Source organism: Elephas maximus, chromosome 18 (genome assembly GCF_024166365.1).
Source record: "Elephas maximus indicus isolate mEleMax1 chromosome 18, mEleMax1 primary haplotype, whole genome shotgun sequence".
NCBI lineage: Eukaryota > Metazoa > Chordata > Mammalia > Proboscidea > Elephantidae > Elephas > Elephas maximus.
The window spans coordinates 34,827,977-34,972,155 of NC_064836.1; the positions used below are offsets into that span (position 1 = coordinate 34,827,977).

General features: G+C 40.1%; 1 protein-coding gene and 1 long non-coding RNA gene across 3 annotated transcripts; one reads left to right on the forward strand and one right to left on the reverse strand.

Annotated features, from left to right (window-relative positions):
* Window positions 1-32,456: 32,456 nt before the first annotated feature.
* Window positions 32,457-36,003, reverse strand: LOC126061724 (uncharacterized). The gene is made up of 3 exons (XR_007513875.1): window positions 35,915-36,003; window positions 33,174-33,313; window positions 32,457-32,547 (listed from the first exon to the last, which is right to left on the reverse strand). It is a non-coding gene; the product is annotated as an uncharacterized LOC126061724 (long non-coding RNA).
* Window positions 34,205-95,327, forward strand: ADAMTS5 (ADAM metallopeptidase with thrombospondin type 1 motif 5). 2 transcript variants are annotated; one of them, XM_049858474.1, is made up of 9 exons: window positions 34,205-34,615; window positions 34,932-36,751; window positions 51,914-52,046; window positions 67,457-67,624; window positions 78,414-78,700; window positions 81,307-81,490; window positions 81,867-82,042; window positions 84,877-85,052; window positions 91,783-95,327. In XM_049858474.1, exons 2-9 carry the CDS (start codon window positions 35,657-35,659, stop codon window positions 92,348-92,350), a joined length of 2,787 nt encoding a protein of 928 aa, XP_049714431.1. In that variant the 5' UTR covers window positions 34,205-34,615; window positions 34,932-35,656; the 3' UTR covers window positions 92,351-95,327. The 2 variants fall into 2 exon arrangements, 1 of the variants encoding a protein (XP_049714431.1); XR_007513874.1 differs by lacking the exon at window positions 34,205-34,615 and adding an exon at window positions 85,547-85,639 and having other exon boundaries at window positions 34,766-36,751; window positions 91,783-91,866.
* Window positions 95,328-144,179: the final 48,852 nt, after the last annotated feature.

Genomic DNA, 144,179 nt, shown 5'->3' on the forward strand with positions numbered 1-144,179 from the left:
TCATAGTGACTACATAAGACCGAGTAAAATTGCCCCATAGAGTTTCCAAGAAGTGCCTGGTGGATCCGAACTGGGGACCTTTTGGTTAGCAGCCATAGCTCTTAACCACTATGCCACCAGGGTTTCCATCTTTACAGAAGTACGTCTTTTTTCTGCTGTGCCATCGGGTGGGTTCAAACTCCCGACCTTTCAACTAGTAGTCAAGAATAAACTGCATGACTCAGAAATCTTAGCTAGGCTATAAAAAAAATAATAATAATTTTTTTCTTTTAGTCCCCAGTTATTCAATTAAACAGTAATCTAGGAGTTTGTGTGAAGTTATTTTGTAAATATGATTAAAGTCTGTAACCAGTTGACTTTAAGTAAGGGAGATTTTCATAGATAATCTGGGTGGGCCAGGTCTGATCATTTGAAAGGCTTTAAGAGCAGATCTGAAGCTTTCCTGGAGAAGAAATTCTGCCCATAGACTGCAGCTTCAGCTAGTGCTTCACAGTTTCAGCCTGCTCTTCCTGATAAGCTGCCCTGTGGTTTTCAGACTTGCCTAGTCAGCCTCCACAAATGTGTAAGTCAATAAAACCTGTAAAACCATTGCTGTCAAGTCGATTCCAACTCATAGCAACCCTATTTGACAAAGTAAGACTGCCCCATAGGCTCTCCAATGCTGTGCTCTTTACAGAAACAGATTGCAACATCTTCCTCCTGTGGAGCATCTGGTGAGTTTGAACCACTGACTTTTTGGTTAGCAGTGAGCACTTAACCACTGCACTACCAGGGATCCTGGTGTAAGTCAATACCTTGCATTAAATATAAATATATATGCATGTGTGTGTATGTGTATATATATATATATATATTCGATTCTGCTTCTTATGTAGAACCTTAATTGATATAGACTTTGATACCGAGAAGTAGGTGTGCTGCTGTAATAAACATCTAAAAATGTGGATCAGCTTTGGAATTGTGTAATAGGTAGAAGCTGGACGAATTTTGAGGCATATGATAGAAAAAGCCTAGAGAGTTTTAAACAAACTGTTGGTAGAAATATGGATGTTAAAGATACTTCTGGTGGAGCTCAGAAGGAAATGAGGAGCATGTTATTAGAAACTGGAGAAAAGGTAATCATTGTTGTATAGTGGCAGTAAAGATCTGAATTTTATCCTAGAGTTGTGTGGAAAGCAGAACTTGTAACTGATGAACTTGGATATTCAGCTGAGGAGATTTTCAAGCAAAGTGTTTTATAGGTATGGCATGGCTTCTTCTTGCTGTTTTTAGTAAAATATGAGAGTAAAAGGATAAATTGAGGAAAGAACTATTAAACAAAAAGAAACTAGAATTTTATGGTTTGGGAAATTCTCAGCCTATCTAACCCATTGCTATCAAGTCAATTCCAACACATAGGACAGAGTAGAACTGTCGCATAGGATTTTCAAGGAGTGGCTGGTGTATTTTAACCCCTGACCTCTTCGTTAGCAGTCAAGCTCTTAACCACTGCGCCACCAAGGCTCCATTAGAACATATTCTAAAATCAAGATATTCACTGTTAGGAAACCATGCCCTGGAGAGAAGACCAAAGGTATGGCTACACAACACTTTGCTAGTGCTGAAGAGATTAGGTAGGTAACTCATGGAGCTCCTCAGTCCTCTCAGCAGAAAACAGGAATAAAGATAGGATTTTCCGGAAAAGAACCGTGGAGGAGTTTCTTATCTAATGCCGTTAATTCCTGTGATGTACACAGGAGATCCATAAGGGTTTTGAGAATGTTATATTAGTAGAAACACTGCCAGCTTGTATTGAAAGAAATAGAGACAGGAAAAGACAAAAGAAGATAATCAGACTCCCAAAATTCTACAAGCAGAAAAGAACTGATAAAACTACTCAATTACTAACTTATAATACCCTTCAAGAAAAAGAAAAAAATGGCTCCAATGGTAGTGCCTTGGACCCAGAGGCCAGAGCCTTGAGACACAAAGAATTATTTTCAGGCCTTGAAACCTAATGGAATATGTCTTACTGAATTTCAAAATGTCTTAAGACCAGTGACTTCTTTCTTCCTTCCAATTTCTCCCTTTTGAGTGGATATGTCTATACCTACTAGACTATGCCTGTGCTACCATTGCATTTTTCTGGAATATAACTTGTTTTCTTGTTTCTCAGACCCAGAGATGGAAAGGAAATTTGCCCCAAGATGGCTCATACTCAGAATTTCATCCATAACTGATTTAGATGATTTAGATAATGAGTGTCTTAGTTGCCTAGTGCTGCTGTAATAAAAAAATATATATATATATATCACAAATGTATGGCTTTAAAGAATAGAAATTTATTTTCTCACAGCTCTGGAGGTTAAAAATCTGCATCAGGATCTCATCCATGTTGATCCCTTCTGTGATCCGCTTTGCTTCTGGGGTCTGTTGGCTAGCCTTTGTGATTTTTTACATCTACCTCACTCCCTCCTCCTCCATATGTGTGTCTCAGTGTCTATTCTGGTCTTTTTATCACTCAAAATGATTAGGTTTAGGACCAATTCTACTCTTGTGTGACCTCATCAGCATAACCCTATTTCCAAACTGGAGCATGTTTACAGGTACAGGAGTTAGAATTATAACACATATTTTGGGCAGAAAAAAATTCAATCAATAGCAGGTATCAAGTAAGTCTAAAACTCAGCAGAGCAGATCTCATTAGCTCTCAAGGCTTAAAAATAATCCTTTGTTTTCCAGGCACATCTGGGCAATGGCAGTGTTATGGATTGAATTGTGTCCCCCCAAAATGTGTCAGCTTGGCTAGGCTATGATTCCTGATATTGTGATTGCCCACCATTTTGTCATCTGATGTGATTTTCCTACATGTTGTAAATGAGGCAGAATTAGAGGTAGTTGTGTTAATGAGGCAAGACTCAATCTACAAAAGGAGATTGTGTCTTAAGTCAATATCTTTTGAGATATAAAAGAGAGAAGTGAACAGAGAGACAGGGGAACATCATACCACCAAGAAAGCAGTGTAGAGAGCAGAGCACATCGTTTGGACCCAAGGTCCCTGCACCTGAGAAGCTTCTAGACCAGGGGAAGATTGATGACAAGGACCTTCTCCCAGAGCCAACAGAGACAGAAAAACTTCTCCTGGAGCTGGTACCTTGAATTCAGACTTCTAATCTCCTAAACTGTGAGAGAATAAACTTCTGTTTGTTAAAGCCATCCACTTGTGGTATTTCTGTTATAGCAGCACTAGCTGACTAAGACAGGTGATATCCTCTAGACTCTGGGCATTGCCCAAGATCTCTAAATTCTGGTCAGAGGCCCCTCAGTCCTGAGTGTAAACCCCAGCTTCAGGCCCACTGGCAGCTCCATCCTCTGGGAGTGAAGTGGTGATGACCCCACTCTTTGAAACCTAGGCAGTAGCCATAACCTTTAAAATCTAAGGGAAGACGGCTTTACCCTTTGGAACCAAGGAAGTGGTGCCCTCCATGCTCCATCTGACAGTTCTGTTGATCTCTGAACTACTCCCAGAATGCTGTCTTACTTTCCCTGAAAGACATCAGATGTTCAAAAACAAGTAATCCCCTTGGCTCATTTTCTGACTATAGAATTCCAGGAGGTAGACAGCTTTTTTTCATTTTGTCCCGTCTCTAACCTTTCAGTCTAAGCTGACAGGGTTCCTGCTGAGATGGTTAATTAGATCCATCAATCACAGATATAATTTCTTTAGAAACAGTTGTGTAACCACAGCCTTGGTGTCCTTTCTAGGGCAAACTATCTTAATTTTTACAATAAATATTTCAAATCTTTAAATTCTGGATTTTTTCTTTTCTTTCTTTTTTCTTTTTTCCCACAGGTCATTTCTCAATCTATTTCTTTTCTTTCTCATTTTACTATAAGCAACAAGGAGAAACCACTCTACATCTTCAAGATTTCACTTATTAATCTCCTCAGCTAAATATCTAAGTTTATCACTTACAAGATCTCTGCTCCACAAAACTTTTTGACATAATCTAGATAAGTTGTTTATAAGAAGGATTTCCTTTCTTCCAGTGTCCAATAACATGTTCATCATTTCCTTTTAAAGCCTCAACAGAAGCACATTTAACATTCACATTTCTAACAACATTTTTCTGTTCATGACAAAAGAAGTTTTTCACACAGTTCTCGATTCTTTCAGAGCCCTAATCAAAATCTTCTTTATTGTCCATAATTATACGAACAGTCTTCAAGGCAATCTAGGCTCTTACTATCAGAAGCATCAAAATTTTTCCAGCTTTGAAAAATGTAGAACAAAACTGAAATTCTAAAAAAAAGACCAAACTTACTGAACTGGTAGAGGCTAGATGAACCCTCAAGACCATCACCCTGAGATACCCTTTAAACTTTGAACTCAAACTACTCTCAGAAGTCACCTTTCAGCCAAATGACAGACTGACCCATAAAATAAATAATAACACCCATGAGTACTGTCCTCCTCAGAATAACAGGAAAGGAATCCTGTATGACTGGAGCATAGGATGAATGAAAGAGAAGCCAGCAATGAAGCTTCAGAGGTCATTTGGGGATTTGTTGTTGAAGGACCTTTACATGGTACTTAATATTTTGAACTTATTCTGTAAGAAATGGGGAATTATCAAGATTTTTAAGACAGTAAGGTGATATGGGTGTGTGAGATATGATTGTGTTTATCTTGTAAAATGTTCATCTGAGATGCTGTGTAGAGGAGAAATTAGGGTGAGGTCAGAAAGTAACCAGGAGATTAGTCAGAAACGAAGGCAACACTTCAGGTAAGATAATATGACCGTATATGTGACAACTCTATTTGCCCTTATGTCTCTTGTTCCTAACAATAGCCCTGGGAATTTACTAGTAATTAAGGTGATTTCGATTTTCAAAATAGCCAGGTAACACTTAAACCAAACCAAACTCATTGCTGTCTAGTAGATTCCAACTCATAACGACCCTGTGGGACAGAGTAGAACTGCCTCATAGGGTTTCCAAGGTTGTACATCTTTACAGAAGCAGACTGCCATATCTTTCTCCAGAAGAGCAGCTTGTAGGTTTGAATCACTGACCTTAAGAACTGAGTGCTTAAAAACTGCACCACCAGGGCTCCTTCCCCAAAAGAGCAGACCTGGCAAATAAATTCAGAAGGTAGAGAGGCTTGATAAAATCAATGATACATACTCATTATTTCAATAAGTGATGCATATGCAATAAGGCACCAATCATAACTATGCATTGAGGCCCTAAACATGTATATGCATTATTAAAAGAGGCCCTGAACATGGAAGCAATTGGGCTTCCTAGATTGGTACAAACATCCATGCACAGAAAAGAGTAGCAGTTACCTGGGGACAGCCAGCATAAGACTTGTGCTGGGACCTCTCCAGACCATACCTGCTGTACCTCTTAGCTTATAACCTTTCTGGCTATAATAAATGGGTACCCGTAGTATAGAAAATAGCCTCTGTAAACTTTGTGAGCTGTTCTAGAGAATTAACGAAACTACATGGGGCAGTAAGAACCAGCAGAGGCTGGCATCGTTCTATTTGGCAGTTGATCTGAAGGACAGAATCCTTCTAACCTGTTGACTTAGCCACAGGTGGCTAGAGAAAATGAGAGGGTCTGACTGGTCTGAAGTGTGGGGAATTGTGTGGACTCCCACCTCTATAGCCAGTATCCAATGACCTGGCCCAGGGTGACCAGAGATGACCTATAAGAGGTAGTTAGAATCAGAGATCATGCCACATGAAGTGGTTGGCAACAAGGATCATGGAGATGTGGAAAAATGAAGGCTGAATCCATTTCCAGGTGAGAATTGCCACACAATTAGTGATAAAAGTGGGATTTGCCTACCTTTCACTTTTAGCAGTGCACAGGCATAACAAAAAAGGAGAAGGATTTAGAATTATTTTTGAGGTCAAACTGCCAGGGATAGCTAACCAAATGAATGCCAAGAATGAGAAGGAATCCAAGGATTTTTACTACAACAGACGAATGGATGCCAAGGACATTAACTGAAAAAGAGAATAATGGAGGAGCTTGTAGGCTGTTTACACAATTCGTTCATTTGCTCAATAAATATTTACTATCCACCTACTTTGTCCAGACTCTGGGCTAATGATGTTCAGTTTGGGGTCATTCCAGGGCCATAAAGAGATCAAGCAGTACAAGAAATGTGAGAAGAGAAGTTATTGAGGAGTGTTTAATTTTTTCCGTGTTTTGTTTTATTTTATTTATTTTGAGTGGGTGGGCAGTGTGGAAACGAGAGATAGTAGATGAAGGGGCTGTAGTTTTGAGAGGGGAGTGCAGTAAATGTGGAAGTGAGGTAGTTGAAGGGTTATTAAAATAAGGGGTAAATCAGCTGTCAAAAAGAATGGAAGTAGCTCCTTGAACAAAATGAAACTTGATTGTGACTTAATGATTGATTGACTTTGAAATGTTTTAGATTTAAATAAAAATGATGTACCACAGGCATCTCTTCCAATGAATACTCATTAACATTTTATTATATAATTCTGCAACAAGGTAATTTGTAATTATTGTTGTTGTTATGTGCCATAAAGTCAATTTTGACTCATAGTGACCCATAGAGGAGCCCTGGTAGCTCGGTGGTTAAAGAACTGGACTGCTAACTGAAAGGTCAGCAGCTCGAAACGACCAGCAACTCTGTGGGAGAAAAATGTGGCTGTCTGCTTCTATAAAGATTTACAGCCTTGGAAACTCTATGGGGCAGTCCTACTCTGTCCTGTAAGGTGGCTATGAGTCAGATCGACTTAAAGGCAGTGAGTTTCGGTTTGGCAGTGACCTCATGTGACAGAGTAGACCTGTCCATGGGGTTTTCTTGGTTGTAATCTTTATAGAAGTAGATCGCCAGGTCTTCCTCCAAAGGAGCCACTGGGTGGGTTCAAACTGCCAACCTTTCCATTAGTAGCTAAGTATTTAATCATTTGTGCCATCAGGGGTCCTTTTCTAATTATTAAAGATTTACAGTGTACCTGGTGGTATAAAAAAAATGATTTCTACTCCATACAACATTGCTGTAAGGGAAATGTTACGGTAATAAATAAGGAAACTGGTAATTTTCTCGTTTTAATAGATGAAGTAAATATTATTTTGGCAATTTTAATAGATGAGGACATTTAACTGGCAGAGTTAAGATTCGAACAAGTGACTCTTCAACCTCAAAGTCATAATATTCCCAGCACAACAAGCTACCTCATAAACATGCTTCTTAAAATCCTGAAGATTCAAAACACATAAATTTATTTTGGTGGATTTGACCAAGATTTAGTTGTTTTTTAGATTTTTCAGTTATATTCAAACTTTATCATATCTGTGGATGCTGCCTTTACTTGGTTTCCAAGAGATAATTAAGGGAGAACACGGTGACTTCAACTATAGGTGTGATGTATTTATCTTAGTTTTAACCAAGCTATAAAATTTACTGTAATATTTAAGTCAAATAAAAACTCCTAGCATAGTTAGTCAAGTGCATTTTTTGTAGATGCTTTTCTTTTTAAAATCATTTTTGTTGTTCTTTAAACATAAAAGATTGACAAGATGTATTTATGTCTTCTCCCTTATCCCTTACTTCCTCAAGAACGTGCTGAAATGAAATGATTAACAAATTTATTCTTCTATTCTCCTAGACAACCCTTTCTCATACAACCCTCTCTCCTCAAACCAGTATTTTCTTCCCTTTCTTCACCCTCAGCTGACAACCTTGCTTCCCACATATTAAGAAAGTAGGACTTCCTCAGATTACTGACTTCATCTATAATTTTGTTCAATTCTTGTTAAAAATAACTAAAATTTCAGCATAAGGTTCATTCTAAGCAGCCATTCTATATGCATATAGGGAGACCATTTTGATTCCAGAAAAAGCAAATAGCTTGAAGAAGCTAGGTACAATGAGGCTTACACAGAGAAGAACCAAAACCAAGCCTACTGCCATCAAGTCAATTCCGACTCATAGATACCCTATAGGACAGAGTAGAACTGCCCCATAGAGTTTCCAATACTGTAAATCTTGAAGGTTTTCTGTGGACAAAATATTGAATGACACAGGAAGCACCCAAAGAAGGTGGAAGGAATACAAAGACTCACTGTACCAAAAAGAATTGGTCTACATTCAACCATTTCAGGAGGCAGCCTATGACCAAGAACTGACAATATTGAAGGAAGAAGTACAAGTTGCACTAAAGGCATTGGCAAAAAACAAGGCTCCAGGAATGGATGGAATACCAACTGAGATGCTTCAATAAACAGATGCAGCACTGCAGGTGCTGACTTATCTATGCCAAGAAATTTGGAAGACTGCTACCTGAACAACTGATTAGAAGACATCCATATTTGCTCCCATTCCAAAGAAAGGTGATCCAACAGAATGGGGAAATTGTCAAACAATATCATTAATATCACTTGCAAAGAAAATTTTGCTGAAGATAATTCAAAAGTGGCTGCAGCAGGACATTAACAGGGAACTGCCAGAAATTCAAATCAGATTCAGAAGAGGACATGAATGAGAGATATCATTGCTGATGTCAGATGGATCCCGGCTGAAAGCAGAGAATACCAGAAATAAATGTTTACCTGTGTTTTATTGGCTATGCAAAGGCATTCCACTGTGTGACTCATAACAAATTATGGATAACACTGTGCAGAATGGGAATTCCAGAACACTTAATTGTGCTCATGAGAAACCTTTACATAGATCAAAAGGCAGCCATTTGAAGAAACAAGGGTTTCTGTATGGTTTAAAATCAGGAAAGGTGTGCATCAAGGTAGTATCCATTCACTGTACTTACTCAATCTGTATGCATAGTAAATAAGCTAAGAAGGTGAACTATATGAAGAAGAATGGGGCATCAGGATTGGAGGAGAAGTCATTCACAACCTTGCTTGCTGAAAGGGAAGAGGACTTGAAGCACTTACTGATGAAGATCAAAGGCTACAGCCTTCAGTATGGATTACAGCTCAACATAAAACAAAAATCCTCACAACTGGACCACTAAGCAATATCATGACAAATGGAGAAAAGATTGAAGTTGTCAAGGATTTCATTTTACTTGGATCCACAATTAATGTCCATGGAAGCAGTAGTCAAGAAACCAAACTGTGCACTGCATTGGGCAAATCTGCTGTAAAAGATCTCTTTTAAAAGTGTTAAAAAGCAAAGATGTCACTTTAAGGACTAAGGTGCACCTGACCCAAGCCACGGTATTTTCAATTCCCTCATATGTACACGAAAGCTGGGAAATGAATAAGGAAAACCGATAATTGATGCCTTAGAATTATGGTGTTGGAGAAGAATGTTGAATATACTATAAGCTGTCAGAAGAACAAACAAACCTGTCTTGAAAGTACAGCCAGAATGCTCCTTAGAAGTGAGAATGGCGAGACTTTGTCTCACATACTTTGGACATTTATTGAGGAAAGATTAGTCCCTGGGAAAGGACATCATAGTTGGTAAAGTAGAAAACAAAAAAAACAAACGGATTGCCATAGAGTCAATTCTGACTCATAGTGGCCCTACAGGACAGGGTAGAACTGTCCCATAATGTTTCCAAGGAGCTGCTGGTGGATTCAAACTGCTGACCTTTTGATTAGCAGCCAAATGCTTAACTACTGTGCCACCAGGACCCCTGGTAAAGTAGAGAGTCTGCAAAAAAGAGGAAGACCGTCAATGAGATGGACACAGTAACTGCAAAAATTGGCTCGAGCATAGCGAAGACTGTGAGGATGGTGAAGGACCAGGCAGTGCTTCCTTTTGATGCTGTGATTCAGAAATTTAACAATATGGAAGAAAATATTTAAAAAGTAAATGAAACCTATTAAAACACTTTGAAATAGTTGCTTCTGAGTCATGGAACTTGTGCGTCAGGACTCTATACTACTTCACTTAAAAAAAATTTTTTTTAATCTATGTCCCTGTGATACATTGATAAAAAATATAAATGATAAAAAGTTTAAATTGTCAAATACTTATTTAAAATCTGGAAGGAAATATTACTATTGCTTTATTATTATTTTAGGTGCTTTTGGAACCATGGTGGGGCTTAATGCTGGGTTGCTAGCCAAAAGGTTGGCGAGTCCAACCCACTAGCCAGTCTGAGGCAGAAAGATGTGGAAGTCTGCTTCGGTAAGGATTTACAGCCTTGGAAACCCTATGGGGCAGTTCTATTGTGTTCTGTAGGGTTGCTAGGAGCAGTGGTGTCACTAGAGGGGTGGTAGGGATGCAGACTGCACCCCCGATACTCTCAGAGAGAGTGACATCAAAATCACCTCAGGGTCTGCAGCAGCAGTGGCTGGTGTACTGGCATCACTGGGGAGGGGCCGCCAGCGCAGTGGCTAAACCCCCAAAAAACCAAACCTAGTGCCGTCGAGTCAATTCCGATTCATAGCAATCCTATAGGACAGAGTAGAACTGCCCCATAGAGTTTCCAAGGAGCACCTGGCGGATTTGAACTGCCGACCCTTTGGTTAGCAGCTGCAGCACTTAACCACTATACCACCAGGGTTTCCATGCAGTGGCTACTAGGGTTGATATCACCAGTCACCCTGTGCGGTAACTCATCTCCCCCCACCCTCACCCCAACCTGCCACTCAGGCCAGGGGCTGCCAGCTGCAGCAGCCACCATTGGGTGGAGAGGAGGTTCTCAGCCTCGGCCAACAGGAGAGAGGGGGAGTTGGGGGGCTATGGGGGGCAGAGATTGCCCTGCCGCTAGGAGCGGGGGGCAGGGCCAGGCCTATCCACCCAAGATGGGGAGGTCACCATTTAGCCCCACCCACCCTAGGCAAGTAGTGGGGTGGTAACAGCATGCGTTACTACACTGGGTGACACCAACCCTAGTGAGCCACTGGTTATGAGTCAGAACTGACTGGAGGCAGTGGGTTAGGTGTTTTATTCTAGGTGATTAACTTTTTTATTTTTTCTCAACTTTTTTCAAAGTTGTTGTTACGTGCCGTCAAGTCGGTTCCACCTCATAGCAACCCTATGTACAACAGAACTAAACACTGCTGGGTCCTGCATCATCCTCATAATCGTTGTCATGCTTGAGCTCATTGTTATAGCCACTGTGTCAATCGGTCTGGTTGAGGTACTTCCACTTTTTCTGCTGACACTCTGCTTTACCAAGCATGATGTCCTTCTCCAGGGACTGGTCCCTCCTGATAACATGTCCAAAGTATGTGAGAGGTAGTTTCTCCATCCTTGCTTCAAAGGAGCATTCTGGTTGTTATATATGAGTCACTCTTTTTTTCACATAATATATCAATAAATCTTTAAGAGTAATAATATCTTTTGTCCATTTAGAAAGCATTTCAAGTGTTTTCTAAAAACAGTATCTCAAAAGTGGGGAGAAGCAAGGATATATAAATTCTATATTTCATATATTTAAATTTTACTACCGTGGCAAGACAAGAGATTAACCTCTGCTGCCCTAGCATTTGAATCAAAACCGTATTTGAATCAATACATGCTAAAAGCAGTTAAAGACGTTTTCAGGACTAAGAAGCTGTCAGCTTTATCATTAAATTTAATGCAACCAAAGAATGTACGTATCAAGGAAGGTTGTTATCATCAAAAGTATGTAAGCTGGGGAGATGTATGGCCTACTTTCTTATCTGCAAAGCTGATGACCACGAAGATTCACCAAGGTAATACAATTATCTGAGGTTTTTTGGTGGAGGGCAAGCTGACCTCAGAAGACACTTCATTCACACCTCTGAATGATAACCCATCAGACTCATCAACAAAAGGTGTCCTTGACAAGGACAACCTCCTGTATAAAAAACTAATAAATGGCTAGACCAAAGGTTAATTTCACATACCCAAGTGGTGTAGTGGTTAAGAGCTACAGCTGCTAACCAGAAGGTCAGCAGTTGGAATCCACCAAGCACTCCTTGGAAACTCTGTGGGGCAGTTTTACTCTGTCCTATAGGGTCACTATGAGTTGGACTTGACGGCAGTGGGTTGTTGTTTTTTTTTTTTTTTATACCCAAGAGTCCCTGGGTAGCACAAACAGTTAAGCACTTGACAACTAGCTGAAAGATTGGTGGTTGGAACCCACCCAGAGCCAGCTGAAAAGACAGGCCTGGTGATCTGCTTCTGAAAGATCACAGCCTTGAAAACCTATGGAGCCATTCCACCTTGCCCACATGGAGTCGCCATCAGTCAGAATCAATTCAACAGCAATTCATGAAAGCATCAACATCTACACCCAAGACTAAAAATGAAGGTAAAAATTGTCTTTCAAAGACAATTTGTCCTCTACTTTTGCCCATAGTTGTTTCTTTCTTAACCACTATAAGCAGCCTAGTGCTTAAGCACTGAGCCACCATTATAAAGTAGTTTGTTTTTTGTTTTAATTTATGACTCATCTTTTGGGCTATAGATAAAATGGTTCAAGGTGACTTTAATTTTCCTACCTATACAATGTTATAGCGGGTGATTATTTTCCTGAGAACCTGCCTTGTGCCCAATCTTTTCAATGATCACAACTCTTCCATTTAAAGTATTTGTCATTAAATCATAAACTTTTACATTGTACAGTATAAAGGTTTTTATGGTGTGCAGAATTAACATAAAAAAGGGTAATAGACATATAACAAATACTTAGTTTACTTATTTAATTGAAGATATATTTGGTAGAAGTACTTGGTGGAGAAAAATGAACTAGGGCTTCCTAAAGTGGGACAATATTGTGTAATAAAAAGGAAACGAGATTTGAAGTTAGGAAACTTGGATTTCAGTTCAAGATCTACCAGATACCAAATCTTTTGATTTGACCAAATCAATCACACTGCATTTTCAAATCTCTGTGTCCATAAGCAAAATACAGTTAATAACGTTCTCTTCGTGGTGTTCTTAAATGATTATTTGTCCAAGGTGCTTACTATAGTGACTGTCATATAGTAAGTGCTCAATAAGTATTAGGTTATTGGTGTTAGAACAAAATGAAAGAACATATGCACAAAGGTAAATAGCAAAATATTACATAAGGAATCTTATGCCATTACATTGATTAGGACAGATAAGTTTGAGACCAGTGCCACAGAGAACCCAGGCAAAGGAAGGAAGCTGTATAGCCTGTGAGGATGTCATCTGCAGTCAGGGATCCAGGCCACAGGGGCCTGGGTCTCAGTGCATGTTGGAAAGCAGACAGTGCCAGTGATATAGCTGTGGGTGGCCTGCTGCAGGGCTCTGAGTAGTTGGCAGAGCACTGAGTATGTGATTCATCTTTATAAGTCAAATTGCTGGAAGTGGGAACCACCTGTAGCTGAGACAAGTACCTCATTGAATTTGTTAGCGCGTGAGAAAACTGGAGAAAGAGTGACCTCTCTGATACACATTACATAGTCCTCAGCTCTAGCTGCAGTACTTTCTAGAAATTTTCTTTTGCCCCACCTACATCTATCTGGGCAAGGCTCCTCTTTGAAGCTTCCTCTTTGGAGCAAAGCTGGGATCAGAGACTTTGAGCTTCTTATGGCCATGTCTTTCCTAGGCTTTGCTTTCTTTACAATTCTGTGGATTACTCTTTTAGAAAAAGTAAAAAAGAAAAGGAAAAAGAGGGTCATTTCCCATCAGCTTCAGGTACAAACCGTAGACCAGAAAGCCCCTGTCCTTCCTACTGAGTTTGAGTTTGGTGCCACTTGTAGACACTCAAACTTAACTTTTTCTTAAAAAGCAAAGTTGTCACTTTAATGACTAAGGTGTGCCTGACCCAAGTTATGGTATTTTCAATCGCCTTATATGCATGTGAAAGCTGGACAATGAATAAAGAAGAACGAAGAAGAATTGAAGCCTTTGAATTATAGTGTTGGTGAAGAATATTGAATATATCATGGACTCCCAGAAAAATGAATAGATATGTCTTGGAAGAAGTACAGCAAGAAAGCTCCTTAGAAGCGAGGATGGCGAGACTTCATCTCACATACTTCTGAACATGTTATCAGGAGAGATCAATCCCTGGAGAAGGACATCATGTTTGGTAAAGTAAAGGGTCAGCAAAAAAGAGGAAGGCCCTCAACAAGATGGATTGACACAGTGGCTGCAACAATGGCCTGGAGCACAACAAGGATTGTGAGGATGGCGCAGGACAGGTCAGTGTTTCATTCTGTTGTACTTAGGGTCACTATGAGTTGGAACGGGCTCATCAGGGCCTAACAACAACAAACCAAGACGCCTTCACTGTCCACAAAACCTGGTTTCTCTTTCCCTCTATCTTGTCCAGTTCAATTTTCTCTTTTAGACACCGAAGTTAAATCTAATTCGGGTATTGCGTATTTTCACACATCACTTGACAATTTTCTGACTCTTCTTTCTTCACTATTAAAGCTTTACAAGTTCACTTCTTCTCTCTGTCCCTCCAATTGGGCCTGAATCAGCCTTCATTTTTTCACTCTTTTTTTTTTTTTTTTTTTTCACTAAAAAGCCCTCTACACCCCTTGTAATTCCCTTTCTTTCCTCCCTCAAATCCCAGCAATGATAGTTGCCCCTTTCCTCAACCTGGAACTCTGGTGGCACAGTGGTTAAAAGCTTGGCTGCTAACCAAAAGGTCAACAGTTTGAATCTACCAGCCAGTCCTTGAAAACCCTACGGGGCAGTTCTACTCTGTCCTGTAGGGTCTCTATCAGTTGGAATCTACTTGATGGCAATGGGTTTGGGGTGGGTTTGGGGTGGTTTTGGGTTCTCAATCTGGTAATTCCTTCTCTCTCTCAAGGAGTAATTCTATCTAGATTCACATAGGTACAATAGACCTAAGCATTCACATACCTTAAAAGAAAAAAAAAAAATTATCACTGAAGGTAAGCTTTTCTGAAATCTTGGAAACATCTGTAACCCCTTCGAGAGCTTGCTGGTCTGCTCCAGTTCCCTCACCATGACTGAAAACAGAGAGATCTCATTGATACTCACTGGAGTGCATTCCAGTCCACGTAGCTCCCTTGGCTATAGGCTGCCCACTCACTCCCCAATTCTAGAAAAAAGCCCTAAGTCCAAGTCACCTGATTTCCTATTGTAAATCATACCAATACATAGGGGCATTCATTAGCTTCTACCCTGGCCATCGTTTATGGTCTGATGTCTTTATCCCTGTCACACTCTGCAGCACATTTAAGAGGTAAAAGATTTGTTCTCATAAAAACATCAATATAATAATTAACATTTTCTAAGTATTTATAGTGTGCCAGACATTATTCTAAGGACTTTAAATACACTAACTCATTTAATCATCATGAAAATTATTTTATGATGCTTAATTTACAGTTGGGAAAACCTTATATTCCACACCCAATTTCTCCACTTGTTAACATCTTACATTACTATGGGATGTTTGTCACAGCCAAGAAACCAGCATTGGCACAATACAACTAACTAAACTCCACATCTTATTTAAATGTTATTAGTTTTTCTTTAATATCTTTTCTCTGTGCCAGGATCCTGTCCAGGATCCAACATTCCATGTAGTGATCACAGCATCATGTCTCCTCTGAGTCTACTTGGTTGTGACAGTTGCTCAGATTTTCCTTGCTTTTTGATCTTCTTGACAGTCTTGAGGAGCACTGGTCAGATATAGTATAGTATGATTCTCTACTGGAATTTGTCTAATTTTTTTTTTTTTTTTTTAAATCATTAGACTGAGGATATGGGTTTTGGGAAGGAAGACCACAGAGATGAAATGTCTTTCTCATCATATCACTTACTATCAATATCATTTACCACTGATGATGATAACCTAGATAACTTGACAAGGTAGTGTTTACCAGCTTTCTCTACTGTAAAGTTACTTTTCCCCTTTCCATACTCTATCCACTGGAAGCAAGACACTACATGCAATGCATATTCAGAGGGTGGGGAGTTAAGCTCCGTCTCCTTAAGGGTAGAAGAATTTACATAAATTATTTGGAATTTTTCTGTTTGGGAGATGTGTCTCTTTTCCCCTTTTGTTTATTCAACATTGTATTCATATCAATGTGTACTCATGAATGTTTACTTTAGATTTTGGATTATAACTCCATATTAAACACAAAAAAACCATTGTTGTCCAGTCAATTCTGACTCATAGTGGCCCTACAGGACAGAGTAGAACTGCCCCCATAGGGGGTTTCCAAGGAGCAACTGGTGAATTCCAACTGTTGGCCTTTTGGTTAGCAGCCGAGCACTTAACCACTTGGCTACCAGGGCTCCAATCCAATATTATATTGTTAATTTTACTACTCAAATTGTTCTATCTTTATCTATTAGGGGCTCTTCTGGGTTGGCTTCTAAATTAAAGCTCATAATCATTTTCTCCATCTTATTATTTTTAAATAAAGACTTAGGTATCTTTAAGAAAAAAGCATACAAAAATTTAGTGTTTTTTTTTCTTTTATATCAAAATTCAATACATTCATCAACATATTTTATCACTTTAGTATTCCTTTTTTCTTGTGTTCTTGCCTCCCTCTGTTTTGATCTTCTTGCTCATGTTTATTCTTTAACAGTCCCTATTTTTATAGATAAGGGGCTAATGGCTGATGGAAAAATTTCTTACTCTTGGCAAATGTCTTAAACATATTTATCCTGCTCTAATTCTTGAAACATGATTTAGCTGTGTATAAAACCCTAGACTTAACTATTATTTTCCCTCAGTCCTTTTAAGATCTTAATCCACAGTTTTTTGTTATCTATGTTTGCTGATAAAACATTTGCTAAACCCCTAGGAACAAGGGTTCCCCCCTCCCATTCTGGTAGCACTAGCATAAAATAATAATCCATCACATTAGAAAAATTCAGTGAATAAAACTGGAATTAATCATACTAATTTATTTTGATATTCAGAGGAAACTTTTGATCTACTGAGTTCTGGAAACTTACCAAATATTTTCTCTTCAAGTACTGCTAGTCTCTCCATTCCCTTATTCTGTTAGATCCCTCCTGACTAATTTTTAAGGCTTTTGTTGTTGTTAGATGTCATGGAGTTGATTTCAACCCAAAGCAACTCCATGTGACAGAGCAAAATTTTGCCATAGGGCTTTTTAGACTGTAATCTCTATGATTAATTTGAAGATAATTCAAAAATGGTTGCAGCAGTGCATCAGTAGGGAACTGTCACAAATTCAATCCAAATTCAGAAGAGGGTGTGGAATGAGGGATATCATTGCTGATGTCACATGGATCTTGGCTGAAAGCAGAGAACACTGGAAAGATGTTTATCTGTGTTTTATTGACTATGCAAAGGCATTCAACTGTGTGGATCATAACAAATTATGGATAGCATTTCAGAGAATGGGAATTCTAGAACACAAGTGCTCACGAGGTACCTGTACATAGACCAAGAGGTAGTTACTCGAATGAAAGAAGGGGATGGTTTCATGGTTTAAAATCAGAAAATGTATGTATCATGGTTGTATCTTTTCATCATACTTAGTCTGTGTGCTGAACAAATAATCTGAGAAACTGGATTATATGAAGAACTCAGCATTAGTATTGAAGGAAGATGTATTAACAATTTATGATATGCAAGTAATATAACCTTGCTTGCTGAAAACCAAGAGGACTTGAAACATTTACTGATGAAGAGCAAAACATGAAGAAAACAAAAATCCTCACAACTGGACCAATAAGCAACATCATGATAAACAGACAAAAGACTGAAGCTGCCAAAAATTTCATTTTACTTGGATTCACAATCCACGCCCATGGATGTAGTAGTCAAGAAATCCAGTAACAAATTGTAATGGACAAATCTGCTGCAAAAGACCTCCTTAAAGTGTTAAAAAGCAAAGATGTCACCTTGAGGACTAACGTGTACCTGAGCCAAGCCTTGGTATTTTCAATCGCCTCACATGGACAATGACTAAGGAAGGCTGAAGAAGAATTGATGCCTTTGAATTACAATGTTGGCAAAGAATATAGAATATACCATGCACGGCAAGAAGCACGAACAAATCCGTCTTGGAAGAAATACAGCGAGAATGTTCCTTACAAGCTAGGATGGTAAGACTTCTTCTTAAGATAATATTATCAGGAGGGGCCAGTACCTGGAGAAGGATATCATGCTTAGTAAAGTAGAGGGTCAATGAAAAAAAGGAAGACCCTCAACGAGATGGATTGACACCATGGCTGAAACAATGGGCTCAAACATAACAATGCTTGTGAGGATGGTGCAGGACCAAGCAGTGTTTTGTTCTGTTGTATGTAGGGTCACTATGAGTCAGAACCAACTTGATGGCACCTAATAACAACAACAATCTTTATGGGAACAAATCGTCAAGTCTTTCTCCCTAGGAGCCATGGGGTAGGCTCCAACCACCAACGTTCAGTTAGCAGCTGAGCACTTAACCATTGCACCACCGGAAGTCCTCGGAAGTCTTTTACCTGCTCTTTAATTTTGTCTATGTTGCAAGCTGGGTGAATCCCTCAGTTCTTTCTTCTAAATCACCAACTCCATTCAAGTGCATGCAGAGTTTATGGAATTCATTAAAATATCTTTATATTTTAAAAATCTATTTTTATATTCAAGATTTCTTATTCATTCCTTTTCATATTTACCTGTTCTTTTTTTTTATTTTTCTTTGATATTGTTTAATAATATCCTACTCTTTTTAATACAAGTCATTTCCTCACTTATCTCTTTGAATGTCTTCCACAACTTTATTTTAAAATGTTTACTAACTTATTTCATGAAATTAATTTCCTCTGCAATGATACTCCTATTTTGACAGTTAATTTTGTTGGCTGTGTATTTTAGCATTTGATTTCTATGTATATTCCACTCACTCACTTTGAGTAGGAGTCTTTGTTTTTCTCTTTTATCTCTTCTGTGATCCTGTGAAGCCTGGCTTAATGAATTTTAACTGTCACATCCCAATATTATATCACTTCTGTGCTCTTGCCAGTACGGATAGTGGGGATACGACAGGTTTATTCATCATACCACTAGGTTCCTTCATAATATTCATGCCTTCTACTAACCTGGGCCACAGCTTGCTACAAACCATTGCTGCAGAGAGCAATCAGATATCATTATTTTTAAACTCACTATCATGTCTACAGATGGTGGTAAAATGATTCAAGTTTAGGCTTCAGATAATGAGCCTGACTACATTTCTCCATTTATTCTGAAGTACTTTGCTTTTGCCCTGATTACTCTATAGGAGCCAAACTCCTGTCTTCCACTGCCTGCTTGTTCCAGAGTCAAAGATGCCTGTGGCTTTGTGACTTTGAGTTTACTTTTCTGATCCAAAGGGTTGCTCTTATTCTTTAGAGAAAGCCTATATCTCTTTGATGTTGTTGTTAGGTGCCACCCCATTTACTCTTTACAGTTCATCTTAACCATGTTTGTTACATGTTTGAGCAGAGTGATGTAAACACCTATATATATATACACACACACACACATATATATATAAAAGTGTGCTTTCTGGATTATAAGTTGTAACATCTTGTAACTTTGTAAAAATACATTGTTTCAAAGAAAAAGAATAATTTAATGGTCATGTGTTGCCATCTAGTCAATTCCGACTCATAGCGACCCTATAGGACAGAGTAGAACTGCCCCACAGAGTTTCCAGGGAGTGGCTGGTGGATTTGAACTGCCAACCTTTTGGTTAGCAGCTGAGCTCTTAACCAGTGTGCCACCAGGGACTATCACTTTACCTCCATAGTACTAGCAACAGAAAATGTCCACATTACATGGGCACTAGGCATTGTCCCAAAGAGTCAGCATTTGCTAGGTCTAGAGATACATGTGAGGGTAATAAATTATCATGACCTTCTGAACCAATTGAGAAACAGGCCTCAGAGTCAGATAAAGAACGAAACAATATTGATAAAGCTTGATTAGAGAATGGCTGTAACTTGATTCTCTGTCCTTCCAACTTCCTTACTGTCCTATGGACCTGCTGATAGTAAGAGTGGTAAGTGAGACATCTACAAAGCTTTTCCCATGCACTTTTTAAGCACAGAAAACCCCCTCTACTTCTCCCAAAAGGCCGTATGTGTTCAGAGATCTTTACCGTATTAATTACACTCATCTGAGTAATGCAGAGCAATGTTTGTTCTTTTTGTTTACCAACCAGCTGGTCTACTCTTTTCCCCCTGCGGAGAAGTCAGTGAGAGACAGGAAGAAAGCAGCAGTTTCAAAGTCAGTGAGAGACAGGAAGAAAGCAGCAGTTTCTTTCCGTTTTCATCCAAGTGCACCTTTCTCAAATTTAAGGTGTGTGCAAATTATCTGGGGAGCTTGATAAAATGCAAGAGAGTATGGCCTGAGATTCTGCAGTTCAAACAAGCTTTCAAGTTACGAGAATGCTGGTTTTGAGTAGGAAGTCCCTAGAGCAGAGGTTTTCGAACCCTTTCAGGAGCTCCTCAAGGTCAAAATTATTTTCATAATAATAAAAAGATACTACAGTAGAGTTTTCCAGAACATCACAAGCATGACATGTTCGGTTATAATAACTGAATGCAGAAGCAGATATCTCTATCAGCTGTCTTCTACAAAGAAACTTACAAAAAAAAAAAAAATCACCTCTTTTCACTACATTTTTCCGTTTTCGAAAGCACAATTTTTTTCATAAAAAATATATTACATAATTACTGAATGAGTTAACAAATAAATGCCTTTTTTTCCCAATTTTAATTTCTATTACAGTAAATATCAATAGACATAACCCACAAAAGCCAAAGATTTGGGGGATCCTCCACAATCCTTAAAGTGATAAGGGGATCCCAAAATGTTTGAGATTCACTGCTTTTTATAGGATGGAATTTTTTTCCACCCTTGGTCAGCAGAAACATAAAGAAATTATGCTCTCTTTTCTATAGGTACGTCAATAAAACATTGAGAACCCACCCATCCTAAAACACCACCTTAACACAAAGTACTTGTAAACATTCTTGAGGAAAACAAAAAGAGTTTATCCATGCTTTGTGCTCTTCCTAAAGGACTGTCAGTAAACATTCAGTAAGTTCTTCTTCAAGTCCCTTAAAGTTGAGAACAAGAAAACAAGAAGCCAGCCTTAATCCCAAAATATTCTGCAATTGCCACAAAATTAGGTGAGTCAGATTGTCCTGGGCCTCCTTACATCCTCGTGTTTGCTTACCCACCTCACGAATGAATATTTGGGAAGACATTTTCTTCTAAAATAAGGCTTGTTTTTTTTGTTTCGTTATTGAACATGTTATCGGTATCACTCTTCTAAGAGTTTCTTCTCTTCAGAAAACATTTGTGCAACCAGGAGTCAAATAAGGCATTTGTTGACTTCACATGTGGTAAAATCATAATAATAATAATTCTTGAAGTTTTGAAGCAACATTTATGACAGGTGTGCTTAGTCATTTGCCTCCCTGTTAGCCTTCGCTCCCTTGAGCTTCATAGAAATATTTGCTTTCTTAACTTTGTCTTCAACCTCAGTTCAGTGGGGACTCATAGTCATGTCTTCTTGTTGTTGTTGTTCTGAGTGTGTGTGTGTGTGTGCATGTGTGTACACAACAACATAGTTTGTCATTCTTTAATTTTCTCCAAAAATGTACCTCATTGATGGGTAAACTGCCCTGGATGACCTACTTGGAGACACCATTGCACTTTCCATCTTTTCTTGTTCCCATGTGGAGCATGAGAGAAATTGTTCACAAGGCAGAGCTGAGTCACTATTGAATCCCTTTTAAAATGTATCCATTTTCATTTCTGTCTTAACGCGCAACTGTCTTACACATCTCTATATCCACTTCGCATCCACCACCCACAATAATAAACTTTTTAAGTATTTAAAGAAACAATGAGTTGTGGTGTTAGGTTTTGCTTTAATCTCTTTAGCTGTTGGTTGTGTGACAACGAATATTAAAAACAAAACAACCACACAAAAAAAATCCCTAAGCCAGAAATACCAGATAGCTGTTCAGGCTATTATAGTTCAAACGATGAATTGTTGAGGCATTGATGGTTCAGTGGTAGAATTCTCACCTTCCATGCAGGAGGCCCTAGTGTGATTACCAGCCAAAGCACCTCATGAGTAGCCACCACCCATCCTTCAGTGGAGTTGATGCTATAGACACTATACAGGTTTCAGTGGAGCTTCTAGAGTAAGATGGACTAGGAAGCAAGGAAAGGCCCGGTGATCTAATTCCAAAAATCAGCCACTGGGAACACTATGGATCACAACGATCAGATCCACGACAGATGATGGGGGTGCTGAAGGACCTGGCAGGGTTTAATTCCGTTGTGCATGGGATCGCCATGAGTTGGGGGCTGACTTGATGGCAGCTAACAACAATGTACTATTTATCTAAGTTCTTTGGGGAACCATCCAATGATTGCAATGTGAATGCCATACCCAGTAATTCTAAGGGTCCGATGCATTATATCTTGTAATTATAAAGATAAGAGTCATTGAGTTGTTTTTTAAGTGCCAACTGTTAATGTCACATTGTTGCCACTTGAATTCTCTTCTGAATTCAGGCCCTAGAACACAGGTTTCTATTGACTGAGCTACGGATAGTCATGATTAGTAAAAAAAAAAAAAAACAAAACCACTGTTCTCAAGTTGATTCCAACTCACAGAGACCCCATAGTGTTTCCAAGGCTGTAAATCTATGGAAGCAGACTGCCACTTCTTTCTCCCTTAGAGCCACTGGTGGTTTTGAACCACTGACCTTTCGGTTAGCAGTCAATCATTTTAACCACTATGCCACCAGGGCTCCTTCTTTAATAGGCTGTAATTCTCTTTTCCTTCAACTCCAACCAAGATCATAAAAAATAAACAGAAACTAAAATATTTTTTGCTTTCTCTGTCCTCACCTAAACATTATATGTGACTGATTTAATTGAAAGCAATTAAGCAAATATTTGTGAGAGGCTATAAGGTCTGATGCTGTGCTACGTGGAAAAGGCACGTGTAAATGAGTGTAACAGTCCTTGTCCTCTGTGTGTGAAAAGTCTAGCAGGTGGTAGAAGGGATGAAAACACAAGGACGTGAATGATTTTAATGTTCGTTAGTTGCCACCGAGCGGATTCTGATTCATAGCTAGCTCATGTGTGCACCGTAGAACTGTGCTCCACAGATTTTCAGTATCTGTGACCTTATAATAGTAGATGGTCAGGCCTATCTTCTGAGGCATCTCTGGGTGGGTTCACACTCCCAGACTTTTGGCTAGTAGTCGAGCACTAAACCATTTGCACCGCACAGGGATGATCAGAGACTGTCAACACAAGAGGACATGAATGGGAGAGATTAATTCAAAAAATTCCTCTTTATACTTCACATAGACATGAGAGGTGATAACCATTAGAAGATGCATCTCTCTCTAAACCCTTTGGGAGTTTCTTCTTCCCACCAGAATTTTCTCCAACCTTAACATGCAGAACATCTTAATATCATCATTCTTCACAATATTAGTGATTCTCTTCCGAAACCTCCTGCTTTGGGTTGATTTGTGCCCCCCAGAAAATGTATGTCAACTTGGCTGGGCCATGATTCCCAGTATTCTGTGGTCATCCTCCATTCTGTGATCTGATATAATTTTCCCACGCATTGTAAACTCTGACCTCTATGATGTTAATGAGGCAGGATTAGAGGCAGTTATGTTAATGAGGCAGGATTCAATCTACAGGATTAGGTTGAATGAGTCAATCTCTTGTGAGATATAAAAGCCAGAAGCGAGCAGAGAGGGGAGGGATCTTCTACCACCAAGCAAGAAAAGGCAGGAGTGGAGCTTGTCCTTTGGACCCAGGCTCCCTGTGTTGGTTGAGAAGTTCCTAGACCAGAGGAAGATTGATGACAAGGACCTTCCCCCAGAGTTGACAGAGAGAGAGAAAGCTTTCCCCTGGAGCTGGCACTCTAAACTTGGACTTCTAACCTCCTAGTTGTGAGAGAATAAATTTCTTTTTGTTAAAGCCATCCAGTTGTGGTATTTGTTATAGCAGCACTAGATGACTAAGACACCTCCTATCAGGACAAGGTAAAGAGATATACTCTTTGAACCAAGATGTAAAGGACATGAAAGACTTAAAGCTAAACCCTCAGCTGTTGTAATAAGAAATAAATAAATAACAGTAATTTTATGATTCATTGGTACCAGCCACTGTCCTGAGCATTGCTTCCATATGTGATCTCCTAATCTTCATAACAACCCTATGAGGTATGTGCTACCATTATCACTCTTTTGTAGCTGATGACCCTCTCCCCAAAAAGTTTAAATAAATTTCTCAGGATCGCTGACAGTACCTAGGCTGGGATATAAATTTGGACATTAAAAGCCTGTGCTTTTAACCAAACATCATCCTACGGTTGTTATTATTGGAGGAGTCAGAATATACAGTTGAGCTACACAGAAAAGTCACACAAAATAAGATTTTCCCCAGGCCCATGGTTCGATAGAAGAATTTTATTTTATTTTGTTGTTGTTGTTGAGAATATATACAACAAAACATACATCAACTGAAAAGTTTCTACATGTGCAATTCGGTGACATTAATCATAGTCTTCACGTTGTCCAACCATTCTCACCCTCCTTTTCTGAGTTGTTCCTCCCCCATTAACATAAACTCACTGCCCCATAAGGTTCCTATCTAATCTTTCCAGTTGCTCCTGTCAGTTTGATCCCATCTAAATAGTACTTAAAAGAGCATCACACTCAAGGCAGACATTTTTCATAATTTTAACGTTCAGCCTGGCGGTTTGTTCTAACCACTAAAATTCAAAGAGATCATTCCCTTTCCACCCTGAGGCGCAGGCAGAAAGATGAGGCTGGGGAGGCAAGCATTTTTGCAGAGTACACTGGAGGAGTATTAGATGTCCTCAAGTCCAGGATTTCACAGACAATTACAGTATTTAATAAGATTAAACTGACTTAGAATAACAGAAATACAATAATCGTAAATGTTAAAATTCTGCAATTATTGTGTCAACCAAAAAAAAAGGTGTTGGCAATTTTGATACAGAGCAGCATGAGACATGCATAGCTGATAGAGGACAGAAAAACAGAAAATACAGTAATAGAATAATAAGTGTCAAACCCCTATTAGCTACTTAGAGCTACAATTTTCAGGAATAATTCATGAGATAAGTTTGGTAATTAACATCAGACCAATAGCTCTACATTAGTGTAGCCCAACATAGTAATATTGAGTATACAGTCACTCATTCTTCAGATCTTTGGTTAAAAACGTTAGGTTGTCTACTACTCTGACACACATGGGGTCACCATGAGTCAGGATTGACTTGATGGCAACTTGTTTGGTTTTTGTTTTATCATATGAAAGGTACTAGGCTAGAGGCTAGACAAGGTAAGCAAAAAATGGGTATGTTGATCCTGATTCTCTTGTTTTAGGTGACAGAATCCCTAATTAAAGTGTTGTTGTTGTTAGTTTCACTATGAGGCAGAATTGACTCAAAGGCAATGGATTTGGTTCTGTTTTTTTGTTGTTGTTGTTAGGTGCCTTTGAGTCACTTCCGACTCATGACCCTATGTACAACAGAAGGAAACACTGCCCAGTCCTGTGCCATCCTCACGATCGTTGCTACATTTGAGCCCATTGTTGCAGCCACTGTGTCAATCCATTTCTTCAAGGGTCTTCCGCTTGTTATCCAACCTGAAAAGTGGGTCCTTGTCCAGTGCGCTCAGACTTGCCAATTATCTGGATACTGGTCTTTGAGAAAGTAACTTTATTGCAATGTGCAGAGCAAGGAGCCTGGAGGAAGTTCCTCAGATCTGGCTCCCTGAGCTACAGGGAAGCAGGGCTTACATGTGATTTGGGCAGGTAGATGGCAGCCGTGCAGGAGTTCTGGGGAGGGAAAATTCCAGAAGGTGGTCAGGAAATAGGAGGTGACATGATTCTTGTAGGACTTCTTGCTTCAAAATAGGGTCTGGGTGATGATTTTCCTTCTGATTCGTTCCTCCTGTTGCTGTGTCCTCTGTTGAGGTCAATTAGCTGTCTCAGCTGGCCCTTCTGCACATGAGGGGCAGGCCAAGTCTGATTTGGGCTAGTTTAAGGATTAATGAAAATTTACTGGCATTACTAAGGGCATTAGTAAGGTCAGATAACACTCTTTTACACCTACCGTCTACTTTACAAAGTATGACGTCTTTCTCCAGGGACTGGCCCCTCCTGATAACATGTCCAAACTACACGAGAAGAAGTCTCACCATCTTTCCTCCTGCTAAGAAGTACTCTGGCTGTACTTCTTCCAAGACAGACTCGTTCATTCTTCTGGCAGTCCACAGTATATTCAATATTCTTTGCCAACACCATAAGTCAAAGGCATCCATTCTTCTTCTGTCTTCCTTATTCATTGTCCAGGTTTCAGATACATATGAGGCAACTGAAATACCATGACTTAAAACTAAACCACTAAAACCACTGAAATCCAGTGAGATCATCCCTTTTGTCTTTCTATGTCAGCTTCAAACGCAGCTGGCTGAGGATGGGACAGGGTCACAGGATGGAACAAGTTAAGATTCTGAAGGACTGCATGGAGCAACACTCAGCCTGCCATCAAAACTGCGTGGGCTGTGATGCGAGTGAAGAATAAACTTCATGAAAAACCATTGAGAATTCGACGGTGTTCATTACAGCAGATAGACCTCCCTGTTTAACACATGCTCCATTCAGAGAAAAGGCACATTTCAACAATGACTTGGGCAAATGTCCCAAGTGGGACTCAATGAGCACAGCTCTTCCAGAACCAATTGCTATGGCCAGGCTTATGGGGCACTCTGAGTGGCTAGGTTTGGTATCAAGTGCCCAGGCCTGTGCGCAGGGAATAGGAATGGAGTCAGCCTTACTTAATCCTGTGGATTGGATTTCCCTGAAAAAGTGTGGTTCCATTATTACAGAAAAAAAAGGATAAATATCAGCAGATGCCATATGTGTGTTTATAAAAACATGCACATATAATGGTTATAAAATAGTTAACACACATATTTCACACATATAACATGTATCTATCCATGCCTCTTACTTGGCAGTTCCTAAGCTAGAAACTAGAGATACAATGGTGACAAAGACAAGTACCTTTCCTCTTTTCATAGGGCCACGTTCTAGTGGGGAAGAAAGCCAAGAGCTCTAGAGTGAGAGTGAGCATGAGAGAGAAGGAAGAGAGGGAGGCCAACAACATCTCTGGGACACTGAGTTATCTTCAGGGTGCAAGTCCTGTGCTCATGTAGAAGAGATCCAACGACTAGACTCTTGTCAACAACCAAAGGCAAAACAAGGTTTACAAGAGATGGAAGGAGAGGGGGTGGACAAAAAAACAGCTAACAATCTCAAGACATTATTTTGCATTTTCGGAGGGTAAGCTGATTAGCTAGAAACTAGCTGAGTCCAGTCAGGATGGTTTGCCCTTCAGTTCACTGACCACAGATATTAAAAAAAAAAAAAAAGTTATTTATGGATTCTGTGGACACACTGTAGATTTTACCTGTGGAATATATATGACACCCTCATTTTATATTGTCAGTTTCCTTCTGTTCATATCTCCACCTTACTTAGGTTTGATTAGCACCATGTTCCTTATTCAAATTTTCTAAAAGAAAATAAGACATCTAATAAACTAACAGGTAAATGGAATTATTATCACCTTGATTAATGCATTGGCAGAAATAAATGCTGGACTGAGATGCAGAGAGGCAAATTAGAAATTATACAGTTAATTGTAGAATGGGTTTAGTAATTCACATGCAAATACTTGTAATTAGTTTTATAAAGTCATGAATCAAAAGAACTCTTTCAGGTATCATTAAGTAGATTCACCTGAGCCATTTGGGCCCAAGTTGGCATGTGCCATCAAGGATCTGACTACCATTGTGTGTAGATCCACTGAGGCCTCCCCGTTAAGAGATGATTTTGCCCATGGACGTGAGGCTCGTGAGTGACAGCATCAGATCTTTCCCACCTCTGTTCTCGAACAACTTCATGCCTCGCGACCCTGAAAAACAAAGAGAATTTGTTTCTCACTAAGATTGAAGCCGAGTTATGATGGAGCTTGGCGAAGGTGCAGATGGATTGGAAGAGGAACCTCAAGGGAGGAAAAAGAGAAGCAAATTCCAGAGTTCAGCTCTTGGGAAGAACCACAAGAAAATGTGGGCATCAGGTTAGTTCCCAAACTGTCACTCAAACAAAGCCCACTTCTTCTCTTCTTGCAGTTTCAAGCTCCTCTGCTCATATTTTTGAAGACCAGAGGTGGCAATCTGTTTTGGAACTCTGGGGAATTTTCCAGCTGCTAAAGGAGATTTTCCAACAGGTCCAGGTCTGGCCAGCTGGGAAGAGAAAAAGCAGGAGAGTTGATGGCAAATGCCAAGTAAAGCGTTCCTACTGGGACTTGGAATCAAGTCTTCATCTTGTCAGTAAGTCATGGTGGCATCGTCTCTTCCTGTTTCCAACATTATCAGGGCTTGGGAAGCAGGGGTGTCAGGAAGAGTGACACCTTCAAAGTAAAAGTGAGTGAAAAACTGCAGTGTCTTTATCTGAACCCTCACCCTCATCTAGAATTATAACCGGAACCGCTGCTCTTCCATCTACCTGTTTGGGAAAGATGTTTACCAAACTGGTGTGTATCAGTCCATGATCACTCATGAAAAAAATCACACCGTATATCACTTCCAGGGACCAGGGAAGCAATTGGCAGAGACCCCAGCAGCGTGGGAGAGCTCAGCTCATTAGCTAGGCAGTCAGTGTCTCCATTTCCTTATTGGCCAGGGGCGAGGGAAGCAGTAACCGATTGACATTTATCAGGTTCGTTTGGACTAACTTGAGCTTCTTACTTTATTGCCCAGAGTAAAGAAAATACATTTAATATGGAAAGACGGAATCGTTTCAAAGAAGATCGAGATATTCTGGAACTTGAACAAGATTAAGGTTAGGGCCTAAACTTAAAAAAAGAAAAAAAAAATACTGTAGGGCTAAGCAACTACACCTCCTACTCCAATTACAACCCCAACGCGATTCATTAAATAATTTGAAATCTTGGCTTGAAATTGGCCATCAGGAAGGAAAAGAATCCTCAAATGTTTCAAATTACTCTCGCTGGAAAGTCTGATTTTCCATGTGTTTTCAGCAAGGTTTGCTTTTAGGATAACTTCCGGAAAATGAAAAAAAAAAAAAAAAAGGAACTCGGATAAGTAATAAAAGCGAGTAATATGTGCGTAACCATGTGAGAAAAGGTAAAACAACATTTCACAGCTGATCAGCATACAAACTGACTTGTCGGTTTTACTTTACAGATGGCACCTGTGTGTCTTAAATAATGCATACGTATATTTTTTTCTATTCGTTTGAAGACTTTTCTGCAGTATAAAATTTCTGCTTAAATGAAAATCGAGCTTTTCTAAAAATGTCTTTGTTATAATATTAAGTAAAAACTGATTCTAATGAGTCTGTTATCCATCACAGCAGATAGCCTGTTCTGTGGTATGTCCTAGCTGGAGGGCAGAAAACAAAGGTGTTTAGTTTTATCTGGCAGGCAGATACTTCCCGGCGGGGGGGGGGGGGGGGGGGGGGGGGGGCTAAAAACTTTACAAGCAGGTCTCAGGAGCATTTTCTTTGTGGGAGCTCCTATGATCCCCTCTCCTATAATCCTAACTCTAGACCAGGACTTTTTAACCACCCTTCAGCAGCCTAGTGGGAAGCGTGAGTTAAGGGCCAGTTAAGCGTGAGTGTGTGCATGCATGCACACGCATACTATGTGTGCGTGTTATGTGTGCAAATGTATGTGAGCTTGTGCGGGTGCACCGGTGCACCAAGACCCATGCTCTATGTGACAATCCGGATAAACCCTGAAAACATGCTGAGTGAAGTAAGTCAACCACAAAAGGCCAAATATTGTATGATCTCGCTTATATGAAATGCCTAGAATAGGCGAACGTATAGAGACCAAAGTTTATTAGTGTTTACCGGGGCAGGAGGAAGTGGGGGAGAGGAGGTCGTTGTTTAAGATGCACTGAGTTCTGTTTATGATGATGGGAAATTTGGCAACGGATAATGGGGTCAGCTGCACAACATGATGGATGTACACATGAAAAATGCTGTGTTAAAAGACATTAAAAAAAAAAAAAAGAGTGCTCCACTATTGTGGGCTATAGGAGAAGATGGAGGAGGAGGTAACTTCCATTTCCGACTCACCATTGAGCCAGTTCCGACTCATGGGGACCCCCATGTGCATCAGAGTAGAACAGGGTTTTCAGTGGCTGATTTTTCAGAAGCAGATCATCAGGTCTTTCTTCTGAGGTGCCTCTGGATGGACTCAAACACCTAACCTTGGGTTAGCAGCCCAAAGGTTAACAGTTTGCACCACCCAGGGACTTGAAAGTAAGAGAAAAAGTATGGAAAATGAGAGGAGGACCGTTCAGGTATAGTTTTCCCTCTAAAAATGTAGGATTCATGTCAAAACTGGAAGAGTAAATGCATTCTTCTCCCAACTCCCCAAATATAACCTTTGCTTTTGAAGCAAAGTCTTTTGAGAACTAGAGATTGCAAAGCTCAGTGGCACTCAAGGACACAGCTCATAAATGACCTCTGGCTGCTAGCAGGTGGAGCAGATCCTGTCCCCAACATCCATGCATACTGCTACTGAGGGACACAACACTAAGAGAGCTCAAAATACAGCAAGGCCGAGGGTGGGAAATGTGATGCGGGAAAGGAAACCATTACGCAGAGTTTGAAGACTGGGATTCGCCTACATGGGAAGTAGTGAGCAGGTGTTTGGCTGGAGGGGAATACTTTCCTGTCAGATATTTTCCCACTCTTAGCATTAAAATCATAGATTTGGAGAGAAAAGGGAAATGGCACTTTAGCAAATGGAAATATAAGAAAATACTACTTACAAGGACATACAAATCCTACGGAGTGAAGCTGTACTGGAAAAACACAGTTCAGAGCATCTGCAGAAATTATTCCTTCACTTTTTTCCATCTGTATTTTCCAGCTTATATTCCAAACATCTTTCGATACAATTGGCTCCATGTCTGAACTGGGACCTCCTTGAAAACATTAATCGTGGCTTGTAGTTTCTTGTTGTCGTTGTTAGTTACCATCGAGTAGACTACAACTCATGGCGACCCTGAGGATAAAAGAAGAAAACATTGCCCAGTTCTGCATCAAATTCATGACTGTTGATATGTTTGAGTCTATTGTTGGCTTTTGTACAGTGTCTCCTAGCCTAGGGGGCATATCTTCCAGCACTCTATTGAACAATATTCTGTTGTGATCAAAAGAGTTTTCAGTGGCTAATTTTCAGAAGTAGATTGCCAGGCCTTTCTTCCTACTCTGCCATAGTCTGAAGCTCTGCTGAAACCTACCTACCATGAGTGACCCTGATGGTATTTAAAATCCAGTATGACAAAAACCCACAAGCCACCACAGCATGACAAACTGACAGATGAGTGATAGAATCATGGCTTATTCATGTTTATACACCCTCTGAGAACCTCTCCTAGCACTTTTCAGGAGGACCTCAACAGATATTTGTCACACTGGAGAGATTTTCAGTGGTGTGGTAGACTGAGCGCCAAATTAGGAGGCAGGAGATTAAGGTTTCAGGAGAACTGAACCACTAGTGAACTTTTCTAACTGCAGGAAAGTCACTTTAGTCTCTAGGCCTTAGGTGGAGGAAGTTGACTTAGGTGATTTCCAAAGTAGCTTCCAACTGTAATATTAAAGGAGTAGACAGTCTCTCCTCCTTTTTGGAAATGTAAAATTATATATTAATTGTATTTTGCAGTTATATACTCTATAAATACAGTGGAAAGTTCTCATTAAATATGCACAAATGAAGTTGTGACTTTGAATAATCATAATAGAATGAAGTAGTACTTAGATCACCAAAACATGGTGGACAATATATTTCCACTTGTAAAAAGAACACAAAAAACTTTGGCTGCTTTCATCCAGAGCGAATTACTTCCTTGGACTGACCAAAGTGAATTTTTCTGGAAAAGAGCAGCTCATCCTTATCCACTAGGATAATATTTAAGATGTATTACCAAATAAACTTTTCTAAAGTGTCCAAGTTACTTTCACAGAAAAAAAAAAATTATACCCAAATAGAAAATTTACAAATATGCAAGAATTTGCCCTTCTTATATATATTTTTTTTATATTTACAAGGTTTATTTGTTTCACTATTTATGAAGACAATGTTCTAATAAATTTATTTAGTACACGATATTCACGTTTGGGGCTTTGTTTCTATCCTCTTTGTCAACATATTTCTGAACATTTGTATAATCCGAGCACAAATATCATTAAACTTAAGGCATAAAATTCAGGGGAACAATTCATGTAATCGGTGCAGCGCTTTTGAAGAGGAGGAAAGCTTTCAACTGGAATAAAATCTACTTGGAATTTCCTCAAGATGCTAAATAAGATGCCATTAAGAACCAAGGGAGTCCCTCGGTGATAAAAATGGTTAACGTACTCACTTGTTAACCAAAAGGTTGGAGGTTCATCTCTACCCAGACGTACCTCAGAAGAAAGTCCTGGGGATCTACTTCCAAAAAAAAAATCAGCCCTTGAAGATCCTATGGAGCGCTCTGAAACATATAGGTCACCATAAGGCAGAAACAACTCCAAGGCAACTGGTAAATATCTGTGGATGTAAAGAACTGTAATTAATACGTTAGACCATTATCACCCAAAATACCTATTAAAATCATTCTTTGAGATTACTAAAATAGTTAAATTTACTAAAATAGTTAAATTTACTAAATCTAGATTGTTTTAGTTGGAGAAGGTGTTTAGACCAAAATATCAGGCTATTTTTCACTAAACCAAAAAAAAAAAAAAAAAACCTCATTCCCATCAAATTGATTCTGACTCCTAGTGACCCTATAGAACAGAGTAGAACTGCCCCATAGAGTTTCCAAGGAGCGCCTGGTGGATTCAAACTGCCAACCCGGTAAAACAAATAAAGCTTGCTATCCGTAGGCACAAGGCAATGACCACTGGAGGATGAATGGCCAGCATAATAAGGCCCGAAGGCTCTTGGGGAGGATAAAGTTGACTGCTGGACCTAGGTTCTCCATTATATGTTGACCCTTTAATCTCTCTGCTTCCTCAAAGTAATGTTTAACTGTTAGTATTGACCTTGGACAACTGACCACTGAGAGTAAAAGGCCATGACTTTCAGCAACAGCAATTTCCTTCCAGGCCTTCAGGGACTTCAGGATCCACCATGGATGGCCGGGTGTTCTGCAGATCACAATGACAACTTACTTCATAAGTGAGACCCCAGGCTGTGCTTCACTCTGCCTCCCAGGAGACTCCAGAAGGTGCTGGACAATTCTGGGACTCCCTCCAGAGGTTAGCACCACTGGAGGACCTCAAACCAGTCCAGGATCCTCCTGGTTCTTTCCCTGAGAAAAAGATCAGATCTCCTTAGCAAGGTCTACAAAGACCACCAGGAGCTTGGGGACCCCTGGGACAGCCCAGCTGTCCTCTGCCTCACTTCAAGCTGACGTAGAAAAGGACAGAAATATGCTAATCACATGTGATTCGTTTATTTACTGTGCATTAATTTGCCTGAAGAATGGTGAAGGGGGTGGGGAGGGACGCTCTTGCTACTACGGGACATCTTCTAACCAGGACCTGGCAGGGATTAGAAAGTGGGGTTTCCCTTATTCGTCCTTCGAGTTGATAATTAGAGGAAACAAGTAGGAGAAACCGGACAGCAGTGGCAATGCCACCTCAGTACGCAAACAAATAAAAAGCCCTTAACCATCCAGCCACCCTGACTCATAGCGACCCCATAGGACAGATTAGAACTGTCCCCATAGGGTTTCCAAGGAGCAGATGGTGGATTCAACCTGCCAACCTTTTGGTTAGCAGCTGAGCTCTTAATCACTGCGCCACCAGGGCTCCACTTGAGTACTAATAAGCACCAATCTCTCCCAGCTCCCCCCCCCCAAAGTATTTACTCTTAAAACGAATTTTTGAGTATGATAATAGGTCAGGGTCTACGGCGTGACTCGTTACTTTGGGAGAGAGAAGCACAGATATGGGCCATTTAAGCAGGAGGAAGAAGCTAAGTATGGGCACAATTTTTAAAAATCTTTTAAAATAAAAATTTGAACGCAAGTCCCTTCAAGAGTTAACTCTTTCCTGCCCTGCCCTTTTAACGCAAAGGCAGTTCCACTTGGCTGGGATTAAGTGGCAGACCGTGGGCACTGATGAAAGGCGCGCTTGAGAAAGGGTGTAGCCCGCCCTTCGCACACAAAGGCGCGGAATTCCCAGGCCGCGGGCGGCCCTGCCCGGGGGGCACCACCGCGCTAGGACGCAGCGACGCGCCAGGAAGCGCCCGCGGTTCTCCGGCTGCCCAGCCTCTCTGCTGGTGGCCGGCAGAAGTTAGTCACCCGGAGCCCGAACCCGGCAAGGACCAAGAGGCCAGGGGATGCGGAGGAAGCAAGGCCGGTACCGGGACAGCTGGGAGCAGACGAAAGGAGCGCGGGGGCGAGGGGACGCTCGCCAGCTGAAAGCCGGTCCTGGTGGATGGAGTTCCAGGGTTTGCGAGGCCGGAGGGCACCGGCATGCAAACGGGAGAAACTTGGGGCAGGAACGTCCTACCCAGAGAAAGCAAAGCAGGCCAGAGGAGGCAGGGAGAGATTTGAAATGTCTCAATAACTTTAAAAACACACCAAAACACCCCTTCAGGAGATGAGGTAAGCCGAGGTTAGCCAACCCCGATTGGTTGTGAAATATCAGACAGACCCGGAGCCTCTGTGGCTTTAAAAGAGGCCAAGGAAATCTTCTGTTTTTCTTACCCAAATACTCCCCCCCCCCCGCCCTTGCTCCCTCCCTTATCCCTCCTTCCACCTCGCCGGGTCCCTTCCTCCTCCCCGGTCGGCCTTTCCTCGATCACCCCCTCCGCCCTCCCCCATCTGATTAGGCGCGGACCGGGAAGGGTGGGAGTGGTGGGGGAAGCTCTCCCTTTAAGAGGCAGCGTGCAGTGACGAATTGTTGAAATTGCCATTGCAGGATGGCATGCCGCTATAAATTCATTGTTCCACCTCCTCGCATCTTCACAGCGCTCGCGCTGCTCTCTGCGCTCGCAGCGGCCGACTGGGGATGACCGCGGGCAGGAGGACACCGCAGCCGAAGGAAAACAGCCGCGCCGCCTCTCCGGCTCGCCGCAGGCCGCCCCCTGCCTTTTTGTCTTAAATTTTACGGCTTTTTTCCCTCTCTTTCTTCCCTTCCTCCTGGTTCCAGCAGAGTCAAGGAAACCCACAAAATAAGAAAGGAAGTGGGTGCCGGAGCTTGGAACCCCCGCCGCCGGCCGGTCCCGAGGAGTGGAAGGGGCAGGAGGCAGTGCGCACCAGTTGCCGGCCGGGTGCGCGCCACCTTCCTGACTTTTCTTGGTAGAGCTGTATTTGGGGTCGAGTTGGGGGTTTTCCTCCTTTCTCCTATTTGCTGAATCTCCACTACCCGGCTTTTTTTTTTTTTTTTCCCCCTACTTTTTCCCCCCTCTTGCTGGGGCAGGAATCCAAACATTTTCCCAACCGACAAAGAAAAGTTCGCACGCTGACACCGCGGCCCGGAAAGGCTGGCGCTGCTGCCAGGGCCCCCCCCATCCCTCCGATACTTGACTCAACCTTGCAAGCAAGTGTGTGTGTTTCCTCCCCTCCCGCCCCGGTAACTTCCATAGCGAATAACAAATACCCATAAAGTCCCGTCGCGCAGCCCCTCCCCGCGGGCAGCGCACTATGCTGCTCGGGTGGGCGTCCCTGCTGCTGTGCGCGCTCCGCCTGCCCCCGGCCGCGGCCGGCCCCGCAGAGGCACCTGCCCAGGATAAAGCCCGGCCGCCTCCGGCCGCTGCCACGGCCGCCCAGCCCCGCCGCTGGCGGGGGGAGGAAGCGCAGGAGCGGGCCGGGCCTCCGGGCCACCCGCACCCCCTGGCGCCGCAGCGCGGACTCGTGCAGAACATTGATCGGCTCTACTCGGGCGGCGGCAAGGTGGGCTACCTCGTCTACGCTGGCGGCCGGAGGTTCCTCCTGGACCTGGAGCAGGATGGTTCGGTGGGCGCCGCTGGCCTCGTGCCCACAGGAGGCGGGCCGAGTGCACCTCGGCGCCACCGGGGCCACTGCTTCTACCGGGGCATGGTGGACGGCAGTCCCCGGTCGCTGGCGGTCTTTGACCTCTGCGGGGGTCTGCACGGCTTCTTCGCGGTCAAGCACGCACGCTACACACTGAAGCCCCTGCTGCGCGGGCCCTGGGCCGAGGAGGAGACAGGGAGCGTGTACGGGGACGGATCTGCACGGATCCTGCACGTCTACACCCGCGAGGGCTTCAGCTTCGAGGCCCTGCCGCCGCGCGCTAGTTGCGAGACCCCAGGGTCTCCGCCTAGGTCCCGAGAGCGCCCCCCGGCACAAAACAGTTCGGGCCGGCCAGCCTCGCTTTTTCTGCAGATCCCGGACGAGTCCGCGCCCTCACCCTCTGGGGACTCAGGACCGCAGACGTGGTGGCGGCGACGGCGCCGCTCCATCTCCCGGGCCCGCCAGGTGGAGCTGCTCCTGGTAGCGGACACGTCCATGGCGCGGATGTATGGCCGCGGGCTGCAGCATTACTTGCTGACCCTGGCCTCCATCGCCAACCGTCTGTACAGCCACGCCAGCATAGAGAACCACATCCGCCTGGCCGTGGTGAAGGTGGTGGTACTGAGTGACAAGGACAAGACCCTGGAGGTCAGCAAGAACGCGGCCACCACGCTCAAGAACTTCTGCAAGTGGCAGCATCAACACAACCAGCTGGGGGACGACCACGAGGAGCATTACGACGCGGCCATTCTGTTTACTCGGGAGGTAGGTCCAGGCTGCGTGTGGGGGCCAGGCACAGGTAAGGAGGCAGGTGGGAGGGACAGTCTTGCTGATGGCTTTGGCTTTTGCATAAACCGCCTGTCACTAAGGATTTGCTTAGCTGCTTCTTGCGGGTAACCTAGCCAGCTGCCCTTATCTTCAGTGTAGTCCCAGCAGTAATTCCCCATCTTAAATGACCAGATCTGTTTAGGCAATTACTCAATAAGGCAGGATAGCAAGGTGGTCTTTGGAATCATGGGTATGCTACTTTCCAATAAGCCAAACTATGTGACTTGGTGGAACCTAATGGAAGGGGCTTGATGGATCATCCAGTGTAATCCCTTTTATCCCATGGGCTCCTTTGTAAAATGTCCATGCCTTACTAGTTGAACCTCTTTTGCAACACCAGTCAAGAGTTCTTATAGGTCCACCTGGATGGGACTTTGGTTCCTGGGTAGGAATGATTGGGGAACCGTAAACAGCAGATGACCCTTTGACCCATTGCCATCCAGTCGATCCTGGCTCATAGCACCCCTACAGGGCAGGGTAGAACTGCCCCATAGGGTTTCTAAGGAGCGCCTGATGGACTTGAACTGCTGACCTTTTGGTTAGCAGTCATAGCTCATAAGCACTACACCACCAGGGTTTCCAGAGAGGGTATAGAAACCCAGTACGTTGAAGGAGGAAACTTAGGTTCCTTAGCAGCTCCTTTGCTTAGTCAACCAGCGCACCACAGGCATCTGCCCAACTTCCCAGCTCAGCCACCGCTGTAGGGTCACATTTAGCTGGCATGTTTGGTTTTTGGATGACTACGTTCCTGAACACCAGTAGGGAGGAGTCTGGGCAGAGTCAATCATAAAGAAGGAATGTTTTCCCAAGATTTTCCCCTTTTTAAGGATTATGGTAACCGGAAGGACGAAATTGATCTTCATAGGCCCAGAGGGTCTGGGAACACAATATCTATTTACATAACCATTAGACCACCGTGTAAGTGTGACTTTCACACACATTTAGTCTGGGTTGGTTTTGAGTCTGGCTTGATCATAGTTCTAAACTTCAGTTTTCATAGCTCTGTTCCCATTGGCAGTCTTAAGTCATGCTTCTCAGATGCCTGGTAAGAATCCACCTTTTAATGCTCATTCTTAAAGTGTTTGAGACGCATCCAGGAAAGATGAAGAATTGCAGACTTTGAAGTATTTTCTGAAACCATGGTACAAAATGGAACAAACAGGGAGAGTAGGAAATCGAATGATGGATTGCAGGAGACTTCAGAACCACACAGCTCCACTACCTAATTCTTCTATTTTTACCAAAGCACCCCTGGTATGAGGGAAAAGTGTGGATACATTTGGAGTAGAGAAACACTTGTGGTTCGTGGGGGGGACATAAATGTGAACCACATGTAAACAGAGACACCAGAAGGCAACAGTTGAGGGAGAAGGAGGCAGTGCAGGCGCTGGGCGCAGTGGAAAATCTTGCCTGTAACTAAGTGATCTTCTGGAAACTGTCCTTAAATTTCTGCACATTAGTCTTTGAAATGGTAGAACATTCTTTTTGTAGCCTTCTGGATGAAATGAGGTTCTCTTATAAAGCTATCCCTTTCTCACTTGGTTTCCAAGTCTTTCTCTCTTTTTTTTTTTTTAAGCAACCTTCCATGCCTGAGTTTCCTTGCTTAGCTACATCAGAAGAGGCTGCCAAGAAAGATGCTTTGGAGAGTTTGTGGAAGGAGCTTCTCCAAAGAAAGATGGGGAGGGGGGTACTTTTGTAAGCATACTGTTTCCAATAGTGGGTCATTTCAGTAGTTTCCTTTCCCATTTGAATACAAAGGGCGTATTCCATAATTGAAAAATAAATATAAATTAATAGGAGGTTCATAACTCCCTATTCCCAGCCTCAAAATTTTCTCAGTTGCTTCCCAGAGGGGAAAAAAAAAAAAAAAGGAAACTAGTCAGTGATGCTAAATGATCTGGTGCTTTTTCTGGATTTGATTTTTATTTGGGTACTTAACACTTCCTGTTTTCCAAGTTCTGAAGCGATCAGCACATTTTAAATAGATTAAAAAAAAAAAAAAGGCAAGGGAGAAACAATGGTCTGTTTTACTAAGTATTGTAGTAACAGACAGTTTTCAAAGTAGCCTATACATGGAAAATATTTTACATCGCCCCTCTGTTGCCTCCTTGCCAAGCAGAAGCATACTTTTGGTAAAGCAAAGCTCATTAAGTTTGCAGTTGGCCTTCTGCTATATACATCTAGCTTGCTAAGAACCAAATATTTGAAAAGCCTGTGTATTGTGAATATACGCACCTAATTTAAAAGAGGGTTAGAGAAAAATATCCCAAGATCCATGCAGCAGTCACTTGAGAGTACTTCAAAATACAAAGTTCATTTCCACCTTATACTTTGGAATGTGAAAATCAAGAAGGCCGGGGAGTGATGATTTGAGCTCTTTCAGCCACACATGGAAATCAGATATCTGAAGGCCTAAAGGAAAATGTTCATGGCTATTTCTTTTTCAATGAGAAATACCCAGAGTTGGCACCAACATTCGACTTTTACAACTCTGTTTTGAATGTAAGAAGTACGTTGCTTAGCAGCCAGATGCCAAGCCATCAAATCCCTGTTTTGATGGGCTGTGAGGACTGTTCAAATTTTGCGTCCAGATGTCTTCTCCTAAATTACTTGTTTTTCAGCAAATGTGTGAGGATATGTTTTTCACCCCTGTTTACTCTAGCTGAGGCCACCTTGGAAGTGTGTCTGGGAGTCAGCAGAGTAGTGCTAGTAATTCATCTATCAGACTAACACACTTCACTGTCAGTACCGTACCCAGCACGCTGGCCTCATTCTAACTAGAGAAACTTAGCGCCAGTCGATTTGCTGGCATCGGAGCCATGTTCCTTCTGGAATGGCACTTATGCTGGAATCCACACCACTTGTGCCATCAAACAGTAGACATCTGACCTCCCCAGGGTTGAGCTTTGCTTTCCAGAATCCTTTCCTTGTTCCTGGCTTCCTCTTTTATTTTAAAATAGGTTATTTAAGGGAAAACTCTGAAGCTCGTTTTGTAGATCACTCACCCTTCTTTAGAAACAAAAGCCTTATCTGTTTGATGGCCACATTGGAAATTATTTAACATCCCAGCTAATAGACCAAGCGATAGAAAAGGTTCTTTTGCTTTCATTAATTATCTATGGGCCAGTTAATAGGCTATTGCTTCTCAGCTAAAACCTCATGAAGCCAAGGCTTGGAGTCAGTAGGCCGGATTTCTCCTTTACCAGCTGGCTCCTTGTTAGGTTCTGACAATAGGGGACGCTGAAGAAGATGGGAAGCCTGGAGCAGGGAGAGGAATATGATTTTTCTTATTTGCTCGCTGACTGGACTGACTGACTGAATCACGTATTGGAGTTCAAATCTTACATACAGTCAAAATGAACCCTTGTCAAGTAATTAACATAATCAATTTGTAATCTTAACCAACAAAAGGCTAAATAACTCAGAAATGGAAAGACTGGTAGAGGACTAAGTGGCCATAGTTGGCATTTTAAATACATATTGAGAAGAAAGAAAAAATTAAATTTTGAAAAAAAAAAAATGTCTGCTAGAGATAATTTGGAGCCCTGGTGGCGCAGTGGTTAAGAGCTCAGCTACTAACCAAAAGGTCAGCAGTTCAAATCCACCAGCTACTCCTTGGAAACCCTGTGGGGCAGTTCTACCCTGTCCTATAGGGTTACTGTGAGTTGGAATCAACTCCATGGCAGCAGGTTTGGTGTTTTTGGTTTTTAGAGCCAATACACCACAACATGCAGGATCTATTTCATTGCCAAATGAATACATTCATCAAATGCTTATGAGCACCTCCTCCATGTTTAGGCAGCTGCAGGCAGTAAGATGGAAAATACCTGGTCCCTGATCACCCAGGCTTATCACCAGGGGAGAGGAAGCAGATTCATACATTAATACTCAAATTTTAGGAAAACTCTGGTAAGTGCTGTAACAGCGCCTAAACAAAGTCTGCGAGAGGAAAGGAGAGGGAACAATGGATTCTGCCTATGAATCTTTATAGAAAGATTGCTAGTTTTATTGCAGAGGTCCTCGAAGAATGGATAGATTCGATTTGGATTCAACCAGCTTGTATTGAACATTTCTTATGTACTATCCACGGTCATAAACCATTTTAAATTTAATCCTTTCAATAATCTATATCTGTAATATCATCTTAATTTGACAGATAAGAACACTCACGCAAGAGGAATCAGAGATCATATTCTCAGAGTAACACAGCTGGCAAATGGTGGAGAAAGGTAGTCCTGCCCAGTGCTCCCTAAACTACAAATATAACTCATCTGTTCAAACATTCGATATGTTCCTAACATGTAGGGTGAGATTCAGAGGCTTAAAAAGCAACTTCCATCCTAAGAATCTCTTCCAGAAAACAGACCAGGAACCAGGTAATTGCCAAAAGCATGAGGAGTTTTATGATACATGTGGGCGTGAGATACCGTGGAAGTGCATAAGATGGTTGCCTAACCCATATTCTGGAGTGTCTGGATGGGGCGGAGGGTTAGATGGTGTCTCCAGTGGCTTCCTTGATAATATCTGAGTTTAACTTTGCAGAAGGAGTAGGAGTTAGCCAGGCACATAAGGAGGAGACAGGCGGTGCGGGGACAGTATGTTATTATGCTCAGTGGTCCACAGGCGGCACAGTGATTCTATAAAATGCAGTTGGGCGTGATAGGACAGACAATATGAAAGTGGAGACAGTAACCACCAGATTATAGAAGAAATTATATTCCATGCTAAAACCAGTTGCCATCCAGTCAGCTCTGAGTCATGGCAACCCCATGTGTGTCAGAGTGCAACTGTGCTCCACAGGGTTTTCAATGACTGACTTTGGGAGTAGATCGCCAGACCTTTTTCCTAAGGCGCCTCTGGACTCCAGCATTCGACTTTTTGGCTAGTAGCCAATCGCATTAACCATTTGCACCAACCAGGGACTCCATGCCATGCTAAGAGGTTGACGTTACAATTTATACGCAGTGAGAATCCTTGGCAAGAGCATTAGCGGGAAAACAGCAGTGACCAGACAAACACACATTCTGGATTGATCCTCTGGCCTAAATTGTTGGACTGGATCGTGGGGAACCTTTGCAGGTGATTTCAGTAATCTTCAAGAGGAAACGCTAGGTGATCAGAACGAAAGCAGTGACGCTAGGAATGGAAAGGCAGGAATAGAGTCCAGAAATGGTAAAGACAGGTGGAGATGAGTAAATCAGTCCTTTCGAAGAGAAAGAATAAATCAAACGATGTATTGCATTGGCCAAATCTGCTACAAAAGCCTGCTTTAAAGTGTTAAAAAGCAAAGATGCCACTTTGAAGATTAAGATGCAGCTGACCCAAGCCATGGTATTTTCAGTCGTCTCACACACATGCAAAAGCTGGACAATAACAAGGAAGACTGAAGAAGAATCGATGCCTTTGAGTTACGGTGTTGGTGAAGAATATTGAATACACCATGGACTGCCAAATGAATGAATAAATCTGTATTGGGAGAAGTACAGCCAGAATGTTCCTTTAGAAGTGAGGATGACAAGTTTTCATCTCACTTACGTTGGACATGTTATCAGGAGGGACCAGTTCCTGGAGACGGACATCACGCTTGGTAAAGTAGTGAGTTAGCAAAAAAGAGGAAGACCCTCAGTGGGATGGATTACACAATGGCTGCAACAATGGCCTCAAGCATAACATTTGTGAGGATGGTGCAGAACCAGGCAGTGTGTCATTCTGTTGTACACAGGGTCGTTATGAGTCAGAACTGACTCAACAGCACCTTTCAACAACAAGTAGAAAGAATACTTGGGCTAAGATTTGGAGGCCAAAGTGTTGATGAGACACGAAGGGAACAGGGGACAGGATGGTGCATAAGGTCAACAAGAAGGCTGGGGTTGCATAGTACAATGTTTTGAATGCTAGGCTAAGCTTAGTGTGCCTTCTGCCTTTGTGAGGAGCCATCAAAAGTTTGAAGTTTTGGAGAAGAGGAATAAGCTCATAAGATTTGTGCTTTCAGAAGGGGACTGACCACAGCATATAAATAGAAAAATCACAGAAGGCAAAGGAACTAGTTAGAGGTCTCAGGTGATAGTCCGGGCAGGAAGGAATGAGAAAGAGAGGATGCTTACGTGAGACATGATATCAGTGACTTGCAGTGATTGATCAGTTGTGGAGGTAAGGGGGAGAGTCCAGTTAACCATGTCACAGGTTTCTTATTGAGCACTACCATTATCTTATTTTCTAGGGTATCTTTCAAGTGCATTTTGTATTTTTAACACTCCTCTAAATCATTGCCTTAGCTTCTTAGTGCTGCCGTAACAGAAATACACAAGTGGCTGGCTTTAACAAAGTTATTTTCTTACCATTTAGGAGGCTGGATGTCCAAATTCAGAGTGCTGGCTCTAGGGGAAATCTCTTTCTGTTCAGCCTGGAGGAAAATCCTCGTGGCTTTCAGCTTCTCTTCTGCAGTTACTTGGTGATGTCCACATGACATCAGTCTCCATTTATGCTTCCTTCTCTGTGCTAATCTGCTCTTTTTACATCTCAAAGGTGATTGGTTTATAACACACCCTACACTGATATGGTCTCATTAACATAACAAAGCAAACTGTATTCCCAAATGAAATTACAACCACAAGTGTGTGTGCTGTTGTTAGGTGCCCTCGAGTCTATTTCCACTCATAGGGACTCGTGTGACCATGTGACAGAGTTTACTGCCCCATAGCGTTTCTTAGGGGCCTTCGTCACCTTTACAGAAGCAGATAACCAGATCTTTCTCCCGTGGAGCTGCTTGGTAGGTTCAAACAGCCAACTTTTTGGTTAGCAGCAGAGTGCGTAACCGTTGTGCCACCAGGGCTCCTTATCCACAAGTATAGGGGTTAGGGTTTACAACACATATTTTTGTGGACACAATTCAGTCCATAAGAATCATCAAGTTTTATTAAATACACAGTAGAGAAGAGATCACTCTATCCTTTATTTACTGCAAATGAAAAACTTGCTTAACCAAGGGCAGATTATAAAAAAAGAAAGTGTTTTATCTTTCTAAAAAAGTTTTGCTTCAGCCAGGTTTATAGCAGCCTTTTGCCACCTGAAGCGTCTTTTGGGTGGAAGCTTAACAGTTTGTCTATGTCACCTTCAAAGAGGTACAGTACAGTTGGTTTGTTTTTTCCTCCTTTATTTTATTTATTTATTTATTTTGAAGCGATTCCACTTGATTAAAAAAAAGTATTTTTCACCTATAGTGAAAATCAGGCTTGCCTTTAAGGGTAGCCGTGTCCTATCTAATTTGCCCACTTTGTAAAAACTAGTCCTCCTGATATTTATAGGAACCCCTGCTTCAAATCCTCCCTTGATCTCAGAGGCCCCAATATCTTGCAGTACCTAGAGCCACGTTCATGATGAGCAGACAAAATCCTGTTTGGAATCATGGTAGAGGAAAGGTCTCTCTCAATCAACACTGGCCACACTTAACCCTTTGGTGACCCAGGGTTTGCTTTGAATTTTTTGTTGATAACCGTGTGTTTTCATGAATGGAAGCATGCTGAATCATTGAGTGGGTCTGAATTTTTTGTAGGTAGTATGGATTTTCTTTCTTGCCCTCTCCCACAAGCCTACCCTAAGTGTTTAATGGTACATATGACATACCCTAATTATACCTCAGAGTCCCACTGGAGTCTATTGGTACATATGTATAACAAATAAAAATTTTCCAAATTTCTACTTTTCTTACCAAAAATTCAGGCATCTCCTACAAGTCCCTGTAAAAATAGTAATTTGAGGCACACGACCCTTTCTTCACTTTCAAACAGTCATAAAGGCCCCTGTCTTGTGGCCGCACACACTGTCAGTGGTACAGCAGCTTCCCAGTAAACCCCAGAGGCTGAAAAAGTTCGTGGTTGCTATGTGTACCGCTGAGCATGAAAGCATGAAATGTTTACTTAATTACCATGTATTCTCAGGCTTCTAGTTGGAAACTTGCAATCCACATACCAGGGACATCAGAGGGGTGCAAAGTCCTAAGAAAAATCCTAAATAAGCATGTATCTTCTTTTTTGCCTGCCTACCTTGGTGTCTTTGTGTCTCCTCTAGTTTTTTTAAATCCTGACTTGCTGCTCATATTACTTTCAATATTTCTTGTTGTTCTCTGGTTTATAAAAAGGGAAATTGTTAAATCTGGCACCAGAAGACAGTGGTGAGAGTGGTGACGATATTGCACAGGGGCTTCCCAAAGCCCCTTGCCTCCTTCTGGTTATTTCCGTATATCCTGCCTTCATCCTGGTGTATCAGAAGTTCAAGAGTCAGCAATTACAGCTCGATAGTGCATTTTAAAATTGGTCTTATTATGGCAAAAATATGTGTAATGAAACATTTGCCAGTTTCATATTCTTTTTATGTACAATTCAGTGACATTGTCACTCATCATCACAACCATCACCACTGTTTCCAAATTATTCCACTACTACTAACAGAAACTCAGGGTTGATAGTGCATTTGCAGAAGAAGGCAATTACAAATACCTTTCTCGTTCTCTATCCTCCTTACTCTAAATCTTTCCACCCCACAAAATTAACAATAAGCTGCAGTGTGTAAACTGTGCTAGACATTTGACTGCGTTCACGGGCAATATCATAGAGCACAAAGAGCGTTGGCACGTGCGAAAATAAGGAAATCTGACCTTTAAGGAAATTCTACTTCTTTCTTCCGTTTTGAAGTGTCAAAGATAAGATGAATATTGAGAATTACCTACGTGTTTGTTTAATAATACCACAGTGAACTAAGTTTGGGAATTGGAGTGTTTAGATCTAGTTTGAGTTTCAGCTCCACTAGTCTCAAGGTTTGAGACTCTGAAGACATAGTGCCCTTGAGCTCCATCTATAAATCAGAGAGAATACTTGGAACCTGTAGTGTTTTATGTTAATATTAATACATGAATAACTGGAGCAAACCCTAGTGATCACCTGGTCAACCCCCTTATTTTAATGATGAAGAAACTTTGTCCCAAAGCAGGCAAATGTTTAAACAATGTTTCTTACTAATAGAGCTAGAATTACAAAGCAGTCTACCTCCATTCATGGTCTCTAGTCAGCTTCTATTCCCATTTTCCAAAATAGCTCTTCCAAGAATCTACCTCTTTCAACGTTCGACTTGCTCTATCTCTACATTCTCTCCTTCTTCCTTCACATTTCTCAGTGGACATTTCTTATCTTGGAATGGATCTAGCCTATATTTCCAGATTCACCTTCCAGCCCTCCACCCAAGAAAACATGTACCTCAACCACAACAACCTTCTGGTCATTCCCAAAGCATTTCCTCCGGGAATGTTGGGAGTCGGAATTGACTCAATGGCAACAGGTTTGGTTTGTTTTTTAAATTAGTTCCCTAGGACTGCCGTAATAAATTAACACAAACCAATGGCTTAAAACAACAACCATTGTGGAGGCTAGAAGTCCAAAATCAAGGTATTAGCAGAGCCATGTTTCCTATGAAGGCTTTATGGAAGAATCTACCCTTGCCTCTTCCAGACTCTGATGGTTGCCGGCATCCCTTGGTTATAGCTGCATCACTCCAGTGTCTCCTTTGTCTTCACACACCATCTTTCCTCTGTGTGTATCTGTCTCTGAATCTCCCCCTCCTTTTTTTTTTTTTTTTTTTGATAAGAACACCAGTCATTGGATTAATCCAGTATAACTTCATCTCAAAATCCTTAACTAATATTATCTGCAAATACTCTACTTCCAAATAAGATCATGTTTTGAGGTTTTAGGTGGATATGAATTTTGGAGGGAACTATTCACCCCAGTACATTTTCCTTGATGTTTTCACTAGTCTGTCTTACTAGAATCCTTCCATAACTGTCAGATTCTACTCATTCCTCAAGACTCTCCTTTGATTGATTCCCCCAAAGACAATTAATCAATCCTTCTTCTGTGCTCCCTTGACAATCTGTTCACAACAGTACATCCTACTTTGCCTTGCTCTTGACATATCTGTTTTACCCCCTAGATAATGATGTCTAGTCTAGATAATGATGTCTGTATGAATCATAACAAATTGTGGATAACATTACGCAGAATGGGAATTCCAGAACACTTAATTGTGTTCACGAGGAACCTGTATGCAGACCAAGAGGCAGTCATTCGAACCGAACAAGGGGATACTGCATAGTTTAAAATCAGAAAAGGTATGTGTCAGGGTTGTATGCTTTCACCATACTTACTCAATCTGTATGCTGAGCAAATAATCTGAGAAGTTGGACTATATGAAGAAGAACAGGGCATCAAGATTGGAGGAAGACAACTTGCAATATGTACATGACACAACCTTGCTTGCTGAAGTCAAAGAGGACTTGAAGCACTTACTGATAAAGATCAAAGACTACAGCCTTCAGTATGGATTACACCTCAACAAAAAGAATACAGTAGTCCTCACGACTGTACTAATAAGCAACATCATGAGAAATGGAGAAAAGATTGAAAGTATCAAGGATTTTATTTTACTTGGATTCACAGCGCCCATGGAAGGAATAGTCAAGAAATCGAAAGACACATTGCATTGGGCAAATCAGCTGCAAGAGATCTCTTTACAGTGTTAAAAAGCAAAGATCTCACTTTGAGAACTAAGGTATACCTGTCTCAAACCATGGTATTTTCAATCACATCATATGCATGTGAGCTGGACAATAAATTAGGAAGGTCAAAGAATTATTGATGTCTTTGTACTATGGTGTTGGGAAAGAATATTGAATATTCTTTAGAAGAGTTTAGAAGAACGAGCAAATCTGTCTTGGAAGAAGTACAGCCAGGATTCTCCTTAGAAGTGAGGATGGCCAACAGCTTAACCACTGTGCCACCAGGGCTCCTTTTGGATACTATTAAACCAAAAAAAAAAACCCATTTCCGTTGAGTCGATTACGACTCATAGCAACCCTGTAGGGCAGAGTAGGACTGCCCAATAGGGTTCCCAAGGCTGTAATCTTTACGGAAGCAGACTGCCATGTCTTTCTGTCACAGAGCAGTTGTTGGGTTTGAACCACAGACCTTTTGCTTAACAGCCAAACACTTAACCACTGTGCCCCTAGGGCTCCTTGGGTACCATTAGTCCTTCTGAATTCCATAATGAATCTCAGATTTTGCCATATTCATAGAATTTTAAAAGGCCACACCCAATGAATGGCCACAGTGTCAAAGACTTGCCCTGTCAAAGCTCTTTTGGTCTTGGAGACCGTTTTAGCGATACTTTTCAGAGAGTGTCCCAGTGTCTCCTGGCCAACAACACACCACAAGACTACCAGTTACCTCTCTGCGTATTCTCTTGACACTTAAACCGGTTGCCATAAAGTCGGTTCCAACTCACGGTGACCCCATGTATATCAGAGTAGAACTATGCTCCACAGGTTTTCAATGCTGATTTTTCTTAAGTAGATCCCAGGCCTTTCGTCCAAGACCATGACATTTGTGCTAAATCCTCCACTCCGTTGCTGTCTAGACCATGGTGATAAGATACTAATTCTGCATGAAAAGAGTTATCTTTAATAGAACAAAGACATAATGTATGTTCAGTTCCATGCTGACCGAGCAGAAAATTTTCATCAGCAGTTTTAATTCTCTTACGTCTTACGTGGGTACTGTATGAGATTCATATTTCTTCAGTATCTTCCTGCACCCAGAATCAGATTATATACTAGTGATCTCCAAAAGAATTCTACCACCTGAATTTTAAAATATAATAACTACAATAAACTCCAAATAAGATTTGCACCCATAAATACTATTGTGAATCACCATCAGAACACAGACATTACTGTGATAGGCTGTGTTCTCAATAATTTGACACAGAAGATGTGTTGTAATACACTGGGATGAACATTGGATCACAAAGAAACTCAGATGTTCATCGTAAATCATGAGGATGAAACTGTAACATGACTACCAAGGTTTGAAAATTACACAGGTGAAATGGAAAGGCTACCAATTTATGTAATTATAGTACAGAGATACATAGATTGTGACTATGTAGTCAAGGGGTCTAATCAATGTGGTTAAAAAAATAACACATGCTTCTGTTTGTAATTTGGTCACATGTTTACATTTCCATGGCAAAGGGCCAAAAGCATTTAATGCCATCCAAGGATGACAAGAAGATTGATAGCCTCTAATGAGCAATTGATTAGCAGTAAACAAAGGCATATTAAGAATCTAATTTATACTCTATTTAGAAAGAAGGGCCATCTCCCTATGCTGTGGCTCTTCATACAAGCTTATCAGTGAAATAAGGAGTAAGAAGGACAAGCTTAATGTTTTCATTTCTAGGGCTTCTATAATGAAATATCACAAAGAGAGTGGCTTTAAACAGCAGAAATTTATTTTCTCACGGTTTGGAGGATAGAAGTCCAAATCAGGGTATCAGCCGTGTTGAGTCCTTCTGAGAGACAAACTCTTCTCTCCTAGCTCCTGGTCGCTCTAGATGCTCCTTGCAGCTGCAGCGTCAGATGGTGTCATTCCTTTGTCTCCTTGTCTTTGTCCATCTTCTCCTCTGTTATGAAGTCAGCAGTCACACAGCATCATGACCTACCTTACTCCAGTATAAGCTCATGTTAACATGACTGATAACATCTTCAAAGACTGTATTTCCATACAAGTTCATGGTCACAGGTCCTGGGGGTTAGGACTTCAATATATCTTTTTTGGTGGGGACACATTCAATGCATAACACTTAATTCTTGGATTTTATTCTTCAAAATGATGAGATCCAAATTGTGAAGATCAGCATAAATTTTGGCTTAAAAACATGTATGTGTGCAGAAATTACTTTATAGTCTCTAGCAACTCATTTAAACCATGCCCTGGGTCCTTGGTCTTAGAACTACTAAAATGATTGGGTAAGAAATGGGATTTTTTAAAAAATGTATTATGCTATATTATTATCTCAAAGAATGATTATTATGCAAAAACATGTTCCAATTTCAATTTTGAAAACTACCAATTTGTTCTTGATAGCTGTAATTTGGGATCCCATGGAATGACATATGAGGAGATACAGGAAGCTTTGGGAGGCTGTCATTGGTAGTGACTTGATTCACTGAGGCTACTTGGCTAAGATTTCGACTTTCTGATGCTACAGCCACACTGTAATTCATCACAGCTGGTGTAGTGGTTAAGTGCTACAGCTGCTAACCAAGAGGTTGGCAGTTCAAATCCACCACGCACTCCTTGGAAACTCTATGGGGCCGTTCTACTCTGTCCTATAGGGTTGCTATGAGTCAGAACCGACTCGACGGCAGTGGGCTTGTTTTTTTTTTGGTAACTTGTGATACACAGAACACAATAAAGACCTGAAAATGCACCAGAGAGTGTAGAGTATATCTTCTAAATATTCTTCACCTGGGTTGGATTTCTATGCAGCAAAATAGGGAAGGGCTAGAAAAGGATGTTAGCATCGAGTATGTATGTGGCATTGGTTATGAAGTAATAGCATCTTACACTGGTTGCCTGGAGTCTATTGAGGTCCTGCTGAACATGCAACCTGTTAAAGGTGAGCACGTGAAGGTGAGCACGTGAGGATTACATTGTGTCTCACTGTGTGTCACAATCTACCCAATTAAACAAGTATTTGCTGAGTTCTTGCTATAAGCCAGACATTGTGGTAGTTGTTGGGGATACAAAAATGATAGCCCCAAGAGAAGTAATTGATATTTTTAAAAAATTCCTCCCTGCTTACTAGAACTATTATCTTGCTTTTTAGAATATAAGTATTTTGGTTGTTAGTGGCCATTGAGTCAGCTCACCTCATGGTGACCCATGTACAACAGAACAAAACCTTGCCTGGTTCTACACTATCTTGATGATCATTGGTGTGCTAGAGTCCATTGTCACGGTCACTGTGTATTTTGAGTGCCTTCCAACCTAGGGGTCTTATCTTTCAGCACTGTATCGGACAGTGTTCTGTTGTGATCCATAAGGGTTTCATTGGCTAATTTCTGGAAGTAGATTGACAGGCCTTTCTTCCTAGTTTGTGTTAGTCTGGAAAAGCTGCTGAAACCTGCCCACCATGGGTGACCCTGCTAGTATCTGACATACCAGTGGCATAGTTTTCAGCACCATAGCAACATGCAAGCCACCACAGTACAACAAATTGACATCTATATGGGTAGTGAAGATATAATCAGTGTTAATTATAACTGTAGTCAAACAATAAATTTTAATGCCCATTAATGCTCAAATAGCATTTAAAGTATATTATTTATAACTCCATCAGGTCAATATTGGCTTTTATTTTCTCTTTTTTCTTCATATCTTAAAAGTCACACTGGTGTCCCTTTCATCTATGTCAATCATTTTTAACCATCTGTGGAGAGGGATTATGTTCCCTTTTGAGAATCTCTTAAAAGCTATGAAACTTCTTACCGCAAACATGCATATACTTAACATACAAACAATATATTGCATATATTTCATGAGATTTCGAAATATCACAAAGATCGGGTTGAGAAACACTAGAATACATGATATGAGTATGAGTGCATATATTTCCGAAGATGCAATTTATGCAGGTTTTCTTAAAAGAGTCTTGTGAAATTACAACTTAGTATGGAAATTGACAGTTGCCCTTTCAAGGAATTATGTTTGTGCATTAACGTTTCATCTCCAATCCAAATAACCGATAAATTTGTATTCTGCTACAAATATGCGGTTGCTGTTTGCCCCTGTGATGGAAAATAATTTATTAGGCCCGGCTTCTGATAAATGTAGCATGAATTTAGGTCAGAACATCCGGGTTCTCCTAAGCAGGATCATATGCGAAAGTGATCCATGACAAATTTGTCTGCATGTATCCATTGGAGCTTTCTTAAGGCAGCCGCTGCTGTCATAATGTGCAAGCCACAATTCTAGGGCGTCCTTTTCTCAATGTAATCTAGTCCCATCATCCGTCTGTGCTGCTGGGTCCCAGAGTTGCTTGCAGAAGTTGGGGCCTTGAGTCTGTCTTTGGACCATTTCCAGACAAGAGCAGGTGATACCATCAACATATCCTGGTCTTGCCCTTTGGGGTGAGGAAGTGGCTGTACTTGGTGGCTCCTTCTGGATGTAAATTGATTTTAATGATTTCTTTCCTCCTCCCGGGCAGGATTTATGTGGACATCATTCATGTGACACCCTGGGAATGGCAGACGTTGGGACCATCTGTTCTCCAGAGCGCAGCTGTGCTGTGATTGAAGATGATGGTCTACACGCAGCTTTCACCGTGGCGCACGAAATTGGTATGCAGCCTCTTCTCTTCCCTCGCCAAATCAAACACGTGTAACAGCTGCCGCAGGAACCAAAACACTTGGCAATTAATTCCAGATTTCTCCTGGTGCAGGTGTACCGTTGGGGATTAAATGTGTTTATATTTGCACGAATAATGGAGAGAGAAGGCAGAGTCAGGCACCCGGTCCATGTTTCCTTTCTGACAGTCATTCAAGAGTTTAAGAGAACGCCACTACCGCTACTGTCTTTAAAAGCATCCCTAAATGGCCCTTAGACGAAATTTGTCACTGTTGACTATGGAAGGCAGAGGCGTCCCTTTTCGAAATTACTCAAGATGGTATTGACTCATGCCAAGCTAATCAGTTTGCACAGAAATATACCATGTTTTACTCCACTGAGAGAGTGTTAATAGTAGGTTCTGGTCAAAGGACATCAACGGTTTCCTGTAAACCGTTCTATCTTGTTTCTTAATAACAAAGTAAACAAAAGCAAGCCCAACGCTCAATAAGGCCTGTTTAAAATGTCGCTTTCCCAATTTGCCTGTTACAAGAAACATCGCAATTTAAAATGGTAGATTTAGAACTGAGTTAAGAGAGGAAAGTACCCTGTAATTAGGAATATGTCCTAGGCTACTAGGTATAGTGTTTGAGAAACCTGGCTTAGTATTTAGGATTAAATGTTAGAATTAGACACATCTGGGCTCAATTTATGCTCAAATACCCTCTACCTGTGTCACGTTGGTCTAATTATTTAAACTCTCTAAGCTTTGGTTTTCGTATTTAAAATGTAATAGTGCCTATTTCAGGGAGTTATTATATGGATCAAATCAGGTAGGGTATAGATACTAATGTTTTTTATATCCATGTACACTTATGTTTCATTTTTTATGAAATAGTTATTTACATTTTTAATATAAGTATTACTTTTAGCATAATCCTTTTTGAGGAAAAGTATGATTTGATAATTTATTTTTTGCTGTATTTTTATTATACAGGTTCATTTTTTTTTTTATAGCTAAAACCATAATTTTAAAATGGAAATTAAGACCTCTTTCTGACATTCCTAGTAGGCAGAGAACATTTTCACAAGGTGTCGATTTCTAACTGCCAGTGTTTTCTTCGGGGAGTTAAAATAACTTCTAATCAAAGGTGTAATAGCCTGAGTCACCATATGGCAGCAGCAACATAGGAATCAGTAGTAAAATTTCCATTCTTAGGCGTTACTCATCCCCTTAATTTTCCAAACTGACAGTCTTCTTACCTCCTAAGCAAAACAAACACAAACGTAAAACCTTATCGTAAATGACTGTCCAGCAAAGTCACTGATAATAATTCAGTTCAGTGTTTTATTAATTGGGGCCTTTGGCTTTAGGAGCCAAAGATGTGAGATGGAGCCCCAGCTCCACCTCTGGGTTTCCGTTTTATCTCAGGCAAATGCTTTAGACACTTGCCCCTCTGATTCTTCCCCTACAAGATGGACAAATAATGAAGCATGGCTCTTATGTGCTGCTTTAGAAAATGTGGTGTGTTTGCAAATGTTTTTAAAACTCCAAAATGCTATGAACAGATGTGATAGTGTGCCTTTCAAGGAGGTTATGTCCTCATTTGTCTCTTGCTAGTGTCTATTCAACTGATAAAATTCAGTCTAATACAGGTCTTTACCCAACCAACCAGTTGCCATGAAGTTGATTCTGAGTTATGGAAACCCTTTGTGTTTCAGAATAGAAATAGGCTCTGTAGGGTTTTCAATGGTTGGTCTTTCAAAAGTAGATCACCAGGCTTTTCTTCTGAGGTGCCTCTGGGTGGATTTGAAATGCCAACCTTTGAGTTAGTAGCCAACCGTTTGTACCACCAGAGACTCCTAATATAGATCCTTAATCAACATTTATTACATGAATAAATAGGTCATGTTATCAGGAGGGACCAGTCCCTGGAGAAGGACATCATGCTTGGTATAGTAGAGGGTCAGCAAAAAAGAGGAAGACCTTCGATGAGATGGACTGATGCAGTGGTTGCAACAGTGGACTCAAGGACAGCAACAACTGTGAGGATGGCGCAGGGCTGGGCGGTGTTTCGTTCTGTTGCTGCGAGTCGGACACTGACATGACAGCAGCTAACAATAAGAGAAGGAAAGAAACGCGAAAACTGCCCGAGGCACCAATTCAATTCTGTAGTGGAAGCTAAGAGAAATTAGTCCAAGCACTTGAGAGGTTTATAATTAAACAGAGGAGATTTTAAAAGCACAACAGTAATTAATCACCATTATTCAGAGTGACAGAAGTCCATGAGAGAAGTTCTAAACCCCTGGGAAAGCAGGGGCCAATGGCTGAGACTGGGAGGAGGAACGATGTTTTATGTGGGATCCCCATGGGTCAGAGATGACTTGATGGCAGCTAACAACAACTATATGTGTGTGTGTGTGTGTGTGTGTGTGTGTATAAACCAAAAAAATAAAAACAATGGCTGTCGAGTCGATTCTGACTCATGCACAGAGTAAAACAGCCCTATAGAGTTTCCAAGGAACGGCTGATGCATTTGAACTGCCAACCTTTTGGTTAACAGCCATAGCTCTTAACCACTGCGCCACCAAGGCTCCATGTGTATATATACACACACATATGTGCACACACATCTGGGTGGTACAAATGGTTAAGTGCTGGACTGCTAACCAAAAGGTTGGTGGTTCAAACTCACCCAGAGGCACCTTGGAAGACAGTCCTGGCCATCTGCCTCCTAAAGGTCGCCGCAACCTTGAAAACCCTGTGAACAGTTCTACTCTGCATGCCTGGGATCACCATGAGTATGAGTCAACTCGACAGCAATTAGCAAACACACACGCACACACACGTATATATACTCATGTACATATATATACACATACACACCCATGTATGTACACATACACACACACACACATATATGAAAGAGAAAACATTCAGAACTTTTCTTAATGGTAGAGTAAGAGTGAACATATTTATGCAAGAGAGCAATGTAGGATACACAAAATCAAGCCTGAATCTTTGATATATGACTACGCCCTTGTGTTCCCTTTAATTTCATGTTTGGATCATCTCTGTTTACTTCTTTGGAATTCTCTAGAATTCATCCTCCAAGCAAACCTTGCCTACTTTAATTTCCCAGTGTATATTACATTGGCCTAGTCTGAGAAATACAAGATCTGTAAGTAGGGGGGTATGGATTTAATTCTGCTTTCATAAAAGAACCTGAATTTCATTTGCTTCATTCATTTTCTAATTTCTTTATTATTTTTTAATATTTCTTTTTCGAGTTATGAACATGTGTTATGAAGTGTGAGCCTGGTGGAATTTAGAGAAAACACCCTTACAAAATATTTCCCAATCAGCTATTTATCATTACAGAGTCTTGCCACTGCAGCCAGTATGGTCTTGGGTGATGCAGTACACTGGTCTGTTTCCAGGGCTGTATTTTTGAATTGTTGCATGAAGTCGTCAGCCTGGGCTGATCATGCTCTGTATTCTAATTTTCCTCCATTCTTCTAACATAATTGCCCCACTTCCATTTCGCTAGACATTTGCCACTTTCCTGGTTTGGAGATGGTGTATACAGGCTATATATATACAGTGACGAAATGACGTCTTGAACCTCATTTTTGCCAGAGAGCTTTGAGTCTGCCTGAGCCTCATTCCAAAATATACAGTTTACTTCATGCAAGCAGGATGTGTAAATATGTTACTGACTCAGAACATCAGCAGTGGAGAAAATTATCAGGCTGCTTCCATAGTTTTTCTATTTTGTATCTTCTATTTTTTTTTTTTTTATAAGCAGAGGAAGGACACATTGGATCAAGAGTAACACTTTCCTGAATTAGCTTACAGGTTGTCTTGGGAGTGCCCTACCACTTTCTTTCTATAACCAACCAGTTGCCTTCTAGTTGATTCTAACTCATGGTGAGTGACCTCACATGTGTCAGAGTAAAACTATGATTCTTAGGGTTTTCAATGGCGGATCTTTCAGAAGTAGATGGCCCAGGCTTCCTTCTGAGATGCTTCTGGGTGGCCTCGAACTGCCAACCTTTTGCTTAGCAACCGAAAATGATAACTGTTTGTACGACTCAGAGCTTCCTCTTTCTATACGTGGTAGTTTGAAATATAAACTTAAAAAAACCAAACTCACTGCCGTGGAATCGATTCCAAGAGTCGTCGGCAGTGAGTTTGGGTTTTAAAATATAAACTTAGGTACATTTTATTTATGAAGGAGTTGAATCACGATATTCTTTGTTCTTTTACCAACTCCCAGCCTGCACCGAGAATTAACACATGCGATAAGGAGACGGCCATGTATGAAATCCCTAACTTGAACCTTTTCTATCCATGTAGTTAAAATTACCTACAGTCAGAATTATATGGGTTAAATAAACAATTCTGAAAACATACTCTTTCCTTTTTTTTTAAGTACTACAGCTGACTGGAACACTTCTCTTTTCCTGCTAGTAAGAGCTCGATTCTGAAGATACATAGTTCGCTGTTGCCAATCCAGGCTTCTGACAAACAGAGCTTGAGTTCATATAGGCTCTGCCCAGCCCAAAGCCCACTGCAGCAGAGAGTAAATGGGTTACCTTCCTCCTCGCTGTGTTATGTGCCTGTAAGCACTGACTAAATTATTTGGATGCTTTAAACTGTCAGGCGCACCTTCCACTCCCCTCCCAGCTCCTTCAGTGGAGGCGGGAATCTGATTACAGCCATTAACAATCCAGATGTGAACTGCAGACAGCATTCCAATTAATGTGAGTGAGCATTTTAGCTCATATTTTTAACTTGTCAGATTTTTATTATTGACTCCTAACGATAAAGATTTCACCTGCCGTGAACATGGTTCTTGAAATTAATCATCTTATTGATGTTAGGGCCAGCTACTGATATGCTAGGGGGAAAATCTGATTTTATTTAGACTGATGGAGTCTGTAATTTGTACACATGCCCAACCTTCCCTTTGCCGTAGTTAATTGTAAGATGTACTAAGTGAATCTCTCCATTAGGGCAGACTCTAAAATGCTTCCTTGGCTAAAGTCAGATTTGGAAAAAAAAAAAAAAAGTCAAATATTCAGCTGAAGACTTAGGAAGTGGGTGAGACACAACAGCAGTGCCGCCTGTGTTTGCTCTGGTTAGAGGGTGTCCTCTGGTTGTGCTGATCTATGTGTGACTGGGCTCCCACAGATGATTAGATTAAACAAGACCTTGTTTTGAAAAGCTGCAGAGGCCCTGGAAACACCCTAAACCAAAGCCAAGCGCACAGAATCAGATGTCAGGACTAGCTGTGAGACGTGAAGTGAGACGGAAGCTAGGATTCAACACCCCCCCTCCCCGCCCAAACCATTGCTTTAATCACGAACTGAGCGTTTTTCTCTATCCAGTTTGGAACAAAGCCACACGGCCACAAGATGTCTTTCTTGGCCCCCAGATGAAAGGTGAGAATAGGTCATTACTATATGCCCAGTACCACTGATAGATTTAGTTTTTATCATCTTTTTTTTTTTTTTAATCAAATTCCAGTTAGTGTTTCTGTAGGGGAGGCCTGTAGGGGAGGCCTATGGATTGTCTGCCACAGGTACTATAAAGACACAGCAAGTTGAAGTTGGCATAAAAAGTAAATATACTACACAATTTTTTTCCCCGTTATGGTAAAAAAAAACTTTCCCCTTCCCTCCCAAATCAAGGGTGCCTAGTATCTAGTGGTTTATTCAAAAACACTGAAGGCTAAAATACCTTTAAGTTAATGCACAACGAACCCAGGATCTTAGTAAAAACAGTAAGGTTAGCTAATGGTTATTGAGCAGTGTGATATATGTCAAGCTCATATTTTAAGCATTTATATCTTTTATCTCATTTAATCCTCACAAGGAACCCTGGTGGCACAGTGGATAAAGTGATAGACTGCTAACCTAAAGGTTGGCAGTTTGAAGCCACCAGCAGCTCTGTGGGAGAAAGATGTGGCAATGTGCTTCTGTGAAGATTTGCAACCTTGGAAACCCTATGGGGTAGATATGAGTCAGAATCGACTCGAGGGCAGTGGGTCTTGTTTTTGGTAATCCTCACAAAATGCCATCAGGTGAGTATGATTAATGGGTCACCCGAAAGAGGAAAGAGCCCTTGGGTAGTGCAAACTGTTAACGTGGCCAACTGCTAATCGACAGATTGGAGATTTGAGTCCACGGAAAGGCACCTTCCAAGAAAGGTCCAGCAATCTACTTCCAAAAATCAGCCATTGAAAACCCTGTGGAGCACAGTTTTACCCTGACACACATGGGGTCACCATGAGCCAGAGTCGACTCGATGGTAAATGGTTTTTTCCAGAGAGGAGGAAGTGGGCACACAGAGAAGATGAGAAACCTGTTCAAGGCCAACGAGTCACATACTGCTAGGGTGAGATTTGAATCCAGTTGATTTGACTCCAGAGTCCCAGATTTTGGCTACTGTCATATGATGATGTGGTAGACAATTTTTATTTTGAAGGATGTTGTCGTTAGGTAGCAACCCTACGTACAACAGAATGAAACACTGCCCAGTCCTGCGCCATCCTCGGAATTGTTGTTATACTTGAGCCCATTGTTGCAGCCACTGTGTCAATCCATCTCATTGACAGTCTTCCTCTTTTTAGCTGACCCTCTACTTTACCAAGCATGATGTCCTTCTCTAGGGACTGTTTCCTCCTGAAAACATGTCTAAAGTACATGAGACGAAGCCTTACCATCCTTGCTTCTAAGGAGCGTCTGGGCTGAACTTCTTCCAAGATAGATTTGTTCATTCCTTTGGCAGTTCATAGTATATTCAATGTTCTTCACCAACACCATAATTTAAAGGCGTCAATTCTTCTTATGTTGAAGGATATAATCCTGAATTTGATTCCAAAGGACATGGACACAGCTAGTTATAAGGTGAAAAAAAAATTTGGTTTTTTAGTCCCAAATTACATCATTTATACCACATTTCCTCTATGTTCAGTGTTCTGAAACAGGAGCTTAGGACTTTTATCACATCTGTATAAAGATTTGTGTTGACCAGATATGTAGGACCTGACTGTTGAAGCTGATGCTTCCCTTCCTAGAGAATTCTAGATTCTGATCCCATGGGAGCTGGTGACCACTTTTCAGCCCCTGGCAAGAGCTCGGTGCACCTCAGAAATCCCAGCTGGGAGATTAGGTAAAACGAAAACATGCCCTTGCTGAGAACCAGATGTTTCATCTGAACAGTGCCGTCTGAAGCAAACACACTGCAGAGCTCCTCATGACTTTTTTTATTTTTAGGATCTGGTTTTGGAGTGTTGTGTCTCCTTGTCCATTGGTCAGTTTGGGGTCAGGAGATAAGATCATGAAGTTCTGTTTAATTTGCCGACCTAACTACCCACAACCAATTCCCTTCCTGAGCTTAATGTTATAAGTTATCCCTATACCCCATTGCTGTCGATTCCGACTCATAGCGACCCTAGTTGACCAGTAATGCCTGTACTATATGAGAAACCTTGGTGGCATAGTGGTTAAGAGATGCAGCTGTTAACCAAAAGGTCGGCAGTTCAAATCCACCAGGCGCTCCTTGGAAACCGTATGGAGCAGTTCTACTCTGTCTTATAAGGTCGCTGACTCGGAATCAAGTCGACGGCAATGGGATTTTTTTATGGGTATGAGACCCCGGACCAACATTTTCTGCTAAAGTAACGTGTCTTCACCAAGGTGTGCATTATCACAGACTTTCTCACACCAGCTTCACTCAGGAATCCAAGGAGGCAAGATGTTCTTTAAATATGTATTGTGATTATCGAAGATGAAATTCGTTTAGTAAAATGTCACCAATACATCAAATAAAAACACTACCAGATGACTGGTTCACTATTTCTGAGCTAGCAATGTAACTTAGAGTCCTGATTTTATAGACTTCAATCTGTTGCAGTCGAGTCGATTCCAACTCATGACGACCCTATGAGCGATGGCGTAGTGGCTAAGTGCTCGGCCGCCAGTTGAAAGGTTGGTGGTTCGAACCCACCAGTTGCTCTTCGGGTGAAAGATGTGGCAGTCTGCTTCTGTAAAGATTACATTACAGCCTTGGGGTCCCTATGAGTCACAATAAGTTATAGACTTTGCTTTGACATAATTTATTGTAAATTTTATTTCAGATTCGCTGTTTCCTGATGTTACTTTGTGGGATGGTCACATGTTAGCAAGACTATTGTATTTATGACCTTACTTAATACCTATGAGGAATAGATCAGTATGTGCTACTAAGGCAGTTACAGCTTAAATCTTGACTTTTGCTCATGATTTCAGACAGCAAAGTGCATCACTTGCTTTACTCTGTATATTTCACTGTGGCTTATGTTTTTCCTATTTCATTTTCTCCTGTTCAGTGTATAAATTCCAATACCATTTATAAGTGCATCTACTACACAGGTGTCTTTGGTCCTTAGCTGCCTCAGGATTTTAGGGGAGAAATTTTCAGTAAAGAACTAAGGATTTGCTAAGAAATATGGTATTGTAAACAGCATTGCTCAGTATAGTTAAACAAATTGCTCTTCAATGCTTGGCATGTCTGCTGACTATAAAAAAACAAAAACCAGTTGCCGCTGAATTGATTGCTGTGCATGGCGACTCCGTATGTATCAGAGTAGAACTGTGCTCCATAGAGTTTTCAATGGCTGATTTTTCAGAAGTAGGTCACCAGGCCTCTCTTCCAAGGCACCTCTGGGTGAATTTGAACCTCCAACCTTTCCGTTAGCAGTCAAGCTTGTGAACCATTTACACCACTTCCTACTGATTTTAATTGGTTCTAAATTCAACTAATATAGAGCTTCTCTAAAGCAAGACTTACAGGGCATTTACTCTAAACTCTGACAGGGAGTTGCATGCCCTAAATCCACCTTTGCTCTGCCTGTTGTTGTTGTTAGGTGCTGTCAGGTTGCTTCCAACTCGTAGCAACCCGATGTACGACAGAACGAAACACTGCCTGGTTCTACTATGCTTGACCCCATTGTTTCAGCCACTGTGTCTATTCATCTCCTTGACGGTCTTCCTCTTTTTCGCTGATCCTTTACTTTACCAAGCATGATGTCCTTCTCCAGGGACTGAGCCTTCCTGACAACATTTCCAAAGTATGTGAGTCATAGTCTCGCCATCCTTGCTTCTAAGGAGCGTTCTGGCTGCGCTTCTTCCAAGACAAATTTGTTTGTTCTTCTGGCAGCCCATGGTATATTCAATATTCTTCACCAACACCACAATTCAAAGGCGTCAATTCTTCTTCCGCTTTCCTTATTCATTGTCCAGCTTTCACGTGCGTATGATGTGATTGAAAACACCACGGCTTGGGTCAGGCGCACCTTAGTCCTCAAGGCGACATCTTTGCTTTTTAGCACTTTAAAGAGATCCCTTGCTGCAGATTTGCCCGATGCAGTGTGTCTTTTGATTTCTTGACTGCCGCAACCATGGGTGTTGATTGTGGATCCAAGTAAAATGAAATCCTTGACAACTTCAATCTTTTCTCCGTTTATCATGATGTTGCTTGTTGGTTCAGTTGTGAAGATTCTTGTTTTCTTTATGTTGAGGTATAATCCATACCAAAGGCTGTGGTCTCTGATCTTCACCAGTAAGTGCTTCAAATCCTCTTCACTTTCAGCAAGCAAGGTTGTGACATCTGCCAATGGCAGGTTGTTAATGAGTCTTCCTCCAATCCTGATGCCTTGTTCTTCTTCAAATAGTCCAGCTTCTCGTATTATTTGTTCAGCATACAGATTGAATAAGTATGGTGAAAAGATACAACCCTGACGCACACCTGTCCTGACTTTAAACCATGCAGTATCCCCTGTTCTGTTCTAATGACCACTTCTTGATCTGTGTACAGGTTCCTCATAAGTCCCTGCCTAGTCTCTCTTGTTAGGAGATTTTACATCCTTTTTTTGCTCAGGGAGCCTGGGTGAGTGTCCTCAGATCTCCTCTTTGAGCCTTTATGATTGCTTTGAGTACTCTTTACCTTTCTTTTCCTGCACTTCAATTTGAGAAGGAAATATCTCTCTACCTTTATAGGGTAAGAATTGTCTATCTGGATTTCTGGATTCCATTTCCCCTGTGTCCTCCAAGACTTACCCATCAACTAGCTGGATTGCTCTGGATTGCTCTAAAACTTCATCATAAAGTCAAATTTGACAAAAACACCAAAAAAATTATTATAGGGGTGTTAAGCATTTTCTAGAATATTTCTTTATATTCTTCATTTGCTATTTAATCTCTGGGGGAGGAATGTCTAAATCCCAACTGCTACTACTCGTTACGGAGCCCTGGTGATGCAGTGGTTAAGCATTTGATTGCTAACCAAAATGCTGGCAGTTTAAACCCACTAGCCGCTTCTTGGAAACCGTATGAGTCGGTTCTACCCTGTCCTGTAGGGTCACTGTGAGCTGGAATTGACTTGACAGCCATGAGTTTGGTTTTCTGACTACTCATTACAGAGTCTGCCTGTCAGAGAAGTATTTCATCTCCAACCCACACCTGTCATTTTAAGCATCTCCATGGTGATTTCTGAACAGACTCTCACTGGAAAAGGCAGATGTCTGAAAGCTAAAGGCTGTTCTAGGCCATCGGTGACATCAGGATAAATTGTGATTCCCCTTCTCAACACCTCCACGAAAGGCACTGTGTGATCAGTTGTGATGCTATGTTTTAAATTTTTTAGGGTTCAGGTTTTTCTCTGTTGATAAAGATTTTAGTAGTATTGTGCTCTCTCACTGTCTCTAATGTGAGAGTCCATTTAGAATGTTGTTGTTAGGTGCCATCAGGTCCATTTTTGACTAATAGCGGCCCCATGTGATGGAGTAGGATTGCCCATAGAGTTTTCTAGGCTGTAATCTTTACGGGAGCAGATCACCCTGTCTTTCCTCCTCTTAGTCTCTGGGTTAGTTTTCAAACCACCAGCCTCTCAGTTAGCAGTCAGGCACTTAGCCGTTGTGCCACCAGGGCTCCCCCCCCCTTTAGATTGGCATATGCTCTTATGAGTACTTTGCCATTTCTGGGGTCCAGGATAGCAGCAAATTTCAGACTACTGATGTTAAAAGTTGTAGCAAAATTCACTGGGGCTCACATTTGAAAATACCTCTTCTTGTGCTGTTTGCAGCCTTTGGTATGTGTGCCACGTCTCTCCTGAAGAGCATCCAAACATTCCTCATACCCATCTTCCATTTCCCATCCAGTTCCTGAAGGGAAGTCACATGGACCTCTCCCTGTGCCCTGGCTCCAGCTACTGTGCACTGACTGCTCTTTGTTTGGGTGCTTAAATGTTCCTGTCTTCCTCGTGCCTCCCTTTGCTCTTGACAATGAGCAGGCCGACTTTCTTCATGGCAGAACTTTCATTTGCCCTCGAAAGAGCCAGTGTCTCTCAGTTGAAGCTGAAGCAGTCTGTTCTGACTGACTTTTGGAGACCTTACAAAATTCATGACTCTTTCTAGCTCTTGTGGAGTTACAAGTAAGATTTGTTCGTGCTCAGAATGGCAATCTTTCTGGTATGATTTCTTTTTTTCTTTTTAGGGTTGTCCAAGTTATATGCAGCAAAACACACGCCAATTCAACAATTTCTACACGTTCAATTCAGTGACGTTGATTGCATTCTTCAAGTTGTGCAACCATTCTTATTCTCCTTTTCTGAGTTGTTCCTCCCTCATTAACATAAACTCACTGCCCCCTCAGGTTCCTATCTAACCTTTCTTGTTTCTACTGTCAGTTTGATCCCTTATAGGTAGTTCTTCAAAAGAGCACAGTATTCAAAGATTTCTTAGCTGTATATCCAGTGGCAATTATGTTACATTGATAGGTTAGTAAATTTGTGGAACACTAAATCCATAATATTATGCCAGGTAACATGCCAAAAGATTCATAAAATTCTGCCATCATATTTTAAAGTGAATCACTTTGCTTACATAATTGAAACCTTTAAAATTATATGCTTCACCACATCATACAAAAGAAAAAAAGGGAGTACTCTGCCGAGCCTGTCCAAGTGAATTTGGTGTTGCCACATGGCCTATATTTTAAACCAGGAATCTAAAATATCCCCTCTTGATGAAGTGAAAATCCCCTGATGCATATGTAAAGCGCTATTTATTTATATAAATTCGGAGGAAAAGACTATTACTCCATTAAATAAACATGAACATCTTATGAAATAAAATGCAAAAATTATATATATATTTTTTTTTAATATAAAACTTGAATTCAAAGAAATACCATGTTGCAGAGGTCACTTGGGGCCATTTTCCCTCTCTGTCTTCTATGCTGGTGGAAAAAAATGCAACTGTGAAATTCCCGTGTAAATCCCAGTGTGTTAGCTGATAAAGCTTCTACTTTAGGAAAATTCAAGTGCAGAGTGCATTATCAACACGTATTTGATGCACTAAGGAAGTCGAGCAATTTTGAATAGGACATGAATGAAAGATGCTGTTTTTCTGTGAGCTCTGGATTCCCTAGTAATGTTAACATAAAAACCCAGCCAAAAATTAGATGAGCTCCTCCCAATCTTTCTCTGCATGTTATTTGAGTTGTATTCTATAGACTACGGAGTCCCTGGGTGGTGAAAATGGTTAAGTGCTCAGCTGCTAACTGAAAGGTTGGCAGTTCAAGTCCACCCAGGCATGCCTTGGAAGAAAGGCCTGGCAACTTCTGAAAAATCAGCCATTGAAGACCCAATGGAGCACAGTTCTACTCTGACACATGGGGCCTTGGCATGAGGCAGAGCAATTGGTTTCTTAGGTTTTGTAGAACTATGATGCACATTCTAAGCTACTAACCAAATAAAACGTGAGTGGTAGTGGGACGGTCACCCAAAGAAATTCGCTAGCCTAGGAAATAATATTCAAGTAAAAAACCATATAAATAGCATAAAAACATAGGTCACTGAGCCCCAACTACTTGATTTCAGCCACAACAGCAGCCAGCTGCTCAGTGGACAGCTTTGTTATGAGATGTTGGTGACTTAACAAGCTGGCCAAGTGCAGTAGGAATGTGGCCTGAAGATTTCTTCGCCATCAAGTTTTACGCGTGCGCCCTGGACTCTGCAGAGGGGCCAGCGTTCTGGCTTCCAACATTCAGGAACCCAAGGAGAATGCACTAATCCTCTGCTCTAGTTATTTCCTACATTCTTTTTAGTGGTTTGTGTACAATTCTTTAAACCTTTGCAAAAACCACTGTTGCTGTTGTTAGCTGCCTTGCTGTTGGCCTCCCACTCATGGTGACCCCCTGCACAATAGGATTGGACCATTGTGATCTCTTTCTTCACGATGGAATTGGACCATCATGATCTGTTTTTTCAGTGAGGGTTTTTTTCATTGGCTGATTTTTAGAAGTAGACCATGAGGTCGTAGTCTGGAAGATTCCACTGAAACCTGTTCAGCATCACGGCAACACCTAAGCCTCCATTGACACATGAGTGGTGGGTTGCTTAAGGTGCTTTGGCCGGGAATTAAACCTGTGTCTTCCCCCTTGGAGGCAAGAATTCTACCACTGAGCCACCGTTGTGTTCAAGCAAAAAAAGCACTACTAGTGTGGTTTGTTGTCTACTTTTTAGAATTTCTACAAACCGCTGTCCAGAATTTTTTTAAACAGCATTTTTAGATTTATTGGACAGTGTCATTTTGTCCTTAAACTATGTGAGAATTCATTTCATGTACTAAAGACTGATTCAGTGGGATTATAGGAGAGTGGTTATATGCTCTGTGGAATAATATCAGCTCGGTGAGATGGAAACGGTGTCGGCCTGGGATTCAGTGAACCTGGTTCAAGGTCAAAGCACAAATACCAGCTGCCTGAGTGGGTTTGGACAATGACATACGTCCCCAGTGTTTGTTTTCTCTTTGAGCTCTAACACTCCATGATGGACATCTTGGTATTTTAGATAATTTTAAACACAGATGGATATATTTTCAAAACATGCCATTTATTTATGAGACTAGTAAGCATTTGCAGCCCTGGTGGTGCAGTGGTTAAGTGCTCGGCTGCTAATCAAAAGGTCAGCAGTTTGAATCCACCAGCCGCTCCTTGTAAACCCTGTGGTTCAGTTCTATTCTGTCCTATAGAGTTGCTATAGGGTTGCTATGAGTCAGAATTGACTCAACTGCAATGGATTTTTTGTTGTCGTTAGTCAACAGTCACAGGTCACTAAATAACTTAAAGAAATGAAAGGGTGAAGCAACCTTACATTTGTATGAAACCAGCAAGTTACTAACTTCACTTCTTTCTTTTCCGCCCCAGTCATCGCTTAGGTAGCTACCTATTTACTTGGCCATGAAAATAGAAGTCAGTACCCTTCAGAAAGGAGGCATTGGGGGTACAGTCATAGAATCCTCACCTTCCATGCCAGAGATCAAGGTTGGATTCCTGGCCACTGCACCTCACATACAACCACCACCTGTCTGCCAGTGGAGGCTTGCGTGTTACTGTGATGCTGGGCAGGTTTCAATGGAGCTTCCAGAGTAAGATGGACTAGGAAGAAAGGCCTGGTGATCTCCTTCCAAAAACTAGCCAATAAAAACCCTGAGAATCACAATGGTCCTACCTGCAACCATCGTGGGGACTGGGTAGTGTTTCGTTCAGTTGTGCATGGGGTCATTATGAGTTTGGGGGGCTGACTAGACAGCAGCTAACAACAACAACCATTCAAAAATCATGTGTTAAGTGTTTGCAGTTTACAGGACATTGCACTAAATACAGAGGTTTCAAGGAGCCCTAGTGGCACAACAGTTAAGCCCTTGGCTGCTAACCTAAAGGTTGGCAGCTGAAACCTACCAAGCAGCTTTGCTGGATAAAGACCTGGTGATCTGCTTTCATGAAGGTTACAGCCGAGAAAACTCTATGGGGCTGTTCTACTCTGTCACACGGGGCCGCTATGAGTTGAAGTAAACTCGATGGCACTTAACAACAACAACAGCACAGAGGTTTCAGCAGTGGATGGCAAGAGCTGCTCTCTGCCCTCACAGGACATGGTTGATCAGAGAAAGCTGAAAACTAGACAATCGAAATACTATGCAGTGAGGGTTATGATATAATCCCACAGTTGCCTCACAAATTTTAGGTTTTAAATAAGGACTTGTTTCTGCCTATCACTGACCGTATGTGATCCAGATGAATTATGGGAACATTCACTCCTTAGTTTAATTTTACAGTTTTCATCCAGATCGTTCCCAAAAGCAACTGTTAACTAACTATAAAAAAAAAAAAAAATTTATTATTATTTTTTTTTATAAAAAAAATATTTTATACGCATCTTTAATTCCACCAGGGGTCCCGTCGCCGGGTGAGAAGTCAGCTCAGATGAACAGACCTACACTTGGGGAAAAAAATGAAGTGCTAGGATAATTATCATGGAAATGGAGAAATGCGAAATCACCCATTATTTGCGCTTCCTGTATTCTCTCCTCAGGACATCTCCTTGGTCTCTCCCATGACGATTCCAAATTCTGTGAAGAGAAATTTGGTTCCACAGAAGATAAGCGTTTAATGTCTTCCATCTTAACCAGCATTGATGCATCCAAACCCTGGTCCAAGTGCACATCTGCCACCATCACGGAATTCCTGGATGATGGCCACGGTATGTGTTGTTGAGGACAACATAAACTCACAGACAAAGCTTGGGATTATCACGAGTTTTGCCTCGTTATATCCTCGTAATGCTCCACTTACCCTCTAAGACATTGGTTGTTTAGATAGTGCCAGAAAAAGGGGTAAGGGGACTGTGTCTAATGGTACGTAATGCCAGCATCTTTGGTGGCATTATAACTATGGTATTTTTGCTTTTGAACTGAAAATTTCGAAAGAGAAACAGTGTGGGAGACCACACAGAATACCTAGCCAGTGCCCTGAAAGCCTGGCTTCTGTTCCCTCGATCACCACCAGCTTCCTGTGAGAATTTCGGCAGACATTTTGAATTGTTTGTTACATGCCTGTTATAGGGGTGTAATTAAGATGTAGGTGACAATTCTGTCAGGTTTTCTTTATGGCAGCCTAAAGCCAGGAGAAGAAGCCCTGTCTAGATTTGCACTGAAAAGGAGAATTTGGTTTTATACTGACAGCAAATTCTTCTGAAAGCGGAATGAAAACTGCAGAACAGAAATAGAAAAGCAATTTGAATGATGGGAAAACGCTTTCAGAACTTTGAAAGAAAATCTGTGGCTTTATCCTTTAGATACGGGTCAAGAGTATAGCATCCTTCATTCATAAATTCTGTAAGTCTAGGATTAGCGCTGTCGGTTATAGAAAAATACCAAGGAAGTCAACATTTTTAGAAATTATAAATTCTGACCAGTAAATAATCTCTGAAACAAGCTGTTGCAAATTCTTAGCTTTCTTTATTATTTTAAAATAATAGAAGCACAGGAAGTTAGATGCCTTAGTGTTAGAAAAATGTCTTTGGAGACCAAGCCGTTCCAGCTTCTCATCTACAGAAATGAACATATTCTGATTTATTTTATTTTCTCTGTTTTAGTATTTGCCTCTTTCAGAAACCGGTGGTTAATTTGAAAATGACAGAAATTCTCGATCGTTTTTGCATTCATATCTCACAATGTATGATTCACAGTTGGATAAAAACAATTTATGATCTGTGATAGCTGGTTTTTTCCCAGTTCCACAAAAATTGTGACTTGATACTTTATCATTTCTTTAGTGAGTTGGCCATCTTGAGTTTTGGTCAAATAATGTTAAAACAATTGATAAATTCAATTGACTTCTGCTATGCAATTCTTTGATATCGTAGCCAAAATAAGTTCCTTAACTCATTTTTGCTACTTTACTGGTAAGCTGGTAATGCTTTAGCTACTTGCTACAATTTAAATTTCACATTCCTGAAGAGAAGCCCTGGTGGCAAAGGCAGAGTAGGTAAGCCCTTGGCTGCTAACCAAAAGGTTGGCAGTTTGAATCCACCAGCCACTCCTTAGAAACGCTATGGCAACAGTTCTACTCTGTCCTATAGGGTCACTATGAGTTGGCAGTGGGTTTGGTGTTTTTTTGTTTTTTTTTTTTAATTTTTTTATTGCTGAGGACAATCCAGTTCTCGCTTGATTTAAAATTTCTGCCAATACCAGAAAAATACATATTTTTTTTTAGTTGAAAAGGCATTCAAATATCTCAAGAACTTAGAAAAAAGTAAAAAAAAAAAAAAATCAATGTATTAGACCTTTCTCTAAGACAAATAATAGTGTGATAATTTTCTGTTTAGTTCATCAAAACGCTGATTAAATGCTGAGAAAGCCCTAAAATGAATGTTTACCTAATTATCTGCCTAGCTACATCGATCAATTCATTATCTAACTATTAAAGTCTGTTTGGGGTGGAATCTTAGCCTCCAATCTTTATATTAATTTTTGCTGTTTGTTCAGATTTTCTGAAAATGAAATAACATTAATATTTTATTTCAAAATCACACATTACACATTCCAAAAGCTTGAGCTAAACTTTGAATCACCAAATTTAGTTGCTAAGGCAGCAAATACTTATGGCTAAAATGGAACCATATATATATATTATTTTTTTTTTTTTTCCCTGTACAAGTATTAGGTCAGCTAATTACAACGCTGTGTGGAATTTTGTTCCTTGTTGCCATAATTTTGGAAGGATTCATTTATTTCATGTTTGTAGAATTTATGATCTTACTTTCTGTGCAGTAAATATGTTGTCTGCATTGTCTTCTTTTTTTTTTTTTTTAACACTTTCTCTCTAGGAGTCCACATTCTGATTTATTTTAATTTTGCAACAAATTTTGCATATTTTATGCATCTCTTCTATCTCTAGTCCACAGAATTCATGATAGAGAGCAACCAAGAAAATAATTTTAGTAGAAATAAATCTTACTCATTTGTACTGTTAAAATCTTACCTGACTTACCCATGTGCATATTAAATGCATAAATTCAATTACCAAAGCTTCCCGGGCAGAAAATTCTTATGATTTATTTATTTTGTAACTTAAATTGCCCTATCTAGATTGTCTCTCATTTTTCAATATGTTGGTTAGGCTGTCTTTTTGTTTTTTTTTTTAACCAGCAAAAAAAAATTTTCTCAGTAGCCTATAAAAAAAAATTAATAATTTCAGAATAACAAAAATCAGAGAAAGGTGGTGTGCAATGCCAAGGTCGATCATGTCTCATTTCAGTTAGCAAACTTAGACACGCAAACAGTGGTACTCTTTGCAGTAGTTATTTATGTATTTATTTTATTGAGCTTTAGGTGAAAGTCTGCAGCTCAAGTAAATTTCTCATTCAAAAATGTATACATATATTGTTTTGTGACATTGGTTGCAATCTCTATAATGAGACAGCACGCTCCCCCTTTCCACCCGGGGTTCCCTGTGCCCCTTCATCTAGTTGCTGTCCTTTCCTGCCTCTCATCTTGCTTTTGGACAGAAGTTGCCCATTTGGTCTTAGGTATTTGATTGAACTAGGAAGCACATTCCTCACATGTGTTATTTTTGTTTTATAGGCCTGTCTTTGTCTAAAAAGTGAGCTTTGGGAATGGTTTCAGTTCTGGGTTAGCAGAGTGTCAGGTGGCCATAGTTTTGGGGGTTCCTCCAGTCTCTGTCAGACTAATAAGTCAGGTCTTTTTTTCATGAATTTGAATCCTGTTAGGCATTTTTCTCCCACTCGGTTGAGGACTCTCTGTTGTGATCCCTGTTAGAATGGTTGTTAATGGTAGCTGGGCACCATCTAGTTCTTCTGATCTCAGGCTGGTACAGTACTATTATTTAAATTTGAATTCAAAGAACTTAAATAACTTGACTTAAATCAGTTTGAGTGTGGCCATAAGAACTGATAAATTCTGTTTTGAGGTGGTTGATGTTCTGACATTTCAACTTCAGACCAAGCCCAAGCTGAGGGGAAATCAAACAAACATAGAAATAAACATATCTTTGGGAGAAGATCAGACTGATACAATGAGGCCATATCATAAAACCTTTTCACTTTATTCGTAGGGTGCTACTCAGGCTGCCATTCAGAGCCCATTTATTCGTATTCACACTCATTATTCAAATAGAATTTTTTATTGTTCTAAGCCACTGACAATTTTAAACCATAGAGTAGTCATTTGGGGGATGCTTCAGATGGGTAAACTGAAAGAAAGAAATGATATCATTTGCCACTAAGGGAGAAACCAGGATAACAGCAAAATGTAGTTCTGAAACATAAAAAGCAAGAAGTTTTGACCAAAGAGTCAAAGACCTTAACACACCCTTTTGGTACGGTACCTCTAAATTTCAGCATGATGCTATACTTAATACGAAGAAAAATCATTGTTAGACATTTGGCAAAGGTTAAATAGTGACATGAATATAAAGGCAGCAAAGAAAATGCTGTTTTCGAGTAGATATTCTCACAAAATATGTGCAGTTTTTAGGTGGTTCCTGAAAGAGTGCATTATTTCGGAAAGCTATTTCTGCATCATATCTCACGTCTTCCCCTCCTACTCCCAGCGATGCTGGAGAAATAAGGTCTTAGGGTAAAGTTAAATTCGAAAGCCCTTGATTTATTTTTTAAATTATTAGCCATAAGTAGCTGGACCTTTGTAGCACTCAACCACGGCCAAATTTAGATTCATTAATACTGAGTGTTTCTTGATATAGTTCCAAAAAGAAACAGTTCGCAATTAGGTTATGGTTGAAAAGTCAATGTGCACATTCCAAATTCATGGTGCTTGCAGATTTGTGATTCAGAAAGGGAGAAGCTACGTCTCATGGGACCCTCTGCTTGGCCGAGATACTTGTCGACATTCTTCAGTGTTTATTTATACAAGTTTGCTCTAGGCAAGTTGGCTAGGAGCATGATCCTGGAAAGTAAAGGTAAGCACTGGCAGAGAAAATGTGCAGTGAAAGCAGATTATCAAATTTCTTTTCTCAAGAGGCTGAAGAACCTTGAAGCCAAAAGAGATAGCTGTGCCAGCTGTATGGTTAATCCCGCATTGTCAGGTGATGGGAAAAGCCACCATCTAGGTAGATAGAGCTCAAGAACACTCAAACACAGGCTGCTCAGGAAATCTGACACCTTTGAAAAATTAGCATGTAGCGTAATTAAAGAGCCAAGTTCACAGCCTCTTACTGAACACAGATACATGCAAAATCTGGACAATGAATAAAGAAGACCAAAGCAGAATTGATGCCTTTGAATTATGATGTTGGCAAAGAATATTGAATATATCTTGGACTGCCAGAAGAACAAACAAATCTGTCCTGGAAGAAGTACAGCCAGAATGCTCCTTAGAAGCAAGGATGGTGAGACTTTGTCTCAGGTGTTTTGGACATGTTATCAGGAGGCACCATTTCCTGGAGAAGGACCTCATGATTGGTAAAGTAGACGGTCATCAAAAAAGAGGAAAACCCTCAATGAAATGGATTAACACAGTGGCTGCAAAAATGGGCCTAAGCATAACAACTGTGTGAGAATGGTGCAGGACCAGGCAGTGTTTCATTCTGTTTTCCATAGGGTTGCTATGAGTCAGAACCAACTTGATGGGACCTAACAACTCAACACAGAACTTTGGAGATAAAATGGTATTAGAAAACCAATTCTCTGAATCTGTGAAGCTAGCAGTAAGATCTTAACATGCAGTGTTTAAGATAATGCTCAAAATAATTAAAGTCCATTGTAGCTTGATTTTCGCAATGAATATATTCTTTAAAGGAGTGGGCAAATAAAGCGTAATTTAAGGCTACCTTCATGTAAAAAAAAAAAATTTTTTTTCATGTATATTTTAAAAATGCTGTGCTTCGTCCTTTAACGCAGAAAATTTCGAATCTAATATCCTTGGCATTATATCTGCTAAACAGTATACCCAGTGCCTCAGGCAGAGCCCGCAAAGTATTTTGGTCAGCAACAGTTGTTTGTGCCTTCCTTTGCCAATGTCCTTGTTGGTTTATCTATCACTAGGCCCAGAGTGATTCATCAAAGAGTGGACGAATGGCACCAGTTTCTCTTTTCATGTTAGACATTCAAATAAAGACCAAAAAGAAGGTGTGCAAGCCTGGGAAGATGACAATATGAAAAGAAAAGGGAGGGTATGTAGTGCTGCCAGGCTCCTTTGCATGAGTGTCATTAAGAACATGATTGGATTTCTCTTGGCCACCGACAGTAAGTCCAATGCTCAATTTCATGCCTGTATATTGAAAAAGAAAAGAAGACAAAAACAACCACAGTGCTAGGAGATAGAGAAGAAAAGTGAAAAGAAGAAAGAAGAACCACCTTAACTGAGAATTTCCATCAGTCATTCACATGGAAGACACTTGGTGCTAGAAGTCAGACAGGTAGAACCAGAGGTTTTTCTGTCCCGTTTCCTAGGAGCGTGGCATGAGTCCCATTGTCTGTTAGCGGGCTTCTGTAGTTGTGGTGATGCTTTTTTTTTTTTTTTAGTTTTCCTTCTAAAATCTTTGCATTTCATTTTATAATTTTTCGCCTCACCTTAAGCATCTAACTTAACATGGATGGTGAAAAATAATAAGTATGTATACAATAACCAAAACGAAACCCGTTGCCGTCGAGTCGATTCCGACTCATAGCGACCCTATAGGTCAGAGTAGAACTGCCCCATAGAGTTTCCAAGGAGTGTCTGGTGGATTTGACCTGCTGACCTTTTGGTTAGCAGCTGTAGCACTTAACCACTGCACCACCAGGGTTTCTATATATGCAATGTGCATACCCATATTTCTGCTGCTTTTGTTTCAGAAACTACAAATTTATATATACAAAATGTTAAAGGATGGAGTAAGGGAGTGGGGAGAGAGGGAAGAAAGAAGGAGGGAGCAACTTGGAAATTTGGAAAACAGGACAAACAGAGAAAATGTTGACAGCAAAGCCCAGATAGGATTTCAGACTTTTAAAACTAGGTGAAAGAGATAGAGTTGAAAATAAAAGTGAAAAAATTAAGAAAAAGTCAGAAGTAGATTGGATGCCATTAAAAAACAAACAAAAAAACCTGGTGCTGTTGAGTTGATCCTGACTCATAGTGACCCGATAGTAGAACTGCCCCGTAAGATTTCCAGTGAGTGGCTGGTGGATTCAAACTGCTGACCTTCTGGTTAGCAGCCAAGCCCTTTACCACGGCACCATGAGGGCTCCTGGACTCCGTTAGAGGTCAGAATCGGTGGTACTGGAAGATTCATCAGGTTCCTCTCCCACCATCCCCCCAAACTGTACACATTTTTGAAAACGGAAAATGCGTATTCAATCCATTATTACTTAGATGTGAAATATTTTATACCATGCAATTCATAATCAGACTCTATATTGATTTTGTTGTTGTTGTTCCCTGGCACAGGTCTGCCATTTCATAGAAATCCCAGTGCCTCTTTTATTGCAAAAAGACATAATTAGGCATACAAAGGAAATAGAATGTATATTTCAAGGTCTACAAATGGACGCAGCAACAAATCCCAATATTAGAACTTTGGGGGGCGGGTAGTAAGTTAATTGCAATTTGGAAATAAATGATTTTGTTTTTAGCAAGAAAAGGCAACCTCCAGATGATCTCTAGGGAAAATTGTAAAGCTGATGGATTTTTAATAACAAAGCAAATGTGTTCATTTAATCATTAAAACAAACAAACAAACAAAAAATTTCCATATTAAGTTTTGGAGAAGAAATGCCACGTCTTGAAGTCTCTGCATTTCTGAGCTGATTTCCGATTGTTGGCATTAGATATTTATTTTCGCTCATCATCTCCTAGCGAGGTGCAATGGGTGTTGGTGACTGCAAATCTTAGGGAGCTGGTGAGTTATTTTGACTCGAGCTAAGGGAGGGGTGACATGCAACATACACGCGCACATGTGAAAAACTGTCCAGCTAACATTTGGTTACCCAGTCTTAGAGTTTGTGCTTTTCAGTAAAGAAAGCTTTCTTAAAACAGCACTTTTGAAGAATTGGACAGTGTTCTTGCTGTCTCAGAGATTTGTTGACAGTCCTCTAACATCAGCAATCTTCTAAGCATTCCCCGGTTTGCGCGACACTCTTTTTTTTTATATATATAGCAATGAACATGACATCTTTCACGGAGCTCTGCAGTAAAGCCTAATCTTACTCTGTCTTCTAAACAAAGCTTATTGAGGTTTTACTATCATTCTTTCCTATTGACTTGCCGCTGATGTTTTTCATTTAACTGCATGTTTTCTCCCAAAGTTCTCTTTGGCTGCGTGCTTCTCTTTAATGCTTTTTCTGGCTTGCCTTAAGAAGCTTTACCTCTTCAAACAGCCTGGCTCTGAAGTTAAGTAGGAACTTTGCTCTTTACGCATTTTCATATAATGCTCCATCACAGGTTGACAGAGTCTACGGCGGCATTCCCTTTGAAGAGATTTGAATATAGTTTTTAAAACATTTGCAGTACATGCAAAATTTGCCGAATATTCCATCTCTCAGTGAAAAGTGTGATTTGAATATCATTTTCTTTTGTTAAATAAAAAGAATAACAAAACCCATCTAAAAGGTTGTTAAATGGATTAGGTACAGTGCTAAGTATCACATATTTCATATTTTCTTGTCCTCCCTTGTGTCACTGTTGGCTCATTTTACTCTCTTCCGGTACCACGGTGTAAGGAGAAACATTTCACAGATCTTGAAGATAAATTAGTGGGGGGGCGTGGGCAACAAACATGAGCAAGAACACTTAGCTAGTTAATGTTTAGACAGGAGTAGACTCTCTATTGGGACTTCTGCCATTTGGCACGACATCCACCATTTAAGGGTTTCTTATATATGCCTTGGTGGCACAGTGGTTAAACGTTTGGCTGCTGACCAAAAGGTCAGCAGTTCAAATCCACCAGCCACTCCTTGGGGCAGTTCTACTCTGTCCTATAGGGTCACTGTGAGTTGGAATTGACTCAACGGCAATGAGTTTAGGTTTTTTTTTTTTTTTTGGTTTATACATGCCCATGGAGTCCCTGGGTGGTTCAAATAGTTAACATGTTTGTCTGCTAACCAAAAGGTTGAAGGCTGGAATCCACCCAGAGATGCCTCAGAAGAAAGGCCTGGCAATCTACTTTCGAAAATTAGCCATTGGAAACCCTGTGGCAGGAGGTTATACTCTGACAAACATGTGGTCACCATGTGTCAGATCGATTCTGTGGCCACTGGTTAACTGTCTACACAGGCTTGTCCTCCAGCAGTAAAACCGGAAAGCTACCCACATGCTAAACAGAGGCAGTATGGTATGTGATGAAGAGGACAGGCTCTCGACATAAAACCCTAATAGCTATGTGACCTTGAGTAATTGATCTATCTTTTACGTTCCTCAGTTTTCCTATCTGTAAAGTAAGGAAAATAATAGAATCTGCCCCACTGGCTTCTCACGAGGATTTAATGAACTGTGTTTTTGGTGCTGTGCGCCGAGTTGATTCTAACTTATAGCAACCCTGTAGGACAGAATAGTACTGCCCCATAGGGTTTCCTAGGCTGTAATTTTTTAGGAACAGAGCACCAGATTTTTTTCTCCCAAGGAGCAGCTGCTGGATTCGAACTGCCAATCTTTCAGTTAGCAGCTGAGCTCTTAACCATTGTACCACCGGCACTCCTTAAATGAACTAGTACATGTAAAGTACTAAGAGCAATGTTACAATGATTCGTTATTATTTTTACTGTTCTAACAAAAGTGTAAATCCCAGAATCGGGTAAACAAAAAACACAGAAAGGGGTGGGCAATATGCGTGCTGATATAGGACAGGAGGAAATTGATGGCGTTAGCTCATTGGGGCTGGAGTTTTCAGGGAATCTTTTTGGGGTAGATGAGACACATTCAGCGTTTGAATTTGCATCGTCCACTTCCCAGATTCCATTAATTTCTCATCTCACTTCTGCTTGCCCACGTACGGCCCAGGTCACCATATGATGAGAAGAGCAACCTGGTTTTGGCAGACACACTCCAAATACCCCACAAATACACATCTGAGAAAATAGCAGACACAAAAGGAAGATGGCAGAGAAGAGTCAAAAGATTGGTCGATATTCAAATTATCAAAGTTTGTTTCTTCTCTCCCATCACTCCTTTATTCTGTGAATCTTGAAAGCTTTCTATTAAAATTCTTATCAGTCTGGGAGAAATACTTTATTTAGTCTATCTCCTTCACACCCAGTTTCTTCGAGGGGAGTAACTGGGACTTTTTTTCTGTATCTCCAGTGCCGAGTTGTTTTCTCAAACTTCAGGGATACTAAAAAAATGTGTGCTTAGAGAGTGCAAAAATGAGTGAGGTATCACCTTGGATGTTATTCATGGGATCAATGGGAAGCGGATAGGAAATCGGTGCATGAGGAAATTAGAAATGAAGTATAAATATAGTGCCAAGAAAGAACGCTCCCTCAGACTTGCAAAGTGTTTACTTTAATAATACGTATTTAATATATATATTATTAAATGTGTTGCTGAACCAAGTGGGTCCCTGCCCAGTGTGGTGTAAAGCCAAGAGACAAGACACACCAAGTCTTGAGGGAAAAGAAAAAAGATTTATTGCAGAGCAGCAATGCAACGAGCCAGGGGACTTGCCCGGATCTGGCTCCCTGAGCAGCGGCTAGGCTACAGCCTTTACTGGGATTCTAGTCAAGGAAGTTATACATACTCATCAGTTTTCTGGGAAATCTCATACATTGGTAATTTGAGGCAGACAGAGTGTGTGCGCAGTAAACCCTGGTGGCATAGTGGTTAAGAGCTACGTCTGCTAACCAAAAGGTCAGCTGTTCGAATCCACCAGGTGCTCCTTGGAAACTCTATGGGGTAGTTCTACCCTGCCCTATAGGGTTGCTGTGAGTCGGAATCGACTCAACGACAACGGGCTTAGTTTTTGGGTTTAGAGTGTGTGCGCAACAGTCTTAAGTTGCATGTCCAGACCGCACATAGTCCGCAGTCCAGATCTGGTTCAGGCCAGCTCTCCTTTACCATTCTGGCCTTGATTTCTTGAAACACCTGATATTTTTCTGCAAAACAAGCTAACAAAGTGGTTACAAAAGGGGCATGGGGGAGGTTAGATAAGAAACAAATACACTGGGGTGATCGTGACACAGGCCTCGGCTTCACTTTTACTGTCAGATTTCTTCTAGGTCCATCCTGATTTCTCTTAGTGTCTCAGTGTGGTGGCTGGTTTCACAGTTATGTATTATAAAATAATTGTATTTAATTATAACACCACCAGCCACATCTCCACCAACATCCTTACTCCAGAGCTCATGCCCGTGAGAATCCTGGAGTGTAGTTGGTAGGTGCAAGGAGTCTCACGGGGCCTGGTCCCTCACTGAGTCCCTTCTCCAGCTCCTCACACTGAGATTGGTGGGTGCATGGTGATCTGAAGCCAGCTACAGCGTTGCAGTTTTAGACCCATGATCTTAGTGTTTGAGCAGTGGTCAGTCTTGGTTCTTCTTTTAGGTAACTGTCTGCTAGACCTACCACGAAAGCAGATCCTCGGCCCAGAAGAACTTCCAGGACAGACATACGATGCCTCGCAGCAGTGTAACCTGACCTTCGGGCCTGAGTACACAGTGTGTCCCGGAATGGATGTCTGCGCACGCCTGTGGTGTGCCGTGGTGCGCCAGGGCCAGATGGTGTGTCTGACCAAGAAGCTACCTGCCGTGGAAGGGACACCGTGTGGGAAGGGGAGGATCTGCCTGCAGGGCAAGTGTGTGGACAAAACCAAGAAGAAGTATTATTATTCCGTAAGTGATTCTCTTGTCACACCGTGTCTCAGGATCCAAGATCCAAAGTGCGTTTCTTTGACTTCTTTGAGCACTGTCATCTGGAGGCTTTATTTCCTGCTTGAAATAATTTTCCTTTAGCTTCTGTTTTCAGTTTCATCTACAGTAGCCATTCACAGTAATCAAATATTATAGAACGTGGAGATAAATAGGTATTCCTCACTTGTTCCATTGTATCCTTTAACAATTAAATATATAACCCAGATTATATCTACTTAAGACATCAAGGAAAACGAGTTGCCTCTGATTCTGAATCAAAACATGGCAACCCCATGTGTGTCAGAGTAGAAGTCTGCTCCATAGTGTTGATGTGTTTGTATTTCAAATTATGGTGCAAATGTACACAACAAAATGTTTGCCAACTCAACAGTTTCTACGTCACAATTCAGTGACGTTGATTATACCTTTCATGTTTCACAGCCCATATCCCTGTCATTTTCCTGGTCATTCTACCACTGACATTGTAAACTCTATGCCCCTCAAGCAAAACTCTCCCTTTCCTTGTCCTTCCCACTTCCTGTAACCAATGAGAAGCTTTGGAGTCTATATATTTGTTTATTTTTGTATAAACAATGTCATACAGTATTTGTCCTTTTGTGACTGACTTATTTCACTTCATGTAATGTTTTCAAGGTTCATCCTTGCTGTGGCGTGCATCAGAACTTCATTTCTCATAAGGACATAGTAATATTCCACTAGATCTGTGTACCTCATTTTGCTTATCCATTCATTCCACAGGGTTTTCAATGGCTGATTTTTCTAAAGTAGATCACCAAGTGCCCCTGGATAGACTTCAACCTCTAACATTTTGGTTAACAGCCAAGCATATTAACCATTTGCGTCACCTAGAAAGGCCCCCAAATCACTTTTTTGAAGTTTACTTTCAAACTTTTAGTAAAGTTTAGAATAAATTTATTAAAATTCAATAAGGAAATAGTAGTAAAGCTGACACTCAGGTCCTCACAATTACACAGTGAGCTTCAAAAAGGTTTTTTTTTTTTTTTTTCCTTATAGCAAGTTAATAGTTAATCTAACTTTAGGAGCTAATGTAACCTGTGCCTGCTTCAGGGAAACACCTCCCCGATCACACACACACTGGCCAACTTCAGGTCAGCAATGGCCACCTTAATTTTCAAGTCTGGATCAAAGTCTTTGCTCACTCTCATTTGCCGGTTTTTCAAAATCCCTAAAAGAGTGTTTCCATATTAGTGTTTCCTGTGTCTTCCAGGGAGCCCTGTTGGTGCAGTGGTTAAAGCACTTGACTGCTAAGCAAAAGGTCAGTGGTTTGAAAGCACCACCCACCCCGTGGGAGAAAGATGTGGCAGTCTGCTTCTGTAAAGATTACAGCCTTGGAAACCCTGTGGGGCAGTTCTACTCTGTCCTATGGGGTTGCCCTGTGTTGGAATCAACTCAATGGCAGGCGCTTTGGTTTTGGTTTCTCTTTCAAGCACTATTGTACAGCCAGGCACCCTCAGAGATGTCACAGGCAGCCAGAGCAAGTTCTTCATGTAGTTAGTCCCTCAAGTCAGAAGTTTGTAGTATTCTTTCTTTTGGAGTCTCTCTGTAGTGTTTCAGAGTAATGGGCTTAATCCATTGCCATCTAGTCAATTCCAACTCATAGCAACCCTATAGGACAGAGTAGAACTGCCCCATAGAGTTTCCAAGAAGCAGCTAGTGGATTCAAACAGCTGACCTTTTGGTTAGCAGCTGAGCTTATAACCACTGTCATATAGACCCATCCTTCCATGTGCCATGTGTCTTCATGTATGGCACGGGTGCACTCCCATACCTGTCGCACTTCTTCTCTACATGGTTAGCTGTCATCTAATAGGAATTCAGCCAAGCCAAACCCTGGTCAGCAAAATTCAGTTTATGTATGTATCAAAGGGTCTGTCACGGACAGGATTTTTAGGGAAAAGGGCTGCAACCTTTATTACTAAAGACGGAGAAAAATATGCATGCACAATAAAATAATGCCTGGCATTGTGCAAAACTTTTAGCATCATACAGTTCTTTAAAGATCCAGGATCATAGTGGGTAAAATATTAACCACGGTTCGTTTGTTATTAAGAGAAATGTACAATAGCAGAAGCCATAATTATACAGTGGTCCAGGGAAAGCAGATGTTAGGTCCTTGCGCTATGCCCAGTATGTAAGGTGAAACTTTGAGACCTTTTAATGTCAAGAGGCAGCTGGAAAAGATTAATTGCCTAGAATCAGAAAGGATTTTCAATTCCAGCGAATCCAATACTTAGGACCATGAAAACGAATATTAAACTATATCCATGATGAAGTTAAGCTTTGGTGGCTCAGGTGATCAACTGCTAACCCAAAGGTTCAAAACCACCAGGGGATCTGTGGGAAAAAAATGTGGCAGTCAGCTTCTGCAGAGATTTACAGCCTTGGAAACCCTATAGGGTCGCTATGAGTCAGAATCAACTCAATGGCAGTGGGTTTGGTTTATGATGACGTTTCCACTGTGTCTTCAAATACAAGTGATTTCCAAATGTACGTTTTGAACATTTTCCTCCCTTCTGAATTGAAATATCCTCTATTTTCTATTTCAGACTTCAAGCCATGGCAACTGGGGGTCCTGGGGCCCCTGGGGTCAATGTTCTCGCTCCTGTGGAGGAGGAGTTCAATTTGCTCATCGCCACTGCAATAACCCTGTGCCCAGAAACAATGGCCGTTACTGCACAGGGAAGAGGGCTATCTACCGCTCCTGTAATGTCATGCCCTGCCCACCCAATGGTATGCTGCTCCCGAGTGTCAGCAATTCACATGTGCCAAGCGTAGTTTGTATCTACCGCTAATAAATAGGAGAGGCTGAATAAATGAAATATTAATATTTAACTGGATGATTCCACCAATGTACAAATCAATAAAAAAATACATCAGTGATTTGAAAAATTATTAGGGACAGTAGTTTCAGAACTCAGGGATTTGGAAGAAAATAACCATTATTTTTAACTGTTCATAGCTAGATAAAATTCTTCGACGGTGGTACATAAAGAAGCTTAGCAAAAAAAAAAAAAACAGCATTTTCTCCTTAAAATGAATTACTTAAATGTACCAGAATATGTCTAAATTTTGAACAAATAATAATGGTAACGTATTCGTTTTCTAGGAAAATCTTTTCGTCACGAGCAGTGTGAGGCCAAAAACGGCTATCAGTCCGATGCAAAAGGAGTCAAAGTATTTGTGGAATGGGTTCCCAAATATGCGGGTGTCCTGCCGGGAGACGTGTGCAAACTGACCTGCAGAGCTAAGGGGACCGGCTATTACGTGGTATTTTCTCCAAAGGTAACTGCACACCAATTGTCTGAAAGCAATAGGCATCCTGTGCAGAATTACTTGGTAGAAAAAAGCCTACAGATATCAAATTAACATGATTTTCCTGGCAATTAGATTCGGAAGGATTTTTGTGTTCACATCTGTAATATCCATGTTTTCAAACTTTATGCAATGGATGAAATTATTTTATAAACAGAACAAGTAAATGTTTTAAAGGTTTTTTTGTTTTGTTTTGTTTTTAAATGTAACGATCTTCAAAATAACCATGAGAACAACTATATTTCCTATTTGCCAAAAAAAAAAAAAGAAAAACAATTAGGCACATTTATGAGTTTATTTAAAAAATTATAAAAAGGCAAGAAAGCTTTCTTCTTTTGTCTGTCAGTCACTTAGGAATTTTTGTTTTGATTCATGCGGACAGGTTTCTAGACCGTCCCTGACCCAGATTTCTGTGTAAGCCTGGCATCCTTAAGGCGAATCAGCGTCCCTGGATATGATGTGTCTGAGGCTAATTATCCCTTGTTTTTCTCAGCAGATCATTTTCAAATTATACCACAGCTTCATGCCTGAAAACGAGTGTTATACAGCAGTTTAAAAATAACGCTCATCTAATTTGCAAACAGGTGCTACATTTAAACCAACTTCTGAAACTGGCTTTTAGGTATTTATGACATGTTATTGACAAAGAAATGAATGTCCAACTTACATGATTTTAAAACTATTATATCATTTTCCTACAAAAGTAACGTTTTCATTTTTAAAATATTGCAGAATTGAAATAGGAAAAAAAAAAATCACCTGGGTGTTTTTCTGCCATCTGGAGATAAATGCTGTTAATCTGTTGCAGTACATTCTGTTTTGGTTCACACACACGCACACCCACACATGCTGACGCACACACGTATATGAAAAGAGAGAGTTTTGTGTCTACATAAATACAAAATGTCGACGTGTGTTTATATATACACATTCACAAACCAAAACACAATCCATGTTCACACTATTTTCTACCTTGTTGGTTTTTATGTTTTGTATTTAATTAATATAGATTAATTTCTTTATTCAAAACATATCCCATCTATTCCAGGAGGTGATTTTCTCTGGCTGCCCTAGGCTTCTTTTTCTACACTAATCTTTAATCTCTCTTTTGGCGTCTAACAACTCATCACACAGTAGGTCATGCGTTCCATCCATGACATGGTTTTGAAAGTCAGGTTTAGGTTTTCAAATTTATTACTGTAATAACAAATAGGCAACAGTGGAAGGATCTCGATTCTCAAGCTTGCTCGTATTCAGCTCTCTGTACCAGTGTTACCTCTCAGCACTAAGAGAAAAGATTGTTTCTCTCAAAGTAAAAATGAAAGATTATACCCTGGGAACAAAGTATGCTTACAGAAATAGAGATGAGCACCTTGGGTCTCCTAATACATTTGGAGTGAAGCTCTGTTGGAAAAAAGATAGAAAATGCACACCTAGATTTATCCTAAATCTCCTATCAGGATGCCAAGGATTTTTCAGTTAATACTTCTGGAAACTATGGGGTTTTGGGGGTTGGTTGTTTACTTTTCTTTCTTTTTTTACAAGCTATTTTATTTTTTGACATTAATTATGCTTATCATGTTGTTCATTATCCATTTCCAGATTTTTCCATCACCCTTAACAAACGTTCTCAAACCCATTGCCACTGAGTTGATTCCGATTCATTGCAACCCTATAGGGCGGAGTCGAATTGCCCCACGGGGTTTCCAAGGCTGCAACCTTTACGGAAGCAGACTGCTGCACCCTTTTCGCCAGGAGTGGCTGATGGCTCGAGCTGCCAACCTTTCAGTTAGCATCTGAGCACCTAAGCACCTAATCACCAGGGCTACTAACAGAGGCTCAGTGTCCCCTAAACATCGAGTACTCCTCTCTCCATCCCTCCCTCCCGCTTGTCCCTAGTAACCACTAATAAAGTTTGGTTTCTATAACTTCACTATTTTAGATACTTCATGTAAGTAGGATTATGCAGTATGTGTGTTTCGGTGTTTTGCGACTGACTTATTTCACTCAGCATAATGTTTTCAAGATTCATCCATGTTGTAGCATGTATCAGGACTTCATTTCTCTTTGTAGCTAAGTAATAGTCCATTGTATGTACGGACTACATTTCATTTATCCATTCATCCGTTGCTGGACGTTTAGACTGTTTCTACCTTTCGGCTAATGTGAACAGTGCTACAGTGAACTCCTTGGCTAAGGTCAAGTGTAGTTTCTTTCATTATAAGGTTGTTTACTTTTCAAGGTACCATCTAGTCTAATAAAACTCAGAACTTACAAATAAGAACTTCTTTGTCCATCAGAGGATCCCTGGGTGGCACAAACAGTTTGTGCTCAACTCCTAACCTAAAAGTTGGCAGTGCAAACCCACTCAGCTATGCCACGGAAGAAAGGCCTGGCAATCTTCATCCATAAAGATTGTTGCTGTTGTGGTTGGGCACTGTTGAATCCATCCCAACTCACAGTGATCCCATATGGCAGAGTAGATCTATCCCGTAGGGTTTTCTAGGCCTTAACCTTTACAGCAAAAAATCACCAGGTCTCTTTCCCACAGAACTGCTGAGTGGGTTTGAACCACCAACCCTTTGATTAGTAGCCAAGCACTTAACCATTGTGCCACTGGGGCCCCTTCCGTAAAGATTACAGCCAAGAAAACCCTATGGAGCGGTTCTACTCTATAACACATGGGGTCACCACGAGTTGAAATCAACCCAACAACAACGGGTTAGGGTTGGTTTTTGTTCATCCAAAGAACAGAGGCCTACGCACAGGTGTTTCACACTGCCGATGTGTTTCTCCTGCCCCAGGTGACCGACGGGACCGAGTGTAGGCCGTACAGTAATTCTGTCTGTGTTCGAGGGAAGTGCGTGCGAACTGGCTGTGACGGCATCATTGGCTCCAAGCTACAGTATGACAAGTGTGGGGTCTGTGGAGGAGACAACTCTAGTTGTACAAAGGTCACTGGGACCTTCAATAAAAAAAGGTAATGTAACATAACCAGTGCTCTTAGATGAACTGAACACAGCTTTCGACTCTGCAGAATTGATAAAGAAGGGACTCGCGTGACATCCTAAGCCATCAGAGGAGGAAGTCAGGCCTGGCTCTGGTTGCTGAGTGAAAACTCGTGGCGCCTTTAGAAGCAGGTAACCACAGCAGCCATGGAGAACATGGTCTTGCAGAGTGCCAGCACCGAGACCAAAAAGTGGATGACATTCCTCTTCAGTAGTAACTTTCATATCTATTCTTCCTAAAACGTCATTTGGGAAAAGAAGCCTGGCTTTTGTTGTAACTCTGTTCTTCATGAACAAATTCACCTGTATTTTTCTTGAAACAAGAAAAATTCTCATTGCAAACTCTAAGTTAATTGCAGCAGCATGGGCAGCGATCCCGTTTGATAGCAAATTCTCCTGATTTATATCTGCTGTATACAAATATAGATATGGTAATGTTTGCTTTTACTTCCTCTCATGGCCCTAGGTTACATCTTCGCTTTAAATATGTATGTTTATGAGGTACTGATTTCCAGCTTAAAATATGCTATATGGCGGACTGGCAAAAAAATATATACAGGTATATATATATGTATATTATGTATTTACATCTATATATATACGTAAATTATATATATACAGATATATGTGCGTGTGTGTATATATATATATATATATAAAACGCAGAGTCCTGGTGGTGCAGTGGTTAAGAGTTTGGCGGTTAACCAAAAGGGCAGCTCCTGGGAAATCCTATGAGGCAGTTCTACTCTGTCCTACAGGGTTGCTATGAGTCGGAATCAACGGCAATGGGTTTGGTTTTTCGTTTTTTTTTTTTTAATGAAAGCAAGACCTGGGGGCTTATGTATATCTGTATATGTGTCTATATATCTTGGGACCTAGAGATACAGACCATTGTGTGAAGAAGAAAAGAAAAGGGAAGGGAAGAAAAAGGAGGGAAGAGAGAAGGAAAAGGGAATTAATTCAGGAGCTAGACTAGGAGTAAAATTATTTTTTAAAAATAATAATTTAGGTACTATTTGTTAAATATTCTTTCTATATAAAGTTAGAGACCACCTTTAAAAGTGCAAAATTTAGAATTTTAAGTGTTTGGAATTGACAGTCAATAGCTCTGCATACTTGATATCACATGAAAAGATGAAGAAATTCACGATAACAACAAGTGATTTGCTACATTTGTTATTGTTTATAGTTGCTGTCTAGTCAGCTCTGATTCATAGCAACGTTCATAGAACAAAACATCGACCAATCTTGGCCATCTTCGTGATCCTTTTTCATATGTTTGAGCCCATTATTCAGGCTACTGTTTCAATCCGTGTCATTTTGCAGCACAACCACTTGCAAAGTGATATGACCAAGATTATAAAGTAGTTAAGTGCCTTTAAGTTGGTTCTGACTCATAGTGACTCCACATACAATAGAACGAAACATTGCCCCGTCCTGTGCCATCGTCACAGTCATTGTTATGCTTGAGCCCATTGTTGCAACCACTATGTCAATCCATCTTGTTGAGGGTCTTCCTCTTTCTAAGTGGCCCTCTACTTGACCAAGCATGATGTCCTTCTTCAGGAACTGATCTCTCCTGATAACAGGTCCAAGGTATGTGAGATGTAGTCTCCCCATCCTTGCTTCCAAAGAGCATCCTGGTTGTACTTATTCCAAGACAGATTTGTTCATTCTTTTGACAGTCCACGGTATATTCAATATTCTTCACCAACACCACAGCTCAAAGGCATCGGTTCTTCTTTGGTCTTCGATATTCATCATCCAGCTTTCGCATGCATATGAGGCTATCAAAAGCACCATGGCTTGGGTCAGGTGCACCTTAGTCTTCAAGGTGACCTCTTTGCTTTTCAACACTTTAAAGAGGTCTTTTGCAGCAGATTTGCCCAATGCAATGTGTCTTTTGATTTCTTGACTGCTGCTTCCATGGGTGTTGATTATGGATCCAGGTCAAATGAAATCAAGATTGTAATATGTGATGCAAATGATCAGTCTAAATATATCAAATGAGTTGTCTTGGCCTATTATAATTTAGCAGAAGGAACGTTGACCTTGTGGCCAGAATATTTTCATTCAAGCTCTGACGTTATCATTCACTAGCTGTGCGATCTTTGAAGGAACCTTTGTGGCACAGTGATTAAGTGCTCAAGTGCCAACCAAAAGGTCAGTGGTTCAAACCCGCCAGCTGCTAAGAGGGACAAAGATGTGGCAATCTGTTTCCCTAAAGATTACAGCCTTGGAAGCCTTATGGGGCAGTTCTACTCTGTCCTACATGGTCACTGTGAGTCAGAATTGAGTCAATGGCAATAGTATGTGATCTTTAAAGACTCTGATTTCTTTACTGTAAGATTTCTCTAGAGTAATTATCTTGCAGTTGATCTTACTGTTGTGAGGATTACACAAGATAAAAAATATTAAAATACTTCATTAAGTTCAAACCTGTTTACAAATACGACCCTAGTCTTAACTCACCCCCTACCTCAGTCCTCCTTATCTCAGCAGAAGGGTGCTTAGTCCTTCCATTGTTTAAGCCTACCTAAAACTTTGTACTCATCTTTGACACCTCATTTTCTTTTACACCCCACATTGATTCATCAGCAAGTTCTGTCAGTTCGACTTCCCGCATACATACAGAATCTGATTGCCTCTCATCACCAAGATCACTACCACCCTAATCCAAGTGTTTATAGTCTCTTGCTTGTACTACCGCCAGTAACCTTCTAACTGGTCTTCTGGCCCCTTGCCCCTCACAGTCTCTTCTTCACAAAGCAAAGAGAGGCAGGCCTTTATTATGGAACTCAAATCATGGCGTTCCTTGGCTTGGAACCCTCCAATAGCTTCCATCTCCCTTAGAGTACTATAACTTACTCACTGCCATCAAGTCAATTCTGACTCATAGCAACCCTGTAGGACAGAGTAGAACTGCCCTAAAAGGTTTCCAAAGCTGTAATCTTTATGGAAGCAGACCGCCACATCTTTCTCCTGTGGAGAGGCCAGTGGGTTCAAACCCCAAACTTTTGGCTAGTAGCTGAGCGCATAACCACTGCCCCACCAGGGCTCCTTTTTTGTAACTTACAAGGCACTGAGAGATTTGGCCCTTGCCCACATCTGTGCCTCCTACCCTGTTCCCTTATCGCACTCTGCCCCAATACTACTAGAATTCCCAGCACTCCTCAAATGTGCCAAATGGGCACCCTCTTCCGGGGACTTTGTGCAGGAAAGACTCTGCCTGGGATACTCTTCCCAGATGGCTTAGCAGGGCTTCCTACAGAGTTGTGTTAGGTCTCTGCTGGTTGTCAACTCCCCATAGAGGCTTCCCTGGGTACCCTAATGAATAGACGGACCTATCCCTCAGCCCTGACATTATCACTCTGTCTCCTTACCCTGTTGCGTATTTCTGCACAGCTCTTATCAATTGATATCACCACATATTTTGTTTAAGTGTTAGGGGGAGGGCCTGATGACCCCCCGTAGAACATCACTTCCACGAGAACATGCTGGTTTGTATGAGTGAATATATTGCTTTAGGTCAAGCACTGTACTTAAAGTCTGGAGATAGCTGTGAATCTCTTGGCCTCCCAGGCATACTTGAAAATTGTTATTGTTGTCAGTTGCCATCCAATCAGCTCCAACTCATGGCAACCCTATGTACAACAGAATGAAATACTGCCCAGCCCTGCAGTCATTGGTATGCTAGCATCCATCTTCATGATGGTTGGTATGCTCAAGTCCACTGTTGAGGCCACTGTGTGTTTTGAGTGCCTTCAACCTAGGGGCTTATCTTCCAGCACTATACCAGACAGTCTTCTGTTGTGATCCATAAGGTTTTCATTGGCTGTTGTGACCAGACCTTTTTCCCTAGTCTGTTTTAGTCTGGGAGCTCCACTGAAACACGTCCATTATGGATGACCCTGCTGGTATTTTGAATACCAGTGGCATAGCTTCCAGTATCAAAGCAACAAGCAAGCCACCACAGTACAATAAACTGACAGATGAGTGGTAGATACTCTATAATAGCTTTATGAAAATAACTGTATTCATTTATGGTTGCTGGGAAGTCTGGGTAATGTCTAGGATTTTAATGATACCAAGGAAGGTGTAAGGAAGATAAAGAAATATCATGAAAAGAATTATAGTTTGAGTCGGAATCAACTTGACGGCACTGGGTTCTGGGTAACCTAAAAATCCGTTGCCATTGGGTCAGTTCCAACTCATGGCCACCCCATGTTTGTAAGAGTAGAACCGTGCTCCACAGGGTTTTCAATGACTGTTATCTTTCAGAAGTAGATTGCCAAACCTTTCTTCTGAGACACCTCTGGGTAGATTCAAACTGCCAACCTTCTGGTTAGTAGCTGAGTGTTTAACCATTTGAATCCCCCAGGGGCTTCTCATATTTTACCAAGGTATTAAGAAATCAATACCCGAATCCTCATACTTACCAGTGCCTTTCAAAACTTGATGTGATAATAATGTGCTGATAATCCCCACCGATTCTCATGAATATGAGACAGGCTCTAGGAAAAAAGAAAAGAAGAAAGCTCCCTTGCCTGAGTCCCTTGCTCTTTATCTTTTATTTTCTTTACACCTGCTTGTTATCACTTTAAGTCTGGACATCAGCCAACATTTATTTTCATGTAGGAGCCTTGAGGGTCCAGTGGTAAGCATTTGCCTGCTAACCAAAAGGTTGGTAGTTCGAGTCTACCAGCCACTCCTTGGAAACTCTATGGGGCAGTTCATCTCTGTCCTATCGGGTCTCTATGAGTCGGAATCGACTCGATGGCAACAAGTTTGTTTATTTTCATTTAAGTGTTGTCAAGTATGACTGGCAGGGGATGAGGGTCTCACACTTTGTGGCATAACGAAGGAGCACAAATTGGAAGTCAGGAGTCCTGGCTTTTAACCCTAGTACAGCCACTGACTAGCTATTGACTGAACTTGTTCAAATGCTTTAATACTCCTCCATGTCCTAAGGCACACACTGACTCCAGCATCCCTCCTGGCTTTGTCTGAGGCCATTGTATGTTTGTATATCATCTGTTTACAAAGATCCTTAAAATCTTCTAAGAAAGTCCAGGCCATAATGTATTGAAAAAATAAAAGCAATAAGTCAGGTTGGGCAGAATAAGCACCATCCCCAGCATTGCATCTTGTCTTTTTTCACTGTAGGAAGTTCTGACATTGGTCATCGCTGAACATCAGATGCCCAGTGGGCAGGGGCTTCCCTGCAGGTCAGAGGGAATGCTTGAACTGGGGGAACACCCTTGAATTTTTAGTGTATGAGTCAGCTGCCCCATAACTTCTTAGTTTGAGCAAGAATTTGAAATTAGATAATTAACTTTCACATTCATCAGTCAAACTCCACAAACAATAGTGCCTCCATTTAGATAACTAAGAAAGTGAAGCATACCGGGGCCGTGTCACAAAATTATGTATCAAGGTAATTTCTTTATTGGCAAAAGGTAACTCTTCCTCAATCAGAGTTTCCTTCGTGCTTAATTAGCATTTCTGTCACAGCATTTTTCACAGGCTTATGGATCATGGTTGGTAAAGTAGAGGGTCAGCAAAAATGAGAGAAACCTTAAGTGAGATGGATTGACACGACAGCTAAAACAGTGGGCTCAGATATACCAGTCGGTGATCACGAAGATGGCACAGGACCGGGCAACGTTTCGTCCTCTTCTACATAAGGCCTCCGTGGCTCAGAGCCAGCTCGACAGCCACTAACTGCAACAACAACATGGAAAATAGAGCTATTTATGCCTTGGGATATTTTCTTGAGCAAAGAATGTGCCGTTAGAGACCCTATCTTATTTGATGCCTTCCTGAATCTACCATGATGTTTCATGGACCATGCTTCACAGTCAGGAAAATTTGCTAAGACATGAAAGATTCATTTTTTTCTCCTTTTTATGACAATATTAAGCTACCATTATCCAGTTACAGAATTTTTATCTTTCATTTTGTGTCTTGTCCCAGGAAACCCAAAATTCTAGTAGAAATGGAAGTAGAGTCTCTGATTTGTCTCTAGTCAAACAGAAAATTAGATCCATGATTCCCACACTAGCCTACATGCTGGAACAATGTGGGGAACCTCAGCTTCACTGTTGCTTGTGTATCATCCCGAAATACAGTGATCGAATCCGTCTGGGGCGCGGCCTGGGCTTAGGGATTTTTAAAAGATCTCCTGGTGATTCTTATGTTCAGAGAAGTTTGGGAGCAGTTAATTTAAAGAGTTCCTTAAGATTATCTGAGGGTAGATTTTTATTACTTTGTATTTACGTATTTCCCATTTTGTGCCAGAAAGGACATGAAGTGCTTAGTAAAGGTAATAGTATTTATTTGATAAGGATGGTAGGGTTTTCATAAATCTTTAAATAAAGTTTATATACATTTAAAAAATAAGAGCAGGTTGCTAGCATCATCCTACGTTTGAACTCACTAAAGATGTATACGATATGATAGTCTAACTATAATTTTATCTTAAGAAAATTAATCTTAAAGCTAATTTTAAACGAATCACTTAAATGCATTAAGACCTTGTATTAGGAAAAGGTAAGACTTTTAGGGACTCTCTGTTTACCCATTTGTTAAGTCTTTACTTATTTTTCTTCTCCCCCCATCTTTCTCTGTCTCTGTTATCTCTATCTCTCTCTCTACCTCTCTCTTACTCTTTTTCTCTTCTGTGGATCTTTCTGCTTCCAGTAAGGGTTACACAGACGTTGTGAGGATCCCAGAAGGAGCAACTCACATAAAAGTTAGACAGTTCAAAGCCAAAGACCAGACTAGATTCACTGCCTACTTAGCCCTGAAGAAGAAAAACGGTGAGTACCTCATCAATGGAAAATACATGATCTCCACTTCAGAGACGATCATTGACATCAACGGAACAGTCATGAACTACAGTGGTTGGAGCCACAGGGATGACTTCTTGCATGGGATGGGCTACTCAGGCACAAAGGAGATTCTTATAGTGCAGATTCTTGCAACAGACCCAACTAAAGCATTAGATGTCCGTTACAGTTTTTTTGTTCCCAAGAAGTCGATGCAAAAAGTCAACTCTGTTACTAGCCATGGCAGCAATAAAGTGGGGTCACACACATCACAGCTGCAGTGGGTGACGGGTCCGTGGCTAGCCTGTTCTAGAACCTGTGACACGGGCTGGCACACTAGGACGGTGCAGTGCCAGGATGGAAACCGGAAGCTAGCCAAGGGATGTCTTCTCTCTCAGAGGCCCTCTGCATTTAAGCAGTGTTTGCTGAAGAAATGTTAGCCTGTGGTTACGAGCTGGTGCACAAAGCCAACTGGATAATTCATCACTGATACCACCGTGATGAACAAGAGGTCTACCTAAAACACAGAAAGTCATGCTTCAGTGTCATTGTCAACAGGAGTCAATTTATGGGCAGAATCTGCTCTCTCCGGCCAAATGAAGCTGGACACTGGTTCATGTGATGATGGTGACCTTGGCATGTAATAAGACTTGGGAGTTATTGAATCCCCTGGGCCTACAAGAAGGAGAGAAACACTGATGAATGTAGAATCAGGGGACATTTGAAGATGGCAAGACAGTCTTCCCCTTGTCACCTACCTCTTACAGAATGTCTTTTAAAGACATGACGATCATTTTCACCCCTGATACACAGTTAGCTTATTTTTACTGTTTGTAAATACAATCTCCCTCGATATGTCACTTTATATCACTTGGTTCTATTAAAAAATTATATTTCTATAAAAAAAAGTATTTGACCAAAGTAGGTCTACAGCTATTTCAACTCCTGACAGTTTCTAGAAAGAGCTGTGGATGTTTACTGGAAATTAAGAAAATGCTGCTGTTTTAATAAGATTTAGTACACTTTCTGACTACAGGAGATAAAATTTTAGTCAAATATCATTTTTGACAGCAGGCATCTTCTGAGAAATTCTCAAAAGAAAGAGGATCTCTGTGTATCTAATCATTTCAGTATATACACGGGTCCATTTATTTAAACCCATTGACTGCCTGTATTTTTTTCAGGCAGACAGCCAAATTAATGCATAATTAGGATATAGACCTAGTGTTTGCGTGTGTGTCTGTTTTCAGTATTCAAGAGTATACAAATTAGTTTTCCTGTGTTAGAATTTAAAAGTAAGAAAATGACATATTTCACTGTGTTTTCGATTTCTATGTTCACGACTGCTTTCTCTTTCTGTGGCTCCCATCTGATATCTCACAATGTGTAATATACATCCAAAACGCACAGCAAAGAGTTCTCTATCACATTTGACACCTTCAACACTGGTATACCTCTTACCAGCAAGCCTTTAAAATGTGTTTGTTTTTGCTTGTTTTGTTCAAGGGTTCTGTAAGACTTACAATGTTTTGTACTTTTTGTTGACTTAGTTTAATAGGAATATGAAAGATCACTTGGCAGTGGGCCATCTCTAGAAGTGGTTATTATTAATATTAATAAGACTGTTTCCACACCACAGGCAATAATTCCTTAAAAAGTTAAAAATAAAGTATATTGATATCGAGGAAACCCTGGTGGCGTAGTGGTTAAGTGCTACGGCTGCTAACCAAAGGGTCGGCAGTTTAAATCCGCCAGGTGCTCCTTGGAAACTCTGCCGGGCAGTTCTACTCTCTCCTATAGGGTCGCTGTGAGTCGGAATTGACTCGACAGTGCTGGGTTTGGTTTTTGGTTTATATTGATACCGTACTAAAATGTTTCCCAACTGGAAAGGATTCGGTTGTACCAGTAAGTGTTTGAGTCATGAAATGTTATGATTTTCCAGAAGTTTGTTACTTTATTTCCATAGCCTGTTTAGGTAGGTTGTAAGTTTGAATAAAAAACCGGTTGCCTTCGAGTCAGTTCCAACTCACAGCGACCCTATAGAACAGAGTAGAACTGACCGATAGGGTTTCCAAGGAGCAGCTGGTGGATTCAAACTGCTGACCTTTTGGTTAGCAGTTTTACCTATTAACCACTGTACCACAAGGGCTCCAAGTTTGAATGGACATTGAAAAGTTGTTAGTGTCATGCACATAAAAACCTTTTTGTAGACAGTAAACTGCTTCCTCTCATCCCATATTTCAGAAAATTCAGGGTGTTTCATTTCATTTGGAACTTCTTCTTCCTTGTGAAATATTACAAAGCCAGCTATCTTTATAAAATTTTATAATAATCAAACCAAAGGTGCCTCTCCTTAAAGATTTTCATATGAGAGTGTTAGGGAACCCTTGTTTGAGTTCCATTAAAGCTCTGATAGTTTATTTTTTATTATAAGATGTTTTAATATAAAAAAAGTTATGTAACTGATTTTTCTATATCACATTTATTTTTGTGAGCCAGGAGAATGGGAGTCTCACTGTTTTAAGTATTTCCTAAAGAAGTTATTTTGTAAAACAGTTGTTTTACACAACCAATAACCATGCTTTGGATTTTCATCAACTGACTTCACTGAAACATGGTCTTTTTTTTCTTAATAAATTATCAGTTAGAGAAATAAGGCCTATCTGAGACTACAAACCTACATTTGATGAGAGGTCACCAGTCACCAAGCACAGGGAGCAAAACAAATCAGTTGGAAACAAACAAACAAACAAAACCAACCAAACCGATCTCCCAGCCATTTGGCTGTGCCAAGGAAATTAACAGAGAGGCCAACATTTACTTTTTTCTGTTTGGAAAATAACCCTAATCAAGTAACTTGCATGTGACAAAAATATTTTTGGTGATTATATTCACAGCAACAGTAAGAGGATAATTGGAGAGTCAAAGCTGTTCTGTCCTTCCCTACTTCCCAATACTGTATTCACAGGTTTCTAAAATGATTTCTCAGTGATTCGTTATTATCTTTTTCTCTAAAAATAGTGGTTTCATGCTTCTCATTGAAGCAACCCTAGAGAGCTTAGAACAAAGAAGCCACTATTCCATGCTTTTGAGGAGTTTTCTCTAGTTTTTTTTTTTTTCCCCCTTTGTAAGTATCAGTAGATTGAATGGACAATGTATGGCTAAACTCCTGATAAAAAATAATATAGGCTGAAAATTGAAATTCAGAGAAAAGGGGTGTTCAGTAGATATTAAAAAGAAAAAAAAAGATGAGCAAAGGCAAAATTCTCTGTGACTCAATCTAGTCCAACTCATTTGATTTTAAACTATGCCTTCCCATGCTTGCTTCTTGAAGTGAAAAAAAAAAAAAAAAATCTAGGATTCAGGATGCCTGGGACTGCTACTTCAAAAAGAAAAAAATTTTTTTTTTTTTTTTTTGTGAAAATACTCAGGTTGGTGAGAACGTAATCTCACTTATAAAAATAAACACTCCAGAGTAAGTTTCATTAAGAAAAAAAAAAAAAAAAAGGGAATCCAAAACAAAACAGCATATATTTCTTCCAGAATAGAAAAGGTCAAATTAGTTTATTCAATAAGGTCCACTTCCTTTGCCTTCCTGTGGAAACAGTTTTATCTCATTAAACTAAGAATTAAGGGATTCATCACAAGCAAAAATTTTAAAAAGTTGCAGCACTGAAAAAGAAAAAGTAATTTATTGTTTTTGCAACTGGTATGTGAATTTGTGTGATAAAATTATTTATTCTTATTTAACAAAACTATGTGCAAATTCCTCTATATTTAAAGTGTTTTGCTGTTGTCCTGCTTTGTTAATTTATGCTTCATGTTTGTGTATAAAGTACACTTTGTGAGTTTACATAATAGACAGCACTGGTTGCTTTTGTATTTTTTTTTTTTTAAAGAAAGCTTTCTTCTTCATGAGACAAATGTATATGTATATATTCCACATGTATTCTCATTCGGATACTATTGTTTTCCTGTCTATGGAAATTTCAAATTTAATCTTTTATGACCAGCGGTTCCCAGTACTTGTTGTTATGTTAATAAGTCTGTTAAGTCCCATTAGCACTAATTTTTCTAAGTCACAGATAAGGAAAAAAAAAAATGCTCTAGCAAACAAGGGCCAGGTTTTAAACTTTGATATATAGATAACCTAGAAGCTCCCCACAGAAGCCAAAACACAGGTAGGAATCAGGCCCATTTACTTCTCTGATGAACTTGGACCAGGAGTGGTTTGATGAAAGTTGTGTTGACATAGCCTCTGAGTGATGTAAATGACAGCAAAACCAAATTTTTTTCTTGCGGCTTTAGAAACACCCTTTAAAATTAATATCATTAGGTCTCTGATGTTTGTAGAAAGCTACAGAAGACCTCAAACCATTTGGAATTATATGATTCTAATGCTAAAAGTAGTTGAAACTGTTTCAATAGCTATGTTTACTGAAAGGAGTGTGACTTTTTACCTCGACTATTGAATCTCCTGGGGGTGATACTAGGTAGGACTCAGGGCAGGCAGGGGAATCCCTGACCACATCAGCTGGCCTCTGGCTATGATTTCTTAGTCTGGCTGGTCACAGCAATAAGGCAGTTGTGGAATCACACACCGTTGATGGGTCAGTCTCTGGTTCTCCTGTTTGCTCATTGACTCCATCCTTGTTCACAACGCCGTTGTGATGCTTTAGATGAAGACAGCGGCCACATTCAGAAGTCCAGGACTTACACTGTGACTTAAAGTTCACTATTTGTGAAATGACTGAATTTAATAATGAGGGAATTTTGTTAATACCCTACGGATGAGTGTGAAATCTCTTTCAGCATGATTGGTGAATATTACTGATCCATTTATAATTAAACTTTAGGTCATAAAAAAGCTTTATTTTTTTTTTTTAATTTCAAAGCCATAAAGCCATGAGAACAGAGGTGATCATCTAAAGATGGTCATCATAATAGAACCAAGTTCAAGGTGATTTATCTTTTAGACACACAGAAAAGAAAACTAGTTTGTTTTCTCTGTTATCTTTCTCATTTGCCAACAACTTGTAGTTTGTCAAACAGGTAGTTCGATGTAACTGACGAGTCCACTAAAACAATCTTCCTAATAGCTGTGTTAGCATGAAATACAGAAATGATTTACCAAGTTTTATCATCACTTTATAATGTATACACGTGTTCTACTCAATCAATGTAAGGTAACATGTTGGCATGCAAAACCATGCATTAGTCAGCCAAAAACTGAGAATACAGACTGTGTTCAGATCAGGAAATAATCCAACCTGACGAATGGCTTTCTGGTCCTACGCAGGTTTTATGGAAAAGACAAAGGGCTGTATTATTAGAAAATGCTGGTTTTGAAAGAGAACAGGACTGAGACATAGACTCTAGGTAGCCCAGTTGGCTGCACCCTACCAATATAGTAGCACTTTAGCAATACACTTGCTGTTTGTGGTCCTTATCTCATGGCCCTGCCAACTATCAATCTGGACTGCCATAAGTCAAATGAAAAAATAAATAGTGGCCATCATCCTAGAAGGCACTGCCACATCAGAGTGACCCGAAGTCCAACACTGTGAGGTAAACTGTGATTTGTAAATAAAGCAGGGTTTATTTTTTTTTTAATTGCACATCCGAAACAGTTATAATTATTGAAGAGCTGCTAACATCTTCAGTGATCAACTATCAAGTGTGGCATTCTTGAATTCTGATTTTCTGCTTCATGATTTTGCAGTTTCCAAGAAAGAACTCTAAGCTTTCTGTCAAGACTAAAACCTGTTGCCATTGAGTCTATACCAACTCATAGTGGCCCCATAGGACAGAGTAGAACTGCCTCATGGGGTTTCTGAGGAGCACCTGGTAGATTCGAACTGCCAACCTTTTGGTTAGCAGCCAAGCTCTTAGCTACCATGCCACCAGGGCTCCTCTGTCAACACTGGGCACAACTAAATACTCATCATTTGGAAAATAGGCACAACCAACAGTCTTTATGATCAACAGGGGTCAGCGGTTAGTGACATAAACTACAGGTACATCTGAGCATGCTTAAGGTGACATCAAAACTTGAAGAGCAAAAAAAAATTAATAAAAAAATAACTCGAAGAGCATCAGGCTGGGGTAGCAGCATTTTAAATGAGTCAGGTTCCAGGACTTACTAAGCCATCAACATTCCCTTCAAACATTTGTGTCCAGCTTTTTTTTTTTTTGAGTTTTGCAGTGTTTTATGTCCATGTTGTTGTAGTTAGTTGCCATCAAGTCGATTCTGACTCATGGCGACTCCATGTCTACAGTAAGCACTTAACTGTTATAACTTGGCCTTTTCTTTAACAATCCCCAACATATTGGAAACATTTCTACCTATACTGAGAGTATACTTAGGATAGAAGATCATACTGTGTGTGACTTTGTGAGGCTAAACTTTTTGGTTAAGAAATATATATTCTCTTGGGGCGGTATTTTTGCATTACCCGCTCAGACATGGCATACACGTTGTTGGCTCACCTTACTACAGTTAGGGTTTGGCAAATACTGCTAACATTTCAGTGCAATGTATCAGTCAGAGAACATCATCCCTGTGCTTTGTAAATAATAGACTTCACAGACAACTAAACAGAAATCAGAAATGTTCAGTTTGGCGTAAGCAGTGGCACCAACATTTGATTGCTATGTGAGACCTTGAGTAAAAATCAGGTAATAAAACTAACAAGGTTTAACTGGAATTTTTCAATCTTGAAAAGTGCTTTCAAGGTGGAGTACAATATTGGCCACGTACAGACTGGAAGTAAGAAGAAAAATGTAAGCTGGCTATGACCGTCAGTTTTCAGGAGAGATGGCATTTTTCAGTAAACACGATGCAATGGGAAGACCAAAAATCTTGGAAAACTAAGGCGGGTCTTGTTTAAATTGTCTCTCTAGCTTTGTCAAATGTCAAACCTGAATTAACTGTTCCAAGCATCACTGTGTCCTGCAGCCTGCATTCCACAACAGCTCTGTTATTCAGGTAAACTACTTGACTGAGCCATTGGGGACCTAGATTGTAACCTTCTTTCACTGAGGAACAATATCCTGTTTTGTAAAGCATTTCCCTCTGTATGACTTTAAACTGTAAAATTAAACATTGGTTTTGTGGCTTCAGTGGGCATAATAAATATCAATTGTAAACTAGGCTAGAGTATTTACTGTATGTAGTATGTTTTAGAGTTTGGAAACTATTGTACATTTATTATTAATTTTCTGCAGAACAGCAGTGGCACCAATCTAGGTGTGTTAGTCATCTAGTGCTGCTCTAATAGAAGTGCCCCAAGTGGATGGCTTTAAAAAGAGAAATTTATTTCCTCACAGTAAAGTAGGCTAAAAGCCCAAATTCAGGGCATCAACTCCAGGGGAAGCCTTTCTTTCTCCGTCGACTCTGGAGGAAGGTCCTTGTCCCCAGTCTTCCCCTGGTAGAGGAGCTTCTCAGGTGCAGGAACCCCGGAGTCCAAAGGACGTGCTCCGCTCCTGATGCTGTTTTCTTGGTGGTACAAGGTCCCCAACTCTGCTCCCTTCTTTTTCCTTTTATCTCTTGAGAGATAAAAGATGGTGCAGGCCACACCCCAGGGAAACTCCCTTTACATTGGACGAGGGATGTGACCTGAGCAAGGATGGTGTTACGATCCCACCCTAATCATCTTTAACATAAAATTACAATCACAAAACAGAGAACGACCACAGAATACTGAGAATCATGGCCTAACCAAGTTGTTACATATATTTTTGGGGAGGACACAATTCAATCCATGACACCAGGTCTGAAAGAAGCTTTAATTTCTATCATCCTTCATCCACTTTGGCACAATGAATACTTCTCTTTTACTTCAAGTGCTATTGCTTCTTACCCCCTAAGTCTGTCTAGTATATAAATCCTGGTGTTAAACTTGTGTATTGTGCAAAACATGGGCCAATGGAAGCAATAGCAAGCAACATAATCTACCCATTTCATTTTTATTTTTTTAAATAGAGGCATACCCTAGATACAAAATTAAAAAGTCAAGATAATGCAACCATGGAAATTCAGGAAGGATTAAAATCCATTAGCAAACATCTATTTTTTGTTAATAAATTTATGGCCTTAAAGTTCCTAGGGACGTTAACTCCTTTTAAACCTGAAATCATTACTGTTCAGCATACACAAAAAAATGTTGAATTTCCCTCTCATATCAAACAAAGGGTTTAGAGTTGTAGTATTTAAAATTTTCTTCTTAGTAGGATGTATGCTTTTTAAAAAACTGTTAAAAATATCTATTCTTATAATAATATGGTGCTTAAATTTAACCATAATAATATGGCTAACATTTGTTGAGCATCTCTCTGGGTCAGGCCCTGTGATAAACACCTCACAAACTTTCTCTCATATTCTTTCCATAACCTTATGAAATTGGTCTTAAGATTCCAATATTACACATAACTATCAAGTTAAAGCAGCCTTGGTGGCACAGCGGTTAAGAGCTTGGCTGGTAACCAGAAGGTCAGCAGTTCGAATCCACCAGCCACACATCGGAAACCTGATGGGGCAGTTCAACTCTGGCCTATAGGATCGCTATAAGTTAGAATCACCTGGACAGCAACAGGTTTGGATTTTGTTTTTGGCTCACATCAGAATAAATGTGAATGCTTACTCAGCCATCACCAAGTACTGGGCACTGTTATAAGCACTTTGAATATTTATGACCAATGTTCAGCTTCTTTCAGCACTGATGATTTTAAATCCTTATGGACCCTGTCTCATCATTGAGTCTGAGGGAAGGATTGTGGCGTGGAGACAGGTTTAGACGTCCTAACGGGCCATTCAAATAAAAAAGCAATTCTAAAATTCCAATGAAAATGGCAGGGGACCTACAGAGAATAAATGAAGCAAGGGTTAAGTCAAGATCATAGAGTGGTACAAGGGACTGTTGTTTAAAGAGAGAGGGGAGAGAATCTGATTTAGAAAAAAGTCATGCTGTTAAGGGTTAATGTGGTATTTAACTTTGCAAACTCTTTCGTACCTAATACCGAGCTAGATTTGGGCAAGGTCAAAGACACGAAAATGATCCCACGGATAGTTTTTAGATCAGAAATAGAATGAACAAGGCAGATGGTTAGAAATAGAGAAATTTGAAAAGTCTGTGTCACCTTTGGAAACCCTGGTGGTGTAGTGGTTAAGTGCTACGGCTGCTAACCAAAGGGTCGGCAGTTCAAATCCGCCGGGCGCTCCTTGGAAACTCTATGGGGCAGTTCTACTCTGTCCTATAGGGTTGCTATGAGTCAGAATCGACTCAACGGCACTGGATTTGGTTTTTATTTATTTTTTTTTTTATGTCGCCTTTAAGGAGTCTTGGTAGTGCAACGCTCAATAGTTGGCTGCTAACCGAAAGGTTGGTGGTTTGAACCTACCAGCTGCTCTGCAGGAGAAAAGGCCTAGCGATCTGCTCCCACAAAGATTACTGCCTAGGACACCCTATGGGGCAGTTCTCTGTATCACATGGAGTAACTATCAGTTGGAACCAACTCAACAGCATACAACACAAACATGGCACGTCACCTTTAGTTTCTAGACTCTTGGGGTCTTTCTTGATATATTATTCAGTGCTTTATCTGTTCAGTTAAGCTCATTGCCCCCTCCCAAAAATAATTATATGTTTTATGTCTTCACACAGTTGAAGGGATGTAGTAGAATAGCCCTGGTTTTTGTTTTTGTTTGTTTTTTAGTTCTCTTCCATGTCCACAACATGAGTAAAGACAATTTAAACCTCTGAATAGTTAGCCACGTGGAGCAATTCTCAGGGATGGAGGAAGATAAAAAGCAGTCCCAGAGCTCACTCTAACAAAATTCCATAAAATATTCTGTAACATAGGTTTTTCTTTCTATTTACAGATGCCCAGAGCACTTTGTGCCCTTATTTCACCTTTCAGCTGGGTTTGTCTTGAAGTACAAATTATTTTTTGTTATTAATAAAAGCACCTGACTCTTTTAGACTGAGAAATAGAAAAAGCTATTTCTTAATCGCTTATGAGTAGACGCCTTCCAAAAACAGCGGCAGTGATCCTTGAACTAGTTTTAGGTTACAAGGAGTTCTTCATTTACAGGAATATTGGAGCCATTAACCTCTTCGTCTTTCAAACAAAATGTCTGGTACCTATTGGATATTGTAAAGCATTTACCTAGATTGTTTCTTTACTCTCAAGTCCCTTAGCTATCCATTTCATTTCTCAAAGGTGTTTTTCTCTTGCTTCTTGTTAGTTGTGTTTTTATTAAGCAGTTTTCGAGACGGGGCTCAGAGTTGGATAGGATCGGGTGATACAACAGCCTTACAAATAAGTGGAACCCTAGAGAAGTGCCTAGAATTATTACTAGCTGTAGGTATGTGAGGCAGAGTATTAGGATCTGAGAAAAACAAATAGATGTCCTTTCCTCAAGGAGTATCCTAGACCAGCCACTTCTTACCTCCTCTACTGTTTCACCCTAGTCCAAGCCACCAACCTTTTCCATTCTGAACAATGTCAAATGTCTCTTAATGTGGGGGGTGTCCTGCTTCCTTCAGCAGCCTTATGTAAAACCAGAAGTTAGATCATGTAAATCCTCTGCTAAAAATTCTCCAGTGACCTCCTGTCTTACTCAAAGTCAAAAGCAGCATCTTTTCCAAGGTTTACAAGGCCCAGTGGGACCTGGTTCCCTCCTATCTCTGTGACTTCCTTTCTTACTCCTATCCTCCTGGTTCACTCTCTTCCAGCTATCTTATTTCCTGCTCTTTCTCATGAATGCCAAGCATAACCCCCATCCAGAACCCCCTACCTAGAACACTCTCTCCCAGATATATACTTGCTTCCTCTCTTTAAGTCTCTGCTCAAATATTATCTCTCAGAGAAACTTTCTCTGGCTACCCTAAATCAAAGAGAACCACACCCTCTTTCATTTTTCTTCATGGCACTTATCACTTGACGTTTCTTTGTATACTTATCTGATTACATCTGTTATCCCCATCAGAATGTGTGTTCCTTGAAGACACAGTCTTTGGTTTTTAATTTTTATTGCTGTATCATCAACTTCCCTAATATATAGTAAGTCTTCAATAAATATTTCTGTTATGAATGATAGCAATCCAGGCAGATAATCATCATTAAAAAGGTATAGGAAATGGTCAGATAGTGTCTAACAGGTGGGCAAGATTTGGTAATCGAAATATTTTAACCAGGTAACATCGACATTTTTAAAAGAAGCAAACCAGGGTTAGGCCAGAGAAATAGGACAGCTTTTAATCCTATGATAGATTTTCTTTTCCTGGGATGACAGGCTGTGGGGGAAGGCAGAATTCTAAAGATGCCCCTCTCAAATTCCCATCCCCTGGTTATTCAAACACCAATCTAGGTACTGCTGTAAAGGTATTTTGCAGATGGGATGAAGGTTATTAAACAGTAGACCTTAAAATAGGATCGTTATCCTGGATTGTTTGGGTAGGCCCAACGTAATCACACGAACCCTTAAAGATGGAAGACAAAATCAGAGGGTAAGTCAGAGGGATGCAATGCAGGGGGGGGGGGGGCGGGGGGGAGGGGAAGGCAGAAGAGATGGGCCCAAAGGGGCAATCAGAGAAATTCCAAGTAGGAGGACTGCACCCCCCATTGCTGGCTTTGATGAAGAACAAAGGGTCTACAAACCAAGGAATGTAGGCAATCTCTAGAAACTGAGGCTGATTCTCAGGAGATAGTTAGCAAGGAAACAGGGGCCTCAATTCTTCAACTGCAAGAAACTGAATTCTACCAACCAGCTAAGTAACGTTGGAATCAGATTCATCCTCGGAGCTTCCAGAAAGAAACACAGCCCTGCTGAGCCGTGGCTGAGCCTAGACATCTCACCTACAGAACTGAGAGATAAAAAATTGGTGCTGTTTTAAGATGCCAAATGTGTGGCCAAGTGTTACAGCAGTAATAGAAAATGAATTCACGGGTAAAAGCAAGGGAGGAGCCCAACCGAGTGGAGTCTTAGAAGGATTATCACGTTTGAACACTAAGCAGAGTGAACAAGGTGAAGACACATTTATTGGGGCTACAGTATAAGGGGAGAGGACAAGAAAAACATAGAATTGTAGGTATTAGAACTGTGACAATGGTTTAGGATAGGATTATCATCTAAGCTAACTTCGATATAAAGTCACTTGAGCTGCCAGACAAGGAGTCCATATACACACCTTAACTCAAGGACAAGATTAGCTAAAAGTTTGGTGTGGAGCGAGAATCTTAGCCACAGTGATAAGACCAATCAAAATTAAGGCTGCAAACTGGGGCAGAAGGGATACTAATTAATGGGATGGAGGTCTGTTGCCTGGAACAATGTTTTCCAAAATACATCTAAGGAATCCTTTGTTCGGTGATAAATAAATGAATAAAGACTTTGATCAAATGAGTTAAAAATTTAATCGAAATGCTCTGGTTGTATATTGCTGTTAACAAACTATCCCAAAATTTAGTAGTTTAAAATAGCAGTTCATTGAACTTCGTTACTTCATGCGTCAGAGCTCAGCTGGACAATTCTTCTGCTCCAAGCATCAACTGACATCATTTGGTTGTATTCCTCTGGTGGCTGGACTGGACTATATGGTCCTGGACACAGGTTCACTCACATACCTCATGTGTTGGTGGGGATGGCTAGAAGGTTAGTCTCAGTTGAGTCCCCTCCCTTTTTATATTGTTGCAGAGCCTCTCCACGTGGTCTCCCCAGCAGAGTAGTCAAGTTTCTTACAAAGTGGCTCAGGGTTCCATGAGCGGGTGTGCATGTCCTTACAACCAAGTATAATCTACAGGGCTTCTAAGGCCCTAGACTTGGAAGTCCCAGAACATTCCTTTTTAACACAGCTGATTAGAAATTTCACATGGTGTGAATCAGCAACATTCAAAGATGCTTTCCTTGATTCGTCCAGAGTCGAAAAATTATAAAATATGCTATTCTTTGTACTTTGATTATAAACACTTGAAAGTTAATTTTTCCCTACTAATAACATTTTTACACACACTCATACACACAAAAATAGGGTCCTTCATTTCAGTTAATGAATGAAAACATTAACCTTCATTAATTATGTTTGAATATAAGTCACACCACCTTGTGATTCACTTAGTACCCAAGTCTTGTTGTTAGTTACAGTCAAGTGGACTTCAGCTCATGGCGACCCCGTGTGTGCAGAGTAGAACCACTCACTAAAGTTTTCAAGGTTGTAACCTTTACAAAGCAGATCACTAGGCCTGTATTCCGAGGCACCTCTGGGTGGATTCAAACCACCAACCTTCCATCTAGTAGTCCAGTATTTAACTGTTTGTGCTGCCTTGCACTTGGGAAATCAGTCCGTTTGGGTGGTGAGATGGACTGATTTTCATTGGCCTTTGTTTTATTTTGATTTTTACTTTCTTTTCCGAGGCTTCACGTCTTTCCCTGAAAAAACATTTCAACTTTTCGGAACGTAATTGTTGCCACTCTTTGGGATAGGGGTGTCCTACTTACAGGGTCCAAAAATTAAAGATTGCAGAGAAAATTTGGGGGGTCTATTGACATTGTGGAGTTGGACATTATCATTTCCTAAAATAATATGTATTTCCATAATATATCAAACCAGATGTATACAATAGCATGGTAATTTGTTCAATCTCCTGCTGAGTTTGTTTCAAGAGCAGCTGAAAATACTCTAACTAGGAGGATGAAGGTTTGGAGAATATGTATAGCATCTTTATTTGGCTTTATTTTATGAAGCCCTGGTCAAGTCCCAGGCCCTGGGAAGTCTCAGGCCTCACTCCTAGTCCCTACTTCTTTCTTTCCCATGGTCCAATAGGCAACCAGTCAGAGATTCTAGATGAATCGATATGAATCCATCAATAGAGACTTTAAACTTCACCTACAACAGAAGACTGATTTCTGGGTGGTATAAACAGTTTGCACTTGACCACTAACCTAAAGCTCGGAGGTTCAAACCCACTTGGAGGTTGCATCTTCCATAAAGATTACAGCCAAGAAAACCCTATGAAGTAGTTGTGTTCTGAAATATGTGAGGTCTCCATGAGTCAGAATAGACTTGACACTTGGTGGTAACGGATTGGTTTATTGTTTGGTTTGTTATCTACTGCTGATAATGAGTCAGGAAGCTATAGAAAGAACAGCTTATATGTTGTATCCTTCTTCCATCAGAGGAACAAAACTATTTTAATAAAAATGGCTGCAGCAGTATATTGACAGGGAACTACCAGAAATTCAGGCCGGTTTCAGAAGAGGACGTGGAACCAGGAATGTCATTGCTGATGTCAGATGGATCCTGGCTGAAAGCAGAGAATACCAGAAGGATGTTTACCTGTGTTTTATTGACTATGCAAAGGCATTGGACTGTGTGGATCATAACAAACTATGGATAACACTGCGAAGAATGGGAATTGCAGAACACTTAATTGTGCTCATGAGGAACCTTTACATAGATCAAGAGGCAGTTGTTCTAACAGAACAAGGGGATACTGATTGGTTGAAAGTCAGGAAAGGTGTGCATCAGGGTTGTATTCTTTCACCCATACCTGTTTAATCTGTATGCTGAACAAATAATCCCAGAAGCTGGACTATACGAAGAAGAACGAGGCATCAGGACTGGAGGAAGACTCATTAACAACCTGCATTATGCAGATGACACAACCTTGCTTGCTGAAAGTGAAGAGGACTTGAAGCACTTACTAATGAAGATTAAAGACCACAGCCTTCAGTATGGATTACACCTCAACATAAAGAAAACAAAAATCCTCACAACTGGACCAATGAGCAACATCGTGATAAACGGAGAAAAGATTGAAGTTGTCAAGGATTTCATTTTACTTGGATCCACAATCAACAGCCATGGAAGCAGCAGTGAAGAAATCAAAAGATGCATTGCATTGGGCAAATCTGCTGCAAAAGACCTCTTCAAAGTGTTGAAGAGCAAAGATGTCACCCTGAAGACTAAGGTGTGCCTGACCCAAGCCATGGTATTTTCAATCACATCATATGCATGTGAAAGCTGGACAACGAATACGGAAGACCGAAGAAGAGTTGACGCCTTTGAATTGTGGTGTTGGCAAAGAATATTGGATATAGCATAGACTGCCACAAGAACGAACAAATCTGTCTTGGACGAAGTGCAGCCAGAATGCTCCTTAGAGGCAAGGATGGTAAGACTGTGTCTTACATACTTTGGACATGTTGTCAGGAGAGATGAGTCCCTGGAGAAGGACATAATGCTTGGCATAGTACAGGGTCAGCAGAAAAGAGGAAGACCCTCAACGAGATGGATTGACCCAGTGGCTGCAACACTGAGCTCAAGCATAACAACAATTGTAAGGATGGCTCAGGACCAGGCAGTGTTTCGTTCTGTTGTTCATAGGGTTGCTATGAGTCGGAACCAACTCAACAGCACCTAACAACAACAACAGAGTGTTTCTGAAGCCCATTATTTTTATTTCAGCAATCTATTAGTGAAGGACTCCTAAAACCATCCAGAATTTTGGCATTGACTCATCCTAATTATGTGAGCTAGGTGATAGAACTACATATAAAATCTAGGACTGTCATTGCAGATTTTCTTGAGTCCACCAGCTGCTCCTTGGAAATCCTATGGGGCAGTTCTACTCTGTCTTATAGGGTTGCTATGAGTTGGAATCAATTCGATGGCAAGTGGTTTTTATTTTTTTTTAATGGGATCATATCAGGAGCCCTGGAGGTGCGATGGAGTGCTAATTAATAAGCCAGCAGTTTGAACTCACCAGCCACTCCACAGGAGAAAGATGTGGCAGTTGGCTTCAGTAAAGATTTACAGCCTTGGAAAACAACTGGCGCAGTGCTACTCTGTCCAATGGGTTGCTATGAGTCAAAATCAACTAAACAGCAATGAGATTTAAGGGGTCATAGTTTTTTTTTTTTTTTTTTTTTAGGGAGAAACAAAAATCTCTCCACAATAGGCGTTAGTAGGATGTCCATTTTTTCGAAAGTAAGTCATCTTTCAGATTTTACCTTTGATCTTCCATCTGTCTTTTTCCAAGAAATCTGTATTGTATGGGAACTTAAATGCCTCTTTCTCACAAATGAAGGCGTTTTACACTCTTTTACACCAAAGCTGATAGTCCAGCCTTTCTTTCATTGCAACACCGGTTGGGTTCTAACCACCAACCTTTTAGTTAGCAACCTGTTGCTATCGAGTCAATTCCAACTGATAGTGACCCTATAGGACAGAGTAGAACTGCCCTGTACGATTTCCAAGGAGCAGCTGGTAGATTCAAACTTCTGACCTTTTGATTAGCAGCCAAATGCTTAACCAGGGTTAGTAGTGGAGCGCAAATAGTTTGCTCCACACAGGGACCTCTTGATACAGGTAAATACAGTGTAAATGGTGTAATACGGTTGCCCAGGAAGCAAGTAGGCTCTTAAAGTGCATCAATCCATTTATATACAGTGCTGCTCTCTCTATTCTGCACTGATAAAGTATAGTGGAAGACACTGCTAATACCAATATCCATGTCACCCTCCTTTCTTGCGCCATACCAGCAATGGCAGGGCAAATTCTCCGCTACAGACTGGGTTCCTGAGCAGCAGGGCCAACATCAACAACCAGCAATTCTGGAAATCTTGTCATATGAGAACATTTTTTAATGTTTTTAAATAGGTTTAAATCGCTGCTGGATTTTCTCTTTCTCACTGATTCAAGTTCTTATTTCAATCCTCTAAATTTCATTTTAAGAATGACACCAACAAATCCATCAGGGGAAAGTGGTTAGTAAGATGGAGGGACTTAAAAATTATGTCCTCTTTTGTATGGCAAAAAAAAAAAGGCTAGGAAAGGGACTTCAGAATGATTCTGTACGTGTTTTCTAATAGTTGAAGGACTATCATGGAAAAGAAAATTATAACTATTTTACTTTACCAGAAGGGTAGAATTAGAACCAATGAGTTGGTCAAAGCAAGGACCAAGGTTGGGAAAAAGTTCCTATCATGTTCACATTCTAACATTTATTCCAAACACAGGCTGCTTCAGAAGTAACCGTGTAGGCTTATTTTTACTGGTCCCCTCCCTCCATGTTGTTTTCCAAATGTGTCAATGTACACAGCTGTGTTACTTCTCAAGTATGCTTGATAAATATTTGCTCCTATTTCCATTTAACCCTATAGACGGCTGCATATTTTATGAAGGCCCAGTATGTACCACCTCTACCAGCAGTAGCCATTGAGTTAACTCGAACTCATGAGGATCTCATGCGGCCAGAGTAGAACTGTGCTCCATAGGGTTTTCAATGGCTGATTTTTTGGAATTAGATCACCAGGCCTTTCTTCCAATGTCCCTCTCTCATTGTTGATTAACGACAAAATCCTAGTTTTAGTTTTTTCCTAGTACAGTGGCTCTCACTCAGGAGAAATTTAGTCCTCCAGCAGACATTTGGCAATGCCTGGAGAAATTTTTTGATTATCACAATCGGGGTGGAGATTTTCCTGGCTTCTAGAGGCCAAGGATTGTGCTAATTACACTGCAATGCACAGGGCATCCTCAACAAAGCATGACCCAGGCTAAAATGTCAACAGAGCTGACACTGAGAAACAGTGGCTTAGTATACCACTCCTGTCCTGCTCTGCCCATGTGAGGAACACTGTCGACAAAGCATTCCGGAATGATCTTACCTTCTAATTTGATGTGAGTTAACGTGACCATGGCTCTTTTCTTCATGCTGTTATGGAAGCTAAGGCAGCAAGAACTGGGAGCCCATGCCTGTTCCTTGGGTCGCTGGCAATTTTGTATGTTTCCGGATGGCCAAACAGCCTCAGGTAGGGTATGAGCTCTGGGCATTGTTGGGATGATTGATGGATTATACAGGTGAACACGGCATAGACTGATGACAGGCAATGACTATAAATCAACGTTAGTCCTACTTCTAGCTACATGCAACTGATTGCAAGAAACGTCCAGAAACCAGCCCTGGCCCATCTATTTTATAAAATCAGTCTTGTGCCCTGAGCCAGCTTTCCACGTTTTCTGAATGAGCTAAGCGGAATGTTTTCATACAGCCAAGTGAAAAGAATTGAGAAGAATGAAAGTTTTGTTCCTTCCAAGGGTATTTTTAAACAATGTGTTAATTTAGGTGCAAATAGCTTGTACTTTTTAAATAATAAGTTCTGTAAATGGGCACGTGCTGATCTAGGGGATTCTAGGAAATACAAAAATGTGGTGTTACAGCGACAACCCCAATTCAGTTTCCAATATTCAGTTTCCAGTCTGAGTCTCTAGCTATAGATATTGGTGCTTTTGTTTAAGGATCTGAGTTATAAAAGGGCTTATATATGAAGAGTTATGCCAAAACACATATTCATAAACTTGGCCATTTAGAACCGTTCTAATTTTATTCTAATTGACTAAAGAGAAAACGGGAGAGGGGGGATTTCCTTTTTCTTTTTTTTCTAACCACAGTTTCCTAATTTAGAGAGGAAGTCACCAATAAGACAATGGCTGGAAACCTGGTCAAAACCAAAAAGGAACCACAAGACACAATATTGTAGAGATCAAGAAGAATGAGAAAAAGAGAGAGAGAAAGGGAGGGAAGGTCCCAAGCACTGTTTATGGTTAAGAGCAGGTAAGCTCAGGGGAGGACACACTCTGACATGCTGTTTATATTTTTATGAGGTGATAATTCATTTTTACATATATACAGTGTACTTACCACTGGATTGTATCTTGCCAAAACCAGAAGGATTCCTGAGGTTCTCGTTTATTTCTGCTGTCTAAAGCCATTACCTTCCACCTCCTGAAAGACTCAACACCACAACTTTCAAGTCAAGGCCAAAGACGCTACATCCCCGGAAACCCCAGAAAACGAGTGTAGGGTTTGAAAAATGATTGCACTTTGATGTGCTTTGTTTTTCTCTCACAGAAGTGCTCTTCAATTATAAGCGTCAATCTTGGCACAACTCAACTGCTGGCGCACAGTGACTCTATATGGATGCAGATGGGCCATCAACGCTGAGGGCCATCTCTAAAAATGTGTTACCTTGGTTCTGATTCACTGTGCTTGTGATATAGATGAGGGAGTGAATAATTCTTCTGTCAGTTCAAAGCTAAAGTCTGGAGGCAGCCTGTTTTCCTGGATGCTTAGTTAAATCTTCTTGGCTAACTTTGCTAGGTCAGAGCCACAAGCTTCCAAAACACTGGTGCATTTAGAAAAGCAGTGGGTTCTCATTTGTGGGGCTTCCAAACTTTGAAGGATGTTTACAACTCCATTCTTCACCCCAGAGTGCCTGACTCGAATCCAGCAGATGATGGGCTCTCATAACATTCAAATTCCAACATAGGTTTTCCAACCACATGTCCTGCTATTATACTGAATCTTACACACAAGGGCCACTTTCTTTCCTGATTTTCCTCTGTATGCCAATGTCTCTGTGTCTTTGCCATGTTGTTCCTTCAGCCTGGGTCACCTCTCCATCATCTCTTCTAACCCTACATGGCCTTCAAGACCTAGAAAGACGGTCTTGGAAAGGTTAGAAAGATGGAGGGACTTAAAATTGTGTCTTATTTTGTATGCCAAAAAGGCTAGGAAAGGGACTTCAAAATGACACTATATGTGTTTTCAAATAGCTGGAGGGTTATCACACAGAAGGAAAATTATAATTATTTTACATTACCAGAAGGGTAGAATTAGAACCAATGACTTGCTCAAAGTAAGAAGCAAGGTTAGGAAAAAGCTTTCGCCATTCTTGCATTCTAACATTTATTCCAAACATGGCCTACTTCAGAAGTAACTGTATAGGTTTATTTTTAATGAAGGCTCCCCAAATCTACTGTACACACACACACACACACACACATTCAAAATCATTTACTCTTTTAAATGGCTATGTGGTGTATCCCTGGGTGGTGAAAATCGTTAATGTACTTAACTGCTAAATGAAAGGTTGGAGGTTCTAGTCCACCCGGAGGTGCATCAGAAAAAAGGGCTGGCATTCTACTTCCAAAAAAAAAGTCAGCCATTGAAAACCCCGTGGAGCACAGTTGTACTGTAACACTCACAAGGTCATCATGAGTGGAGTTTACTCAGCGACAACTGTTTTTTCTTACATTATTATACTCCTCTATTTTTGCCTTGTCTTTAACTGTGTACAATTAAATTGCTTCTTTTCCTGCTCCGCCAACTTCACTGCCCTACATTAGATTATAAGTCTTTTTGCGACAAACGCAATATTTTCAATATTTTTTATATTTATTAATCACTAGAAGTTTAATTTATGAATGATGGCCTAGATATGTATTTGAATATCATAGACACATAATCTATAATACCAAACAAATCTATATTTAAAAATGCAATCTGTCTTTATTTAAAATGTTGATGTTTTGTTCATTATAGGTTTTTTGGATTATTTTTGACTTTTTAAAAATTTATATAACCTTGAAATATTGTTTTTCTTTGTTACTGAGTAATAGGGAGCACTGGCGAAGCAACGGTTAAGCACTTGGCTGCTAACTGAAAGGCTGGCAGTTTGAACCCACCCAGCAGCACCTCCAAGGAAGAAAGACCTGGTGATCTGCTCCTATAAAGATTACAGTCTAGAAAACTCTATAGGACAGTTCTACTCTGTCCCCCGGGTCACTATGAGTTGAAAATCGACTTGATGTACCTTTCAACAACAACACTGAGTAACAGGGCACTCCCTATATTTGGTGCTGGAGGCAAGTTCCTCACTCAGCACATTGTAGTTCTGGCATTACATATAAAGTAACTGATGAAAAGTAGTAGACCATGCTTTTTGTTTTATTTGTTGTCTTTAATGATAAGGAACTCCTTTTAACAAAGGGCCATAAATTATCTAGTTTAGAGGATTAAGGAAGGTTATAAATCGTATCATTTACTCTTCCCTTTTTTTTTTATCAAGTCCGTTGCAGTGGAGTCAATTCTAACTCATAGCAACCCCATAGGACAGAGTGGAACTGCCCCATAGGGTTTCCAAGGATCGGCTGGTGGATTCGAACTTCCAACCTTTTGGTTAGCAGCTAAGCTCTTAATCGCTGCGCCGCCAGGGCTCCTCTCATTTTATAGAGGAGGCGATTGAGGACCAGGGAATTTAGGAGAAAGTAGTCCAGAAACTCACTTTTCCTTTTTCTTTTTTTTTAATTGGTAATGCTAAGTCAGGGAGTGCTAGTGGCGCAGTGGTTAAACTGCTTACAGGGTCACTATGAGTCGTAATTGACTCGATGGCAATGGATTTGGTTTTGGTTTTGGAATATTAACCCTTTACCAGTTGGTCAATAAATTCTCCCAGCATGAGCTCAAGGTCTTTGGCTTTGTCAGTATTGTCCCACATACTGAATGCAGCCTATCTTACAAGGACAATATATTCTAAAACTAAAAAGGCAAAAAGAAGCAATCTTCAATCATGCGCCATTTTGGCTTATCTTGTTTGCTGTCTGGCTCTCACGTTTTAACATGGATGTCTATTTCCTGGAAGTGTTTTACAAGGTAAGTATCATAGAAGAGTAATGACGTTTCCAAGGAGGTAGGAGAAAAACCAATGATTTTTTTACCTTATTGAGGGCTTCAGTTCTAACAGACAAGGCAGTTGAGTCTAAGTGAGAGGAAAATGTTTGTAGAGAGATGTTCTTGGTGGTTCACATTTGTTGCTGAAGTTACCGGGGACTTCTTTACCAAATGGCAATGTCCAGGCCTATCCCAGACCAATTAAATCAGAAGCTCTTGGATTTGAGGCCCAGGCATGGGTTTTTTTTTAATCTCAGGGGACTCCAATGTGCAATGAGTGAAGCAAAGTATTTTTGCACGTCTTTGTGGTAGTATTTTCTTTCTTTGTTCTGCATTTTCTTTTCATGGGCTATGCGCTTTGGTTTTGTTTTATTTTTAGTTAAAAAAAAAATTACTCATCTTCAAATGGAGAAGAAAGTCTATCCAGATATGATTTTTGCAACGAACAGGGTGACTCACAGCCCTCATGACCTACTTGAATTTTTCAAGTTTTCCTCTAGAATCTAAAAGACAAGTGGAGGTGCATAGTCACTAGCTCAGCTTCTGCAACGCAGCAGGGATTTATCTGGTGGGCACCTTGTGTACTGATGTTGGGTCTTCTTCAACTCCTATAGTGGAGTTGCTCTGAAAATGTTAGGATCCAGTTTTCCACTCTTCTTTAGACCTTCAGGGTGCCACTAGAAACATTTTACCATATCTATCTGTCTCTAGGAGTCTCTGGGTGGAGTAAACGGTTAAACGCTCAACTACTAGCCAGAAGGAGATTTGAACACACTTAGATGCCTCAGAAGACAAGCCTGGAAACCTGCTTCCAAAAGGTCACAGCCTTGAAAAAACTAGTGAGCAGTTCTACTTTGTACACATGGGGTTACCATGAGTCAGAATCAACTCAATGGCAACTAACAACAACAAAAAAAAAAAAAATCTACTTCTATCTCCTCTATTTCCTGATATCCTGGTTATTTGCATGCTGAAATTTATAATCTCTGAACAAATATCAAAAGAGTAACTGATATATGTAGAAGAAATGCGGGAAAACTCGACTCTGGATTTAATTAGCTCAAATTTAGTACTCTTACTCTTCAGCGGTAGATACCCATTTTCAGATGAGAACGACTCCTACAGCCCAATATTCATCCCTGTAGTAGAGAAGGACATCATGCTTGGTGAAGTAGAGGGTAAGTGAAAAACAGGAAGACTCTCAATGAGACGGATTGACACAGTGGCTGCAACAATGGGTTCAAGCAAAGCAATGATTGTGGAGATGAGGCAGGACCTGGAAGTGTTCCCTTCTGTTGTACAAGGGCCATCTAATAACAACAGCAATAGCGAAAAAGTAAACACATTTGCCTCCTTGTTTTGGTGACTGTTTTCTTGTCCGTGTTTGGAGGTTGGAACCTAGAATATGTACTCCAAAAATACACTTTTCAAATCTGTCACAGCAGAGATGCAATAACAGAAAATTCTGTGTTGCATTTATAGTGCTTTTGCCACTCTGCATATCATGAGCATTTTAATTGGAAATTAGGATGTATTATTAAGCATGCTAACCCAGATAATATAACAATCCAAAGAGTAATAATAAAACTAGGGTTCTGGTTTGGCCCTAACTTCTTTAACATAGTAGTCCTGGTGGCATTGCTAACTAAAAGGCTGGCATTTAGAATCCACCAACCACTCCTTAGAAACCCTATGGGGCAGTTCTCTCTGTCCTGTAGGGTGGATATGAGTCAGAATTGACTGGACAGCAATTTTTTTTTTTTTAAACTTTAGATACAATTTATGAGTTCCACCTGAGCGCAGGTGAGAGGCTCCCTTCTAGTCTTCTTGCCCTCAATCTTTCTGCTTTATACCAGACTTCCCTTCCTGAAGCATCTCTTGCACCTTGTAGCTCTCGAAGATTAGGGTTTGCTTATTAAGCAAGCCTAGGTCTACATGCTCAGTCTATAGGTCTTAGAAAGTTTTCAACATCTCTGAACCTTAGTTTCCCTATCTACATAATATGGAAAAGGTACATGATTACACAATACCTATCACGGATTAATAGCTCCAAAAATGTTTGGCCCTTTCGTCATTTCTCCTTTCTAGCTTACACACTGTCTATTCATGGAGCTCTATTTAAAACTGTAAGTGCCTGTTGTTGTTATTGTTAGGTGCCATCCAGTCAGTTCTGACTCATAGTGACCCTATGTACCATAGAACTAATCAGTGTCCAGTCCTGTGCCATCCTCACAATTGTTGTTATGCTTGAGCCGTTGTTGCAGCTCCTGTGCTAATCCATCTCCTTGAGGGTCTTCCTCTTTTTCCATGACCCTCTACTTTACCAAGCATGATGTCCTTCTCCAGGGACTGGTCCCTCCTGATAACACATCTCACCATCCTCATTTCTAAGATGCATTCTGGCTGTACTTCTTCCAGGGTAGATCTGTTCATTCTTCCCACAGCCCATGGTATATTTACTATTCTTCACCAACACCATAATTCAAAGGCATCAATGCTTCTTTGGTCTTCCTTATTCATTATCTAGTTTTGCATGCCAGCTTTTGCACAAGGTGATTGAAAATACCACGGCTTGGGTCAGGCTTACTTTAGTCCTCAAGGTTATATCTTTGCTTTTTAACTCTTTAAAAAAGTTTTTTTTTGCAACAGATTTTCCCAATGCAATGTGTCTTTTGATTTCTTGACTGCTGCTTCCATGGCTGTTGATTGTGGGTCCAAGTAAAAAGAAATCCTTGACAACTACAATATTTTCTCTGTTTATCTTGATGTTACTTATTGGTCCAGTTTGAGGATTTTTGTTTTCTTTATGTTGAGGTGTAATCCATACTGAGGGCTGTGGTCTTTGATCTTCATCAGTAAGTGTTTCAAGTCCTCTTCACATTTAGCAAACAAGGTTGTGTCAACTGCATATGACAGGTTCCTAATGAGTCTTCCTCCAATCCTGATGCTGTGTTCTTCTTCATATAGTCCAGTTTCTCAGATTATTTGCTCAGAATACAGACTGAATAAATGTGGTAAAAGGAAACAAGCCTGACAAAACCTTTCCTGACTTTAAACCACACAGTATCCTCTTGTTCTGTTGGAACAACTGCCTCTTGGTCTATGTATAGGCTCTGCAAGAGCACAATTAAGTGTTCTGGCATGCCCATTCTTCTCAATGTTTTCCATAATTTGTTATGATCCACACAGTTGAATGCCTTTGCGTAATCAATAAAATACAGGTAAACATCTTTCTGGTATTCTCTGCCTTCAGCCAGGATCCATCTGACATCAGCAATGATATCCCTCATTCCACATCCTCTTCTGAATATTACTTGAATTTCTGGCAGTTTCTTGTTGATGTACTGCTGCAATCATTTTTGAACTATCTTCAGAAAATTTTATTTGCACATGATGTGAATGATGTTCCTTAATTTCTGTTGGACGACCTTTCTTTGGAATGGGCACAAATATGGATCTCTTCCAGTCAGTTGGACAGGTAGCTGTCTTCCAAATTTCTTGGCATAGAAAAGTGAGCGCTTCCAGAATTTCATCTGTTTGTTGAAACATTTCAATTGGTGTTCTCTACATCCCTGGAGGCTTCTTTTTCACCAATGCCTTCAGTAAATCTTGGACTTCTTCCTGCAATACCATCAGTTCTTGATCATATGCTACCTCCTAAAATGGTTGAAAGTCAATCAATTCTTTTTTGTGCAATCAATCTGCACTAGTATGATTCCTGCATCTTTCAATATTTTGCCCATAGAATCCTTCAATATTGGGCTTGAGTCTTACTTTTTTTTTTAGTTCTTTCAGCTTGAGAAATGCCACATGTGTTCTTCCCTTTTAGTTTTCTAACTTCAGGTCTTTGCACATTTCGGTATAATTCTTTACTTTGTATTCTTGAGCCACCCTTTGAAATCTTCTGTTCAGCTCTTTTATACTTTATTATTTCTTTCATTTGTTTTAAGCTGCTCTATGTTCAAGAGCAAGCTTCAGAGTCTCTTCTGACGTCTATGTTGATCTTTTCCTTTTTTTCTCTTTTTAATGACCTTTTGCTTTCTTCATGTATGATGTTCTTGATGTCGTCTACAACTCATCATTAGTGTTCAATGTGTCGAATCTGTTCTTGAGATGGTCTCTAAATTCAGGTGAGGTATACTCAAGGTCATGCTTTGGCTCTCATGGACTTGTTCTAATTTTCTTCAGCTTCAGCTTGAACTTGCATATGAGCAATTGTTGGTCTCTTCCACAGTTGGCCCCTGGCCTTGTTCTGACTGATGCAATTGAGTTTTTCATCATCTCTTTCCACAGATATAGTTGATTTGATTCCTCTGTATTGCATCTTGCATGATCCATGTGTTTTGCAGCCATTTACATTATTGAAAAAAAGTATTTCCAATGAATAGGTCGTTGGTCTTGCTGAATTGTGTCATGCAATCTGTGGTGTCATTTCTATCACCAAGGCCATATTTTCCAACTACTGACCCTTCTTTGTTTTCAACTTTCTCATTCCAATTACCAGTAATCGTCAATGCATCTTAATTGCATGTTTGATGAATTTCAGACTGCAAAAGTTGGTAAAAGTCTTCAATTTCTTCATCTTTGGATTTAGTGGTTGGTTCATAAATTTGAGTAATAGCATTCACTGATCTTTTTGCAGGTGTATGGATACTATCCTATCACTGATGGTGCTGTATTTCACTATAAATCTTGAAATGTTCTTTTTGACAATGAATGTGATGCCATTCCTCATCAATTTGTCATTCCTGGCATAATAGACCATATGACTGTCCAATTCAAAATGGCCAATACCATTCCATTTCAGTTCATTAATGCCTAGGATATTGATCCTCAGTGTCTCCCAAGTGCCAATATCTTAAAGTAAAACTCTTAATCCTGGCACAAGCCTATCTTTTCTGTCTTATCTGCACTTTGCCCTTAAAAAAAAAATTCCAACTCATGGTGACCCCATGTATATCAGAGTAAAACTATGCTCCGTAAGGTTTTCAGGGGTTGACTTTTCAGTAGCAGACCACTAGGCCATTCTTCCGAGGTGTCTCTGGGTGGATTGGAACTTCCAACCTTTTGGTTAGTAGCTGAGCACATTGACTATTTGCACCACCCAAAAACAAACAAACAAACAAACCCATTGCCATCAAGTCGATTCCAACTTATAGTGACCCTATCAGACAGAGTAGAGTTTCCAAGGAGCACCTGGTGGATTTGAACTGCCATAGCTCTTAACCACTACACCACCAGGGTTTCCATTTGCACCACCCAGGGACTGTGAGTTAGCCCACTTCCACTCTCACTTGGCCTCAACCACACCCTCACATACAAGGATCCCATTCTGTCTGTGTTGTAGGCCCTACCCAATCCTTTTGTTATTGAAATTGTGCCCTTTCTCTGAGGGCCCATTTAATTGAGGCTTTTTTTTTTTCCTCCAGGGAGCTAGGAGGACCTCACTCCAAAGTCATTCTTCCAAATTTAGAAACTGAAATTCATCTCCTGCCTTTTTGAATTAAAAACCAAATAAACCAAAAACAAACCAAGAACTTATTTAAACTCAATGTGGAGTCAGCGCATAAAAGAAGAAAATAAATATGCCTGAAAACCAGAAAATATTCTGAACTATGTTTTTTTTTTTTTTACCAAAAGAACTAATTTTTCGTTGATACATTTTATTCTTCTAATTTTGGAAAGCCTGATAAGATAAAACCTTCTGTTTCATTTTAGCTTAACTGTTTTTCACACTAAAAGAAGGGGAGGGGTTTACTTTAATTCTCCACGTAGATGAAATTCTGAGATCCTTGAGGGATCTGGTATGCATCCTGTTTGCAAAATAGGATTTTTTTTTAATGAATGGAGAATAAAATGTGCACATGCAGGCCTGAAACAGAAATTTTGCTTGGAGCCATTGCTGTTAGTTCCAATCTTTATAATCGGCATCTCTTAAACGTTCTACCTTACAAAGTACAAAGCCTGTTTTCAGAGTTCTCTCGTAATTTGTTTTCCTAATGCACTCCTATCCGTTTGATGCCAATGAGTTTCTGCTGCATTTATTATATTTTGTATTCTCTCAGCCAAGCCCCCACCCTCAAGTTCCACATTGTGAGCAAGTCTCGTTAGCAAATTTTCCAGCAAATAGAACATTTTGGGTTTTTTTTTTTTTTTTTTTTTTTTTTTTCCGCCTTTGGTTGATGGGCTTACACGAAAGGAAACCAATTATGTTTGTGCCAAACTTCTGACGGGACTTCACTTCCAGTCACATTTAATGAATGGATGGAAAACAGAACATACCAACAAAATCACGTTAGAAATAAAAATAGAGACACTAAGAAAAATAGAAAGAATGGGAGGAGATGTTGGTAGAGGGAATGAATGTTTATTTCTGTGACATGTTACAAAAACCAAAAATATATATTTTCTCAAAATTGAATTTGAATGTCTGTGAGAATTGATTTAAGAAGTTAATACTTCATTTTATTTCCATGTAGATCCATTTTATGACTGTTGCCCCCGCTAACTCGTTGCCATTGAGTAGATTCTGACTCATGGCGACCCCTTGTGTTACAGAATAGAACTGCTCCATAGGGTTTTCTTGGCTGTAATCTTTACAGAAGCACATTGCCAGACCTTTCTTCCATGCCATCACAGGGGGAGGGGTTCAAAACGCTAACTTTTTCAATCAGCCACAAACCTCTATTGGAGTCCAAAAGCGGAGCTTTGAACTGGTGGAACTGCTTCAGTCACGGCCGACAAAGTGAAACCGGAACAGACCCAGATTTTTACAATTTGGGTGATCAAGAGGGATAATTGGAACAGGAAAAATTACAGGTCAAAGCCTTGGAATGGGAAATTTGAAAGAGGCATAGTGAGCCCTTTTAGAAGCCTGATGCATGAGACTGAGTTATTGTCAGGATTGTGGAGAGCGACACACGTTCAAAGTGGTGCAGCTGGCCTCCATCTTTGAGGGAGGCACAACTGTTTCCAATTCTGCTCGAAATCGACAGGCAAGGAATTTGGTTGCTATGCAACGTATATGTTGCCTTTACTTTCTAAGAGGGAGATCAGGTTTCTAGCAGGGCTCCAACCCATAATTTTTCCCATTCCAATTATCATTCAGTTCACCCAAATATTTTTAAAATGTTTTTAAAAACAACTTCTTTTTTAAGAATTTGGGTCTGTTCTGGTTTCACTTTCTCATCTATGACCGAACTGGGAAGAACTGGTTCAAAACCCTGTCAAAAAGGTGATAAATCTATTGTCTGATGTAAGTGCTAACCAGATATAACCTGGTGAGTCAAGAAGCACACAACTACAAAGCCCTGCCAAAACATCAGGTCACTGGCTGGTGCAAGTGATGAACATGCTCAGCTGTTAACCGGAAGGTTGGAGGTGTGCGTGCACCCAGAGGTTCCTCAGAAGAAAGCCTGGTGATCCCCTTCTGAAAAATCAGCCGCTGAAAACCCTGTGGAAAGCACTTGTCCTCTGACACACCCAGGGACGCCATGAGTCGGAGTCGACTTGATTCAACAGCAGCTACTTAAACCTGAAACATCAGACCAAATGCCACCTAGGCCTCCTTCCTCCTGAAAACCCCCAGGCCTCACCTGTATGCACTTCTTTAGTTTGTGTGTGTGTGTCTCACTGTGTCCTCGATTTTAAACTTTTTTTTTTCATTTAATTTCTCTTTCTTATTACCTTTTCAAAAAGAGCCAAAGTGTAGCATTGGACCAAGATGAATAAATTAATAGCAGTAGGAAAATGAGGAAGAAAAAACAACCAAATCAAGAAATAAAGTCTTTAAAGTGGAAATACCTTCAAAGTGGTCACCTCTAAGTCAGTGTTGTATCTTGAACCCCCCTATAACCGTGTATTGCTCACATCTCTGAATTCAGCATTAAGGATTTGTAAGGCTCAAATGGTGATCAGGGTGTAGATCCTAATCTTATATAATGCTAACAACCAACATGTTCTAAATACCTCATGACACATGTCGTAAAACCTAAAGTCACTAGACAAATGATAATAATTACACATAAAAAATATGTGTTTATCCTTACAAATGCTTTCAAATATCACATCCTATTTTACCTTACTTAAGATAGGTTCTGACTAAATGCTTGCTTAACTGAAATAAAAATACACTGAAATTTTGTGAGAAGCCCTCATATGCATTATGGGCGTGGCAAATGAGAAGCTAAACTAAGCACTAGCTTGAAAACAGGGATTGGTTTGTATGCAGCCAAATCAGAGCTAAGGGCCAAGCTTTTGGGATGAGTTGACACACCAGAATAGCTGGAGTTAGTTGATTTACCTGTGGAAGAAAACAGACGCACAGAGAGATGCCCTGAAGCAGACCATGCTAAAACTAATTAGAAGTGTGGCCACCTGCCCTGTTGCATTTTTAGGAAGAGATCAATCATTCATGACCGGAAGTCAAATTATCTGCCAGTGCTGTTAACAGTATCCTTTCATCTATTGATTCAAAGGGGCCAAGTTCACATTTATGTCCTCACAACACTTCACATTGCCATGCCACTTCTGTGGCAAGTATGGTACCATGCCCAACCTCTCTCCTTGCTTCCCCTCCCACCACAAACACTGACCAAAACCAACACCTCTTTGAGTTTCAAGGACTCAGCAAGTACACAAGACTTCTAGTCTTCACCCGGGAACCCAGAGTTGTCCCACCCACAAACCCCTGGGCTGCCACAGATTTATGGTAAGAACAGAAAGGAAGTAAAGAATGAGAACAAAGGTATCAAAGTAAGATTGTGACCAAAGTAAGAAGCACAGTTATACATGACTCCGAACAGAAGGGATGGCTTTAAATTCCTGTTTGGAGACAAAATCCGATTCAAAGCTTCCAAAGAGAAACATTGAAACTCACCTTCATATATTATATACCAGGGAGGCACTGTTATTTCTTTTGTGTATGTTTCCTTATATGACAAAATGATTGAGGAAAAGAGAGCAAAGCCGTTTAGTTTCAATACAGGATTTGAACTGATGGTCTAACTATTTTTTGTCTTTTTGTGTATTTGCTTTTGAACTTGATCCCAGGATGTGATTCCAGCATGTAAAATAAAAGAATGAAAAGCTTCCAGTAGTCCAAGTTCATTCTCAAGAATATGAATTTTACTCAAAACTATAAAAACTGAAACAAAGAAAACACTTTTGGCTGCTTTGAGGAATATGGAAAAGTTTGAATTTTGTGACTCTGCTTTTGAGGATATGTTTGTTAGAACGTTTTATTCCTGGATGCCACCAACAAAATTCAAGCCGTATTATGACTCTGATAGAGATATTTAAGAATTCCCAAAATAAGGTCTTCTCTATTGCTGCTAGATATCTAGGCAAATGATAATAATTTCTTACACATAAACTAGTACTGTGCACATTTTTATAAACGCTTTCAAATACTACATCATATTTTGTCAGCATATGTGATCAATTTTTGGAATTTTCAACATATACTATAAAAAAAAAAAAAGCATTGCTGTCAAATCAAGTCGATTCTAACTCATGGCAACCCTGTAGGACAGAGTAGAACTGCCCCGTAGGGTTTCCAAGGCTGTAAATCTTTATGGAAGCAGACTGCCACATCTTTCTCCCTCAGGGCAGCTAGGGTTCAATTATCAGCTGAGCCTCTAACCACTGCTGCCACCAGGGCTGCTTCTTCAAGGTATACTATGACAAATGATTGTTTTGACGCATTCAGATTTCAAAATAGAGGTTTAAAAGTTAATGCAGGATTTCCACCTCCGCCTACGACTCAGTCATGGGACTTCCCTGCTCTAAACAGAGAACCGACAACATATGTGAAATGGTAGGGCTGGAATGCCTGAGAGAAGGGAAACAAATAGTTTGAATGCTATGATCCCTGCAACCTTCTACTGAAAGCACTTCTACATTTCAGAGCAGGAAGGGGAGCCCAGGCCAGGCATGGCAGTCCCACTCTTCATCAGAGATCAGAGCTTAGGGAGGCTGAGGCAGCGGACTTGCAGGGCAGAGTTCTAAGGATGAGGGAGCTCCTAGGGTAAGAGCTCCAGAAGCCTACACAGGCTTTCGTGAGGCTTTGGCCACATAGGGTAAACTTGGCAATGTGTGCATGACGTAAGACTCCATGAATCTGGGGAAAAAAACAATTACTTTGGATCTGTAAACTGAGGAACATCGTGGGAAGTGATTTAGAGCAAATCAACAAATCCATCTGGGATGTGACAAGGAGAGAGAGCCGAGCCCTAAAGCCAAGAGTGCAGAAATCTGGACAAGCCAACATACTGGCTGTTCTGAAGCAGACAGACTTAAGAGATCGTGGAGCTGTTGTGAAATCAAAAATGCAAGCAAAAAAAAATTTTTTAATGTCATGCCCAAGGCTGTTGGCATGGATTGGCCTAGAGAATTAAAGCGAGCCAAGAACGAAAGACATTCTGGAGCATTAGGTGATCTTGACTATTTGATAATAGTAGGTGACATTGGCTATTTGATAATAGTGGATTTGTGCTCAGAAAAGTCGAGATGCTGTCTGAGCAACTGGGAGATTACAGAGAAGATTCAGGATAATTTCTTCTGAAACCTGCTGTTAAATCAATTAATGAAAACAGCCATATACCCTTATTCAATGGGGAAAAATCTAAGAAGACATTGAGCATTTAATTAAATTAGTCCCCTCTGAGCCAAGTACAAGGCAGAACTGGGCCATCCAAGAGAAATACAATGCAAGTGACACAGTGATTTTCAATTTTCTGGTAGTCAGGTTAACAAAAAAGCATAAAACAGATAAAATTAGTATGAATGGTGTATTTTATTTAACCTAAAAATCAAACCAAACCCGTTGCCGTCGAGTCGATTCCAACTCACAGAGACCCTACAGGACAGAGTAGAACTGCCCTATAGAGTCTCCAAGACAATCCTCAGTCTCACTAGTCATATTTCAGGTGCTCAATAGTAATGTGACTAGTGGCGAACCTATTAGACATGTAGTGCTAGAACCAAAGAGAAAGGATAATGTTAGACTCTCTGAAAAACATTCTGAATTTAATAAGTAACCTAAGGCTTACAGAGCCCTGGGAGCACAGTAGTTAAGAGTTCAGCTGCTAACCAAAAAGGTCGGCGGTTTGAATCCACCAGGTACTCCTTGGAAACCCTATGGGGCAGCTCTACTCTGTCCTACAAGGTCGCTATGAGTTGGAATCCACTCAATGGCAATGGATTTCTAATCCCTAAAAAAAAAAAAAAATTTTTTTTTTTTTTTTTTACAGTCAATGAAATTCTTACTCTTCTTCTAGAAGGTCAAGATTTCTAAAAATATGCTTGTTGAAAGCTTTTTAATGGAGGTTGGTTAATAAGGCTACTGTTGAAGCCAAAACAATCACCACTTATTGAAGAATATTCTGAGTTAAGGAGCTTCTATTTAGAACTGTGGCCTCCTTGGAAAGTTCCATGACTTCAGCCTGACCTTGCCACTCAGTGTCCAGATGTGTACTGTCGAATATGTGTGATGTTCTTACTGTGGCATGAGCAGGTGATGAACCCATGAGAAGAATTTAGGGAGTTCTCAACAGTTTTGATATATAGTATCAAAGAGAAAAATCCCACGTACCCTTCTCAGACTCCAAATCAGCGTCAATAGTATTTCCTCACCTAAGTCAAGACACAGAAACACAGAAAAACTGTACATTCTAAAACTAGGGCAATATTTTAAACTTTCTTATAGTTAATTATTACAACGAGAGATGAAACTGGATGGAAGTGCCATGTTTTTCTGGGTCTGGCAAGTTTTTGCCCTTGGATGGAACATGGTTTCACCACTTTTCTATCTCTTGTTTTAGTGGAAAATATTTCAGCTTTCCTTCTCTGACAGGTTTCCACATTACACAAGTTCCAGCTTTCACAGGTTTTGCTATACAGTTTCTTCTCCTGTTCCCACTCCCCTCTCATTCCCAAAGAAAAGGCAATCACCCAAAGCCATCTTACTGCATACTGAAAGCTGGACTGGACAACTTTCTGAAGCTGGGAATTTATTCTTCTGTGATAAGATCAAAGGCACCTGGTTTCCATGAAAAACTATGAGGAATAATAATGAAGAATGCAGTGTAATTTTGTAGTCATTTTTTGGTAGATAGCTCAAAATGGCTTCACATCAATGAACTTCCATTTCAAACCTCTCCTGAAATAATCCCAAAAATACAGAGAGCCACATAGTATTGTTTCTTATAGTGAATCTGAATTAATTCAGTTAATTCAAGGCATTTCTCCAAGTATTCATACACAAAAGAGCCCTGGTGGCATAGTGCTTAAGTGCTCAGCTGCTAATCTAAAGGTTGGCAGTTCCAATCCCCCAGCCGCCCTGTGGGAGAAAGATGTGGCAGTCTGCTTCCATAAAGATTTACAGCCTTGGAAACTCTATGGGACAATTGTATTCCGTCCTGTAAAGTTGCTGTGAGCCAGAATTGACTAGATGGCAATGGGTTTGGTTTTTTGGTTTATCATACGTATGCTTCATCAACCTCAACAAATGACAGGTTGAAAGGAAGGTATAGATGACTACGGATATACTAAATTAAAGTCGTGTACAAGTTTGACCAGGAATGAACAAATTTTAATCACCAACGTATCATTTCATGATCTGTATTAGAACGCAGTCTTGATTGCCATTTTCAGGCAATATCTAAATACTCACCACTATCATCCCCTCCTAGACTGAAATAAGGATTATCTTGGATTCTGTTGAGTCAACATCTCCTTACTCACCTCATCTGCAGCACAGAAAATAAACAGTGCTAAACAAAGAAGCTAAAACTAAGAGGTTTAACTCTGCTATCACCAAATTCCACGTGAAAATGAGTCAGGATAGCAGCATTATGATAATCAACTCAGAAGGTTTTCCCCTTTTGAATGGCTTGATAATATTAAGATCATTAAAACAATCTTCATTATAGCAGTCAGCTCTTTGTTAGGGATACATACATTACATGCACACGTAAACCAAAAATCAAACCCATTGCCATAGGGTCAGTCCCAACTCATGGTGACCCCATGTGTTACAGAGAAGAACTGCTCCATAGGGTTTTCTTAGCTGTATGGGAGCAGATCATCAGGACTTTCTTCCATGGGACCCCTGGGTGGGTTCAAATCACCAACCTTTATGTTATTAGCTGAGCAGAAACTGTGCCATTCATACACACACACACACACACACGCACAGAGAGAGAGTTATAACTCTCTCTAGGACAATAACATGGGGGAAAAAAACCTTCAAAAGTGAAATTTCTGAATTTTTCTGCATGAACTGGTATAGAGAGAGAGAGAGAAGTAGCTCTGCAAATGGTCACTAGTTTGCAACATATGAATGGCAGCTGACTATCTGGTTCAGAGCTGGATTCAAACCCAGGAAGTCTGGCTCACATCCTTGACCACATCCTTGACCACAATAGCAACATAGAAACTCATTTTTGAAAAGAATTCAAGAGGTTATCTAGTCCAACTCACAAACTGATGTTTCATGTGTTCAATATCATCCTCGTAGTATATTAGTTCAGATAGCTCAAAATGGCTTCAGGTCCACAAATTTCCATTTCAAACCTCTCCTGAAGTAATCCCAAAAATGCACAGAGAGCCACACAGTGTTGTTGCTGATAGTAAGTCTGAATTAATTCAGTTTAGTTCAAGGAATTTCTCCAAGTTATCATACACAAAGGAGAGCTGGTGGCACAGTAGTTAAGTGCTCAGCTGCTAACAAAAAGGTTAGCAGCTCCAACCCACCAGCTGCTCTGTGGGAGAAAGATGTGGTACATTTCTGAAGCAGAAGGAATATGCGGGGTCTTTTTCTATGTGATAAATTAAAATAACTTACTGTTACTCTGTCTTAGTTAATTAGTGCTGCTATAACAGAAACACCACAAGTAGATGTCTTTACCAAGCAGTTTATTCTCTCACAGCATAGGAGGCTAGAAGTCCGAATGGAGGGTACCAGCTCCAGGGGAAGGCTTTCTCTCTCTTTTGGCTCTGGGGGAAGGCCCTTGTCATCAATCTTCACCTGGTAGAAGAGCTTCTCAGCCCAGGGACCCTGGGTCCAAAAGACACAGTATTCTGCTGGCTCTTCTTTCATGGTGGTATGAGGTTCCCATGTCTCTCTGCTCCCTTTTCTGTTTTATATCTCAAAAGAAATTGACTTATGACAAAATCTAATCTTGTAGGTTAGTCCTGTCTCATTAACAAGCTGCCTCTTTCCTGCCTCATTGACTACATACAGATAGGATTTACAACACATAGGAAAATCACATCAGATGACAAAATGGTGGACAATCACACAATACTGGGAATCATGGCCTAGCTAAGATGACACACATTTTGGGGGGACACGATTCAATCCATAGCATATTCCTTAAGTGACTTAGCCATCTGATTTCCCAACACTGAGAAATTGCCCCTTATCAATCTGCTGTTCCATAATCATCCTTCTACACAGAAAAATAATGTCACACTCATTGGAGGTAAAATAAGAAATGTAAATAAATGGTCTATAATTCCTTACTTTATTTTCTAGCATCTCTCTAGAAAACCTGGGAAATTCTAGCTTCAGCTATAAACATCAACTGTATAGATTTATGGAGCCCTGGTGAGGCAGTGGTTAAAAGCTAAGTCTGCTAACCAAAAGGCTGGCAGTTCAAATCCACCAGCCACTCCTTGGAAACCCTATGAGGCAGTTCTACTCTGTCCTATAAGGTCTCTATGAGTCAAAATCGACTCAGTGGCAACAGGTTTGTTTGGTTTGGTTTTTGGTATAATTTGGAAACTTTGGTGGTATAGTGCTTAAGAGCTTCGGCTGCTAACCAAAGGTTGGCAGTTTGAATCTACCAGGTGCTCCTTGGAAACCTTATGGGGCAGTTCTACTCTGTCCTATTAAAAAAAAAAAAAAAAAAAAAAAAACCCAGTGCCATAGGGTCACTATAAGTTAGAATTGACTCACGGGCAATGGACTGGTTTTTTTTTTTTTTTTTTTTTGGCATAGATTTATTAAGCCAGTCTATAACCGGTCTAATATACAGAAGAGCACAACCACATTCTTCAAAGAAAGTGCTAATCAAATTTTCAAAAAGTAGTTTTCACCCAACATGACTAATGTTTCATCTCTACAAAATAACATAGACTTTCTCAAGATTGAGATCTTCTTTATTCGTTTAAAAAAAAAAAAAGTGAGAGAGAGAGAAATTGTTATCTAAGAAAAAATATATTGGAAATGAAAGAGAAGAGAGTCCACATCAAAACTGCAGTTTCAAATATAGAACAACTAAAAATTTTTCCATAGTATTCGGAATCAATCATACAAGCAGTTCTTTTAACTTCTTAAAAGAGATGGGGTGGGGAACCTTCACAATGATCTTTAAGCAAAACTTCAAATAAGATTATAGTCCTGCTTCCCATACTCACATAAACATCCTTCACAGTGATTTGACTTTGCAGCACCAGGACATCCTGGTATACCAGACAAAGCCATAGTTGGCACAGGTATACCCCTAACTCTGGGCTGAGACTAGAGACGGAAGCGTCAACATCTATCAAGGCCCGTGGAAGTAAATTTAAACTTTCTTCTACCACCAAACAAACAACCACAACCACATCTTAAAAGCCACCATCAGGATGACTGAAGTGTACCGCAGAGCCCTGAAGTGGCTTCTTCCGTATCTTAGTCCTGTAATTACTGCTGGGTGTTCTCTCCCGGCACTCAAGGGTTAGATGTTTGGTTTGAACGTTGCTCTGAATCTTATCCAAATAATGCTGAATTTTTCTTCTCTGTATGTTTCTCCCTTTTCTCATGTGTTTTCTTTCCCACTCCACCGTTATCTATTCAGTTTTCTCCTGTAGAATCTATACATTTCCTTCCAAGTCTAGAATTTTCTACTGTGTCTAAGTAGTTCAGGGTCTATGTCTTAATTTTTTTTTTAATCCTTTTTACTTTCTAGAAGCTAAAGAATATATATATATTTTTTTTTGGTCGAAGAGAACTAAATTAAAAATATCCAAATTCCTTTTAGCCAGAAAATGAATTTCTTACACCTACACTTCATAAAGCTTTGTTTTATTTTTTAAGAATATTTTTAAACAGAAAATGATCAAAGCTAGAATCAGTTTTGTAGATGACACTTGTAGTTATTTGACTGGATAGCATCCTTTTCCTCTTCCTAACAGCACCATAACTTCCAAATTTTTGAGGAATTGCCCCTTCCCTTCTGGATGGAGTATAATTAGGGACTCAACTCTCTCCTAGCCAAGCAGTGGAGAAGAAACTCAAAACAGACCATAATTCAGAGCTCCCTTAAATTTGAAACTTGAGAAGAGGAACAAAGAGACAGAAAGTGGTTGTGGTTTATCCAGCTCTGGAGTGGCTTTCTGGCTAGATCCTTCATGCTACAAGATCTCCCTGTGGTTCTTGCTGGGGTCTCTGTGCTGTTCTGCTTCCTGCCTATTTCCAAGCCTATTCCTCCAGACTTTACCTCAAGCTTGAGAACTCCAAATAACTTATCACAATTCTGTTTGGCTCATGTTAGTCAGAGTCAGTTTCTGTGGAATGCAACCAAAGAACCACAACGGACGTTCAATTAACACCTGTCAGTCATTCCGAAGATGGATAACAGCATATAAGGGATCAATTAGATTGTCTGTAATCAGTTCAGTGAAGGTCGTTGTTGTTAGTTCGGTAGGCTTTGACTCATGATGACCTTATATTTAACAGGACAAAAAGCTGCTTTGTCCTGTGCCATCTTCATGATCTTTGCTGTGTTTGAGTTCATTGTTGTGGCTATTGGGTCAATCCATCTTACTGAGGGTTTCCTTCGTTTTTGTTGGCCTTCTACTTTACCAAACATGATGTCCTTTTCTAGCAATTGGTCTTACCTAATGACATATCCACAGTGAGCAAGTCGAAGTCTTGCCATCTAAGATTGATTGTTCATTCTTTTGGCAGCTCATGGTATATTCAATATTCTTTGTGATTGGCTTGTTCTCAAAGGGCTTATAGTGTAGTTAGGATTAGCCTACATATAACTGTTGAGTTCCCATGCATACAAAAAATGCAGGAAGCATTCACTATGTAAGCAGTGAATTTTATTGTTACCCACCTAGTTTCCCAAGCCTGAACCTGTAATTCCTCCTTGACTTCTCCCTATTCCCCACCCTACACATCTAATTAGTCATAATTCATTCATTAAGAAAATATTTATTGCCAAACCTTGTTGATTTTGCTTATTTTATATCTCTCGAACCCTTTTACTTCTTCCCACCCCCGATGCCACTACCTTAATTCAGTCCCTCACGATGCATTTCTCACCTGACTGACTGCAGCCACTTACTAATTGGCCTCTCTGCCTCTGTCTTTGCTGCTTATAAGCCATTCTCTTCTAAGGACCCAGAGTCATCTTTCTAAAATGCAAATATGATCCTGTTGCTCTCTTTCTGAGGCTTGCCAACCTCTTAGGAAGAGGTCCAAGTGTTGAGAATGGTATTCATGGTCCTCCAAGGCACTTGAAATCTCTTCTGGAAACAAAGTGAGCTGTAACAAAACAAACAATTGAAGAGCCAATTGATTTGGCTCCCGCTTATCTCTCCAACTTCTCTCACCACTTTGCTACCAGCAACTGTGGTACTTAGAGTTCCTCCCAGCACCATGCTCTCATCTCCTGGCCTTGGCACTTGCTGGTCCTCTGCCTGGAACACCCTTCCCACTCTATGCCCTCATTTCGCCTGACAAACTCCTACTCTTCACCCCCCAGACCTAGGAGAGCTGCTCCTCCTTTGCGTGACCACAGTAGTTGCTACGGATGCACCTCCAACACTGGACACACTACTCTGTACTGTAATTTCCAATTCCTTTGAATGCCTTCCTTTCTAGAAGGCAAGTTCTTTCTTTGAGTATGGAAACTGTGTCGAGTTCATCTTTGTATTCCCCATGCCTAGAATATCTAGCACATGAACACATTTAGTAAATGTGTGACTGAGTAAATAAACAAAAGATATTTTTAGAAACAATTCATACATTATCTTTTGTACAGACCCAAATAATAGAGAAGGCCTGGATAGAATATATTTTAAGGCATTCTAATTGTAAACACAGGAAACATATTAGTACCTAGAGTTTGCAGAGTTTCAGGGCTCTCTGAAGATGCCGTTATTGTTAGGTGTCATCGAGTCAATTTTCGACTCATAATGACCCCATGTGACAGAGTGGAACTGCCCGATAGGACTTCCTTGCCTGTAATCTTTATGGGTGCAGATCACCAGGTAGAGCTTCTGGGTCTCTTGCAGAGCCAAGGCATGGGTTTGAACCTCCAACCTTTCAGTTATCAGCTGAGTGCTTAGCCATTACACCACCAGAGCTCTGAATTGCAAAAAATGTATTACAGCACAGCAAACAGTTGAGCTTCCTAGATTTATGTAGCATTTCTATTGATTCATTTGGTCTATGAGCTCTCACAGAAATATTGAAAAAAAACTACAGATGTTCAAAATGCTGTGGATTTTGTGGGATAATGCTTAGTATATTACTGCATCAACCTATTAGGATATATGAGACAGTTCAACAAAATTGATTTCACAGAAAAGTAAGGATGCACTAAGGCAACTTATTATAGACAAAGAAGAAATATGCAACTTTATATATAAATCTTCCCTGAGTAAATTAATTCAGACAAAAGCAACGGAAAGCTACATAAGAAACCAGAGTACAATTGGACTAATTGCCACAGATATTCCTCTAGTATGGAATCTAATGGGATAAAAGTCTTAAACACATAAACATTGTTTCATAGGCATATGTGTAACAACAAAAAGGCAACATGCATATTGTAAAGGGCTTGATACACTGACCACAAAAGAGACTTGATGCAGTCCTTTAAGATTTTGCCTTCCTTCTCCATGTGTATTCTACCCCAGAAGAGGATTTTCTTGTTCTATAATTACTATTTTAGGGCATTAATTATCGCCACTTAGCATTAATCCCAAATCTATACCTCCTGTCTTCTCATCAAGTAAAGTTTCAGTTCTTTATAGACAACTGTCCAGTGACTATGGTCTTATCTCAAAAAAAGCTATCCAAGAATCAATTATCTTCAGCCCGATACTCGTTCGCCTTTTCATTACCTTTCTCTGCAGAGACACTGCCATTCTCCCAATGTTACATTGTTTTCAACTTATTTTTTTCTTTTTATCTTGTCTCTTTTCTCTGTCTAATCACTAAATGCTTCAGGAAATCATTTAATGTAGCTACAAAATACCCAGCTCTTGCTAGATTTTTCTGACACCAGCTAATTTGGTAGAATATCATTTTATGGCGTGTAACATCTGGGTGGGGTCTTAAAAGCTGGCAAGCAGCCATCTAAGATACATCTATTGCTCCCATCCTGTTCAGAGCAAAGGGAATGAAGAAAATCAAAGACACAAGGAAAGTATTAGCTCAAAGGACTAATGGACCACATGAACCATAGCCTCCATCAGCCTGAGCCCAGAAGAACTAGATGGTGCCCTGCTACCACCACTGACCATTCTAACAGGATCATGATTGAGGGTCCCAGACAAGGCAGGAGAAAAATGTAGAACAAAATTCAAATTCATAAAAAAAAGACCAGACTTACTGGTCTAAGACACTGGAGGACCACTGAGACTATGGTTTCCAGACATCCTGTGAACTCAGAACTGAAGCCCCTCCCAAAGTCCACTTTTCGGCCAAAGATAAGACAGGCCTATAAAATAAATGGTAACACACGTGAGGAATGAGCTTCTTAGTTGCATCAAGTGTATGAGACCAAAAGGGCAACTTCTGCCCTAAGGTAAGAAGAGAAGGCAGGAACGGACAGGAAAACTGGGGAATGGCCATGGGGAACCCAGGGTGGAAAGGGGGAGAGTGCTGACACGTTGCAGGTATTGCAACCAATGTTGAAAAACAAGTTGTATATAAATTTTTAAAAATGAGAAAATAATTTCAGCTGTAAACTTTCGCCTAATGCACAATTTTTTTTTTTAAGAAGGTCATTTTATCTAGGTGTTGTGAGCATCACTAGCGAGCTCATCTTCCTCACCTACTGCTTCCATCATGTTCTCTCCCCATCTGTCTCAAAGACAATGTATCAATTTTCAGACTGGCTTCTTAACCTGGATTTATTGTACTAATGACAATTCATCTTGTAGAACTTCATAACTCAAGTCCCTTGTTCAATCTAAGCCAGTTTTTACTGGGCCACACAAATTTTCATTCCCACACTTCTGTTCAGAATCCCCTGTCTTATATATGCACATGACTTTTCAGTTATCCCAAATCCTGGCTTCTAAAGTCTTGCTCTAATTTCACATGTGTGAAGATTTCCACAGCTCCACCATTAAATACTTTCTCCTAACAGAATGGTGCCTCCAGATGTGCACGCAAACTGTCTTGGATGCTTTTTTTATATTTAAAAAAAAAAAACCTTAGAAAACTGTATTAGTCAGGATAGACTAATTTATGCTGTAGTAACAAACAATCCACAGATTTCAGTGACTTAAAAGTTTCTTTCTCATTTACACGACATATTCTATGTGGGTCATCAGAGAGCTGTACTGCACAATCATTCAGATGTTCCAGAAGACAGAGATGCTAATATTTGGTGGCTGTGTTATCTCCAATATGTGACCTCAGTTGCTATGAACACGGAAGAGGGAAACTGGACATGCAATAAATTGTATGAACATAAACCACATATCCCATTTATGGCACTCTCTAAAATCTCAAAAGTTAGCATACTGTTTTTATAGTTTTCTTTATATATATTTTCACCAATATTTGTAATAGGCATTTTTTGTACTCGTACTGTACTACAGCTATACCTACTACGTTGTATCTTCTATTAAGTGACACTAATACATTTCCATCAGTTATTAAAACATGCAGCTTTCAGTAATTCTTCATTAATAATCTTATTATTAATTTGAAATAAATATGACAATACATGCATTATATTCTTAATCTACACAGAGGCAAAAGAAAAAAGATAAAATCAGCTTTAACATATCATTTTTGATTAGCATTTTCTGTAACTCATAGGTATGCAATTAATTACATGAATTTGGATTCAGATAAGAGCTTCTGCTCATGCAAAATTTATGTTAGAAACTGATTCCAAAAAAGTCAAATCAGCCTATAAATGCCAAAGTATCAGATGATTTGAAATAAAGTCTTTAAAGCTGAAAGCTATTAAATTAAATATACAACTTCAAATAATCTATGCTGGGCTGAAAATAGAAGCCATTCTTTAGCATCTGTGCTGCTTAGAACTTACAGATTTGCCATTCTGAGTGCTAAGAAGACAATTTAAGCATGGAAATGCAGAAGAAAAAAGAAGACTTAAGCTTGTCCACCATCTCTTGGAATCGACTCGACGGCACTGGGTTTTTTGTTTTGTTTTGTTTTGTTTTTTAACCATCTCTTGTTTGTTTGTTTGTTTGTTTTTTTCCAGTAAGTAACATTTACTTGAAGGTCATATAATGGCTGTCTGTTTCTTAGTGCCATCTTTTGGGTGGTTATGTTATTACATAATCTCAAAATACTATATCTCTTGAAGTTCAGTGTGTGTGTGTATGTGTGTTAATTGAACTCTAGTGTATTATGTCTTAATTTTTCATATAAACTGTCCAGTTCATTGAATGGGGACCCTGTTCATTATGTTGTATAATTCTGTAGGAGCTGTGATGTTTCCTTCTGAGTTTTTTGAATCATGGGACTCAACCCCTGTCAACCCCACGTATTATACCCTTGTCCTCCAACACACACCCCAGCACTCATGTTCGTACAAAGTATGGCTCTAAATTACACCTACACTTTCCCACTTAAGAAACAAAAAACCGTGGGCAACTGTGGCTGCTTAAATCATTGATGGACGTAACTAGAGGAGACGGAGGAATGTTTCCAATGCCTTACAGTTTTGGTGGAGCCAAAATCAAAGCCAGGTCTCTAAAATACTAATAATTGTATTTCTGTGCATCACATTTACCCCAATCCAAAGAAAACACTGGCTCTAATAAAAGTCTACTGCTACTCATATCTTGATAAAGTGAGTGGAACTCTGGGTAAATTGAGAAATCTGTTCTCAAAATTTCACAATGAAACACATCTGGTATTTTTAAAAAGTTCATTTCCGAATTTGGCCAACAAAGATCTCTGCTTTAGGTTATGCATGGAAAACATCATTGACTGTGACCAAGAATCTGCCAAAGATTCATGTAAATTATTCCTTAAAGACCTAGTCAGTGTACCACCTACACATTCATCTAGATTCCCAAAAGTCTTATGCCCATAATTAATTAGAACACTGGAAAATTAGAAACTTAAAAAATATTCACACGGTTGACAAAGAAAATATTTCACTAATATACAATGTAATTTTCAGCATTTTGATCCCTGAAAACATTTCTTTAAACATGATTTTAGAGTGTTTTGTAAGACCAAAGCCGTTGTCTACTGAAAGTTAATGTTTCTTATAGAAGTACCTACTTTACATTTGATTCCTATGGGCGCAGGGATGTCATAAGTAGCTTCGTATCATTTAAATTGATGACTACAGAGAGAAAATTAGCCTAAATGTCTTTGCTTCCAGGCAAGTCAAACTCTGCTTAATTATGATAATTGGACAATCTCAGGTACTTGGTCACATTTACTCTTTCTGCTCTTTGCTCTTTTTGTTTTCTTTCCAAATTGCTCTATATTATGCTATGATTACTTTTACAAATTGTCTTAAATCCTATCATTGTAGGTCGAGTGCCAGAACGTAGATGATTAATTCAGGAAGCCCAGCAAGGAGGTTGCAGTTGCTGCATCTAGGTCAGATATGAGCAGTGTGGAAGAGACGGCTGCTCATAGGCCTTCCAAGATTTCACAGGTCTTAGCTAAGGCCACTGGGAATAATGTCAGCAGAGAGGTAGATTTGCAAAGGAAAATGAAAATAAATGCAAAATCAGTAGAGAAAGGATCTATACCAAACCTGCTGAAATAATGGTCCAGAAGACTTGCAACCAGACAAGACTAGAGATAATATTCTTAAGGGAAGGTCTATGAAAGCCCAATGGGTCTGACTGAAAAGCTGAGTTAGCAGGAGTTTACCAAGGAGAGGTCAGGGGATCTGGTTGGAGCAAAACCACTGTGGTCCTCTACTTAATAGTTCACGAGAAAGCACTACAGGCAGTAGAGGTTCTCTTTGAGAAAGGAGCCCAGTGCTTCCTTCTTGAACCCGCTCATCTTGAAGGACAGTACTTTAGTGCAAGAAAGAAGTAATTGTGGTAAGGGAACAGTTGCTATTAGTTGCCATCCAGTCGGCTCTCACTTTTGGTGACCTAATGTGTAACAGAATGAAATGTCGTCTGGTCCTGCACCATCTTCATGATCTTTGGTATGTTTGAGACTATTATTGTGGCCATTGCGCCAATTCATCTCTTTGAGTGGTTGTGTCATTTTCATTGGCCCCCTACTTTGTCAAACATGATGTACTACTCTTTAATCAATCAACTATGTAAGTGAATACGTTCTGTAGAAGAGTCCCAAATTGCATAGTGCTCACTGAATTTCTGAAACTTTTGGGATTACTTCCCATATGCAACAAGGTGTGATGAAACACAGATTTGTTTCAAAGGCCTTGTCCTCTAGAAGTGTATGCTCCCACTTCAGACAGTTTGTACAATAACAAAAATTAAAACTGATCAATGATGGGCTACACATTCCACTTCATGAACTCCAGAAGAGCACTGTTTGAGATTCACCATAAATGTCCCCCTAAAGATTTTCCTTCTCAACTCTTCTGAGCCTTACTAGCTTTAATTCTGTGTAGCATTAATTTAGAAAATTAAACATATATTCAAACCAAGCAAATATTAATGCTTCTTTTTAAAACTTGGTTAGTTGATCAAAAAAATATGACTTCCAGTAGAAAAATTAAAATACAGCTTCTGTGATAACATACAATTTCCGGGGTTTGTTTATAAAATGCTACAAATCAGCTAATGTGTTGTTTATGCCTAAATTGAACCCACATGTGGTACTTAAACATCTCCATGAATTTATCTTCATAGCATCTTAGAGAATTACAACATATTGGGTTGTTCTTTCACAAATTGAAAAATGCAGCCTCAGAAATTAATTGACCTTTCCCAAGTCTGACTTGCTTTTTAAACTCTAAGAAATCATACTAAAATTTAATACTGCCTTTATATTTTATATATTTGTAGGTTAAAATCCTGAAGAAGGTCAACAGTTACCTGAACTGTTCATTTGGCCCCAATGGAAATTCTAGGTAACAGAAGATTTAGATGATACTTAGGAACCTTTATCTTAAATACCTAACTCATCTAAAAGAAATAATTTCCATCAAACTTAGACAATTATCTATTTTCTACCAAACCAAACCAAATCTACTGCTATGGAGTCAAATCCGACTAAGAGCAATCCCTTAGGATTTCCAGGGCTGTAAATCTTCTGGAAGCAGATTGCCACACCTTTCTCCCTGGGAGTGGCTGGGGGGTTCAAACTGCTGATGTTTCAGTTAGTAGCTGAGTGTCTTAACTACTGCACCACCAAAGTTCCTTTAATTCTACATTGCTCAAATAAGAAATATTTATACTGTATAACTTTATTATATATGACTACATTATATTATATATGATTACATGCCACCTAATTTCTAGAAAATAGAGTTTCAAAGCTTTAGCTCAAAACTAGAAGTATGTGATTAATTATTTTATACTACATAGGGTAGGTTTAGAAACCCTGGTGGTTAAGTGCTATGGCTGCTAACCTAAAGGTCAGCAGTTCAAATCTGCCAGGCGCTCCTTGGAAACTCTATGGGGCAGTTCTACTCTGTCCTATAGAGTCGCTATGAGTTGGAATCGACTCGACAGGTGACGGTTTTTTTTACCGGTTTAGGATAAGTTTACACAATAGGAAAAAAAAACTCTTTATGAAGATCATCATTAATATTAACCTATCATTTTAAATAATCTACCTAGAAATTTCACCACCGATCTGTCGTTTTGTCATACTGTGGTGGCTTGTGTGTTGCTGTGATGCTAGAAGAAGTGCCACTGGTGTTTCACATACCAGCAGGGTCACCCATGGTGGGCAGGTTTCAGGGGAGCTTCCAGACTAAGACAGGCTAGGAAGAAAGGGCTCATGATCTGCTCTGAAAATTAGCCAGTGAAAACCATGTGGATCGCTCTGAAAATTAGCCAGTGAAAACCATGTGGATCACAACAGGACGTTGTCTGACTCACTTGCTTTGGACCCATCATCAAGAGGTATCAATCGCTAGAGGAAGACATCATGTTTGGTGAAATAGCGTGTCAGTAAGGACACAGTAGATCCTCAGTGAGATGAATTGGCACGGTTGCCACAATGATAAACGCGAACACGCTGGCGAGTGTGAAGATGACACAGGACTAGGCAGCACAAGATCGCCTTGAGTCAGAGTTAAATTGACAGCATCTATCTATCTATATGGAACTTAAATTTCTAGATGCCCATGCAATTTCACCTTTTAAATAAAAATTATGTCTTAAAATTTAAGATGTAAATTAATTAGATGGGATGAAATTTTTACTTGAAAAATAAGCTACATTGTTTCTAAATAAATTTTAAATCATTTTATGTTTTCAGAAAAGTTGCAAAGAATGTTCAGAGAGTTTCCATGTATTCTTCACCCAGCTCCCCTGATGGTAACATCTCACATAACCACGGCACAATTGTCGAAACTAAGAAACTAACATTGCTACATTGATTAACTAAGCCACAAACTGTAATCAGATTTTACCAGTTTTTCTGTCAGTTGCTTTTCTGTTCCAAGATTCAATCCATGATATCACATTGCATTTAGTATATAATATCTTATAAACACATTATTTTGGATAAATGAAATAAGAATAAGTTACGTAATAAGTTATTTAAATAATTAGTAAAACATGTAGTATAAGTAGAAATCTACCACCCTTCTTGGTCCGAAGTTTTATAAAACCTACAGAAATATAAAAAAACATACCTATTTAATGTATCTTGTGTAATTATTATTCTTATTTTGTTTTTAGTGTGCATTAACTTACGTTGAGTTTATTGTTTAAGAATGCAATTATATAAAAATACTAGACCCCTAAGTGGAGCATATTGAAATAATGATTTCATGCTTGCCCTGAAAAAGTGTAATATATGTTCCCAAACACTCATTATAGCATGTATTCCTATCTATCTGAGTTGGAAAAAAAAAGACTATCTGCATAGATAAAGGTGCTACTTTGAGATATCTGAAAACTGAAAAGCTGGTGAGAGAAAGAAAGAGAAGAGACAAGCTTCAAACATACCGGGCTTGAATATTTCTGAGGAATTGTGAAATAAGAGCTCCCTTATAAAGATGTTTTTTCTTTTCCAAATTAAATTTGGAATCAATATATACGGTCTTGATAACTGATATCACAAAAACCAAAACGAAGCCCACTGCCATCGAGTCAATTCCAACTCATACTGACCCTATAGGGCAAGTTAGAACTGACCCCACTGGATTTCCAAGGCTATAAATCTTTATGGAAGCAGGCTGTCACATCTTTCTCTGCAGAGTGGCTGGTGATTTCTAACTGCTTAACCACTGTGCAACCAGGGCTCCAACTAATATCACACCAAGAAAAAGAATAACATTGCTGTCAAGTCGATTCTGACTCAGAGCGACCTTGCAGGACAGAGTAGAACTGCCCCATAAGGTTTCCAAGGAGCAGCTGGTGGATTTGAAGTGCTGACCTTTTGCTTAACAGCCGAGCTCTTAACCACTGCACCACCAGGTCTCCACTGATATCATAGAGGGTATAAACAAACAAACAAACAAGCAAACTAAACCAGTTGTTGTGGAGTCCATTCCAACTCATGGCGACCCTGTGTGTGTCAGAGTAGACCTGTGCTACATAGGGTTTTCAATGGCTGATTTTTCAGAAGTAGATTGCCAGGTCTTTCTTCCAAGGTGCCTCTAGGTGGCCTCAAACTGCCAACCTTTTGTTTAGTAGCTAATCACATTAACTTTTACACCACCCAGGGACTCCATAGAAGATATGGCATGCTGGAATTAGACCATCAACTCATTATACTCAAGAGAAGTCAATTCCATAGCATTATGCTAAGTAAGTTTTTCAAGCCAAAGGATAGGGAAAACTCAGAGAAGGCCAGAGAAATAATGCAAATATGGTTACATAATTGGTTATAGAACATGATCTTTCAGGCATGGGATCATTTATACTTGAGAAAGAAGCGAAAATCAATCTTCAATTCTAAGTTTGGCTACTACCCAATGGATGCAATCACTGTATCGACTGAACCCAAAACAGATGGAAGTAATTGTAACAACAGAAAGATATGTTGAGATAAAGAAAGAAAAAGCCTTTCTGATTGTGGAAGATATTGAGCTGTTGAAAGTTCAGCAGTGTTTTTGTTTTTAGCAAGTAAGGAAAAATACCATTCTGAAACGTATGTTCTCAAGTCCTTGGTTTTCTTTCGATTATCACTACATGTGTTTGTTAACAGTATGTCTACTTCTGGATCTTTCTGAACTTCATATAAATGGGACAGTATCTCATATATTCTGCAGTTACTTTGGTTTGCTCAAAATTATGTTTCTATAATTCATCCAGGGTGGGTTTTTTGTTTTATTTTGAGAATTACCTTGTCTTCTGGTACCACAAGGTGTTCCCTGCTCAAGCCCTAGAATCGACCACTCCACCAAGGAGCTCTGATTGCCTTTATTGGAGAATGGTGTTTAGAAATCAGCATCTCGGATCTGAGGGTGCCTATTTGCTATTGGTTTGTCATTGCTTTTAAACTCTCTTGGTGACAGTGTGGAAGGAAATATGTGTATGAATATTAACCTGTTCATACATATACTTTCTTTATTTCTGTATCTATTTTTCTGTGTATATACATGTATATGGAGCCCTGGTGGTGAGCAATTAAAAGTTCAGCTGCTAACCAAAAGGTTGGCAGTTTGAATTTACTAGCTGCTCCTTGGAAACCATATGGAGCCATTCTACTCTGTCCTATAGGGTCACTATGAGTCAGAATCAACTGGATGGCAACAGGAATATATACTGATATATGTAATATATACATACTGATATATGTTTTATATGTATGTGTGTCACTCCATCTCATTCAGGGTTTTCCTCTTTTTCACTAACCTACTATACCTAGCATGATGTCCTTCTCCAGGGACTGATCCCCCCTGATAACATGTCCAAAGTATGAGATGAAGTCTCAACATCCCTACATTTAAGGGGCATTTTTTTTTTTCTGGCTGTACTTCTTCCAAGACAGATTTATTGCTTCTTCTGGCAGTCCATGGTATATTCAATATTCTTCACCAATACCATAATATAAGGGCACCAATTCTTCTTCATTCTTCCTTATTCACTGTCCAGCTTTACCATGTGTATGAGGCAATAGAAAATACCATGGCCTGGGTCAGGTGCACCTTAATCCTCAAAATGACATCTTTGCTTAGATAGATAGATATAGGTATAAACATAGATATACTGTATATATGTAAAAAAAAAAAAAAAAACTAGTGCCATCGATATATGTAAAAGCTACCAATTAATATTGATACCTCCAATTCTAACCCAACACCACAGGGTAGCCTTCTTCCTTTATTTATTTGAAACTTTTTTCTCAGACAGTGAGAAATAAATCTAGCTCTCACTTTTTACAACGCATGTACTCATTTTTTCCAACAATATTATACACGTAAAGTGGTGTCAGAGCTTCTTAATCCATACCACTACGAAAACTACATTTACTAAGTACAATGCAGTTTTGTGTAGTGTTCTTTTTGTATTTAACTTTAAATTACTGACTCATTCTTTGTGGTGCACATTTCTACAAGTTTTTGAAAAATGCAGTCATGTATCCACCACTAAACAGTCATGATACAGAACATTTCTGTCATCCCAGAATCCCCTCATATTGCCTCTTTGTTGTCAACATCTCCCTTCACTCCCCACCCCAGCAACTACAGATCTGTTTTCCATCCCTATGATTTTGTCTTTTCCATAATGGCTTATAAACAGAATCAAGCATTATATAGGCTTTTGGGTTTGTCTTCTTTCACTTCATAAAATGCGTTTAAGATTTATTCAAGTTGTTACGTAAATCAATATTTCTTTCCTTCATATTGCTAAGTAGTATCCCATTGTATGACAGTACCATTTCTTTATCCATTCACTGTCCAAAGGACACCTAGATTATTTCTAGTTTTGTATAATTATAAATAAAGCTGCTACAAACACTCATGGAAAAGTTTTTGTGTTAATATATCTTGCTGTGCCATATAATAAGTGTATGTCTAATTTTTTAAGAATAGAATAGACAGTTCAAGAATAGATTCACTCATAAATGCTCATTTAAATTCCGACAAATGTGCTAATGGAACACAATGTGGAAAGAATGGTCTTGTTAATATGATGCCACGGTAGATTACAGATTGCTGTAAATTAATTGATAATTCAGAAGTGGTCAGTTCCCCCTTTCCTTGAATTTGGGCTTTCCTGTAACTGATTTCACCAATAAAGTAAGGGGAAGTGGAATTATGCCAGTTCTAAACCTAATTTTAAGTGGGCTGGCAGCTTCTACCTTGGTGTCTTGAAATCATGAGCTCCTGTGTAAACATTCCAACTACCTTGAGGTCACATTCCAACTACCAGGTGAAGAAAGAGAGAGAGGGAGATGTCAAGGAGCTTGAACACCAGACATCTGAGTGAAGGGGTCATCCTGGAAGTGACTCCTCCATTCCCATATGCCCCAGCTGATAACACAGATCAGAGATGAACTACTTTACCAAGCCCTTCCACAATTCATGACCCAAATAATCAGGAGCAAAATAAAATCTGTGTTTTAACCCACTAAGTTTTGGGGTAGTTTTATGCAGAAATTGATAACTGGAACAACGCTAGAAGAATTGTATGTTTATGTAGAAAAAAAAATTTGATCTCTGCTTTACTTCATATACACAAACATTAATTTGAAATATATTATGGCTCTAAATGTAAAAGGTAAAATTATAAACCATCCAGAAAAAAAAGAGGAGAAAAACTTTATTATTGGAAATTAAGCAAGATTCATTTAAAAAGACTCTGAAAGCACAGAGCGTAAAAGGAAAAGCTGATAAAATACAGTTCATTAAAATCGAGCACTCTTGTTTTTCTAAAGATGCCATTGAAAATTTCAAAAAGTAAACCACAGATTGAAACATGATATTCACAATGCATGTATTTAGTTAGAGTTTCTATTGTATGTATATCTTTTTCAATTCTCGTATTTTCAACCTATCTGTATTTCATGCTTCCTAATTAAGGGGAAAAAAAAAATATATATATATATATTAATTAAGGTGTGTCTCATGTAAGTTTTTTGTTTTTTCATGTAAACTATATATAGGTGGTTATATTTTATTATTATTTTAATCTGACAACTTTTGTCTTTTAACTGAAATATTTGGTACGTTTGAACTTAATGTAATTATTCAAATAATTACAAGTTTTGTTTTCCATTTGTTCCGTCTCGATATTTGTTTAGTATTTGCAATCATAAAGAAACATAAATTGTGAAAGTAATGTGTCTTTTCTCTCTTGCTTTTAAGATTTTCTGCTTAACTTTGGTTTTGCGATGTGTGTGGGTGTAATCTTCTTTTTATCTTGTTTGGATTCCGCTGATTTTAATGAATATTTGGGTCAATA

Excerpts from the sequence above, each read along its gene's own strand:
- ADAMTS5 (XM_049858474.1), top strand. The coding sequence starts at position 35,657 with ATGCTGCTCGGGTGGGCGTCCCTGCTGCTGTGCGCGCTCCGCCTGCCC. Across the intron at positions 78,701-81,306 it reads AGAAGAAGTATTATTATTCC|ACTTCAAGCCATGGCAACTG; the intron begins GTAAGTGATTCT and ends TTTCTATTTCAG. Across the intron at positions 85,053-91,782 it reads GGGACCTTCAATAAAAAAAG|TAAGGGTTACACAGACGTTG; the intron begins GTAATGTAACAT and ends TTCTGCTTCCAG.